This window comes from Panicum virgatum, chromosome 9N (assembly GCF_016808335.1).
Source record: "Panicum virgatum strain AP13 chromosome 9N, P.virgatum_v5, whole genome shotgun sequence".
Classification (NCBI taxonomy): Eukaryota; Viridiplantae; Streptophyta; class Magnoliopsida; order Poales; family Poaceae; genus Panicum; species Panicum virgatum.
The window spans coordinates 72005619-72135459 of NC_053153.1; the positions used below are offsets into that span (position 1 = coordinate 72005619).

Consider the following 129841-nt stretch of genomic DNA (forward strand, 5'->3'; position numbering starts at 1 on the left):
TTTTATCACTTGATTAGTTTCTATAATTGCCCCTGTAATTCATCTAACTATTGTCAACATTTAGCAATATCCTATAGACTAATTGCGGAATTTCCAGTGATATAAATTGCTCCAAAATTTACTATACGAATGATTCCTTTTAGTACAACATGAGATCGATACAATGTTTATGCATGCAACAATATAAATCTATTATCTTATTATTTGGCCAACAAACGGAGCCTCCACGTTCGCTCTCAAGACCTAAAAATTTCCACATTAATCGGAGAAAAATAGAAAAATAAAAATTACCCATCACTGTCATTACGATAAAAATTAGCCTAAAATACCCCTATACCTAATTAAAAATCACCCACTAATGCCATTATGAAAAATTAAATATAAAACCATTTAGCTATATACATTTACAAACGACAATAAGAATTATTATATGCATAATATTATTAAAGCTTAACAAATCAAATTGTTATTATAGGTAGATCATATTTGAATTATTTTAGCCAATAATAAGACATAATTTACGATAACGAAGAGGGTGATGTATGGTAAAAAAAAATAGTATAATCTTTATGTAACGATACAACGACATGCAAATTTTTGAATTTTCAATACTAGCCACGCAAATGCGCGGGCTATACGCCTAGTTGAAACCTATTTTAGGACCCCCATTTTAATTTCGCTCCAGGGCCCCAAATTTTTGGAGACGGCCCTGGTCCTTCAGAAGCTTATTCTCTGTATTTTTATCGGGTTATAAGTTTTTGTTAGTACTAACTTATGTTTTTTCTTCTCCGATAACCCAACAGAGTATATCGATATTTTTTTTGAGAGAATGAGTAGATCGATATTACAAGAAGATAACATATAGATCTATATTGTTAAATGTAAGCTACATTAATTTGTAAAATAAAACAATGGACCTACGAGGATCTGAATTTGACAATTAAACATCGCAAAAAAAGGTTTTGACAATTAGGGAAAATTATAACATTGGAATATAATGCCCGCTTATCATGTTAAAACTGAAATGTTTAAGCTCGCCTACAACTGCGTACGGGAAAATGGAATATGCCCGCGGCGTGAACGCGTTCGACCGGTTGCCCCTCCGGCCTCCGCGCGCGAACCAAAAGGAGTGTCCACGGGCTGGGTCACGGTCGTCGTGTCGAGTTCGTTCTGGGCGGCGGCGCGACCGCGGCCGGCGCACGCCGAACACCATCTCCGGGTCAGCTCGCGCGCCCCGTCTACACGGCGGCGACCGTCGACGTCCCCCTCCGACACGAGACGGATGGTGCGGCCACTGCGATCGACGGATAGATGGGCTGAGCACGCGAACGTCTTGAGTTGCTGCGTGCCCCGTCGCGCGGTGTCGACGCCGTCCGCCGCGGTCGCGCCGGTAGCTGGCGTCGGCTTAGCTGTTGAAGACAAACGCGCGTGCGATATGATATCGATGCCTGCACAGTCCGGTCCAACTTCCAACTTGCGTGACGGGGTCGCCACCGGCCAGAATGGTGTGCGAGGTCCATCTATCCGTCATGGTCCCACAACTCAGAAGGGCTTCGCACCGGTTCAGGCTCTCAGCTTAGCCTGGATGTGAATTTGCTTCTTCATATAATTCAACTAGTTAAGCTCCGACGGTAAGGACAGATCAAGTCACCACCGAAAAAAGAAAGAATTCTTCTATTGCTTTTAGAATATATATTGGCATCATTATGCATTGCATTTCTTCTAAGTGAATACAGATGGGAGGGTGGGAAAGAAAAGGAAAAGGAGAGAAGGAATCACCTAGTGATCAGATAATGACAGGACAATTAATCCAAAACAAGAGCTCGCCTTGGCAGCATTCAAATGCTGCAAGCAAAGGCACTAGGCAGCTCAAGATGCCGGTAGGAACTCAATTCCCAGGCACCATATGCTTCCCACATTTTGCGGGTATGGTGGCATATATCATACATTCATATCTTCTCGGCTTGTTCTACCGCTGCTCCCGTCCGGAAGCGACGAGGAGGAGAACCGGTGATACCTGTAGTTATCCAAGGACAACACAGGCTGCTGCGGATTCAGAGTTGGTGGCGGTGCGAGGTTCCTCTGAGCTGGAAGTAGGGGTGGTAAAGGGCCCAACATTTTGAACTAGAAAATTTAAGGATCGGATCCTAAAAGGGCCGGGCTCTAAACATATGTATTTTTGAACTAAAAATTTTAAGGGCTTTATTGGGCTGTGAAGAGGCCATTAGGGCCATGGCCCATTACCACCCCTAGCTGGAAGTGGGACTACTCCATTGTACAAAAAGCCCTCACCACTAAGGCTGCAAAAATAAATAAAGAGAACTATAGATAAGTACACGACCTCTGCATTTTTGCTATCTACACCAGAATTGTGCCCCAGCCAAATGAATTAATAAGCATTCCCATTTCTTCATCATTTTATTTGGTTCGTTTGAGTTTTCCTTTTTAGGGTGTCTCTTTCATGTTAGGCACGCTCACCTTTTCCTTTGGAAGCTATCCGTGCCATCTCCAAGAGTCTCTACAGGAAGGATGGTATCTTCTCTTGGAGTAAGAGACCAGGGACTTGGGGCAGGAGGCTCATTTGAAAAGTATCTTCTCCTGATCAACTGAAAGATGTGGTTTAACAGCATTAAACGTGAAATTCATGGAGCGGAGAAAATAAATCAATGAAACTCGTCTGTACAAACCATGCGGAAAAACTTGATCAGTGCTTCTTTGTCATATCTTGCTTGCTTGGCAGCCTGGAATCAATAAATATATAGTACTGCATCACGTTCGATAAGCATAAACAGAGTGCAAGTAAAAGTCAGATGGGAGTAGGACAATAAGAGATCTAACCGACAGGAGGCCAGAGTTCCCAGGAAAGCTCTCTGTGAGTGGGAGTTCTTCACTACACCGAAGAAGGCCCTGCTTCTCAGCCCAGTGGCGAGCAAGATCAACAAGATTCCCGCTGCTTGCTCTTGTACCATCTCTTGGCACAAGATCCACTTTATTAGCGATTACCAGATAAGGCACTGGAAGTCCTCCAGGTCCACCAGATCCGAGTGGAGCTAAGAAGGTGCCCGTTTCAGCAACTTCAACAGCCCATTTACTCAAGTTTGACTTGGACTTCCTCTGAGAAAGGTCATAAACAAATATGACCCCTGATGGACAAAGTCAGAAATAGTGAGTTCAAATGCTTACAGTATTGATAGATAAGAAGCACAAAACTAAAGAGGGCAGAGGTTTCTCTAAATTAGAGGCTCTGGTAGCTAGCAGATTGAAGTCGGAAGAAATTTAGAGCCAAATTATAAATAAACCAGAGCCCTGACAGAAAAGTATAGAAATACAGAGGGTGCCGATCAAGAACTGTTACGAGTAGACTATGCAGAGAAGAGCTACTGAGTTTTTAGATTCAAACGTCAATTGAAAGTATCAAATGCTCACGTAGGAAAAGACTGCCAAAATCAAGCTGTGATGCTTACAAAGATACAGGGCATAGACAGTAATATGTTGCTAATAAGAAGAGACATGGCATGTACCGTTGATTTGTGTATAGAAAATTGACCGACATGCTTTGTATCGTTCGTGTCCTGAGACATCCCAAAGCTCAACAAAGAAATTCCTTTCAGCATCACTGACATTACTGGATGAACCACCTGTACTACCATAAGTAATATGCTGAAATGACAAAGAGTACAAAATCTAAGTTAGGCATAAATTGCAAAACATACAAGTTTTTTCTCGAACATGTAGGCGAGCTGCACATCATTGTATTAATAGGTAGAAAAAAAGTTCGGATACACGCAGGAACATGCAGGAAACCTACAAGTGAGGAAAGAACAGAAAATGTACTTACTTTAATGCCCACTGTGCATCCTACTTTTTGTGCTGGCAGAGCAACACCAGAACCTTTTAAAATGAGATGAACCAGTGAAGATTTCCCAACACCTGAGAATAGAGAAAAGTTGAGGACAAAGCGTACAACTGAAGCACTATAGCCAGCAGTGTAAAATTCAGAAACATGCAATTGTATTGTAGAGGTTCAGTTGCCAATTCTTCGGCGCAAAATATCACCTCCATACAGAAATAGCATACATGCCCGATTGAAAAGTCACAAAATTGCCAATGAAGCTCTCAAGTTTGAACTGGAGCCAGGCCATGTGCCCGTATCATTATCAATATCTGCTGTAGTAATTGTAGTGTTGTTTTCATAGAATTGAATGGTTTTTTCATTCACTCGGGTTTTATTAGAAACCTCTTTTTTCTTTTCTTGCCTACTGATTCATGTACTTGTTAGGTCCAGAATTCGATCCTAGCACACTTACCAAGTCAGGCTACTACCAGTCTACCACTTAACTGGTTCTTATTTGGTATTTCTTCTTAAAAATGAAATATGTGCACTGAATATTCTCCAAACAAAAGAAATTTAACAAAGCTCAGTTTGATCTATGCTATTTCAAACCTTTTAGCTCGTAATATGATGGAAAGCAGGATAAGGAACTCAATCTTAAGAGATATTACAGTTATTTAAAAAGGTGCTAGATGAATAAGAAATTAAAGAAGATGGTGTTGCAGGTACTCTTACAGATCTTCTGAAGGATCAAGTTTCCAGGCTAAAGACAAACTAGCTCCAAGATGGATTCAATCTCAGAATACATGCAACAGACCAACAGTGCACCACTGATAAAAGTGTGGGCCTGATGCCCTGATGAATAATTAAATCACCGAACACCAAAACTGGAACATTGGCTGTTGGCACTTGAGATACTGCTTTCAAGTATGATGAATTCAGTGACTATATGATGACGGTTCCCATTCCACAGTTCAGAAAATCCGAGTCTCCACAAGGCAAACAAATGTGTCGGCCTTAGTATGGTTTTGATTCTACTGATCCCATGCTCCTCTACTGATACTACTGCACCTATATATGTCGTCCAATTCTCTACGTCAAAGAAGCCCAAAGGTTTACACCTTCAAGCAGAGCTACACCATCCTGAAATATTTTCAATATAGGTTTAGGAATATGACGTTCTGTTTTTTTAAGAATTCCAGGTATCACCCGTCAGATTGCATTGCATCAAGGACCACCAGGTTCGAACTTCGAACATATTACATCGCCGAGCTAACAGCAGGCCGTCACAGTTTTGAGTTCAGACTACCAGGATCACTGATTCAAAAAGCTTCAGGCTCTGTTTAATTCTGAATTTTATGAACAAGTCATTTCATATCGTACTCTAACAAGACCACAAAATGGACAATGCAGAATCGGTCAAATCAGTGCCCTACTCGTGTTCCCAGATTCTCCTAATTACGCCAAGTATCAGGTTCTAGCCTTCCATGACAAGTTGCAAAAGGCACACCTGAATCACCGACGATGAGGACGCGCACTTGGCCGAAGGGCCCCACGCCGCTCTGATCCCGGCCGCTGCCGCTGCTGCTCCGGCTGCCGCTATCCTTCCAAAACATCGCCGCCGCCGCCGCCCGCGGCACGAACCCCACGGCACCGACGAAACGCCCCGATGTTTAGTGTTCGGGTTGGGATCGCCGGATCGGCCTCGACGAGACCCGCCCGCACCGAGCGCAATTCGACGCGCCGGCCCGGAGGAGGCGGGATTCCGGGAAGCAAAGGGATCAGGGGACGGCTCTCTCAGGCGAGGGTCCGAGCACCGACAGCGGAGGCCGTGAATGGCCGTGACCGGGTGGCCAAAGAAGACATGAATCTCCACTGTTTTCCTTTCGGTTTAAGCCTTCAAGGTGATTACACTCTACGAGTACGATTGACTGGCAATAAAATATGTGGAGTGCACTTAGATCGTGGGCACGTGATGCCCAAACTTAGTCAACTCAGATTTTGTGCTCGTCGGATCGCTCGACGATTTTTTTTCCGACAAAAAGAGAAAGATTTGGCTCGATTTGTTGCCTTGCGGCCAAACGCGCAGCGCGGTTAGGTTCAACAGCACAATCCCGTGCGTGCGGCAGAACATGGAAGCACGATCGTTTTTGCACGATGGAATATACAAAAGGTGAAAAAGAAGAAACACATTTGCCAGACTATATGATGTGGAAGAGACCCGCTCAGATGATTTACATGTTAGATCACAAATGATTCTGTAGGGTCAGTCATCATGGTACATATGAACATGATAAATCAGCTCGCCAAAATGAACGAATTGACACCTGCCTAACATTTGGTGAGAACGATCCTACTGCATTGCCTGCTCCAGCCTTCAGCAGCCGCATCAGTGATCAATCAAAATAAAAAAGGAGCTTGCTCGATTGAACATGCTGCTTCAGGATGTGGTCACTGAAAAATCGGGTGCTGCCTTTTTCGACCTCAGATTTGGTATGCAAAAAATGGCAGGCCTCCAAAACTGAACTCAATGGAATCTTTAAATACAAAATATGTTATGCAGCAGCATCCATCAACGATGTGTTGGCGTCTCACAGGATAATGCAGTAAGGATGCATGATCTAACTTTTAGCATTCTTCTATCACGTCATCTTCTTCATCGTGACTTCCATCAGCATCGAGTTTATCGACCAAGAGCGAGTTACCTATGCCATGAGGCAATAAGCTGCTTCTAGAGCCATCGTTGCGAGGGCCAACCCATCTCTCCGATGGTCTGAATTCTGTGACTATGTCAGAGAAGTTGCAGGAACCACAGGAACTTGAACAATCAAATCTTTCCTTTAAAATCTGGTCCTGCATTTTCCCCAATACAAATTGAAAAATACAGATTGTCATGTACCAGCTGTTTAGTAAGGATAATGAATATAATCACAATTCGATCTAAAGAAAACTATTAAGAACGTCCATTGACAGAGTTTAGCATTGTACTAGAATAAACTGTTGAAACATGCACATTTGAATGCTACCGTGAAGAATGTATGAACAAATTGACTTCAGAAGACAAGTTCTAAGAACCATGAAAAGGTATGTGTATGGTATAAGAAATTGGTTGAGAATAAGCATACTAATTTTCCATACATCATTTTGGTAATTGCATAAAACATTGTAGGGTTTAGTTATTGAATTTACCTTATTAGATCGAAATGACTGCTCAGCTTGCCAAAGCTTCGGGCTCCGGATAGTATGCCACCTGCTTATGGCAAATCATAGTGAAACAAATAAACACGAACACCTACCTCTATCAGATAAAATTATGTTGACAGTTAAAATACCTTGAGGGGGCCACATGAGCATTTCCAAAAAGAACCCCTCGTGCTGCAACAGATGCAGCAATGAGTTGTGCCATATTTTCTGAGTTGTATGATGTGAATGGACTACCAGTAAGAAGACAGTCTGCCTCACCCAAATATGATAACACAACCCATGCATCATCGACAGCTTCATCATCAATGAAATCAAGAACTGCAAAACATCAGATATCAACTATTAGTTCATCTATTTAAATAATGAGTGAACAATCAGTTATTGAGTACACATTTCCCTTGAGGGAGCAGTGGCTTCAAAAAGCATACTTCTGAGTTCAAATACAGCAAATCAAATGAACATTTTTTAAAAAGAACAGCAATAATAAGGAATTTAAAGCAATAACAGAATTATGAATGAGCTACCTATTTGGCCACAAGAGATGCTTAGCATCACATATTACTGCAAATTGAATCAGCCCAGTTGCTACTTCTGCTAAGTAAAAGCACATTAAAAGAAAAGAGGCCTTAACAAAATTCAAGGTGAACACACATACTTTTTTGCAGTATATAATTCATAAGCCTGCTAGCCTGTGAATCCGTGCACAGTTATTTTCTATACAATTAAAAGATCCTCTGTCCTCTCAACTACCCACCTAGTTTGATTATGCACATTAGTTAATCCTAAAAGACTAGAGGAAGACCCAAGACATCAAGGTAGCAAAAGCCACAAAACTGAGACTTTAGTTGGGTTAAGCCCCCTGGATAAGCTGGCTGCGAACAGTAGCAAGCTAGCACCGGTAGTAGCATCCTAGTGTCGGCAATAGCAGTGTGTGAATAATTCCAAGGCCACCAGTCAGAGGTTAATTTGCTGTAGAAATCCTAATGGAATACATAAATACATTTATACTTTGTTAGTTTAGTAGTTTGTTAGTTGGTCCAACTCATTTGCCCATCAGAACAAAATGCTAACAGAAGTTATACAAGGTGAAAAACTGATAAATTATCACATAAAAAAAAGGGATACAAAACAGCACATATATCATAATCAGGACACAGAGCCTGAATAGTGTGAAAGGATCCATTTGGTTAATTCACTCGATCATGACAACACTGAACCCAGATCATGACAACTACCACTACTACATTGACAAGAATATTATTATTTTATACTGACTAAATGGCTAATGGAATAACAATCAAATGTGATACTGTGATCATGATGCATTCAATATGCAAAAAATAATATAATGTTTGATTACACCAGTAATTTTAAAATGCTCCACTGACTGCAAGAATAATTTTGGAAGCTCAAGAATTAGTGTTTCACAAATGAACATAGGATCAACTGACAGCACCGGCAAACTTGAGAAAAATATAAACAATGCTGTTCCCAATATACGTTCATTAATATGCTTGAGAGAACTGTATAGTATATAAAACATGGGAGGCAAACACAGGTCAAGTATATGTTGTTCTCTACTCGTATGATCGATAGTTACTTACCATTTTCATGTAGGAAATCTGCAACTGTCCGTACTTTTCCATGTGCTTGTGAAAGAATCTTTTCAGGAACATCCATTTTGAGTGAATTTCTTCTTAGTTTTTCTTGAAGAGGGAACGGATCCAGGTCTAGGAATGAAACATCATAAATTTCAGAGAAAACAAAAGTAAATGTTGAAGAAATCCTCTTATGGATTTTCTGAAACAGTAAGTCCAAATATAAGCCACAACACATAATTGTAGTGTTATCTAATCATAGGGCACTAAATTGAAAAATATGAAAGTCAAGAGCATGGATATCTGATCAGTATTAGACAATGATCGGAGCAAATTAATTTAGTAATTTAATAAAGAAACACTAATCTCGACCTTGTAAAGTGCAAAAGTACACTGGAATTTAAAAAAGTAAATTGTTGGATGACTGAGTGTTTGTTATCATAGTCAAACAAACCCCATGTAAATCCTTTTTTGCATCTAAAGAACCCAATGTAAATCCTAAACAGGGGCAGAAGTGCACAAGGCAACATCTGGTTCACAGGGATTATTTCTCCCTAGTCTTGTTGAAATCGAATTATTTCTCATGAAATTCCTGCATTCTAACTTTCTAAGCCATATTTTCAAATCGTCTAGTCGGACCTAGTCGCCATGGGACCGATCAGACGACTAGTCGCGATTAGTCGTCGATCAGGCCGATTAGTCGAGCCTAGTCGGTCCTAGTCGTCTGCCTAGTCGTCCTATGTGTCCCAGGACCGATATGATATATGTACTGCATATTACTTAATAAAAAGAAAGCATGAAGGCAACAATGATGGTCGATTTTTCACTTACTTGTGAGAGATGATTTGTGAACTGTCCAGAACTCTGTCTCAGCCTCTATATACCAAAAACCTAATGGGCACCTTGCCAACCGTCACCGGCCCAGGCCCACAACTCAAATAGCCCACAAAACAATCTCAAGTCCGATTGTTTTCCAACCTGATCGGCGCGACTAATCGCGACTAGTCGAACGACTAGAAAACTAGTCGCCCAAACCTACTCGGTGTCCCTTATCGAGGTCACCGGACCGATAATCGCGACTAATCGCGACTAATCGCGATTAGTCGGACGACTAGATAACATGGTTTCTAAGTATATTTTAAAATTAGATCCAGCAAACTGAAAAGGATGATCAGCTATTGTCTAATAATCAATTAATAATGAACAAAAATTAAAGAAACAGTGACCACAAATGCACAGACAGTTCAAGTTGAACTAAATACAGCAGGTCAAAAAAAAGGTGCCAGGATATACTCACACGCAACATACCCTCAGAATTACAAATTTGAATGGAAGAGTGTACATAGCATTATCACAACATGAAGACACAAAATATTTGCTTGCAAAATTAAAAACATTTGGAGGTGAATAGTTGATAGGATGAGATAATTCTTAGTTCTTACATACCGATATTAACTTCACAATTAGTTTCCCTCTTATTGTGCAAAAATTTCCCCAAGGCATGAAATAGTGTAAGAGTCTCATCTCTTCCACATGGAGAGGGTAGTGCACTGCTAAGGCAATAGCTCTCCTGCCGTGGAACCAGAGAATCACGCCTCTTTGAACCAGCACGAGTAGCACTTGTTGCCAGTGCAGAACTATGCCTTCTTGGATAAAGACAATAATATTGAAGAGACATTATTGCATGTCTGATGTCACCTCCACTGGATATTGCTATTTGATGCAGTAGTTCTTCAGGTGCATCATATCTTTCTTCTTTGCATATTCGAGTAAGAACTTTCTTGATAGAATTTGTGGTTACCGGATTGAAAGCAATCTGCAAGAAATCGGTGGTGCCCTATTAGAAACAAGCGGTAAAAAAAAGTATGTAACCATCATCATAAAATCTGTCAACATTTGGTCCTTTTTACCTTATGAGCGCCAGAACCATGAAGTAAGGACTCAAGGTCCTCAGAGTTCCACATCGCAGTATCATTACTCTCACTTTTGTGATAGTGAGTAAGTGAAATGACAGTTGGTACTTGGGTACTTTGAATCAAACCAGTTAAGCATTTTCCCAGTCTTGCAAAAGCAGCAGTTCCACTTGTTACAGGGATGTCATCAATCAGAATAATAATGAGCTTTCTTTTGGATGTGGTGCTCGTTGGACGAAGCACAGCATATTTTCTTATCTTCTCCACAAAGTTTTCAAATTCTTCCAGCTTGGATATATAGCGTAATCCTTCAATTGAACATTGAAGAAAAATAATAAATATTTAACAGAAAAGTTCTGGCAATTGGAAGTGTGTGGATGTGGAGTTCATACATACTGTTGGTGTATATTGAGTCCATGTATAGAGGACCATGTATAGGAACAATATATCCCACCCTTCTAGGGTTTGGAGGAATAGAGAGACAATTATTCTCTCCATCATGGTATCATTAGCCTAGGGTTAGGTTTCCTCTCTCCTCCCTCCTACCCCAGCCGCCGCCGCCGCCGGCAGCCATGGCCGGCCGTCGGCACCCCCTCCTCTCTCCTCCTTCCCTCCCCTCCCCTCCCCTCCCCTCCTCCTCTGCTGCCGCCGCCGGGCCGGCCGCCAGATCCACTGCCGCCGCCGCCTGGTCCTCCTCTGCAGCCGCCGCCGGGCCGGCCGCCAGATCCCCTGCCGCCGCCTGGTCTTCCTCTGCTGCTGCCACCGGGCCGACTGCCGGCACCCCTGATGCCGCCGCCGCCTGGTCCTTGGTCGTGCAGAGGCCATCGGCTCCTGCCGCCGCGGATCTCGCCCTGCACGTGCCGCCGCCGGCTCCCGCCCCGCCCCTGCAGGATCCCGCCGCGGGCGCGGGAGGGGCCGCGGTTTCTCCTCCCCTGGCGCAGCTCCCTGCCCCGGCCACGGGCGCCTGGCCGCCTCCCCCTGCGCCGACCCTTGGCGCGACTGGAGCAGGGGACGCGCCGGCCCCGGCGGCGATTGCAGCAGGGGGCGCGCGTGCGGGCTCGGCCCCCGCCCCTGCCCCTGCGGCCGCTGCAGCCGCTGCAGCTGCAGGGATCCCCACAGCGGGCGCCGCCTCTGCTGCCGTCGGCGCCAGGGCCCTTACCGTGGGCGCGTGGGCCCCCGGCGCGGGCGCTCCTCCCCCTTCTCCCTACCGCGGGCTGGGCATGCCCCCCGCGGACGTTCCAGGTGCCGCCGCGGCCCTCGCCGCGGGCTCGCGGCCCCTCGTCGCCGGAGCCCCTACGGCCAAAGCCGCCCTCGCGCCTCTTGCGGCCCCCGGCGCCGCCCCTGCTACCGCGCATGAGCGCGCGCAGGAGGTGTTGCGGGACCTTGAGGCCAAACTCGACGCGGCCAAGCTCGTCCAGGCCGTCGCGCCCGCCGCGCAGGCCACCGTCGCACCCGCCGCGCACGTCGCGCGGGCCGCCGCGCAGGCCGTCGTCGCGCCCGCCGCGGCCGCCACCTCCCTCGCCGCCGCGCACGCCGTCGCGCCCGCCGAGCAGGTCGTCGCGCCCAGGGGCCCCGCGCGGGTCGCTGCCTCCCTCGCCGTCGCGCGCGCCGCGCAGGCTGCCGCCCCGGCACGTGGTTGCCCCAGGGCGCCGCTGCCGCCCCGGCCGCCGGATCTGAATTCCCCGGGGCCCCTACTGCCCGACTTCCCGTGCACGCGCCCGAGCTCGCGACGGCCGCGTTGGCCATGGCCCGCGTGCCTGCGCCTGCGTTCGGTATGCCGCCCGCGGTTTCGCCGTTCTGGACCCCGCCCGCTCAGCCCAGCCAGCAGCCGACCTGGCCTGGAGGGTGGGACCAGGCCGCACTGGCGCAGTCCTTCAGCGCCATGGGGCGGACGCCGCCGGCCAGCACCGAGTGGATCGCCGACTCAGGTGCCTCTTTCCACACCACCCCTGATGCCGGTATCCTCTCTTCTGTCCGACCCCCACACCCCTCTTGTCCTTATTCCATCATGGTTGGTGACGGGTCTTGCCATCCTGACACCACCGTCGGTTCTACTCCTGGTTTTTTTTGTCTTTCCAATGTCCTTGTTTCTCCTCAGATGGTTCGTAACCTTCTTTTCATTCGTCAGTTTACCTCTGACAACTCTTGTTCCATCGAGTTTGACTCTACGGTGTGACAGCACGGGGCCCCTTTACACCCTTCGCCTTCTGTCTTCCGCTGCACCACTCTCGCCTTCTTCGTCTACCGTTTTTGCCGCGACGCCGTCTTCCACCACCTGGCACCGCCGTCTTGGTCACCCTGGCCGCGACGTTCTAGCTCAGCTCAGTCGTAGTACCAATGTTTTTAGTACTAGGGCTCCTGCTGATCACCTCTGCCATATGTGCCAGCTTGATCGTCATGTTCGGCTTCCTTTTTCCTCTTATTCTTCGCATGTGACGCATGCCTTCGATCTTGTTCACTGTGACCTGTGGACCTCTCCTGTTCTCAGCCTCTCTGGATACAAATACTATCTGGTAGTGGTCGATGATTTCTCACACTACTCTTAGACTTTCCCTTTGCGCACCAAGTCTGAGACCTTCCCCACCCTCCTCCACTTCTTTGCCTGGGTGTCCACTCAGTTCGGCCTCACCATTAAGGCCGTCCAGTGTGACAACGGGCGTGAGTTCGACAACTCCACCTCCCGTTCTTTCTTTCTCTCTCGAGCGTATGTCCTGTCCGTATACCTCTCCCCAGAACAGCAAGGCTGAGCGGATGATTCGCACGACAAACGACGTCGTGCGCACCCTTCTGATCCAGGCCTCTCTACCCCCGCGCTTCTGGGCCGAGGGTCTCCACACCGCCACCTACTTGATTAACCGTCTTCCGTCAACTGCTTCCCCTGCTCCCACTCCACACCACATTCTCTTCGGTACCCCTCCTCGCTACGACCACCTTCGGGTCTTCGGATGTGCATATTACCCTAACACCTCCGCCACTGCTTCTCACAAGCTAGCGTCCCACTCGACTCGTCTGTTTCTTGGGTACTCCCCTGACCACAAGGGGTACCGATGCCTTGACCTCACCTCTCGCCGCGTCCTGATCTCCCGACACGTCGTGTTTGACGAGTCGGACTTCCCCTACTCCACCTCCTCCACACCTTCTCCTGACCCCGAGTTGGAGTTGTTGTTTCCGACTGACCCGGTGGTTCAGCCACCTTTACCTGTCTGTCCTTTCCCTACATGTTTTCCCGGTGCACCGGCACCGCTTCCGGTGACCCCTGTTGCGCCCAGCGCGGCCCCGGCGCCTCCTCCTGCACCTGCGGGCAGGGTTATTAAAACGATAAAATGACGAAACGAATAGAGGGTAGATTTTAACGAAACGAATGGTCGTCGTTTTAATAACCAGGCCTGCGCGGTACGCTCAGCCGGTGCAGGTGTACCGGCGCCGCCTCTAGCTCCGGAGGCTCCTGCGACGCCTACACCGGAGCCGTCGTCGCCACCGCCGCTGCCGCCTCCACCGACTCGCTCTCGAGTCAAGCCGGAGGTGTACCACCCGCCAGTCGTCCATCGGGATCCTCGGCACATCCATCCCATGGTGACTCGGCGGATGGCGTCTCAGGCCGCGACTCTCTCCGCCACCGAGGGGGAGCCGCGGGTCTCTCCGGTACCCTCCTCTGTCCGCAACGCCCTGGTAGACCCTCACTGGCGTCGCGCGATGGAAGAGGAGTACTCGGCTCTTCTCGCCAACCAGACGTGGGACCTCGTGCCGCATCCGTCTGGTGGCAATGTGGTCGCAGGCAAGTGGATCTGGACGCATAAGCGTCGGGCTGACGGCACACTGGAGCGCTACAAGGCTCGCTGGGTTCTCCGGGGTTTCCCCCAGCGGCCTGGTGTGGACTACGATGAGACCTTCAGTCCAGTGGTGAAGCCCGCTACGGTGCGCACGGTCCTCTCGCTCGCACTCTCTCGCTCTTGGCCTGTGCACCAGTTGGATGTGAAGAATGCGTTTCTTCACGGCACTCTGTCAGAGACTGTCTACTGCTCACAGTCAGCGGGATTTGTGGACTCGAGTCGTCAGGATATGGTCTGCCGGCTCAACAAGTCCCTCTATGGTCTGAAGCAGGCTCCTCGGGCCTGGTACTCTCGGTTCGCCACGTTCTTGCTGACTTTGGGGTTCACCGAGGCCAAGACTGACACTTCTCTGTTCATCTATCACCGTGGGGATGAGACTGCCTACCTGCTGCTCTATGTTGATGATATTGTGCTGCTGCTCTATGTTGATGATATTGTGCTCACTGCCTCCGGTCGGCAATTGCTTGAGCGTGTCATCTCTCTGCAGCGGGAGTTTGCTATGAAGGATCTTGGTCAGCTCCACCACTTCTTGGGCGTTACTGTTGAGGCTCGCCCGTCTGGCCTGTTCCTTCACCAGCGGCAGTATGCACTCGACATTCTGGAGTGGGCTGAGATGACTGATTGCAAGCCATGCTCCACTCCTGTCGATACTCAGGCGAAGCTGTCTGCTGATCTGGGTGATCCCGTGGCTGATCCTACTGCCTACCGGAGCCTCGCCGGTGCCTTGCAGTACCTGACCTTCACCCGGCCGGATCTCACCTATGCCGTTCAGCAGGTCTGTCTTCACATGCATGATCCCCGGGAGTCTCATCTTGCTGCACTGAAGCGTCTCCTCCGCTACGTCCGTGGCACTGTTGGCTTCGACTTGGTTCTTCACCGCTCTCCCACCTCTGAGCTGGTGGTCTACACCGACGCTGACTGGGCTGGCTGCCCGGACACTCGCCGCTCCACTTCCGGCTACGCCGTCTTCCTAGGTGGCAACCTTGTCTCCTGGTCGTCCAAGCGGCAGTCGGTTGTCTCCCGCTCCAGTGCCGAGGCGGAGTACCGGGTTGTCGCTAACGGAGTGGCGGAGGCGTCCTGGCTACGACAGCTCTTGGCGGAGCTCCACAGCCCGCTCGCCAAGAGCACGCTCGTCTACTGCGACAACGTCAGCGCTGTGTATCTCTCCACCAACCCCGTTCAGCATCAGCGGACGAAGCACGTGGGGATCGACCTACACTTCGTGTGCGACAGGGTCGCCGTCAGCGATGTTCGGGTACTCCATGTCCCAACCACCTCCCAGTTTGCCGACATCTTCACCAAGGGACTACCTTCCTCGACCTTCTCGGAGTTTCGCTCCAGCCTCAACGTAGCAGGTGGCTAGTTGTGGCTGCGGGGGTATTTGCCCTTTGTACTTTCTTCTTGTCCAGTCTTGAACACCGCTGCGACGGTAGTTCAGACTGCAGAGGGGTGTTGGCTTTCTTGTTGTCCAGTCTTGAACACCGCTGCGCCGGTAGTTCAGACTGTGGGGGGGGTGTTGGTGTATATTGAGCACATGTATAGAGGCCCATCTAGAGACCCATGTATAAGAACTATATATCCCACCCTTGTAGGGTTTGGAGGAATACAAGCCATTTATTCTCTCCATCACATACTTCGATCAGTTCTTCAAAATTGCAACAAATAGGAGAGAAAGAATGTTAAGATGACGACAATGTTACCTGAATTAGCATGAAGATGTTCAGCCCACAGCGTTGGTACTGGAGTTGTCCACTCACATAAGTCCGCTCCAAGGTCAGCAGCAATTGCTTTCACAGTTGCCTGCAATAAAATTAACTAGCTAAAGACAGTTCCAGATCAACAGAACCAAGTTCACCACTAGACACTAGTATAGCATAATTAACATATAAAACCAACCCTGCCCTCAAAAGAAAGATAATAGGAGTAAACACAACTGAAGAAAGCAATTAGTCTAATTGTGAGATACTAGTAACTAGGATATTGTTAGACTTTGAGATGCGCCATTATTTTTTTAATAACAAATTACAGCCCTAAATTGATCAAATTCTTGCTATGACATGGTGAATAATTTAGAGCTGTCAACATGTTATGCCTTATGCCACGTTGTGGTTGTGGTTGATGATGCACCAAATCACATCTAACCAACTAGGGATCAAACAGGTGTAGTGAACTATTGAACTTAAGGACGATGAAACGATGAGCCCAAACTCAATTTCATCATTTGGTACGAAAATTTCAGAAAAGAAAGTCTAAGGGAAGGACATACGGATTTTCCAACACCAGTTTGCCCTGTTAGGACAAGAGTCCATCCTCCAACTGTTTGCTGCAAATTTGTCTTTGCACTATTAGTATATCTAATTCTCTGTCAAAGTTGAAATATATAAATAACAGAAGCAGATAAAAGTAGCTAAACAGAGTTGATATTTGGTATATTTTGAACTGCCTACAGCAGTAATAAAAATTGAACAATAATTTCGTGATTCAAAATTTAAATTAGTTATATCAATACATGGTTCTTATACCATGAAGGAATGCTCAAGAACTTCGCTTGATCCTAGCAATTCAAACATTTTCACATGTTAGGAAAAACGTTCCTGATTTGGAAAAGAAAAAATAGCAAAATAAAATTTATTGAACCCTGCTGATAAACATGAAATTCCAGAAATGTTTTCAGAATTTCGCCCAAGATTTTTTTTCTTAAAGTTTGACTGTCACTATTTCGCTAAAAACCATCCCTGATGCATCATAAATTGTATAAGAACAAATAATTAAGACAATATATCATAAGTATAACACATTAGATGACTCGTTACAAGATATTTTGGTACATAAATTCATCGGACCCCACCAATAAACATGAAATTTCGCTGATTTTTTTCCTGGCCTCATTACTCATGTGCTTTCATGAGATACTCTCATGACTCAACAGCAGATTGCAACATCAGTACAACCCACAATGCTGGTCAAATTGCACTGCTAGAGAAGGCATATACAATAGCATGGCTTCTCTACTCTAGCAGAGAGTTCTTCAAAGGGACCAAATCCCCATCCAATGCATTTTGAACTATCACGTACCAAAAGGAAAAAATAACAATTGAAATTGTTTCAATTCAAAGAACAATCACCTTTGGCGCCATCAGCTTTTCTTCCAACCATTTCTTTACATCTTCAACCTGTAAAAACAGATTGTGCAAAATATCACATGAAGTTCATACCTATTCATTGCTCATGCATGGTGACAAACTATGAAAAGACTGAAATAATGCATCAACAACCTGATATATTGGCATTAAAAAATTATTGATCAAGCGAGAAACATATGTAATAGGCAATATAATAGACTGAGTATACCTATACATACCCCATCAAAGGATGAGCTAATTTAAAAGATTGTAAAGGTGTATATAGCGTAACATATGTAACTTGTAAGTTCGTAACAAAAGAACTGACCTTCTTTTTATGAACAGCAAGCTCTGTTAACGAGCGGGGCGTGTACTTGTCAACCCAAAGCTCTTTTGTTTTCCGTATGGATCCTGCCTAGAAGTAGGCTAATCAGCAGAAGAAATCGAAACAGTAAAATAGTGTAACTTCACATTCACAAAGGTCTGTGAACATCAGAACATCACAGGATCAAGGAAAGAAAGATATGATCCAAGACAAAGGGGTTCCAGATAAAACACACACACACACACAAATGTTGTGAATCCAGTGAAATACTCCTATATGATGATCTGGATGTTTCATTTGCTATCAACGGCAAAAATATCTCTCTGAAATCTGCACTGCTCTTTTTCCATACAATTAATAATAGATCAATGTATAGCTTGTACATATTTATTTTCTCAATTTTCTTATTTTTCTTATATATTCAGTAAACTAGCACAGCATTCATTTCGTGTGAAGATTCTCTTGTCAAGATTAAAGCTGTGCAGTGTCATCCACATGTCCTCAAAATTTACATAGCAAATGCCATGGGTTATCGGAAAGAACTTCACAAACTAGATGGAAAATACAAAAGGAGGGGATGGGGTAAAAGGAGATGTAACTTTCTCAGGTGCTGATTCAGTATAGCATTGCTGCTGTTTATTATTCTGTATTTCTGTTTTCTGGGGCAGTTCACCTTGCTAATTTACGAGCATCTAAGGCATTAGGCATCTCTTTTCTGTTCCATATCTCACAGTCTACTTTGCTTGGTTTCTCAGCAGTAACACAGTGAATGGAGCAAAGTGAACATTATGCAATGTAGAGTTGTAGACTTCCAGACCGAACAAACAAAGAAGTAAGAACAACTAAACTCAGAACTGCAACACACATAACATTAATTGGATAGCCGCAATACACACTATTTGGAAAAAAAATTCAATAGAAACTCTATGTTCATAACTTTGTTCTGTTATATGAAATTCAAAATACACTCAAAAAATAAAATTATACAAGATCGGAGGTGAAATAAACATACCTGACATGCCCAAGTCATCAAAACATTCTGAAAAATCCTCAGATAGCATATCAAATTCAGCCTTTTCAGACAAGGTAACAAAGTATCAGGGATCAATCATCAATTACACAAAAGGATCAGCTCAAGTCAGAAAAAGACTAGATGATAGTGGTTAGTGAATAGAAAACGTATATATAAGACTAAGAAGAAGGTAATAAGGCAGGAAATAATTTAAATGAATGTTTTATCCCTGTTCGTGCAAAACTAGCCATTCACATCCAATTGTAGCTTATATCAATAGTAACACAAGAGACCACACATCCAAATTATTCTAGCGAAATGAAGCGGAGATGATCATTCCTCAATGATAGTTATTCTAGCGAAAAACAGTTGAGAAACTAATACGTTGAAATAGAACCATCGTTGCATTTGCTATTTAGATGAAAAATAAAAGGAGAAATGTGGATCGAATCCCAACCAAACTCTAGGTCGAGTTTTATCACCTTCAACGCGTCCGAAGCCGCGGGTTCCGAGCAGCGGCGGCGGCCTCTCCACGCGCTGCTCTCTCGGCGCGGCTTTTTCCTCGAGCCGCTCGCTGCCTGAGACTGCGCCCGCGCCGGCGCCGACGCAGGCGTCCTCGACCTCCGCGCCGAAGGGCCACGGCGCCCCCCGCCGTCATCTTCGCCGGAGGAAGATGAGAGCACGACGACCGGCGGCCGCTTCCCCATTGGGGGCGGCGGCGGGAGGGCGTGCCGATTACAAGGACCCTAGGGTATAGAGACTGGGAATCCGCACGGCGAGATGGTTGGGCTTTGGCCTTTGGGAGGTTCGTTTTCGAAAAATGGATTTTACTCGCTCCCCGGCCCCCGCGCGAAGTTGGGGGTTTTGGGCGGGGCGGGGTCTAGGCGGGGAAGGAAGGAAACCGGGAAACTGGAACTGCAGGGAGAGGCGGCGTCCAAAGTTCCAAGACCCGGAGGCCGGAGCGTCGGAGCGACGAGGAGGAGCGGATCCTCTACGGCCGCGGATCCAGAGTGACACTCCTTCAGTCCTACTTTTATTATCCTTGGCGTTGTTTTATAACTTCGTGTCCATAAATCCTGGTAGAGCTTTAGTCCTTTAATAAAGCATTTTCAAATGAAAATTCGGTCTGTTTAGTTCGCCAAATTTTTTGGATTTGGGTACTATAGCATTTTTGTTGTTATTTGGTAATTAATGTCTAATCATAGACTTATTAGGCTAAAAAAATTTGTCTCGTCATTTACAGTTGAAATGTGTAATTAGTTATTTGTTCAACTATATTTAATACTGTATATATGTGTTCGAAGATTCGATGTAATGGATACTGTAGAAAATTTTTTGGGAACTAAACAGGGCCTCACCTGCCGTCAACTATCTTTCCTCGCTAAATGAGAAGGAATTCTCTATCTTGATACTCGTACGTGTATAATGAAATCAAGCAAGACGTGCCCGAGAGACGCCACGTAACAATACATGTTTTATGTCTTAAGCGTATATTCGCTCCTATAAATGCATAGTGTACGTATAAGAGAATGCATATATTCACTCCTATTAATAATTTAATATTTTATTTTCTAAAATCTCTGTCAAAATTCGAATAGTTTAACATAAAATAAGGTTAAAAGGCACAGTACAGAGGTGAAAGAACTAGCAATAATCACTAAGATCAAGTCCCAACGAGGATTTTATGAAGGATTTCATAATATTAAATATAAGCAATTTTGCTGACATAGCAAGAAGAGAGAAAAATAAAATTTTATGGTGTGAGAAGAGTTTTTATCATCATGAAATCTATCTGGTACAGTTACCTATCACAGTCTAAATAACTGTGTAATAAACCGGTGCAATGAGATTGTGAGGAGAGCTTTATCACCATGAAATCTATCTAGTACAGTTACCTATCCCAGTCTAGATAACTGTGTCATAGAACGGTGCACAGAGATTGGCATAAGAACAAGTGCAATAATTGAATTATAGCCAAGCAAATATTGATGTGCAGAAGAAAAGAGGCGAATGAGAGGAGATCTTGGCTCTCATGCAAGCACCGGCGGCACTTAGCTCTACTATTAAATTTACTCTAACTAATTTTATTAGAAAGAAAAATCAATGGCAATTATAAATAAAATTAACAGATAAAGTACTAACTTCCGTTATCCTTTTACAGCGAACACTGTAACCAACCATTCTCATCAGCTATTTTTACATCGAATACTTCCACTGTTTTGTGGCATCAATCCCCCCTTGTGTTTGGCGCTTGCTTAGCGAGAGCGGGAAATACAGCTACGCTGCCCGAATGGCCGGTGGGAATGACCACGTCCGCCTCTTGTGTTCCCACGTTACACGGACAACCACACCGTCATTTCTCGGTTCGATTCTCGCCAGGCCGACGCCGACCAGCATCTGGCCACTCCGGCGCGTCGTCCAACCCACAAACGCCGTTTGCCGCAGGGGACGCGGCGGACGCCGGACGGAATAGGCAAGTACTTTCTGTTCGGTAGTGTCAGCGTGGCTAATTGCACGTGTGTAGAACGGGTCTTCCGTTATTTAGCTAAGGCTCGCGTCCGCGTCGTCCACGCTCCGCGTCTTGCGTCATGATCCGTAGCTCCCGGCCACTACGCCGGCTGTTAGCATGGAGTCTGTTGTACACTGCAGCACATGTATATGTACCTTTGTGAAAGCTAATACAAGTGTGCATTGCTCTCCAAACTCTTTCATGGTACCAATCGCCTTTCCATCCTGATTCGCTTCCGCTTTCTCTCTTCTACACTGCGCCATGGCCAGCTCCATCTCTGATGATGATGATGATCTCGTGAACCCCTTCGCTCCCCGCTCCATAGCCATCTCGACGACCATGGCGCAGCTCATCAACATCCACTCTCACGTCCCGGTGACTCTGGATCTCGACGACTCCAAGTTCGGCACCTGGCGCACCTACTTCAACATCGCCTTCCGCAAGTTCGGCTTGGTCGACCACGTCGATGGCACCACCGACGCCCGCCTCATGCGTGCCAATGCCGAGTGGTCGCAGATCGACGTTTGCATCGTCTCGACTTTACGCCACACTCTCCTCCAGCCTCCTCTCCGCCATCATCCACCCCGAGCATGACGCCTACTGCACTTGGACAGACATCTGCTACCAGTTCCCAGTAGTTCCTCGACAACGTCCTCCAGCACACTGTCCAGGTGCGCCAGGAGTTCCACGCCCTTTCCCAGGGTGATCTGCCGGTGGCTGCCTACTGCGGCGAACTCAAGGTCCTCGCTGACAAACTGCGCGGTCTCGGATCGCCCATGCCCGACCATGACCTCGTCGTCGGCCTCCCCAATGGTCTGAACGACAAGTTCGCCCACTGCGTTTCAACCATCTCCGCTTCCCGGCCGCCGATGACCTTTCGCCAGGCGCAGTCTTTCCTCCTCCAGGAGGAGACCTACATCACCAACCGGGTGAAGAAGGCGGCGTCCACCGCTCTCCTCGCTACAGCGCGATCTGCTGGCGTCTCCACCAACGCCCCGTCACCGGATCCTCCGCTGCGTCCCCAGCCAACCCCACCACCGGTTCTTCCGATCGCCCTCGGAAGCAGGTGCGGATCTAAGGGGGGTTGAGGGGGCTCCAGCCCCCTACAACCATGAAACTCCATTGGAGCAAGAGGTGGATGAAAGAGGAGATGGAGGAAGGAAAAAGAAGAAGAGAGGAAAATGAGGTGAAGATGAAGGTGAAAGGGGAAGGGAGCACCCCCCTCCCCCAGCAACTTGTGCTGCGTCCGCCACTGCTCGGAAGCGCAAGAAGCAAGCGGGGCGTATCGCTGGTCCAACCGGAGGCCATTCCGCAGGCCAAACCGCCGCCGCCGCTCCAAACTCTTTCAGGTAGGCACCTGGTGCCCGCTGTGCGGACAGGTTCGTCACGTTCCCAACTGATCCGCGACAGTTCCGTTTTGCTTCGTCTCCAGCTCCAGCTCCCTTCGGAAAATCGAAACGGCCGCCCGGCTCCGGTGAGCCGGATATATCAACGGCGGGGATGAGCTAACGCGGAGGGGCGGAGGTTTCGAGATACGTGAACCGACCAGCTGTTTTTTTATATTTTTAGAGTCATAGGGTCCAAATATAATTTTTAATACCATAGCATACGGGCCCATAGTTGTAATATAAAAAGAAATGTTCTGGAATCTTCAGAAAAACATGTGTTGTCCTCCGCGTGCTTCAGGCGTCTCCGTCTTCTCCGCTTTGACCAATCTTCCCTGGCAATGGAGGAGGTCCTGAACCAGGAGACACCGCCGGCGCCGCGGCGTCGCCTCCTTGTCAGGAATGACAAAGAGCTGCTTATTCAGTTCGTCAGACAACATATCAAGTCGGCGCTGAGGGCAACGCTTCATCGACTCCTTCTCCGACCTTGGATTGGCATCCAACGGCTGTTTTGCTAATACGTGATAAATAATATTACTTCTTGTGTAATTAATTACGACCATGCCATCTTGCTATTTAGGCTGGTCAGAACTTGTAAGCGGTAGCGCATTTGGTATTCTCCTGAACCCTAGAGTAGTTAGCTTTAGCTGTAGTTCGTCGCTACTCCGGCGGCGCTGTATCAGACCTGCCCATTTTGCAAGTAAGCTAGCTATCTCAGAACCCAATTCCGTTGATTGCTTGTTGTGCTCGTGGTTCTTGTCCTATTTCGTTTTCTGGACTTGCTCGATTCCTCACAAGGGTATCCAGAGCTCGGCGTCCTCGGCCGATCCACTCGATTTCCACAGCCAGTCTTCCGGATTCAGTCCGATTGGCGTGGTGGTTGGAGGTTGCAGCTCACCTGCCTAAAATCCCTCCCACCCACCCGGATCCGTGAAGAACAACCCCAATTTTCCCCAAAATTTGCAGTCAGTTCGTCAACAACAAGGGTTGCGGGACATTGTTTCCATGTAAAATTCCGTAGTTGTTTGTTGAACCCTGACTGGGTGGCGAAGGTGCAAGACGCTCTCTAGCTCGGGTTGCAGGACAAGTTCCTGTGTAAAATTCCAAGGCTAGATCCGTGTCTTGGGCGGCGGTAGAATTGCTTGTGAGCCTGATTGGGGAGAGCTTTGGCTTGAACCGAGCTTACAAGTGGCGTAAGGATGGTGAATCGCACGGATCCAGTCGAGTCCAATCAGTTTGCTACGGCAGCTGAAGTGGATGGCATCCGAAGGACATTGGATGAATTCATGAAAAGCCAGGAGGAGACGAACAACACAGTCAAAGCCTCGCTGGATCAGCTATTGAAGCACTTCTCCAACACTCCTGTGCAGGGAGTTCCAACACCAGAGGATAAAGGGTCAACTGTTAAGGGTAAGGGACAATTTGCTCAGAATCAGTACTTTCAGTCAACCCACCCAAACACTAGTAACATGAACAGACATCAGATTATGCCAACAAAACATTTTCAGTATCAGTATCCTACTAGAAATCAGTTTAGGGCCGCACAATTTGATGAGATGAGTCACATGGGGAGAAATCAATATAATATTCACCACAACTGGTCCACTCAAGGCCAATACATGGACACTGAAGAATATGCAGAAGAAGAATATGATTATGAACAGGATTGGATTGACCACCCCTGGAATGTCCATGAGATGGAGGTACCTTTTACAAGGCCTCCAATGGATCAGGGAGCTGCTGTTGGAAAAACTCATCAACCAAAACAGCAAGAGGGCCCTTCACACAATCAGGATGGTATACATGACAAACAAACCAACAGAGATTTCCATAGACCGCTGCCGCCGCAGCAACAGCAGCAGCCGCCCCAACCACAGCAACAACAATCTCATCAATTTGGTTCTCAAATTCAGCATCAACATAGAGCTGTGGCCAGAGGACCCAAACTGCACTTTCCTGAATTCACTGGTGAAGATTGTGATGGGTGGATTAGGAAAGCTGAGAAATACTTTGAGCTGGTGGGTATACCAAATGAGGATAGAGTGAGAATTGCAGTGTTGTATGTCAGTGGAAAAGCTGAATATTGGTGGAGAGGGACAGGTTGCAATGCTAACACACTACCTTGGCATCATTTCTGCAGAATGGTGGGCGACAGGTTTAACCAAGTCTCTGAATATGAAATTATTGGACAATTTCATAATCTGAAGCAAGTGGGATCTGTTGTGGACTATGTAGACAGATTTGAGGAAATGGTCAGCATGGTAAGAAGAAATAACCCTGCTTTACCTGACACCTACTATATTAGTAGCTTCATATCTGGCCTTAAAGATTATATCCAGTATCATCTGCAGTGCTACAGACCAACTGCCCTTTCTCAAGCATATTGGTATGCAAAAAGGCTGGAACAGGCCCAACCAACTTTCAAGAAATTCAGTAATTTCCCTGGACCAGTCAAAGTACAGAAAAATTGGTCAAAAGAGAAGGAAAAAGAAGCTTCAAACCCCACAATAGCTGACCTGAGGGCAGCTGGTAAATGCTTCAAGTGTAGGGAACCTTGGGTCCCTGGACATACAAAGGTGTGCAAAGGCAAACAACTCTATTCAGTGATACTGGTGCAAAATGAAGAAGGCAAAGAAGAAGTGGCTGTGATAGAGGATGCTGATCAGGAAGAGGATGCTGAATTTCAGGATGCTGAAAACATTCCCACCATTCAAATATCTATGCATGCCTTGTCTGGTAGCTGCTCCCCAGCAAGCTCATTTACTTTGAAGTTGCAGATTGGGAACAAAACTGCCATTGCACTGGTAGACAGTGGTAGTGATGCTTCTTTTATTAATGCAAAGTTTGCAGTAAAAGCCAAATGCAAAATTCAGTCAGTTTCTGAAGTAAAAGTAGCTGCAGCTACTGGTGCTGAAATGCTATCTGAAACTGCCTGCCTGAAATGTCCTTATTCTATTCAAGGCCACCAATTTTCTTCTGACTTCAGACTATTAGAAGTACGGGGCTATGATGTGGTTCTAGGAGCTGATTGGATCTATGAACACAGTCCAGTGGGTCTAGACTTGAAAAGAAGAGAATTTTCCATCACTAAGAATGGCAATTCATTGGTTACATTTACAGATGATATAGCTCATAGCAGCTCACAGGTGATAGGTGCTAAAAAGTTCTGCCAACTGATTAGGAAGAGGGCAGTTGGAGCTGTCATTGTTCTTAACACCATCACAACTGAACAGCAAGCGATTACTGGACCAACACACCCAGAAATAGAAGCTCTCCTCACTGAGTACAATGACATCTTTCAAGAACCATCCGAGTTACCTCCCAAAAGATCAATTGACCATGCTATACCACTGATAGACTCAACTAAGTCTGTTAATCAGAGAGCTTATAGGCTTCCTCATCATCAGAAAAATGCTATGGAGGACATGATCAAACATCTGCTACAAGCTCAATTGATCAGACCAAGTGTAAGCCCTTATTCTTCACCAGTTATCTTAGTCAAGAAAAAAGATGGAACATGGAGAATGTGTGTTGATTACCGACTGCTTAACTCAAATACAGTCAAGAACAAATACCCCATTCCAATTATTGAGGACCTGCTTGATGAGTTATTTGGAGCACAAGTATTTTCAAAAATAGATCTAAGGTCTGGGTATCACCAAATAAGGATGACTGAAGAGGATATTTACAAAACTGCTTTCACTACACACATGGGCCATTTTGAGTATGTAGTTATGCCTTTTGGCTTAACTAATGCCCCAGCCACCTTTCAGACACTAATGAACACAATGCTAGCAGAATTCTTGAGAAAATTTGCATTGGTTTTCTTTGATGACATCCTAATCTATAGTTCTTCCATCAAGGACCATGTAGTTCATCTAAGAACTGTATTGGAAATTCTACGACAAAACAAGCTGTTTGCAAAGCTCAGTAAGTGCACCTTTGCTCAGTCTGAAATTGAGTATTTGGGCCATATCATCAGCAAAGATGGGGTGGCAACTGAACCTTCCAAATTGGCCATAATCAAGCAATGGCCAGCTCCAGCAACAGTTTCTGACTTGAGAGCTTTCTTGGGGTTAACGGGTTATTACAGAAGGTTTATAAAGAATTATGGCATCATTTGCAGACCTCTGTTCAATGCTTTAAGAAAAGATTCCTTTCAATGGGCAGAACCTCAAGAGGAGGCCTTCCAGCAACTTAAGAATATTATGACAAATCCACCTGTCCTAGCCTTACCTGACTTCACACAACCATTTGTATTAGAGGCTGATGCAAGTGGCAGCGGCATAGGAGCAGTTTTGATGCAACAGGGCAGACCCATATCATTTATGAGTAGAACATTGGGACCCAAAGCTTCAGCAGCATCAACCTATGAGAAAGAGGCCATGGCAATACTGGAAGCACTTAGAAAATGGAAACATTATTTTGCAAGCACTTCACTAATTATCAGGACAGACCAACAAAGCCTGAGATATATCCATGATCAGAAAATAGTAGAAGGCATCCAACACAAACTGTTGGTCAAATTGCTGGGATACAACTACAAGATAGAATAAAAAAAGGCAAGGACAATAAAGCTGCAGATGCTCTATCAAGAACCACTCATTCTTCTGATATTATGGCTATTTCTTGTATTATACCAAAATGGGTGGAAGAAGTCAATGCCACATACTTACAGGATCAATATTGTCTAGTTATGCTGGCTAAGTTGAATGTGGATCCACATGCGGTCCCTAATTTCTCCCTTGAGAATGGCATAATTAGAAAAAATGGCAAAATCTTGATTGGCTCTTCAGGAAATTTGAGAACCCAGTTGCTGGATAACTTCCATAAAACTGCATTAGGTGGTCATTCAGGGGAGAGAGCCACCTACCAACGTCTGAAATTAATCTTCTATTGGCCACAAATGCACAAGAATGTCAAAGATTATGTGAAAGCTTGTCCTACATGCCAGAAAAATAAATCAGAGAACATTCCTTATCCTGGATTACTGCAGCAACTACCGGTCCCTGACATGGCCTGGACTCATATATCCATGGATTTCATTGAAGGCTTTCCAAAGTCCAATCAGAAAAATGTGATACTAGTCATAGTAGACAGGTTCACAAAATATGCCCACTTCCTTACACTGAGCCATCCTTACTCTGTCCAAGATGTCATTACATTATTTACTGACAATGTTCTAAAGTTACATGGTCCTCCTTCAGTAATTGTATCTGACAGGGATAGGATTTTCACAAGTCAATTATGGCAAGCAGTATTCAAGTCAATGCAAGTTGATCTCCATTTTAGTAGCTCTTACCACCCACAAACTGATGGGCAGACAGAGAGGGTAAACCAATGCCTTGAAAATTATTTGAGATGCATGTGTTTTTGTGCACCAAAGAGATGGTTTCATTGGCTCTCATTAGCAGAATGGTGGTACAACACTACTTATCACACCTCTTTGAATATGACTCCATTTCAAGCCATCTCCGACCTTGGATTGACATCCAACGGCTGTTTTGCTAATACGTGATAAATAATATTACTTCTTGTGTAATTAATTACGACCATGCCATCTTGCTATTTAGGCTGGTCAGAATTTGTAAGCGGTAGCGCATTTGGTATTCTCCTGAACCCTAGAGTAGTTAGCTTTAGCTGTAGTTCGTCGCTACTCCGGCGGCGCTGTATCAGACCTGCCCATTTTACAAGTAAGCTAGCTATCTCAGAACCCAATTCCGTTGATTGCTTGTTGTGCTCGTGGTTCTTGTCCTATTTCGTTTTCTGGACTTGCTCGATTCCTCACACTCCTTGCCCGTTCGACGCGGCCCGCCGGGAGCCGCCGCTACCGCGGCATGCGGCCACCGTGCTGGCGCCCGCTTGGCTCAGCCCGGTGGGAGGCCGCGGCGCCGGCGCCGCGGCACCTAAGAGTGTGCCCGTACGTGGACAAGAACCAGGAGGCAACAACCATGGAGGATATCGCGGCCCATCGTGAAGCTCCTCGTCGCCCCATACCTCAAGGTCGTCGGCTCGTCGCCATGAGTTGGCTCAAGCTCCTCGTTCCCCATGCCTCGAGGATTCCACCGTGGCCGAATCCGACTCCAATGGCATGGACTCCGACGCCAACCCCACCATCACCGGCCTTGGTCCCGAGCTCGCCCACCATCGCCGCCGTGGCCCACCCGCGCCACCCAGGAAGCAAGCGCCGCCGCCGCCGCCGCCCTAGTCGTCGGGAGAATCGCGGGGCCCCTCGTCGACTCCGCCTCCAATCCCTCCCTCCGCTAGGCTCGGCGACTTTTGATGCGGATGGCGAGGTGCACCGAGCACGCCAAGCCGGAGGCCCCGGCTAAGGCTGCGTCAGTGCAGGCTCAGGTAGAGGCTAGGCGAGAGCAGCAGCAGGCGTGCAGGCCATGGCGGTCACCGTGGTGCGGGACGTGGAGGTGAGGAGAGAAGATGCTAGTACAGATTTGCAATTACTGATTTGTTCATGTTCTATCCTACTCCTAAACACCACCACCTCACTAGCAAGCCACGTATCTTTTCTCTATTCTTGATTGATTTCTTTCCTAGTCTCTTGCCATACGAGAGTTGCAGTTTAGTGATCCATTTGTGTCTTCTAATATTTATTGGTCCATTTGAGCCGGTTGCATGAATTTCACATTTCAATTGAAATATGTACATCTTGTAAATCAAAGAACGTTAAGAACTTTTTATTCCATTGAAAACTGTGTGTACCAATTTGAGTTTGATTCTTTCTGTGGATAAAATATGTGCATTTTGGACTCCGCACATTTTTATTTTTATTATGTGCAATCTAGTGCTTGACTTCGAATTTAAATTTACTGATGAACAAAAATATGTGCAGCTCTAGATTTAAATCTTTGAATTTAAATCTAGTTGATATGATTTCCCCCTAATGGAAAAAAATCATGTGCATGACTTTGAATTCTGTTTTTTCATGCACTAAATTATGTGCATCTTTATATTTAACATTTCCGATTTTATTCATGCACCAAAGTATGTGCACCTTTATATTAATATTTTCTCTCTTTTTTTGTTGTGGAACTATTTGCATCACCTTGCAAATGGAAGTGGAAACTCTACTGGTCTATCCGTGCACAAAAGATGAGCCAGGAAATGTGCATCCAAATTTTTTTGTGCAACTCCCGATGGGTTTAGTTAATCTTGTGAATATGTGCATGTGGCCGAATCATGTGCTTTTGTCGCTCAATGAAATTTTTTAGTTTCATTTGTACAAAAGTATTTGCACCCTCAAACCTACATTTAAATAGTTGCACCTGTTGTAAAAAGATATCTGCACCTTTTTCTCGTATTCTTTTTTTTATATTTTCCTATAATATTTGTGTTTGGAGATTTGTGATTTGCACAATTTTGTGAGTAACCAGTTAGTCATAGACAATATTTTTTTCTAATTTATGCAGTGCCATGTTGAGTTGGTGATGATGAACATTTTACCTTAAATCTTGCGATGTAGGAAGATTAGTGCTTCATGCCCACCAGCAAGACTATTGTACAATTCTGGTGAAAAAAATAAAGCACAAAAATATATCTACCTTACATGTTCCAAATAAACATCCTCATGTGCTCTTATATAGGAAACTATCTCATTTTTTAAAAAAAATGGACATTTCTTATTGAGTTTAGACTAGTGCATCTCTTGTTCTCTTGTAAGTAAGTTGGAGTCATATGAACAGGGATGATACTTGCTGCTTGGGCTTGGGCCAGACGAGCGTCCGGTTGAAAAAATATCTGGTCCTGTTCAAGATTCCTTTATCCAGAACTGCCGTCCACGTGTTCCTGACACGCTACGTTGCGTGAAGCCTCCTCCTCTCCTCGAATATATTTTATTTAGAAATCTCGTACTAGGAGATGAACTGTATCGCTGTAGAGTACTGTTGAAATACATTGTTGGGTCTCACGAACCACCAATCTTAATGCTATTCTGGCCGTACATATATCCGGCACACCTGCCGCGGGCGGCCAAAAATCCGCTCTCAGCTCCCTTCCTCGTTTTGAGCTCGCGCCTCCGCGTCCGGTGAGTTGCCCCCCAGGCCCTTCGCCGCGCCGTCTACGCGTCCTTCCCCCGGTTCCTTTCTTCCAAAGTCTTCTCGTCTTATCGGTTCGCCGGATCCGATACCCTCGCCATCTCCGCGCCCCAACCTGTGCCCGCGGCGAACGCGCGGCAGACGAGGAGACAGCCGAGAGGCCGCGTGTCGGCGTGTGCTACGGTTTGGGCAACCGTCGCAGGTTCGCGGCACCAGCCAGCCGACGATCTCCGAGCGCCACAGCGAATTAACCGTCGCCTTCACCAGCTAGCTCCTCCCCGTATTAAAATCCCACCCCTCCCATTTCCGTCTCCCCACTTCCCTCCTCTCGATTCGATCCGTGGAGCAGAGCAAGCTAGGCGCAACCGACCAGCAAAGCAAGCGAATCCGCCGCCATGGCTTCCGCCTCCTCGAATGGCAAGCAGAGCCTCTACCCCTCGGTGGACCAGTCCCACCCTGATCTCAACACCCCCTTCTACTCCGCGCCCACCACCTCCACCGGCGCCAGCGCCGGCGGTTCCCTCTACCCCGCCGTCGACCCCAACGAGCTCGCCGAGAACCTCTTCCCCGAGACGGCCGAGGAGGACGCCGCACCGCCGCCGCCCACCACCGAGGAGACCGTCGTCGCCGTCCCCGGCGCGCAGCTCCACCTCGTCGACCCAGACCGCAGCCTCGACCTCGGCGCGGGCACGCTCTCCGTCGTGCGCCTCCGACAGGGGGACCACTCCGTCGCCATCCTCGCGCGACTGACCCCGGAGAAGCAACACCAGCGCCGCGGCCTCTTCCGCCTGTTCAGCAGCGGGCGGTCCGGCGGCGATGGCGCCGAGCAGGAGCCCGTGCAGTGGCCGCTCACCCGCGACGTCGCGGCAGTCAAGCTCGACGCCGCGCACTACTTCTTCTCGCTCCATGTCCCGCACACGGACCACCCGGACGACAAGGATGACGCGGAGGACGGCGCGGACGAGGCGGAGGCGGCGCTGAGCTACGGCCTCACGGTCGCTGGAAAGGGGCAGGAGAAGGTATTGGAGCAGCTGGACAGAGTCCTGGAGGAGTACGCCACCTTCTCGGTGAAGCAGGTGGAGGCGGCGGCGAAGGAGAAGTCGGAGGTGATGGACTCGAGGGCGGTGGCCGAGATCACGCCCGAGGAGGCTGTCGGGGATAAGAAGGAGGTTGTCGAGGAGAAGGCGGCGGCGTTCTGGACGACGATCGCGCCTAACGTGGACGACTACAGCTCATCGGTGGCGAGGCTGATTGCTCGAGGCTCTGGGCAGCTAGTGAGGGGCATCATCTGGTGCGGGGACATCACGGCGGAGGGCCTGCGGCATGGAGAAGCGGTGACGAAGAAGAGCGTGGGACCCAGTGCGAAGCCGACGCAGGTGAAGCCCAGCACTCTGAGGAGGATGAAGAGGTAGGATGGTGAATAATCTTACTATTCCGCATTTATCATGGCTAACCGTTAATTTGGTTATGTTGCGCTTGCTCCTAAAATGAGAGAAATTAGAAATATGGAATCTATATATTGAGTTATATTATCCACTTAATTTAGAATGTGACAGCTCTTGTTAGATTGCAGTATTTTAGACACTACCTGAGTTATCTTAGACAGGATTTGAATTGCATTACTATTAAGGGAGGTGATCAGTATCAGACAATTTACAAATAGTGATCTGCTTATTAAATCGGAATCAAATGACTTACAAATAGCTATCAGATAGTAAAATGTTCTTAGTTGGAACTCCAGTTGCATTTCAAGCATTGATAGATGTTATGCTTATTTTAACAGAGCAGGGGGGCTTTTGCTTGAGCAGGCATGGACACTTTCTTAGGATCAGTATCAGACAATTTACAAATATCGGATCTGCTTATTAAATCGAAATCAAACAACTTACAAATAGCTATTAGATAGTAAAATGTTCTTAGTTGGAACTCCAGTTGCATTTCACGCATTGGTAGATGTTATTCATTTGAGAAAATTCCCTGTGTGGCCCTAGAAGAAATGACGCTTCCTTCTATGGCCCTGAAAAGTTCGGCCTCCCTTCCTTGACTATGTTTTCATTTTACATCCCTTCTATGGCCCTACCGTGGGATCTCTAGTTAACTCCCAGTTAAGTGGCTGTGAAAAGACGAAAATGCCCTTGGGTCAAACAACAAGGAATTGAGATCCCTGCCGCCGAGTCCCCACTCCTCATCTTCGGTCTCGGCGTCGAGTCCCCGCTCTGGTGCTCCCTGCCGCCGCCTTGTGCCTTGCCGCCGGCCGCCGCACTCGTCGCCCCAGGGGCTCGTGACCCGTGTGCGCAGGCCGGCGCCGCGCTCGCGGCTCGCGCAGGGCGGCAGGCAGGCCCGCAGCAGCAGGGGCAGCTAGGCAGGCTCCGGCCGTCAGCCGCTGGTTGCGCGCGGCGTGTCCCCCGCCGCGCAGCGCACCCTTCCCCTCCGTACACCACGCGGAAGCCAAGGCAAACTCGGGCACGCTGATGGCGCCGTCGCCGAGCCTCGATTCCGGCCGACCGGAGAAGCCCCGTCGCCGCCATCGTGTTCCTCCTCGGGGCGCAGCTCGTGGGCACCACCGCCGTGTGGCCCCCGCCGTCTGCCGCCGCCTGCGGAGTCCAGGGGCATGCGTCCCAGGATGGAGGAGAGGACGGTCGTGGATGGCGGCGGTCAGCCGGCGCGCGGAGGCTATGTCGGGGGGACGGCGGCGGGCGGGCCGCCACGTCCCTGGCCGCCGCCGCACGCGCGCGTCCTGGGCGTCCTCCCTGGCCACTCCGCTGGCGCGCGCCTCGGTCGCCGCTGCGCCCGCGTGGACCAGGCCGCTACCGCGCCCGCGTCCTGGGCCCCGGACGACTCCTCCACGCGCGGCGGGATGGGGGCGGGCGCCGGATCCGCAGGCGGGGGTAGCCGCCGCCACCGCGGGGGGCAGGCTCGGGCGTGGGGGCGACGTGCGGGATCGCATGGGGGTTCCCTTCTGGAAGGGCAAGTGAGGTAGGGGCAATTTGGTCCAAAATTGCTACTAAATACTTGACACCGGGAACCCTAACGGTTGCAAGCTAACGGATGTAACATCAGGGCTATAGAAGGGACTGAAAATAAAAAGATGGTCATAGAAGGGGATTTCAACTTTCCAGGGCCATAGAAGGAAGTGCAGTTTGCTGGAGGGCCTTACAAGGAATTTTCCCTATTCATTTTAACAGAGCAAGGGGTCTTTTGCTTGAGCAGGCATGGACACTTTTTTCCCTTTCTTCCGGACACAAACAATGTCCCATTCATATATAACCATGTCGATTGTTCCTTCAAAGGGTTGCCATCTATCTTTATTAGTTGATTGGTGGGAAATCGACCCCAACTTAGCAATTGCCTGCTTTACGTCCGCCATCCAGTATTTATTATTTACATATCCTCATCCTATTATGAAAGCACCTAGCATCTCTTGATAACGACCATTGATAATTTCCTACCTGATGTTACTCGCTATGATGGTATTGAAAAATGGCGCGTGAAGACTTGTGAGTGAGATGTAAATCATGATTGTTCTGGGAGTATCTAACTAGTATGCTAGATTGATAGTCTGTTCAGTCAAGAATGCCCCTTGTTATCTACATGCATGCATATGTAGAAGTTTTACAGCAGCAACTGTTATTGTCACCTCCCTTTCACTTGGTTGGTGTCCTTTGCTCTTTGAATTAATATGGTAATCAATTTTGTGTCCCTCCTTCCTGTTGCTAACGATTTTGTCTTCATTCTCAGGGCTAGGAGGGTCACAAAGATGTCCAACAGGGTGGCAAATTCAATCCTGTCTGGCGTTCTGAAGGTCACAGGCTTTGTCACAAGCACTGTGATGAACTCCAAACCAGCACAAAAGTTCTTCAAGTTGATGCCTGGAGAAGTTATTCTTGCCTCACTTGATGGATTCGGTATGTCTGCTTTGACGTTCTTTAAGATTTTGCTTGATCATTTGTGCTGGTCTACATGCTTCTAGAGGGATTGAATCTATGATAAATTTATAAAACCAACAAATAGAAGTGATTTCGTAATAGGTTTTTGGAATTTATGTCACTTCACAATGTTTAGTTTTTTGCTGCATTGCAATTTATGATTGGCTGATTTCCCGCTCATTTGATGGTTCAGGTAAAATATGGGATGCTGTTGAGGTGTCTGGCAAGAATGTGATGCAGACATCATCAGTTGTGACAACTTCTGTTGTAACACACAGGTAACATAAGATGCATTTGCATATTTGGGGCTCTGCATTTTTTTTATTGGGGTTAAACGGCCTCTATTTTTTTCCAAACTATGTAATTCCAGCCTTATTTTGTTGGCAAACTCTCCATGCCATCATCTGCCAACAGCTAGCACTTCAGCAGCCAGTTCCATATGGTGTATTATATTAGAAGAATTAAACAAGGCTTTAAAGTCAACTTTTAAAGATCAAATTCGAATAGAAATTATCTTGACAATTAGCATTCCAGAATATACAAAATGAGTAAACAAAAAGTCTTTTTAGAAAAATGACATGAAAGCAATGAGTTAAAAAGCCTAGTTCTATGTGACCTTCTGTTTTTTTAAGTCTTTGTTTTCCAGAACATGGTTCTGCAACAGCTGCTACATATAGATATAACTTTTTCCCGGTGGTTATATGGCAATTATTTGTCCAAGATCACACATTTTAATGCAAGTACCGTGTTGACACTAGAACAAGACTAATGGTTTGACCTTGTGCAGATACGGTGAGCAAGCAGGGGAGGCCACACACAATTACCTCCACGCTACAGGAAATGCTCTCGGAGCGGCTTGGGCTGTGTTCAAGATTAGGAAAGCACTCGACCCGAAGGGGAATATGAAGAAGTCGTCCATCGTTAGCCAAGCAGCGCACGCTGTGGCCAAAGAATCAGTTGCCAGGCAAAAGAAGAAGTGAGTTGACCTGGCTGATGGTGTAACTGTAACGTAATCTGTTGTTCTGTTGGCTAGGGAACTGTCTCTGTGGCGTGTATGTCTGTTGTCGTGATGATTTTGATATCTTATTTCCTTCTTTTTTTTTGTGGCTGGGTTCATTTTGTTATACAGTAGTGTGAAACTTCACGTGTATGATTTGATAATCGACTACGAGTAAAATTTAGACGTTTGGATTTCAGATGACAAAAATTTCACTCTGAGTGAGTGGTAGAAAATGTTCTGGCCCTGTTTGGAACATTAGCTCAAGGCTAATTTTGAGGGCTAATGTTTAGCATTGAATTGGTAAGTTAAAAATTAGCTCAAATAGGTTGTTTGGATCTATAGGCTAATGTACATCCTCTCTTTTTCTTTTTCATGTTTAGATGTGTGTGTATACTCATTCTTTTTATGGAAATTATGCAAAATTAGCCTCATTATCATCTCTTGAAGGGGCTAAAGATTTTGGGAGGGATAATCCATTTTAGCCCAAAATTATCTCACATATTTGGATGCACGAGGGATAATTTGAAGCTAAAAAGTCATCAAACAGGCTCTTGATCTATGAATGCTACTTCATCGGTTCGCGCTCCTTGCTTATCACAGTACTTATCAGTGAACAAGTGATTCAGCGGGCACCGCGCAGCGCAGGCGCGCACCGGCGGGCGGGGGCGTCTATTCGTCGTATTAAGGCCCTGTTTGGGACAGCGAGCGCCAGACGCGCTTCGCTTATACGCCAACGCGGACAAAACGTCGCTTCTCTGATTCTCCCCTGCACAGTTCAATCCTCCGCGTTTTGTGTTGGGTGCCATCGGGGAACGCGCGTCTGACGCGATTATTTCTGCGTTTCGCGTTTAATCGCCGCCAACGCTGTCCCAAACGGGCCCTAAGCGACTTCCCACGATCCCATCGCAGAAGCATCCTGCAGGGAAGATGAACAATGCCTCGCCGCCTCCGGCTCCAGCGACACCTCCGCCGCCGCACTCAACCGCCACCACGCTACCTGAGATTGCCTCTGCATCGCCTTCTCTTCGCCCCCGCCGCCGGCACCGCCCACCGGAGGTCCGGACCCGCCCAACCGACGATGCTCCCGCGCCGCCTCGCCCTCCGCCGGCACCCACCTCCACCGCCGGGCCGCCGCCACCCCCGGCCCTTCCTCTAGGTTCGGTGATCATGGAGCTCTCTCGAACCCCGGCAACCCCGAACCCTAAAGATTCGCCGCCTCCACTGCCACCATCGCCGGCGGTGACCTCACCGTCGGCCGCTCCGCCAACCTACCACCTCTCCTGGCCACCCCTCCTCCTTCCCTAGCTCGCCGCCGCCGCTCCGCCTCCCTCTGGCGCAAGGTTGAAGATGAACTGGAGGTGCGCCTTCTGCGACGGTCGCATCCCACTCGCGCGCGCGATAAATAGAATCCCCGCCGGCGGGCCGCGTTGCAACACAGCCGCGCGGCCGTGGATTGTGCATGCGGTCCAGCAGCGCCGCACCCGCGCCCAGATCAAATTGCTGCCCGCGCGCGGCGGCGCCCGCGTCAGCCGTCAGAGACGATCCGATGCACGCGTCGCGGAGCCACCTGCCCGCGACCGGCGACGCCGACGCCCTCATCCGCGTCGTGGCCGCCTGCCGCGCGCCCGCTCACCTCCCATCCCTCCGCGCCGCGCACGCGCGCCTCCTCCTGCTGCTCCACCCTTCCCACCCCGCCGGCGCGCCGGCCCGCGTCAAGCTCATCCAGGCCTACGCCGCCTGCTCCGCGCTCCCCGCGGCCCACGCCGTGCTCGACTCTCTGTGCTCCCCCGATCGCGGCGCCGCCACCACCACCATCTGCTTCAACGTCCTCATCCGCGCGTTCACCGCCGCCTCGCTCCACCGCGACGCGCTCCGCCTCTTCGCCTCCATGCGGCCGCGGGGCCCCGCCTGCTTCCCCGACCACTACACCTACCCGCTCGCGCTCAAGTCGTGCGCGGCGGCGAAGGACCTCCTCCTCGGCCTCCAGATCCACTCCGCCGTCGCCAAGCTCGGCCTGGACGCGAACCGCTACGTGGCGCACTCGGCGATCAGCATGTATGCACGGTGCGGCTGCCCGGAGGACGCGTACAGGGTATTCGAGGGAATGCAGAACCGGGATGTTGTCTCCTGGAACGCCATGATCTCTGGGTTCGCGCGCGCGGGTTTGTTCGAACGTGCTGTGGATGTTTTCAAGGAGTTTGTAGCGCTGCCTTGTTCAATCCCCGATGCTGGCACAATGGCAAGCATCTTGCCGGCTATGGGGAATGCCAAGGCAGAGGATATATTATTCGTCAGGAAAGTGTTTAACGAGATGCAGTTTAAAGAACTTATTTCTTGGAATGCAATGCTTGCTATATATGCCAACAATGAGTACCATGTTAAGGCTGTTGAGCTGTTCTTGTGGATGGAAAGGGATGGGGTCGAACCTGATTCACTGACTCTGGCAACAGTTCTTCCTCCCTGTGGGGAGCTCTCAGCATTTTCGGTGGGAAAACGGATCCACGAGATTATCAAGAGGAAAGGGATGCTCCCGAACTTGTTGCTTGAAAATGCTCTAACAGACATGTATGCCAGCTGTGGATGTTTGAAGGATGCTAGGGAGGTCTTTGATTCCATGAGTACACGGGATGTGATATCATGGACTTCAATCATATCTGCTTATGGAAAGCATGGTCATGGAAGTGAGGCTGTTGATCTTTTTGAGAAGATGCTAGGACAGGGTCTGGAACCAGACTCTATTGCCTTCGTTGCAGTTCTCGCAGCATGCAGCCATGCTGGCCTTTTGGATGTTGGAAAGCGCTACTTTGATTCCATGACTTGCAGGTATCACATCACTCCAAAAGCAGAGCACTATACTTGCATGGTGGACCTTCTCGGCCGTGCTGGATGTATAAATGAGGCATATGATTTCATCATGACGATGTCAATTGAGCCAAATGAAAGAGTCTGGGGAGCGTTATTACAAGCTTGCCGAATTCACTCCAATATGGACATTGGGCTTGTGGCAGCAGACAGTTTGTTCAGATTGGTACCTAAACAATCAGGATACTATGTGTTATTATCTAATATGTATGCTAGGGCTGGAAGATGGGCTGATGTTACATCAGTGAGAAGTGTCATGGCAAACAAGGGTATCAAGAAATTGCCTGGTGCTAGCATTGTTGAGCTAGGGGACCGGGTTCACACATTTCATATTGGCGATAGATGTCACCCACAATCCGAAATGATCTATCAGAAATTAGATGAGCTATTGGGAAGAATCAGGGGAATGGGTTATAACCCAGAGGTGGAAGCTACACTTCATGATGTTGAAGAAGAAGATAAGGAGGGTCACCTTTCAGTTCACAGTGAGAAATTGGCTATTGCATTTCTACTTATAAACACTAGTCCAGGGACGCCTATCAGGGTAACGATGAATCTCAGAACATGTGGTGATTGCCATCTTGCTGCAAAGCTGATTTCAACAATCACCAGTAGAGAGATTATCCTCAAAGATACCAATAGGATCCACCATATAGTACAAGGTGGTTGCTCTTGTGGGGACTACTGGTAAAGGATTTAGGAGTATCATATACTGCATTATTGTGAGTCAACCGTGGTTGTTTGAAGAGAAAGGATCTTTGCTCTTTCAAGCATGAAACCTCAATTCACCTTTCTCCCCCCATGTGCATGCTAGAATTAAATGGATGATAGTTGTCTGGACAGAATCTGTCACAGAATTGCAACAACTGTGCTCAACAGAGTAAAAACGAAAATAAAAACCTATATAGGCATGAGCACTTGACTTCCTCATCTGGTCGTTCCATGCAGCGAAATCAATCTAACAGAAAAACTAAACAGAAGTACACAAATCAAATATCAGCTTTCAATTGTTCAACTTTTGTGAAGCAGATGCGTATAACAGGTGGAGCCCAGGCATACAAGAACATTCACATTTGCCTGCTCGAGTGTATTTGCCTACCATCTTTCAACTGAACAAGAACCAGTGGAACAGAGATGTTCACGAAGCATGTAAGCAATGATATGACACTAATTTAGAGTTTCTACATAACGTCCCAACAAATCTAAGGAACAAGTGTCATGGAAGCTATTTCCCTATAGCCCATGCTCAGAAGCTACATGACTTTCTCAATCAGCATTCTAAGCAGTTCTCGCTTCGCTCCCAAGAAAAGCACATTGTGTATACATATGGCAGTCCTTTTGCAATAATGCATCCTACTAGATACTCAGGGGAGGCAAGCAGTTCTAGGAGTGAAAACTACAAAGATTTTATCATGTTTTCTGCACTAGGAATCCAAGGCATGCACTTATCTTTTCCATCGCTACTTTCTTGTCATGATTACACATGCCAGCTTGCAAATTGCTTTTCTAGCATTCCACGGTTAAGTACAAAAAACCACAGCATATATTTTAGTCATTTTATTATGTGAATTTATGAAAGTTGCAAAAATCATGTTCCATGAATAAATTACACATATTCTATATTTATGAGTACTTTTCAGCAAGGCATTTCTAAAAAGAAAAGGTAATTTTTGTAGCAAACTTTCTGCAATCACCCTTGCATTTATTTTATCTTGTGGCCTTAAAACATATGGAGTATAATGTCTAAAAATGGCCACATGAAAAAAGATGGTTTGTATCAGGTCAACAAACAAAGGTAGTGTGGGATTAGGGTGGAAAACTGGAAGCATATCTTCTAATTTTATCAGAGGAAGGATTTAAAGGGTAAATACTAAACAACATCATTAGCTGCATAAAGTAAGCTCTATTGCTGGTATGCAGATCACCTCCCTCCCAAACACCTAAAGTCCAAAGAGCCACCTTCGACGCAGAACTTAAACCTCCTCGGCTTCTCGCCCGACTTCCATTTACACTTGTTTGTAATGTCTTTTAAAAAAACGATCTGGAAATTAAAATTTCATTCTCCAGTATGATGATCACGCAGCTCACGTTGATGAGAAGGTAAGGTTGGTTCATCTGAGATCCAAGTCGAACTGGAATATCCATCACTTTCATGTAATTTTTTTTCTGACTGTAGGTTCCATAAATAAAGCTCACCTGTTGATCATTGATGCCATAAAAAAAGTTGTTAGTTTCTTTTGGTTCTTTTCGAGATAGTATATGTTCTGCCTTTTAATGCATGCCCGAATTTGGCATTATTTTGCTTATGTGAAAGCTAAATATACTTTCAGGTTCCTAAACTGATTATCCATTATGATTATGGGAAAAAGAAGCTGGCTATTGCAGGAGAAATCGTTTGATTTCCCTTGAAGGTATTGTACGGATTTGTGAATGATTACTCATGATTACATCTTTATATAACCAGAGTAGGCCCATGGGTTCTAACACATCTCGTTTAATGTTTCTTGTAGTTGTAGGCGGCGCATACTAGCAATCAGCTTACATGACAACACATATATTTTTTCTGAAGTAAAGACAACACATATAGCAGGGAGGCAGTATGGACGCCACACCGTCAATAAGGAACATCAAATCGAGATCATCGTTGTTGATACCTTTTTTTCCATCATCAATCTTCTACAACGTGTCCATTGTTTTATTGCACGGCCAGTTTAAGTTATCCAGGATCCTAGGATACACTGAAATGTACTATGGAGTATGAACTGCCAAGCTACAGAACTAGTACACAGTACAGTATTTGAACGAGTGAAAATGGCATTTTCTGTCTGTTCTATTGTCTATACGGACCATCCCAGCCCAGAGGGATATTCATCATGCTCTCTGATGCACCAATCCTGTAGCCTTCTTACTGTCAATCATTGACTACAGTCTACAGAACAAGCTTTGTGAATTGTGATGGCTTGAGGCATGAGCCTGTACTATTCGCCGCGCTGCAATGGCATAAGGCGTCGCCTGAACTGTTACCCTCCACGGCAACGGCGGCGCCGGCGGTTTTAGCGGCCACTGAGGCCCTCAGCATTTACAGGCACGCCACCATCTGCCTGAAGCCGCGCTGAGGACCAGCCGGGAGGAGCATCGATCAGCGGAGGTGCGCCGTCGTCAGCGCGGCGGGACGACCGCGGTCTCTCGCCGGCTCCGGTCAGCAAGCCGGCGGACGGCGTCGGGAAGGGCGGTGGCCTTTAGAGAGGGAGCGCATAATAAGCCTGGATGGTATTTGGTTCACCGACAGGGTGGACAGTATTTCATTTACCGTCCACACCTCGGGTGACGGAAACCGTCCGATCCGAGAAATGACGGAGGCGAGCGGGAGCGACGCGTGGCCCAGCCGTTTCTCGCAGTCGCAGTCGCAGCGCATGCGACGCCACGCTGCCGTCCTCGCGGCGCGCAAAGGTGAACGCGCGCGCGGCGCCGGCCGTGAGCCCGCCGCCCCGCCGTGCGGGCAAGGTCCTGCATACACAATGGGGTGGGAGAGGGAGGAGATGCCGGGCATGGAGGAGCTGTCCTTGACTCCTTGTAAAGGGACGACGAGGCGAGGCAATCCTGCTGCTGGCAGGCACCGCGGGTTGGCTCTGGCTTGATGAGCTCCATCGGCCACTGACTGGTTTCGTTTCTTGTGAAAGGGAGCAGACCAGTTTACTGTTGTCAAGAGGCACCGGCGGTGACTGGACAAGCTACCACGGCGAAGACTGTGTATTTCCATGGTGATGGTGCTGGCTACTTGGCTCTGGAAGCCTGCTGGAAGTAGAAAGCAAAATAGTCAAACTCATCCCTCAACTTTGCCCCAAGGTTCAAATTAGTCCCTGAAGTATCAAATAGACCGTCCAAGTCCTTTAAGTTTTCTTGCTGGGTCAAAATGATCCCTAAGTTGACATGCCATGCCACATGTTTGTGCCACGTCAGCATTAGATACTCGTATATTAGTTAGCATGTAGAAATTGTCTTTTCTACACCTTATTTTCAATACGGCTATTGTAGCTATGTATAAAATTGATATAATAAAACTTGGTCAGTTGGTCTTCATTTGCCGAGACCTTCGATATTAATGCTAACAAATCATATTATTGTTCATCGAATATATTTCAGATTGAGAAGAAATATAGAATGGTTATTATTCATCTCTGGTACATTTTTGTGCATTGAACATCTCGATTTTATTCAGTTCTTGCTTGAAAGCACGTTTTGATCCCTCTCATATCACAAAAAAAATCATAAATACAAATATGAATTATTATGATGTCATTATATTTGTCCGATGATTCACAAGCAACCCTATATATGATGGGCATCTAGTAATCTATTGATTTTACATCAAGTATCATTTCTAATTTCACTAAACAAGAGGTGAAAGATACAATGCCAACAAGCTAACCATCCAAGGATGCCTATAGCTGACATGGCATGAACATGTGGCGTGCCACATTAGCACAGGGACTATTTTGACCCAACAAGAAGACTTGAAGGACTTAGATGGCCGATTTGATACTTAAGGAACTAAAATGACCTTTGGGACAAAGTTGAGGTATTTGGCTATTTCGCCGAAGAAGAACGGCGTTCGCACAACTGGGACCTCGAACTGACTCTCTGTTCTGACTTCTGATTGCCGGCTTGCCGCACGCCCACAGCCCACAGAGAACACTTCTCCTTCGCAGATCGTATAACTGCACCATATCGATGCCATAGGAGTGATCAGAAAACCGCGAAGGACGAAGGTGCAACTTCATCAGCAAAGTTTCGAAGATTATTCTGCCGCCTTGTGAACAAGCCGCTTCGTCGCCGTCGAGTTGGTCCTGTCCTCGTCGACGCACCTCCTCAGCTGCCTTCATCTGAGGCATATGGCCTCAGGCGTAGCCATCGTCAAGCTTTGGACTCTCTCTCTCGGCCGTCAAGCCAGTAAAGCGAGGGGCGGTGCTCCTGATGCACCGACTCGGTGAGCTTGGCACGCCTCTACCCTTGGCGGCTTCGGCAGAGTAAGCGGTGGAGAATTTGTTTCGAGAAGAACCTCAGCCGCACCACATGAACGCCTTGTAGAACATGTTTCTAATGTTGAAGAACAAGAGTAAGGGCTCTCCTTTCGTGGGATGGAGCGATGACTGAGGGCTACGCTTTAAGCCAGTTGTTTAGGTCGTGCGGAATGTGAGTAGTTCATGTTTTAGTTTATCTTTCGGGTTGTGTTTAACTGGCATGCCGGCTTGTGTTTACCTGGAGTCTGTTCTATTTGGGTTGTAACCGAACACTGTACAAATTTTTTCTTCGTCTTAATACAATTACAATGATACGCTACGCGCGAGAAAAAAAAGTGCAACTCAGACAGGAAGAGGACGGCAAACTTCAGACACAGTACGAAGCTTTGATTGCAGCCGATTCCACTCACAATGCAAAGCCGATTGCGGCTTTCATCGGTACGCTCATCCTTCCAACCGGGAGATTCGTCGCCCAGGACGTCGTTTTTGACGCCCATCTTATGAGCCGCCTCGTCGCGTGCCGCTCCGCACGCCGCCCCGTGCACGCAGGCTCGCCATGGATGCGGCGAAATCTGCTGCTGCCGGTCAAACTTGTACGCTTCGCATCGTAAAACATCCGGCGCAGTACTTGCGGCAACATAGGGAGCGGTGGCCGGGGCTAGCGGTGCCGCGGTGCGCGAGAACGTGCCGGTGCGGCGAGGCCCTCGCCCCTCGGCAAGGTTACGACCTGTGTCCTGCTCGTCGTCGTCGGGAGCGGCAAATCCCAGCCGGCCGGAACTGGTCAGGCTGCATAGATTGGAGGCGCCTCCCTTCCGCGCCGCAGGACTACCGCGTTCTGTCACTCCCGGCAGCCCTCCACAGCCGGCGGACGGCGGCGGGAGGTGCAGCGTCCGCGGCGACGGGGAACCGGGGGTGGTCGGTATTTGGCCTACCGTCCGGAGTGGACGGTATTTCATTTACCGTCCACCCGAGCCTCATAAACCGTCGGATTGGAAAGGACCAGCAGGATGCGAGCTGGCGTAGGCGAGCGTTTAGTCGCGTGGGCCGATTGACGACTCTGGGCCCAGTTTAGTGCCTCGGCCCAGAAAAGCCTATCATTTTCTCGCGCGATCGAGGCAGCTCCGTCTTCGCGGCCACCGGCCAGCGGCCAGCCCGCGCGCGGCGGCACGGTGCTGGTTGGTATTGGTAAGCCCGCCGCCGTCCAAGTGCAGCAACACGGAGGTGAGGCGGTGCAGCAGACGGAGGGGACGAAGGCCATGATGGAACTGGCCACCTGAGTGACCTGACCACGAGCGGCGGCAGCGGCTACTACGCCGGCGTTGACTCGACAAGACGACAATCCAGCATCCAGGAGGCTACGACGTCGAGCACACTTATCAGAACATGTCTGCTCCTGATTATATTTGCATACCATCTGTCCATCTCCCAACTGAATGAGCACCCGCGGAACAGAGATTTTCAGAAGGCATGGAAGATATGAGGTAACGCTACTTCGCAATGCTATACTTTCTGTAGTTCGAAGTCCCACAAACATTAGGCATAAACTAACTAAACTAAATGTTACAGGACTTTTCCGATTGAGATTCCAAGCAGTTGTCTAATGCATCCAACTAAATATTGTCTGTCCGGGAAGACACCGGTACTAGTCTAGGAGCACTGGCGAATATAGAATTTGGATTTAGGGGTCTTATCTTCCTCTTGTTCCTCCCCCTCTCTTTTTCTTCTTCTTCCTCATTTTTTCTCTTCCTACTTTTGATTCGTGGTTGAAATTTGTAGGAGGGCTTTGGGGGGCTCTATGGGTTGCATAGGAGTAGGGGGGCTGGAGCACCCCCGGGCCCCGGCTCCACCGCTGTCTAGGAGTGAGAACCTGAAGAAAACCTGTAGAAGTGTAGATGTCTACTGCAGAAATCCAAGGCTCCTGATGATATTTGCAGAAATCCAACTAAATATCGCTTCTGAACTTCCTCCCAACTTTACTGTGCTCGTTTAAATAAGCTAACTGCAGAAATCATGCTAGCTTGCAAATGGTGCTTGATTTTGCATTCCTTGATTAAGTCCAAAAAGATAGCACAGCACATGTTTTTTAGTACTCTGTGAGTCCGTCCCAATGGATGTTTATACAAGAAACTTAGTACATTTATTTGAACTTTTCAGCTCAAGGTTAACTCATCATCATTTGTCATCTGCCTTACTCAAACGACACACACACATGCATTCTTTATTTTCTGGACAAGGTTCATGATGTTGTTAAGCTCTTGGATTGAAAAAGGAACCAGAGGCGGGATTGTGATGAATGGCAACTGGTGGCTGAGCCGTGAAGATTAGCTTGCTAGGATACAGTACAACACGTGGTTTAAAATAAAGAAGGGCATCTATTTAAAAGAAAAGGGAATGTAAGCAATTGGACCCTTCTGTTTGAAAGCCAATAATATACACACTGCTCTCATCATGTTGCTATTATGATATTCCTACAGATTATTAGCTTTTGAGGAAAGATACGAATAAGTGCGAAGCTTTCCAATTATTGAGCTAAATTTTGAACAACTTCTTCTTTACCCAAATGAAATTATGAGATCAAGGTGCCTTTTGTGTAAATATATCAGGGAAGGAATTAAGCATGATACTACTGCCTCGTCAGCTCCCACTTGTCCTTGTTCTATGTAGTAGCCTCTAAAGGGGGCATACTAATCACTTTTTATAGGTAGCAGCTTGGTGTTATCAGCTTATTCAATGCATCATAGGCTCATAGCCTTTATTTCGATCATTCAACAAAATTTCTAACCGCTTTTCACCCGATATATACTGCATTAAAACTTTATACGTGCAGAAAGCCAAGAAATGATATGCTTTTATAATTTGGATGCATACACTTTGTATTAGTACTAGGAAAAAGAATCTAAGCCTGAATTAACATCACTATCACATTCATGATCATGGTTGAAGCCGACCGCTAGAAACACATCCAGCATTTATTATGCCGGAAAAAAATCAAGTGGTAGTTTTGTGCTCTTGTCAATCATTTTGGACATCGCTTCCTCTTCCTGTCTATGAATCAGTTGAAAAAATCAGCAAGATAATAATGACTACTCCTATCTGAAAGAACAACAGGAAGCGTATCTGTTGCTTTTATGGTTCTGATATATTTTCATCTGACCACCTTTTCTGCCCTGCTGCTACTCTAAATCAGTCTGAGTGCCCTTCATTCGCATCTGTGTTCATCTGTTTACTGCTCTTTATGTTTTACCTTGTGCTTTATCTTCTACGGATGAGTTCTGCATAGTTATTAATACTGGAAAAAATGATTTAGCAACAAGCTGATCCTTATGTAGTATATGTTGTTTGAAAATCACATCCCACATTGTTGGATCAAAACTAACATAGATCAAATCACATCCTCTAATGCGACAGCAGAAATGCAGGGACAATTTTTTGTATGCCTGCCGGAATTCAGGCCCCAAGTATGTTTATTGATGTACAATTCAAGCACCAATTATGCCGTCGTCACAACGAGCTTCCAGCTTAGTCAGACAGTTCAGATATCTTTAGGATGCAGAGGCACTTCAGCAAGGTTCCCGATCCACACCACCTGTGAGCGAACATGATCTGATTTCTTGATGATATCCCAACAGAACGAAAAGCAAATCCGGCGAATACAAAACCCCGTGGACCAGTGGCGCGCGTGTGGATGTCTCCATTAAAGAAAAACTCAAAGAAAGGTTTAAAATTGAATCAGAAGCAACGACCTACCGAGGTGGGTCATGCAGGCCGAGACGAAGTGGCACGCGGTGCCGCAGCTTTTCGCGGCGTGCCCCTGCTGCCCGGCTATGCCCCCGTGAAAGGCGTCCGCTGCGACGCAGCACTCGCGGTGCATGCGATGTCTCACCCGATCCAATAATTGGCCGGCCGGCGAGCTCCTCCTGCCTGCCCAATACATTAGGTGGAGCCGTGGAGCCGTGGAGGACGCGCAGGTGCGACGTCCTGGTTTTCCTCACGGACTCCGGGTCAGGAGCCCGGCACGACCGGACCAAACGTGCCGTGCGCGTGCGTGCGTGCCTGTGAGCGTGTGTGCGCGCGCGCGCTGGTCTGTCGTGCGATGCATGGTATTGTAATTGGAGAGGGGAGCAGAAAGTGCGACGTCGACGTTCTGATATGTGTGTGTGAGAGAGAGAGATCGGTGTGTTGGTCACGCACCTTTCGTTGCCGTGGTTGATACTTCACCGTGTCGAGGTGGCGTCTCGCCGGCCTTGCTTATGCTGGAGGGGATCAATTAGCAGTAGGCATTACGTTAAACACTGGCCGGGGTCGCCGTGCTATGCGGCTGTGTGGGGGTAGTTACGGCGAGAGCTTGTGGGAGATGCTACTCGCTGTTACTTCAACACATCGCTTTACTTGGGACCTTGTCTTTACTTGGACCCTGTCCAGACAAGGAGATGTGATCTGACAAAGAACCACCGGAATCTTTGCGGTTACTGTGCTCTAGCTCGTCCTCTTCCTTCGAACGATAGATCCTAGTAATCTTATGGTGCACGATCAGTGGATCATCATAACCCCTGATGCTGATCGGACACATGACGCATGCTGGAGGCAGTACAAAATCTGGAACGAGCTGTACAAGCTGTTGGCGTAAAAAGAAAAAAGGAAGAAGGAAAAGCGTAGCAAGTTCTTTTTTTTAAAAAAAAAGAGGCGTAGCAAGTCTTCGCTAGTAAGTTTCGTGTTGCTAGTCCAGTCTCCTTTGCTTGCCGTCTTAGAATGCGTTTAATTAGTTGATCAGTCTTTCAAAATGTTGACCACCAATACACTGATTTTAGCGTACACAGGTACACAGGTGCGCACCTGGCAGCACAGCTAGGCCTGCTAATGGGTTGGGTTGAAATGAGTTTTATGGGGTGGGTTTTGAAATGGAGTGTGTTTGAATAATTTAAAATGAGTTGTATTAGTTAATGGGGTGGGTCGGGGCGGGTTCTATATAAATGCGGGCTGGGGCGGGTTGGGTGGGTTGAAATGGATACTTTTTACAAAATAGTATAACTATATATAAATGTGGGTCCCACGTGAGAGCTGGACTCTGAAATTAAAACCACGTGTTTATATCAGAAAATTTTATCGAAATTGACTGTATTTTGTTGGAGATGACTCAGTACGACTGGCAGCTATTTTGTGCAAAGCAGTGTGGCTAGAACTACCTGTGGGCCCCACATGAAGAGCCGGACTCTGGAATTAAAACATCGTGTTCACACTATAAAATTTTATCGAAATTGACTGAAATTTGTTGGAGATGACTCAGTACGACTGGCAGCTACTCTGTGCAAAGCAGCGTGGCTAGAACTACACGTGGACTTCACATCAAGAGCCGGACCCTAGAATTAAAACCTCGCGTTCACACTATAAAATTTTATCGAAATTGACTGAAATTTGTTGGAGATGACTCAGTACGACTGGCAGCTACTCTGTGCAAAGCAGCGTGGCTAGAACTACACGTGCGCTCCACATCAAGAGCCGGACCCTAGAATTAAAATCTCGCGTTCACACTATAAAATTTTATCGAAATTGACTGAAATTTGTTGGAGATGACTCAGTACGACTGGCAGCTACTCTGTGCAAAATAGCGTGGCTAGAACTATACGTGGGCTCCACATCAAGAGCCGGACCCTGGAATTAAAACCTCGCGTTCACACTATAAAATTTTATCGAAATTGACTGAAATTTTTAGAGATGAGTCAATATGACTGACAAATACTCTGTGCAAAGTAGTGTGGCTAGACATATATGTGGTCCCCACATTAAGTGTAGAACCACTAAATTCCTCTGTATAGTAGAACACATGGGTTTTTATGGGTTACCCGCTTATAATGGGGCGGGTTGGTTAGAGTTGAGAAATTAACTAATTGAGTTGGGTGGAGTTGGGTATCTAAATATATTAATTTTGGGTGGAATTGGGTACGGTGCGGGTTCCAACCCATTATCAGGACTAAGCACAGCGACGGCCAACCGCTCGGCCGCCGCCCCACACCCCACACAACCGATTTCAGCGAAGCATCCACGGCCGGCAGGTGAAACCAAATCCCGCTGGCTCATCAGCAGCTCGCGCGCGGCCCCGCCCACCGCCGCCGGACGCGTGCCGTGACCGGCGACCTGCTGTGCGTCGCGGGCGCGTGCAGGTGTTTCTGCGATCGGTATCCGGAGTACTGTCATGTATAACACCGACTACTCCCGTCCTGCAAGTTCTGCAACGCGACGCCGACGCGCGCGCACGGGGCCGACTACGGAGTACCGCGGCGACAGCAACCGGGCGTTCGGGGAGAGGCGGATGGCAACCTTGCAGCCACACCATCCATCCCCTTCCTCCCTTGATCCCTTCCCCTCCCGCTCGTGCATGCCGCCCGCCGGCCACCCACAATGATTTGCCATGCACGTACGACACACGCCGTTGCGACCGAGCAGTCCCCGGACGGTTGAGCCGTCGCTGCGGGCGGGCGCCACGAGATCGACGCGACCGTGTGCTCCTGGCTCTGGCTGCACGGCGGCGATCCGCCTGGGACCGGTCCTGACCGATCTTTTGGGGCGCTGCAGTTGAATTAATCACCGCGCCGCCGTCCCTGAGGTCGCCGTTGCCGCGGCGTTCGTGGAGGGAAGGCGGGGCGCGTGGCGCGTGGTTGGACCTGGACTTGGGCGCCCGCGCCGCGCCGCGCACTGTGGATCGTTGGTCGGTGCGGCGCGACCGCGCGAGTGTGTCGGTGGCCGGGCGATGAGGCGAGGGCGAGGCCGCCCCGCGCGCTGGCGTGGACGGAGGGCGTGGAGCTCCCACGCCACGTGCGAGCCATGGCCCGGTCAGGTGCGCGGTCGGGAGCCGAGGTGTGCGGGAATCTTTTTTGTTTGGGGGCCCCCGAGAACGAGAACAAGGCCGGCAACAACAACGTACTCACAGTAGGCAGGGCAGCCCATCACTTGAGCTCAAGCCGACAAGTCCAATCCGCTGATAATTGCGTACGTACATGCTTGGCGATCTGAATCCGTCCGAGATTAATTTCAGAGGATCTCGGCTTGGAGTCCACAGCAGCTCGCGCGCGGCTCAGGATGTATGCAGGTGCGGGCCGGCCTGGTTGCCTGCAACTGCCACTATGCAAAAACACATTTTCAAACACCTGTCACAGCCCGCATTTTACAAATAGGCCTTAAATGTACAGCCCGCTAAGTGTAGTGGGTTCTGCAGGCCAGCCCGCCTTTCTTTTCCCTGCCCTTCTCTTCCTTTTCCCTTCCCTGTGCATCGGGGGCTCGGGGCGCATACGCATCGGCATCGTGCCTTGCGCGCCGCCGCCGCCGCCCCCTCCCTCCTGCTGCAGTCCGCGCCGCCTCCTCCCTCCCTCTTGCAGTCCGCGCCGCCCCCTCCCTCACTCTGGCGATGCAGAACTCCGCAAAATCCCCGGTGCCGCCCTCCCTCCCTCCCTCCCTCCCTCCCCAGCAGTCTGCGCGGCTACCCTTGCATCTGTGCCCGCGCCGTCCCATGCGCAGCAAGCCGAAGCACGGCCGCCTCTAATTCATGGCGCCACCATGCCCTCCGGACCCTCACAGTTCTTGTTGCGCCAGGACACCGAATCTTCTCCTTCCCGGACTCCCTCTACCTGCACGGTTCAAGAACAGGTAAACAATTTGTGGATGCATCATGCGTGGGTTCTTAGATGGGTGGATTTTTTCTCTAGATGACTGAAAGCATTCAGCCTTATTCACTTGTGCTTGACTCATTAGTTGGATGCCTAGGATTACATGCATCAGAAAGAGGCTAGGGTAACTATTAGATAGGAAATAGGTCGCTGTAAATCAGCAGGCAACAGATTGCTTCTTGAATAACCGATTGCAGATATCTTGATTTGAATAGGGTTATATGCATCAGATTGATTTGAATGAATACAACAGAGAAGGAAGAGTTTCGTTCAGAGGACCTATATATCGCCTTTCAGACTGCAATGCAGTCCTGCAGAGTTGCAACAATATACGACTTCCTTTCTTTTTTTGGGTCATGTATGACTTTGTTTGATTGTTGATGCAGCTGGTTGAAAAATAGTAGAGCAGGACTATTCCAGAGACGACTACTGCAGAGTCCAGAGAGGAAGCTTGGCTATTCCAGCGAAAAGTAGTAGAGCAAAAGTAGTATCTTGGTTTAGTTAGGAGGCACATAGAGATGCTGTGGATCATAGGCAAAAGTAGTAGAGCAAAATTACATTAGTATTGAAAGAGAAGACTAGAGCAAAATTACATTAGTCTAATGGAAATGGTATCTGCAGTTACTGATCGGCATTTTTCTGTTCTTGTGGCATGCTATTGTCGACAGCAGCTTCAGATTAGTGATTATTCATTATTCTCTGACAGCAGCTTCAGATAAAGTTCAGCATGCTAATGGAAATGGTAGCTCTGTTATGCTTCCAGAGGTTTCTGGGCAATCTGTTTTTGCTTGTTTAGTTTGAGTGCATTGTTGATTTACAGAAGTGTTAGACTTTTTTAATAGAAATATAGCTTCATACTTGCTAGTACATTTAACTATTCGATTTGAGATGCAGATGCATGAAAGGGGAGTTTTTTTTGCATCATTTGCTGAAGTGGTGAATTTTGTTTTTGGTAATTGCATCATTATCTTGAAATAATGTTGCATTTTCTTCTTTGCAGATGGAGTTGCCTTCACAATCTTACTTTTGGAGACAACGCCAGTGTTCATATTGCTAAAGTAGATAGAGCTATAAGAAGTTTGTTCAATGGTTACTCATCTGAAACGGGAGAGTCATTGCAGTCTTCTACTCAAGAAAATGTCATTGCATCTTCACTAAAAGGTCATTGGACTGATTGGAGTACACATGTGAGTCCTGAAAGCAATCAAGCCACCGGGTAACTCGACAGATATCTTCATGATGATCTATTTCTATGTGGCGATGACAGCTTCGATATCTTGCACTGGTGGAAGATGCACAAAACAAAGTACCTGATTGTAGCACGTATGGCCCGAGATGTATTGGCTGCTCCTGCATCAATGGTACCTTCTGAATCTGCATTCAGTACAGGAGGCCGAATCATCTCTGACCATAGAACTAGGCTGTCAGGCAACACTGTGGAAGGTTTGATTTGCTTCCAGGATTGGCTTAGAGAATTAGGTTATAATTTACTACCTTTTTGAATTGGTTTGTTCATTTCAAATTAAAAATATACTAACTTTTAAATTCTGCAGGTTCATCTTATTTGGACATCATAAAGATTAACAGCTCTGGTAGCAGCATTGAAGATCTTGGAGTTGCATGATGACTTGAAAGACAAGGTCAGTCTCTATAGCTGCATGTTTTATAGCGCATGGTTTGATATTCAGTAAGCAAATTCACCTATAGCTGCTATCAAAATTCCAGGTAAGGGTTCCTATTGGGAAATTCTTATTGGAGCTTCCAGCTGGGATGCTAGATGATGAAAAAGGTGATTTTGTTGGCACCGCAGTTCATGAGGTTAGTATCTTGGGCTCTTGGCTTCTGAATACAACATGCGCTAAAATTTTAAATTTACATGTTACTACAGGGAATAAGACACCCTTGTATTGGTCCTGTTTTTGCCTGGTTCTGGTTCGGATTGAACAAACCATAATTCAACAATATTATGCTCTTACGCTCTGCTAGTTACCAGTTTATTCTGACCCTGTTGTTGTGTTCTGTTTAACTGATTTCAGCTCTATCCTGGTCATATGCAACAATATTATGCATACTGCCTAGTGGTGTCTCATTGTCTTCACTTTTGTCACTTTTTTCCAGAAATTACTTATCTTGTGCACAACTTGTGAACTTCGTTTGCTATTTTCATCTTGCCATGATTTGAGTAATCCTTGACATATTTCTTCACTTTATTTTTCCCAGCTATTGGAGGCGAGCACATATTAGCTGCATCTGCTGAATATCTTTCAGTTTTGTTTGATGGAGATGGAATTATTGGTGGGATTCTTGCTGGCTTCATATCTGATCAGCTCAATGCTAGGGAAAAAATAGTGTCAAGTGATTGGGATAGCATCTGTTGTGGTATTTGTCAAGTGACAGTCCATCCACAGTAGAATTTTGGATTCATCAAGCATTGTGACGATGAATTAAGGTTGTGTAGACGATGTCAATGATGTTTGTTTTTAGTATAGATGGTAACTCAACATGCGTCAATCATTTTGTGGTATCCTTTTACTAAGTCTGAATTGTCACCGTCCTGTCAATTTTTATATAGTGATATGTGATACGTGAGTGCACATTGGAGTATTGCATGCGGCGGCTGCGGCGGCCTGCAGGTCTGCTTGCATGCTCCGGCCAAGGTTAACCGAACCGTCGGTAACCGGTCCGGTTTGACCGGTTACCGGTCAAACCGGTCCGGCCCGGTACCGGTTCGGTCCGGTATGAAACCGGTCCAAATTCAAAATTTAAATTTGAATTCAAAAAAATGAAAAATTCCCAAAAAATTCCTAAAAATACTTCAAGGTGCAATGAATCTAATGGTGTCAAATTTTCTCCAAAATTCGTTCATTTAGTATGGTTTTCGAAATTTATAAGTTAAATAAAAAAAGAAAAAGAAAAAAAACCGCGGCCCATTAAGGCCCATCGCGCGGCAGAGGTCATTTAACGTCGCGTGTCCCTCAGCCGAAGCCTCACCAGCGCCTCCCTCATCCGCTCCCCCCTCACTGACTCCTGTCCGCCGCCAGAAGTCGCCGCCCGCCGCTCGAGACCGGCTAGCCGCCCTCAGATCCCGGCTAACCGGTCTCCCGCACCGGTAAGCCGGACCGGTAGCAGATCTACCGGTCCCGTCCGGTTTTCCGCCCGGGGAGGCCGGTTTACCGGTATGGGGAGGAGGTAAACCGCCGATTAGCATCGGTAAGCCGCGGTCAGGTTAGTTATTTTTTCCCCTAGGATTTAGGTGTATTTAGATGTTTTGTTTTAGGATTTAGGTGTATGACTTAGGTATATTTAGAATTTAGGGAAGATTTATTTATATTACATGATTTTTTGCACTATGTAGTAGGTTTTAGCTAGATTTAATTTAGGTGTATTAGATGATTTTTGACACTATAACTTAGGTAGGAGTAAGAATATTAGATGATATATTTTTGTTGTGCATGTATGCAGATAGACAATGGCAAGCAGAGATGTTGTATGGGAACACGGTGAAAATCTTTATCCCGGATGGCGATGTAACTATTGTCGTACGCAGAAAGGAGGAGGTGGTGCGACTAGATTGAAACAACATTTGGCTGGGCGCGGGGCAGAGGTGATCCATTGCAGGAATGTGCCACCTGATGTGCGGGACTTCTTTCAGCGTGAGTTGGATAGGGCAAAGAAGGCAACTGCTGACCGGGCCCGAGAGAGGTTGAGACGGGAGAAGGCTGCAGCAGAGGGAAACTATCCCGGTGATGAAGAAGATGAGGAGGCTCAGGTGCAGCGTGCCATAGATCTATCGAGAGCGGAAGCAGGGTTCCGACGGGGGGTGGAACAGAGAGGAGGTGCATATGAGCATGGCGGGGGTAGTGGTTCGACGAGGGGGAATGTTATGCAGAGAATGTTTCGAAAGTCCACTTCGCAGAGGGAGAGTCCTGTGGTGGAGGACTATAACTTGGCAGCTGGTGGGAGAAGAGGAATGACACAAACAAGGATTGATACAGGCTCCTGGACGCAGAAGGGTAAGAACGCAAAGGAAGCTATTGGTAAAGCTTGGTCAAAGTTTTTCCATATTGCAGGAGTACCTGGAAGACAGGCTGACAGTCCATACTTTATCAGCGCGGTCAGGGAGACACAGAAGTGGGGTAAGTTTTCTTTCATTGCAATGATACCTATAAACTTATATTTTTGTATCTTATGATTTTCATATGGTTGCAGGTGAAGGTATCGCATCACCCACTGGACGGGATATTGATGGCAAGTACCTTGATCAGAATGAGCAAGACTTGAAGACGAGGTACGTAAAGTTTCAGAAAGACTGGCCCTTATTTGGCATCACGTTAATGTGTGATTCATGGACTGGTCCGATGAGGATGAGTGTCATCAACTTTTTGATATATTGCAATGGGGTCATGTGGTTCCATAAGTCTATTGATGCGACCGGAAGAACTCAAGATGCTGCATATTTGTTCAAGGTAGTCCCTAAACATGTTTCATTCGCATGGTGTATGTTTTGACATGTTACTAAACAATCTGTCTTCCATTGCAGGAGATTCAAAAGGTGGTGGAAGAGATTGGACCGGAGAATGTCGTGCACGTAGTCACCGACAACGGCTCGAATTACAAAAAAGCATGCAACGAACTACTAAGTGACGTGTATGACCACATAGTTTGGACACCGTGTCTAGCACACACCGTCAATTTGATGTTGAAGGATATAGCTCGAAGGCCTGAACATGGTGTTATCATCAAGCAGTGCAAGCGAATTTCAAATTGGTTACACAATCATGGTCAGTTGAATACAATGATGAGGAACGCAATCGGTGGTGAGTTGGTCAAGTGGAATGCCACTCGATTTGGAACCAACTACATGTTCCTAGAGAGCATCTATCGGAAACGTGATCGTTTCATGCAGTGGATGGCATCTACTGAGTTCCAACACAGCAAATGGGCGAATACCGAAGATGGTAGATTTACTCATGCAAGTTTTTCAAGTATGGAGTGGTGGGATGCATTGAAATATATCATCGACACGGTTCAACCAATATACAAGTTCCTTCGCTTCGCTGATCAGGACAAGAAGCCGAACATGTGCGAAGTCGTGATGGCCTACCAGACTATGAAACAGGAGCTGAAGTCTTTCTTTGGAACAAATGTTTCCACACTGAAAAAGTATGTTGAGGTGGTGGATGAGAGGTTGCGTGATGTGTTCATAGGCACGTATGTGGGTCCAGGTAAGCACACATCAGTCGTCTATTTTTAAACTATATTGAAATAATGCTTATTTGAAGGGATTTATATTTTGCAGCTGCTGTCCTAAATCCGAGGTATGCATATACGATGGATCCAACTCAACAAATGTTTCGTGGACTTAAGGATACATTTCAGCGCATGACGGATCTCCAGAGCGCCGTCCAGGCATTGCAGGAGTTTGACGTGTTTCGGCAGAAAATTGGCGAGTATAGCAGTGATATGGCAATGCGGATGGCGATGGACACAAAGACATCCCCATGTAAGAGTTATTCCGTATGAAATTGTTATTTTCTCTATTCGAAAATATTGCTTACATACTCGGTTGCACATGCAGCGTCCTGGTGGATGATGTTCGGATCAAGTACTCCAAAACTGCAGTACCTTGCCATGAGGCTTGTTTCACAATGTTGTTCGTCCAGTGGATGCGAGCGGAACTGGAGTACTTTTGCCTTGCTGTATACAAAGGTTCGCAATCGGTTGTCGCACAAGAAACTTAATAAGCTTGTTTATGTCAACTACAATCTTCGTCTCCGACTTGAGGAGGTCTCCGGGCCACTGATGCGTGAAGAAGGTGATTTCATTGACCAGCTAGCCCATCTTTCTTTCTATGATGAGAAAAATCCGGTGCGGGAATGGATGGAATATGGTAGATCTAACCGGGCTCCAGTTCTGGACGAGGATGATGATGACGGCGACATCCCTCTCCCGTCCCATATTGTCAGAGATCAAATAAACGAGTCAGATCTACGTGAGGCTACGGAGAATGATTCCATCAGCGATTGGGCACGTACAAATATAGGTGACACTCACCTAGGGAAGAGAAAGTTGCAGAAGGGACCTAAGAAGGGTGACCCGAAGCGTCAAAAAGGCAAAGGAACAGCAAAACCAGTGAGCAGCGACACCGAGACTGATGATGGCAAAGGTGAGCGTAGTCCTCCATATCAGGAGTCCGAGGATAGCAGCTCGGCCGATGATGGTGATGATGGTGATGATGGTGACGGTGCTGGGCCTGATGCTGGTGGTGGTGGTAGTGGTGCTGATGCTGCTGCTGGTGGTAGTGGTCGTGCTCGTAGTGTTCGTTTCACAGGTATACATTGCACATACAAATAGACACATATTTCTGACTATTGACTACTAATTATGAAATATGGTTGATTGCAGGGGAGACTCAGTTCACACATGCTACTCAGGACACCGACCATGGAGCACCGCAATCGCAGAGGAGAACAGGTGGACCAACGGACTATGATAGTCCACAGCACTCTTCTTCCTCCTACAGCGATTCGAGGCACTCTTTTCACTATCCCATTCCTGACATCAGCATGCAGCCACCGACGAGATGGGTGTACGAATGGGAAGACCCCCATTTTTACACTATGTTAGTTCAGGAATGGCAGACAACATCGGCGTGGACGGGCCAAACTTGGCAACACTACAAGGCTGAGCTGCTTAGAGTGCGAGGTATCGCTTTGATGTCCAACGCCGAATACCAAACCGCGTCCCAAATGGGGGTCTTCCCATTTCTACGTTGAACTTTCGTTTCATGTGTCTAGGTGTATGACTCTGTATTTGTATGCACACTTATTACTATTGTATTTGTATGTATGATTATAACTTGTTGCTTTGGTATGGTCATTTACATTAAAATGTGCATAGCTCATGCCGAAATTTTCTTTTATTTTACACCGGGATCTATTTTTGAAGCGGCGGAAAACTAACCGGTATACCGGTCCAACCGGCCGGTTTACCGGTATAACCGACCGGTTTACCGGTTCGGGCAGCCCCTCCCGCATCACCGGTATACCGGTCCGTACCGTTTAAACACCGAGATTTGAATTCAAACAAATTCAAACTTTCTTTTGTCCGGTTCCGACCGGTATCCGGCCTAACCGGACCGGTAAACCGGTACCGGAGCCCGGCGGTTAGGCCGGTCCGGTCCGGAATGGAAACCCTGGCTCCGGCAGGGCCTAGCGGATCAATGCAGGATGATTATATGTAGCACACGGGCACTGCAGGATGAGAATCTGTGCATGCGGCGGTTGCGGCCTGCAGCCAGTCTGCAGACCGGCCCGCTTACATCCTGACGCGCGGCACCGCCCACCACCGCCGTACTCGTGCCGTGACCGGCGACCTGCCGCGCGTCGCGGGCGCGTGCAGGTGTTTCTGCGATCGAGTATCCGGAGTACTGTCATGTACACCGACTACTCTCCCGTCCTGCAACGCGACGCCGACGCGCGCGCGCACGGGGCCGCCCGCGGCCGGTTCGGCGTAACTGCGGCGACAGCGACCGGGCGTTCGGGGAGGGGCGGATGGCAACCGTGCAGCCACACCATCCCCTTCCCGCTCGTGCATGCCGCCCGGCCACCCACAATGATTTGCCATGCACGTACGACACGCCGTTGCGACCGATCAGTCACCCGGTCGGTTGAGCCGTCGCTGCGTGCGGGCGCCCACGAGATCGACGCGACTGTGTGCTCCTGGCTCTGGCTGCACGGCGGCGATCCGCCTGGGACCGGGCCTGACCGATCTTTTGGGGCGCTGCTAGGGATGCAGATTTCACTGGGTCGACCCATTGATCCAATACCCGAAACTTAAAATCTGGTGTAAAAATCCAGTGGGCTGGCCCAAAAAAATCTAGTGTCAAATAGTGTATAGCACTCTGGGTGATTGGGTAACCCGATCCGACCCTCCGCGATGCCGCGCCGCCGCATCCACCTCCGACCTTCCGCGATGCAGCGCCGCCGCTCCAGGAGACCCTGCCGCATCCGCCCCCGACACCGCGCCGCTCCTCGAGGAGACCCTGCCGCATCCGCCCCCGACCCCACGCCGCCCCTCTAGGAAGACCTTGCACCGCCGTCCACAGCGGATGCACTCCGCGCGGCCACACCCTTCCATAGCTTGTTGTTGGTTTCTACCCTGCACACACATCGAAATGCACGCACGCTCGCAGAAGAAATCCAGCAGAGCAGGTTCCTGAGATCCATCCATACTTGGCCTCGATTCCTTCTATCTCCGGTGGTGAAAGGCCTTGATTCCTTCTATCTCCGGTGGTGAGACCCTAGCATGCCTTGTTTCTTTTGTTCGAGAAAAATAGTGCATCTGGTTCCTTGAACGCTTTGATCTGAGCAGCGCTGTCCATCTTGTTGTTTCTTTTGCTGGCTCAGGTTGTGTGTTCTTCAAATTCATGCAAGTGACAAGCAGCATTGGGAAATTGTGTCAGTTTTTGGATCGCAATGCTTTGCTGCTGGCGTTTTGGGTTGACCCATTAGGTTACTTGGGTAAATGCTATAATGGGTTAGTATAACCCAAAACCCAAAATAAATACTATCTGGATCGGTCACTGGTTGACCCAATGCCAACCCAGTTGCATCGTGAGGCGCTGCAGTTAAATCAATCACCGCGCCGCCGTCCCTGGGTCGCCGTTGCCGCGGCGTTCGTGTGGAGGGAAGGCGGGGCGGGTGGCGCGCGGCTGGACCTGGACTTGGGCGCCCGCGCCGCGCACTGGGATCGTTGGTCGGTGCGGCGCGACCGCGCGAGTGTGTCGGTGGCCGGGCGATGAGGCGAGGGCGAGGCCGCCCCGCGCGCTGCCGTGGACGGAGGGCGTGGAGCTCCCACGCCACGTGCGAGCTGTGGCCCGGTCAGGTGCGCGGTCGGAGGTGAGGTGTGCGGGAATTTTTTTTTGGGGGGGGGGGGGGGGGGGGGGGGGGCGCCCGAGAACAAGAAGAAGGCCGGCAACAACAACGTACGGAGGCAGCAGGGTAGACCATGACTTGACCTCAAGCCGACAGGTCCAATCCGCTGATAATTGCGTACGTACATGCTTGGCGATCTGAATCCGTCCGAGATTAGTTTCAGAGGATCTCGGCTTGGAGTCCACAGTAGGCATCCTAAATCGCAGATGAGGCTTTAGGACGTGCTGGACTCTGCCTCTGAGATCATCAGCACGTTCGGGGTTTGCAACTGGGCCTAACTTATCACACGTGTACATGGCAGGACAAGATCATGCGGCGGGCATGCTCCGTGTAAATCGCTCGCCGTGTCAATCCTGTGTGGAAGTGTCCGGTGGACTAGAACCACTTTGGTCATGTGCTGTCCTGCTGTGTACCGCCCCCGGAGCTGCTGGATGGATTCCCCCCCCCCCCCCCCCCCCCCCACAAAATAGTACTAGTACTCGGCGAGCAGCACCAATTTTCTTTTTCCAAGATGATCATTCCCTCCGACCTAACGCCCCACTACTCTATTCATCCTCCACGCACAGTGTCAGTGTGGCATTCCCCCATCCCCCGCCAGTCCCCACGAAAAATCAAATAAAATCGAATCAAACGGCAAGCTGAAATGCCGAACTCACATCAAATTTTTTTTTACCAAAAACTCACTGGTGCGTCCGTACATGTGGAATCTGTCAAGAAGCAGAAGCCCGGGCCGCGCTTGTGGGCAGGCACTGCCGAGCGACGAGCGTGCATCCCGAGCGGAGGCGCGGGGGTTTGATCCCACGTGTGCCTTCCTCGCGACCTCACTCACAGTCACGCTGGTGTGGTGGGCCGCCGCCGCCGCCGCCGCCCGTCGGTGCGCGCCGCGCTGCTGCGACCGCATTTAATGCGCGCACTCCGCTCGCCCGCCTGCCCCCGCGGCCGCCGGGGTCGGTCCCGGCCGGCCAGGCGGCCACGGCGACGACGCGCCCGGCCCCTCGGTCCAGCCGCCGCCCCCGCCAGTGCCAAGCAAGCAACCGTGGAAGATTCTCACGATCCCATCGCCGCCGCCCATCTCTCTCTCGTTGCGGATGCCACGGGTGGGAGACCACGACCTGCCCGCCACTCGCGTCGCGTACGTTTCGTCACCGCCTCCTCTCCTCCCGCCGTCCCGAAACGACCGCGTCGTCGCGTTCGGTCGCCCGCCGCGCCCACATGGCCCCGCCCGCGCGCGCTCGGGCGAGCTGGCATGGCTGATCCTGCATTCCTGCGGGGGCTCACGCGGGTTCGCCGCTCCGGAAGAGGAAGTAGGCGTAGAACAGAAGAAAATCGCCTGGGATTCGCAAACGTTTATCAGGTTGATTGTTAGTTTTGTGTCCGCCGCATGGCGCGCACGATGTGCCCGGCATGCACGCAAGGATATTTTGGAGCTTCAGGTTGTTGAGGTCAGCAAACGGCAGTGCTACTGTGCGATTGGGACGGAAACGTTTTTCTGTACAGTTACAGGTGCGGCTGCTGCGAATGTTGAGCTGAAGTCGTCCTGCGTGATAGACCCCGGTCGCTGTCGTCAGCTGCATACAATTCGAAGCAACACGATCGGTTATCCTCGCAACGTCAGCGTCTATCTAGTAATCCCGTATCCTCAGCTACTTTCTTTAGCTTGTCTACTTCAATTTTTTGTGACTTATTTCGACTTATTCTTTCATACGGATTATTATTAAATCAGCCCAAGTCAGACTAGCTGAACATAGCAATTGGACTGCGTGATACACTGATACTACTTGACTACTGTTTTAGTGGTTTTGCAAATTTAGAGAGGAAGTTTGTTTAAAAAGAACAATCTCCAAATTTGTTTATATCCTGACGTCACAAATTTGCGATGCATAGGGTACAACTTTATTTATTTTCTTTTTGACGAGTGGATGGGACCCTGGCGGATAAATGAAACCGTATTGGCGTATTCTATACCCGCCACAAAAAGGACTCCTACCATAGGTGACGACCCTGCACTGCACCCGCCCCTGCGCGCGCATTGAATTCGCGATTCGGTTCATAGCAGCGCACGATACAGTTCAGCTGTACTCTTCTGTCAATTGCCAAAACCAGTACCACCAGTACAGTCAGTGGCGGAGCCAGAAATCACGGCAGGAGGGGCTGCTTCCCCTTCTTTCTCCTCTAGCCCCTCCCCCTCCTTCTTCTTCTTTCTCAAATTTGTAGGAAGAGCTTAGGTGGAGCTTCATAGAGATTACAGGGTAGGGGGGCTTGAGCCTCTCTCCCCCCCACCGCTGCCTCCGCCCCTGAGTACAGCAACACCTGTTTGTTTTACCATTTGACCTTGATGAGAATCTTCCAGCAGGAAGTATCTTTTGCAGAACAAAGCCATCTCCCCTCACCTCCCGTTGAAAAAGTTGGAACCCAATGTAAAAACCACGTGCGATCCTCCTCGGCCCCAACGCAACATCTCACTAGACGAAGATGATGATGATGCCCTTTTGCTTTTCCAAAGAGTGCTCTCCGAATTCTTTTCAACTTCTTATTCTCCTTTTTCAATCCATGTGGGGGCTAGGCTATTTCCGTCGGCCTTTTTCTCGCCGTATTGCGATCGCAGTAAGTGTATGGACCAGATCACCAGGCCGATCGCCGATGGCGCCCTGTCCTGCGTCTCCAATTGCTCGCTTTCCACCCCCTGCGGCCCTGTCTCTCCATTCTCCAACCTCCACCAAGGGTGTGTTTAGATCCTTGAAAAGGTGGGAGAAAAAATCACATCAAACACTAGCATACTGTAGCATTTTTCATTTTTTTGATAAATATTGTTGTACCATGACTTAACTAGGCTTAAAAGATTCGTCTCGCAACGTACATCAAAACTATGCAATTAATTTTTTTATTTACCTACATTTAGTACTCCATATATGTGTCATTTACTATATTTAATGTTTTGATGTGATGGAAAATTTGGATTTTGTGAGGACTTTTTGGGATCTAAACACAACCCAAGTCCTTTGCCCAATTGGCCAATTCCCATCGTCGCCGTCAGGCCCGTCACCTTTCCCCGTCGCGTCATCGCCGATCCCCAGCGCCCACATTTCTGCTCCTCCCCTGTAGGCCGTAGGCCACAGCCTCGCGTCATCCCCGCCGCCCCTACCCTCCCCTTGCCTCTCGCACGCTTCTACTGGTCCTGTCGCTGTCGCCATCTCCTTGCTTGCTACTGCCGCTGGTCCGCGCGAAAACAGCAGCCGTGCTGGCTGGCTCGCCGTCGCTGACCGGCGACGGCGTGTCCGGCTCGTTCGTCTCGTCCGTTCCTCCGGCCCTCCTCCCCCGCCGCGGGACGGGACGGGGGGCCGCCGGCCTCGTGCTTTTTGCGCGGCGTGGTTGGAGTGGTTGAGCCGATGGCGACGATCCCGGGCGGCGTGGCGCCATGACGGAAACCATTTTAATACGCGCCCCCGCAGCTGAAACCTGACAAGCTAACCAGATTTTAGGTGGTTAACTCTGTCGCCGCGACGCCTCTCTTTCCGCCCGGCGCCCAGGATAATAGTTCCCGCCCTGGCCGCTTCCGCTTGTATCTTCTTCCTCGCCTCAAGCTCAGGCCATTCGGTTCGGGCTGGCCGTGCGAATTCGGCCACGAGAAGCGAGTGCGTGGCCGGAGGGGGGGGGGGGGGGGGGCAGCGGCGTTTGTCTTGGTAACGGAACTCGCTCGCTTTCCAGGCAAGGCGACGACCGCCGCCTCGGCACTTTTCTATTCGAGCAGCTTCGGTTCTACTTCGACTTCCGGGTCAGACATTGGTTGCAGGCTTGCAGCCACCAGCAGCCGGGCAGCTTCGTCTTGTGTCAGCGCGGAGTCCACGGTGATTAGTGGTTGAGCTAACCGCTGGCCCGCCGTGCTAGTTACTGACCAGCTCCGTGGGCGTGCCATGGCGAGGTGCGCCTCGTGCTGATTTCTTGAGGCGATCGAGCCGGGGGCAAGCAGGCGCCATGGCGTTGGAGGAGCGCGGGGAGGGCGTCGGCCGGTGCATACTGGTGGGGCTGCACATGGACGCCGTCGGCAGGGACCTGCTCCGATGGGCGCTCAACCAGGCGGCAAGGCCGGGGGACCGCGTCGTCGCCGTGCACATTTACCGCAAGTCCGGTGGGTATCTGCCAAGAGCTCGATCGGCATGGCAGCTCGTTTTCCTTTTCAATCCTAGCGAAGCGGTTGGGAATTAGTAGCGCTCTTTTATTTTTTTCCTGACATTTTTCTCGGCTCTGGTTGCAGACCTGTGCAAGACGAACACTCTGAGGCTGATCAGGACGCTGGACGACTACCTGGCGGAGTACGAGTCCCTCTGCAGCCGGAAAGAGGTAAATCAAGCGGGATGGGCCGGGGAGCAGCGCTGATTACTGCTGCGGAGTCGTGTGCCATGCTGCTCCCGATTCCACTCACATGCTACCATTGATTGGGATTCGTGTCAGATCGTTCTGGTCGGCCGGGTGACGCCGGGGAGCTCGATCCAGAAGGAGCTGGTGAAGGAGGCCAAGCTCTGCGCCGCCATGGTCGTGGTGCTTGGCGCCAACAAGAAGTACTCCTTCGGGTAAGTGCGCGGGGATGGAATGGAAGCAACCTTTGTATGATCCAACTGTTTCTTTCGTCACCATACCTTACCATTTCCACCCCTTTTCTTGGGGCGGTTGGTTTCGGCTGCTCAGAGGGTCGACTTGCTTGGCCAAGTACTGCGCCAAGAAGCTGCGGCCGACGACCACCGTGGTCGCCATCCAGAACGGCAAGCCCGTCTTCGTCCGGGAGGCGCCCAAGCCGCCACTTGGTAATCGATCCCAGCAATTAAGCGTGGCTGATAGCGGAGACTTGGTTAGCGAGTCGCTAATCGTTTGGTGGCGAGCTGGTGTGGCGCAGGAGCAGAGCCGAAGCCGGTGCTGCGCATGGTGCTGCACCCGAGCGTGGGGCTGGAGGCCAAGGTCATCATCCCGAACCCGAACCGGAGCGCGCGGTCCATGGACTTCGACGCCGAGGGATGCGGCCACGCCGCGGCGGGCGCGCCGGCGACGGAGTCCGTCGAGGACGCCAATAAGGCCAGCGGCGGCGTGGCGCTAGAGCAGAGGCTCGGTTGGCCGCTACTTCGCCGCGCTCAGGCCGCGGCGGCGGCCGTCCCCGCGCCCAGCGCCAAGGAGCAGGAGCCGCGGAAGCAGTCGGTGGTGCAGTGGGTGATGAGCCTGCCCCGGCGGACCGCGCCGTCAGAGTCCGCCGGGACGCACGCGGGGGCGGGGCTCGCGTCGGAGCTCAAGGCAATGCTCGACGGCGGCGGAGCGCGGTGCCGGTGGTTCCGCTACGAGGAGCTCTACGACTCCACCAACCACTTCTCCGCAGGTTCGTCTCATCGTCAGTCTGGCCGGGCGCCAGTTTCTTCCATCCATCTCACGATTCGCCGCCGCCACCAACCCCGTTCTCGGCTTCCTCGCAGGGAATCTGATCGGGAACGGCGGGAACAGCCGGGTGTACAGGGGCAGCCTCGCCTGCGGGAAGCAGGTGGCGATCAAGCTGTCCAAGGCGTCGGCCGAGGCGTCCAAGGACTTCCTCCGGGAGGTGGACATCATCACCAAGCTCCAGCACCAGCGGATCCTCCCGCTGATCGGCGTCTGCGTGGAAGGCCCCAACCTCATCTCCGTCTACAGCTGCCTCCCCCGAGGCAGCCTCGAGGAGAACCTGCACGGTACCAACCATCCCGCTTCAGTTGCAAATTCGGTATTGTTCATTCATGTGAAGTCACCAAGAAACCATTCTCCTCAGTACGTTGGATTCAGTTCTAAGGAACCGGGAATTCTGCAGACAACGATTCGTGCAGGATGCTAGTTTTTTTGTTTTCTTTTTAATGAAATCAGTCGTGTTCAGAACAGTTGGATGGTGTGGGAGCAGTTGCGAGGAGTTCCTCACTCCCTGACGTCTGATGATGCTTCTTTCTTGGTGTGTGCAGGGGAGAGGTCAAAGCCGGCGCTGTCATGGGAGAACCGGTACAAGGCGGCGCTGGGGATCGCGGAGGCCCTGAGCTACGTGCACTCCGGCGGGTCCCGGCCGGTGATCCACAGGGACGTCAAGTCCTCCAACATCCTTCTCACGGAAGAGTTCGAGCCCCAGGTTGAGCAACCATTCTACTCCCCGTTGGACTCGGTTCTCGTTTGGACACTGCACTGACGACCTGAAAAACTCCCCGTTGCGGCAGCTCTCCGATTTCGGGCTCGCCATCTGGGCGCCGGCGAACCCGACCTCCCTGGCGCACAGCGACGTCGTCGGCACGTTCGGGTACCTGGCGCCGGAGTACTTCATGTACGGGAAGGTGACCGACAAGGTGGACGTGTACGCGTTCGGCGTCGTGCTGCTGGAGCTCCTGTCCGGGCGGAAGCCCATCAGCAGCGACGGGGCGTCGCCCAAGGGCCAGGAGAGCCTCGTCATGTGGGTAAGTTACTAAGATGGCCTCCTGCTAATCCACGAGGCGCTATCAAGTACGAGGCGTAACGGTCTGGGGCGCCGTTTTTCTTGGCGCGACAGGCGACTCCGGTGCTCAGCAGCGGCGACATCTCGGACCTGCTGGACCCGAGGCTCGACGTGGAGCAAGACGAGGCGGAGGTGAGGCGGATGGCCACGGCCGCGTGCCTCTGCCTACGGAGGTCGGCTCGGCCGCCGATATCCCAGGTCATCAGTCAGTTTTCATTCAGCTTAAGGTCTTGGGCCTTGCAATCCGCACTTGGACTCTGCATTTCGCTGACCAGTCCGTTGTGCCGTGCAGATACTGAGCATACTACGAGGAGAGAGCACGGCGAGCATCGCCGACCAGGGCGGCGCCGCGGAGTTGGACTGCCTTGACGACGAGGCGTACCCGGCGGCGAACGTGAGATCGCACCTGGACCTCGCGCTGCTGGACGTGGAGGACTCGGAGTCCATCTCCAGCACGGAGCACAGCAGCGGCCTCAGCCCGTTGGAGGAGTACCTGCGGGAACGGTGGAGCCGATCGTCCAGCTTCGACTGATTTGATGCTTGCGATCTTGGGGAGATGTAATTTTCGTTTTCTCCCCCCGGTATATCCCTTGTTTGTTGTTTGGTTTTGTTACCGGGACCATGTACAGTATAGAATCAAAGAATCATCACAGCCACATTTTCGGCAACAAGAGGCTTTCTGGAAGATTCAGATTATAAATGGCAGAATGGCATCATCGGAAAAGAAAAGGATTAAGTGCATCTTTTTGAGCCTAATGACATTATTTCACTAATCAGTAATAAGCGTGATCATATGACAATTGTACAGCTAACATATAAATTCTGGAGATCGTGGATGGAACAAATACAGCGTGTTATACAACAGTAACTTCCAATAATTAGGTCACTTGCAGCTCAAACATAAATGAGCGAAAGAATTCATAAACAGTGCAGTAAGTTAGACTTAGCACAATTGTCACCAAACGAAGAAACACTCTGGAACAAAGCTGGAAAACTGCGGCAGGGAACCACTATCTCCCACATCCACACAGCTCTCTCCCAACACCTCTCCTACTTCTCATCTACTTCACCACTCGTTTAAAAAGGAATAACATATGGCAACTGGTAGATATGGAGGTCCCGCAAAAGAGTCGCCCTGGGTTGCAACGAAGGCTGCTGCTCCATCGATTGGACGGGTACCGAACAATCACTTGCTCTGCAGGTCATGCTGGCATCAGTGTTCCTTGTACCACCAAGCAGCCAGTCTTGCTCACCAAGATCAGAACCTTCCATCTCTAGCGAAATGGGATTCCAGGTAACAAAGAGATCACTCAACTTCTTCTCTTTCTTCTCAGCCTTGCGGATTTTCTTTCTATCTGACCGGGACAGCTTCGCTTCCTGCACTGGAGCAGCTTCCGCATTCCTACCAGAGAAGCAAGGCTCTTCTTTGGGCACAGAGATGATTGGCTCCTGTTGCTGCTTGAGGACAGGTGGTTCCTTCGGTTTCTGCAGAACAGGAAGCTGTGGGGCTTCAGGCAGTCGAATATCAGATCTGAATTCCTTCTGGGCCACCTTTGTACTAACCGCATAGCTTTTTCTTTGAATCTTCTCAGATGGAACCTGAGGACTTTTCTGCAAATCCCTAGCAGGTGGATGTTGAACTCTCTGCGTCATCTTGACAGGTTGAGGATCAGATCTTCCCATAGTTCTTGAAGGTGAAGGCTCCACTCTTCCCAAAACTTTCGGAGGTAGTAGTTCAGATCTTCCCGCTGGTGCTTTCACAGATAACTCAACCGGATGTGTGACCTTCACTGCAGGCTGGGAGACAAATCTCTGCATCGGTTTTGCAGGGGGCTCTGTTATCACTCGTTTTTTTACTGTTTGGTGTGCCGCTGCGGATCTTACATTCACCTCGTTGTGATGCTGGACTGAATCTTGCTTGCTCAACAGGGAACCTGATCCCATTTGTTGGATAGATGGTTGCTCAAGAACCTTGGGTGAAACCAATACAGTTTGGGAGTCTTGATTGCTTCTAAATTTGATGCGGACAATGTTCCCTGTAAAATCAAAAGTTGCGATGAACAAAATCCTGAAACAGTAGTTTCTAAATCTAAAATAATAAAAAAAGGACAATGATCTCACCATTCTTAGGTTGGCTAGGACTGGGCAGGACAACCTTTCTTCTCTTGCCGCTGTCCTGCGAGCTCTCAGGGGAGTCACGCACAGTCTGTATAAAACAAGGAGCTCCACGCTCTTCTGAGAGTCCACTCTTCTCCGACTGCTCAACCGAATCTTTGGAGACCTTTTTGGGCTCCTGACCAGCAGTGCTGACATCTTCATGCTTCCTCTTCTTATGGCTGTGCTTTGAATGTTTAGATGCCTCACCCTGCTGAAGAGCTTTCTTGTCACTCCGTTTCTCTTTCTTCTTTTCAGCCTTTACACTTTCTTTCTGAAGCTTCAGTTACCAGAGTAATCGTCAGTTCTGATTTAGAACGGACGACAGGAAATGGAATGCAGCATTTCGGCAATATTATTATAATGTATTTGGATACTTACACAACCAAACAGGAACCAAACTTAGCATTTGCACATAAGTGCAATCAATTACAGTTCAGACATGGATGCTTCACAACGATTCAGTTGATAATTTCATTTGCAATAGCTACAATTATATTGAACACATTCCTTTCTTTACAATAGTTCGGGACCTGCAATACTGCAAATTCTACACAGCACAGAAAACTAACAATGAAAACAATCAAACAAGTGAACAAAATAATCCAAAGAAATCTGAAGGACAAGAGTCAAAACATTGTATGCATCATTTGAATAAAAAAATAACCACTATGGCCAACACAAAATACAGAAGCCCTAAATAAGAAGACCTAAATGCAGTGAGCCTCAGCGGCTAAGTAAAAGAAAACTGAAAACGATTGCATCAAGGAACCCTACCACAATTATCAGTACAATTCATACCAAAAGGGTTACAATTACAAGCTTCGGGTATAACCTATAAGGATACAATAATTGGTAATTAGAAAATTAGAAAAAGAATCAAACCATGTCCAGAAAACCAAACTGAGCCACCATAAATTCTACAATAACTTTATTGAATCCATTGGTATACAAAAGATTTTGAGCAACAAGTATTTGGCCAGCATCGAAAGCATTTCATGGTTAACAAGACTTTACGAATAAAAAATGGCTAAGCACCAATTTGGGCATTCCAAATTTGCAAGGATCTCTCATGTAATCCCAAGCAATTTCTGGGGAGATTGAATGTACAAGATCAACACGCAACAGTTGAATCAAATTTGTGATTCTATTTTTCTTCGAGAATACATGGTAGCCATGCAACCAAGATTCGAATATTTGAGGTAACCAATCTCGCAACCAAGATTCGAATATTTGAGGTAACCAATCTCGACTACAGGTCATGCCAGTTAAAATTTTCAATCGATCTGATAGACCTCGCGCAGCTAAGGTGCACAAGATCCACAAACTTCCCTCCGCCGAGGGGTTAGCTTCCCGGCACGTGCGTTCCCCCAAATCACACGCACTACCCACAGATCCGATCAAAAGCAACAGGCAAGAGCAAATGATCCAGGCACGTGCGTGTGTAAATCCGATGGTTCAACAAACCTTAGCGGTCGTCTCCGCCTCGGCCACGGCCACTGGGTTTCGCACGTACCCCGGCGGCGGGTAGGGGAAGCACCTCGACATGGCCGACGGGCGACCGCGCTCTACCGCGCCGAGAGATCACAAGGGTTGGCGGCAAAGCCGGCGTAATCGACCGCGAATCGCTCGAAATCGACCGATTCGAGCCGAATAGCCCGCCGGAAAATTTCGGGCGCGGCGGGATTTGGTTTTGGCGTGGCGGCTAGGGTTTCGCTACGGAGGAGGGGAATTTCTAAACAAAGGGAGTCTCTTCGATGGAGAGGGGGTAGGCCGCTATTTAAAGCCGGGGGCGAGGTGCCCGAGTCGTGCGGGGAACTAGCGCGTCCGACTTCAATTACGCCCTTGTTGCGGGACGGCTCACTGACAGGTTGGTCTACGCGCTTGCCGGGGCGGCATGTCAGTGGAAGGAAACGGCGTTCGGGTGCCGTGAGGAACCGTCGCGAGTGGGCCAGGTTAAGCGGCGGCCCCTGATTGGCCTCGGGAGTGTGGGTCCCGCTTGCAAGCGGAGGCAAGGTCGGCTTGTCCCGCGGCACACGAAACGTGTTTGCGGTGTCCGGTGGGTCCCACGGCGCCCCGAACCGACCTAGAAGCCTCGGCAACCCGCAATCACGGGCCGGTACATGGGTCGCGGGTTTCGCGTTGCCGGCCCAGCGCCCCAGCCAGGGGGCGACGATAGGCCTGCGGTGCCGAGGTAAAAAACATTTTTTTTTAGGTAACGAGGTAAAAATCATTGAGCAGCGGCGCGATGAAGCAGAAATTTTTAGGGTGGCTGTTAAAACGAATCACTGCCTGGCACGGCATCAGAGCATCTTTCGCCAAACATTTTCTTCCCAAGGGGAGAGATTGGAAAAACAAGTGACATACAACCACTGACCACGCAAACATGCAGTTGCCATGCAAGGAAACTACTATGACACATTATACCTGAATACAACAACATAGCCTTTTTTTTCTAAGCAAGTTGGGGTAGGCTAGAGATGAAACTCGAAAAAAATAAGTTCAACGTTCAGGCACATTGATAGCTAGTCTCCAAGCGCAAGTTGGGGTAGGCTAGAGATGAAACCCGAAAGAAATAAGTTCAAGGTTCAGGCACATTGATAGCTAGTCTCCAAGCGCTTCTATCCAAAGCTTATCTCTTTAGAGATATTCCAATCCTTAAGGTCTCTCTTAACCGATTCATCCCACGTCAGTTTAGGTCTACCTCTACCCCTCTTTACATTATCGACCCGCTCAAGAACCCCATTACGCATCGGCGCCTCAGGAGGCCTTCGTTGGACATGTCCAAACCATCTCAGCCGATGCTGGGTAAGTTTCTCCTCAATTGGTGCCACTCCGACCCTATCCCGAATAACTTCGTTCCGGACTCTATCCCTCCTTGTGTGCCCGCAAAACCACCGCAACATCCGCATCTCTGCTACACTCAGTTGCTGGACATGTCGCCTTTTTGTAGGCCAACATTCAGCACCGTATAGCATCGCCGGACGAATTGTTGTCCTATAGAATTTGCCTTTTAGCTTTTGTGGCACCCTCTTGTCACAAAGGATGCCAGAAGCTTGCCGCCATTTCAACCAGCCAGCTGAAATTCTATGCCTAACATCTTCATCAATGTCGCCATCCTTTTGTAGCACCGATCCTAAATACCGAAAAATATCCTTCTGGACCATCACGTGTCCATCTAGACTAACGTCTCCCCCCTCATGCCTAGTCGCGCTGAAATCGCACATCATGTACTCGGTCTTGGTCCTACTAAGTCTGAACCCTTTCGACTCTAACGTGCGTCTCCACAGCTCTAACTTTCTATTAACCCCTGCCCTACTCTCGTCAACTAGCACCACATCATCAGCAAAGAGCATACACCAAGGGATCTCACCTTGTATATCCCTTGTGACCTCATCCATCACTAAATCAAATAAATAAGGGCTCAATGCTGACCCCTGGTGTAGGCCTATGTTAATAGGAAAGTCAGTGGTGTTGCCATCACATGTCCGGACAAACGTCGTCGCATCCTTGTACATATCCTTAATGAGGGTAATGTACTTAGTTGGGACTTTGTGCTTCTCCAAGGCCCACCACATGACATTTCTCGGTACTTTGTCATATGCCTTCTCAAGGTCAATGAAGACCATGTGCAAGTCCTTCTTCTGTTCCCTATATCTCTCCATCAATTATCGTATTAAGAAAATCGCCTCCATGGTTGACCTTCCAGGCATAAACCCAAATTGGTTTTGGGTCACACTTGTCACTCTTCTTAGGCGATGCTCGATAACCCTCTCCCAAAGCTTCATCGTATGGCTCATCAGCTTAATCCCACGATAGTTAGTACAACTTTGAACATCACCCTTGTTTTTGAAGATAGGTACTAATATACTTCTCCTCCATTCTTTCGGCATCTTGTTTGACCGAAAAATGAGATTAAAAAGCTTAGTTAACCATACTATTGCTCTATCTTCTAGGCATCTCCACACCTCAATGGGGATACCATCAGGGCCCATCGATTTACCTCCCTTCATCCTCTTCAAAGCCTCCCCGATCTTTACCTCCTGAATTCTCCTCACAAAACGTCTGTTGGTATCGTCAAAAGAGTCATCTAACTTAAGGGTAGGGCCCTCACTCTCCCCATTAAACAACTTGTCGATTACTCTCTCCATCTATCCATGATCTCCTCATCCTTCACTAGCAGTCGATCTGTCCCATCCTTAATGCATTTGATTTGGTTGATGTCCCTTGTCTTCCGCTCGCGGATCCTAGCCATCCTATAAATGTCCTTCTCCCCTTCTTTCGTGCCTAGCCGCTGATACAGATCATCATACGCCTTACCCTTTGCTACATTCACAGCTCACTTTGCAACCTTCTTCGCTAATTTATAGCTCTCGATGTTGGCTGCACTCTTGTCAAGGTGGAGGCGCTTGAAACACTCCTTCTTCTCCTTAATAGCCCTTTACACCTCGTCATTCCACCACCAGGTGTCTTTCCCCTCCTGTTTGCCTCCCCTACTCACGCCAAACACCTCTGAGGCCACCTTCCGAACACATGTTGTCATCTTTAGCCACATGTCATCTGCGTCTTCTCTTTCTTCCCAAGGCCCCTCACCTAGCATCCTTTCCTTAAATGCTTGTGCCGCTTCCCCTCTAAGCTTCCACCACTTTGTTCTCGCAATCTTGGTACGTTTGTCCCGGTGGACACGTACCCGAAGACGAAAGTCCGCCACCACAAGCTTGTGTTGAGGGACAACACACTCCCCAGGTATCACCTTACAATCTAAGCAATCACGTCTATCCTCCCTCCTAGCAAGGATAAAGTCGATCTGGCTCGAGTGTTGTCCACTACGAAACGTCACAAGATGGGATTCCCTCTTCTTAAACACGGTATTCGCTATCAACAAGTCGTAGGCTAACGCGAAGTTCAACACATCCTCCCCCTCTTGACTCTTGCTACCATACTCAAAACCCCCGTGCACTCGCTCGAACCCTACATTAGTCGCACCCACATGGCCGTTGAGATCTCCTCCTATGAAGAGTTTCTCGCTGGTAGGCACGGTACTAACCATGCTATCTAGATCTTCCCAGAACTGCATCTTGGTGCTCTCACTAAGGCCTACTTGAGGGGCATAAGCACTGATCACATTCAAAACCGAATCTCCAACTACCAACCGGATTAGGATAATCCGGTCGCCTTGCCTTCTGACCTCTACGACTCCATCCTTAAGGCTCCTATCAATCAAGATGCCTACACTATTCCTACCCGGAGTTGCTCCCGTATACCAAAGCTTGAAGCCAGTATCCTCAACCTCCTTCGCCTTCTTGCCCTTCCATTTAGTCTCCTGAACGCATAGAATATTTACACGCCTCCTAATTGCTGCATCAACTAGCTCTCGCAACTTACCCGTTAGGGACCCTACATTTTAGCTACCTATACGAATCCTAGTTGGCTCGGCTAGCTTCCTTACCCTTCGCACCCGTCGAGGGAAATGCGAAGACCCTTGCTCATTTTTCACTACACCCCGGCGTAGATGTAGCGCGCCATTCAGGTGACGACCCGACCCTTGCTCACTTATCATCGTACCCAGGTCATGATACGACGCGCCCTTGGGGGGATGACGACCCGGCCCTTGCCCATTTATCACCACCCGGGTTCCGATGTAGCGCGTCGCTAAGAGGGTTACACCCCAACGAGTTTCTTGTGGGTTTCAAATCCATTAGAGTGGCTATTTTTATGCTGGTTTGCCAAAACCTAACGCAACCCTCCTCCTTTATCCGGGCTTGGGACCGGCTATGCTGAGACGACTCAGGAGAGAGAGTCTTCCAGTCAGCATAGGCGGAATGAACCGTATAAAACAAAAGTAAAACTTTGCCACAGAACAGGCAAAACAATAATGCAATGGAAGAAGAAACATGGGCAACAACCTTAGGCACCCAATTTCACCTAGCCAACACAAATGAACCTTTTGTGCTTGCAAGTGGTCGCAAGAAGTTGCAACCAGACACAGCTGTTACAATAATGGTCGGAATCTCGACAGAAACCAGCCACCATGATACAGACATCTTACACAAGTCACAAATATAAGAAGCCGCAGCACAAATTCCAGTATGATCGACTTTTAACAGTCTTCAAACATAGTTTGGAACGCACAAAATCTAGTAAACAAGACACCATCACCAGTCCAAGCCTCTGAAAAATGTGTCGCTGAGGCCCATCACACTGAAAGGTCTTCGGTAAATCAGATGAGAAGCTTCTCGATAGAGTCCTGCAAATCATAAAATTTGAATAACCTAGTGAGATACATGTACTGAACAGCTGAAAAATAAATACTATAACATCAAGATACACATACAAGATGAAATATCAAGTACCTTGAGATTCTGAATCGGCTGTTTCAGCTGGCTACCCTCATTGCTGGTCACTGAGCAAGCAATAACCGGTCTTGTAACACCACAAGCACGACCAAGAGCTTGCTTTGATGGAACAAATACATATGGCACGTTCTGCACAAATCATAGGATAATGAATTAACCACGGTGATTGACCATATGGCACTTTCAGCGGGTACACAGAAATAATGTATACAAGACGTTCAAATCATCAAGCAGAATAAAATGGGCGAAAGAAGCACATGGAACTAACTAGACTACAGCTATATAAGTTTTACAAGGCTAAATTATTAATACATGCCCTTACACCATCGAATAAATCATGTTAGCTGCCCAAAAACCTAATTCCTGCCATTGGAAGACATAGCATTTAAGCTTTAAAGAAGGCTGCGGACAATCAACTAAGTAATTACTTTTCAGATGTACTAAACGACAAAGAATGTCCACCAGAATTGATTACAAATATGCATTACGTTTAACATTAGCACAGTTAAAGTAATTGCTTCTTGAACAGACTAAACAACAAGGAATATACAACAGAACTGACTACAAATAACCTTTAAGTTAATATAAAATAGTTGGCTTCAATTTTGATCAAAGCAAATAAGACTCTCAAACAACTTAAACCCATATACAGTTAAAACCCTCATTCCCGCATACAATCCCAGCTTGTTTTTTTTTAAAGAAAAGGTCTCCCCACTTTATTTCAAGTCAAACAAAGAGTTAGCCTATGTCGTTTACATTGTTTGAGCATTAAGCACATTAGAGGAGCGTCCGCCAAACTCCAGCTGCACGTATACACAGATTAATAGCCACATACCACATCACAAATATCACATATTCAGAATGAACATGGCATACAGATGACTATCCAATCCAATTACACCCTCAACACAAAGGAAAATAATAACTAACCAACCTGCAAGAAGCTAGCGATAACCATAAGGTAGACTTCACGGACAAAAAATAATCACACAGCGCTACTGCAAAAAAATGTGAAACAGAACAAAGGGGGAAAGCATATCAGTACCTTATCCTCAGCTAGCAAGGGGAGGTGGAGAAGGATCTCGAGCGGCTCGGTGTCAGCCGCCATCACCACGAACTCCGATATTCCCCTGTTCAGGGTCTTCGTCGCTGGGCGCAAACACAAAAGACACAATTATAAGCCAAACACATCAAAATTAACCGAGTACAACGCACAAAACGTGGGGATGGGACTGGTAAGATACCTTCGTTGGCGCCCTTCTTGAGCTGCTTGTAGTTAGCGGCCTGCTGGATGATCTCGAGGATACTAAGCGTCAGCTGCGCATCCGCCAGCGGGTACGCCTTCGGGTTCACCGCCTCCTGGCTCTGAAAGGGGGAAAAAATCCACCGGCGATCAGCAGGAGGTTGATTCGATTCGACGGAGAAGACGGGAGAATTGGAAGGAAGCAAGGAGTAGGAAGGTGCAACCCTACCATTTTCGCGACGCGAGAAGGATTTCGCGAGGAGAAGGCGGCCGCCGCAGGGGAGGGTGAGGAGCTTCTAGGGTTTTCGAGGGAGGCGGCGTGGGTGGAGTAGCTAGGGTTTTATTCATATAGCCGGGCGCCGCCGGGTCGGTAGCATTGACGACGGATCACGGATCTAGTGAGTGGGCCTGGTGGGCCGAGGCCCACCCTAAGTTCGGACCCCAACAAAGGAGCATAGAGGAGGCGAAGCGGAGGAGCACACCGACGCCATCGGTGAAGGATTGGAGCACCTGCAATGGCAAAAGACTGCTCTGTTCTAAGGATGAAGGCTGCAGGCCCTGCGTCGGACAGATATGTGCCGTTCACGCAGGACCGGATGGTAGCCCTGTTAATGGGTTGGAACCCGCACCATATCCAACCCACCCAAAATTAACATATTTAGATACCCAACCCCACCCAACCCAATTAGTTAATTTCTCAACTCTAACCAACCCGCCCCATTATAAGCGGGTAACCCATAAAAACCCATGGGTTCTACTATGCAGAGGAATTTAGTGGTTCTACACTTAATGTGGGGATCACATATATGTCTAGCCACACTACTTTGCACAGAGTATCTGTCAGTCATATTGACTCATCTCTAAAAATTTCAGTCAATTTCGATAAAATTTTATAGTGTGAACGCGAGGTTTTAATTCCAGGGTCCGAGTCTTGATGTGGAGCCCACGTTTAGTTCTAGCCACACTACTTTGCACAGAGTAGCTGCCAGTCATACTGAGTCATCTTTAACAAATTTCAGTCAATTTCGATAAAATTTTATAGTGTAAACGCGAGATTTTAATTCTAGGGTCCGGCTCTTGATGTGGAGCCCACGTGTAGTTCTAGCCACGCTGCTTTGCACAAAGTAGCTGCCAGTCGTACTGAGTCATCTCCAACAAATTTCAGTCAATTTCGATAAAAATTTTATAGTGTGAACGCGAGGTTTTAATTCTAGGGTCCGGCTCTTGATGTGGAGCCCACGTGTAGTTCTAGCCACGCTGCTTTGCACAGAGTAGCTGCCAGTCGTACTGAGTCATCTCCAACAAATTTCAGTCAATTTCGATAAAATTTTATAGTGTGAACGTGAGGTTTTAATTTCAGGGTCCGGCTCTTCATGTGGGGCCCACAGGTAGTTCTAGCCACACTACTTTGCACAAAATAGCTGCCAGTCGTACTGAGTCATCTCCAACAAAATTTAGTCAATTTAAATAAAATTTTCTGATATAAACACGTGGTTTTAATTTCAGAGTCCAGCTCTCACGTGGGACCCACGTTTATATATAGTTATACTATTTTGTAAAAAGTATTCATTTCAACCCACCCCAACCCGCCTCAACCCGCATTTATATAGAACCCGCCCCGACCCACCCCATTAACTAATACAACCCATTTTAAATCATCCAAACACACTCCATTTCAAAACCCACCCCATAAAACACATTTCAACCCAACCCATTAGCAGGCCTACCAGATGGCGATATACATGCAGTTCCCTTCAATTGTTGAACGAAGAAGTGCGCAACCCTTTGGCAGTCATTAGGCACTGGACACAATGATCTTATACACTGCAGGAGAAGCTTTATTGTAACCAAGCGCTTGTATGTGCTTTTGTACAAGATCACCACAATTTACATGGAAAAACAGTGTCGGTGTCCCGACCCGGGGGCCTGGATCCCAACTAGTAAATGCTGCGTGTTTCCTCGTCCCAGATGATGGTGCAAGAGGCAATCACAATAACGCACAGTTTATCCTGGTTCCGGCCGTGGGGCCGTACGTCCAGCAGAGGGGGTGTGCGAGGGCACTGTATTATCTTGCACCCGGGGTGCTTGCAGTAGGGGATACAAGCGGGGCGAGAGTGGGAGGAAAGCTCCCAAGTCTCTGCTAGAAGTGGAGTTAGTTGAGATGAGTACTCAATCGTGCTGAAAGTTCTGAAAGGGGAAGTTCAGGGAGCCTGCTTCCACCCTTCGATTGGAGAGATCCCTCCTCCTCTTTTACAAAAGGAAGCCCATCCTCTCCTTTTATAGTTGTAAGGAGAGGCGGTGTACATGAGTGTAGGGGCGCGGAAGTCGTCGTTCTCCCTTGAATCGCGGGGTACAGTGGTCGAACACTGTAGAAAGTGTACTGTGGGAAGGCGGCGCGTGTCGCTGTCGTCCTGGATTTTCGTCCTTGGTCCCGTGGAGATGGCGGCGGCCGTCCTGTAGTGTACCAGTGGTAGTAATGGCGTGGGACGGTCCCGGACCCCCTGGCCGGAGTGCGGGTGTGCACATTAAAAGGTCCGGGAGCGCGTAGAAGTCCCGGACCCCACGAGGGGGAGGTCCGGGGTCGCGCCCGTGCGTGCTGAGTGCCCCTCTTGGCAGGACACGTGACATCGTCGGACCCCTTCCCCAGCGGGAGATGGGTCCGGCGATGGATGTCGGCAGAACAGTAACGGGGGCGGCGCCAACTTGCCTCATGCCGCATTGAATGCCCACAGTACTGCTACAGCGACTGGAGTGGCAGAGCGGTGACCGGGGTCGGTGGACGGGACGCCGGTCACATCCACTGCGGGAGTGGCAGTCTGACGCCGCCTGCCCTTTGAGCCGTGGTGGAGTGGCTGGCTTTTAATGCCTTCGTACGGCGGTCGGTTGGGCGGCGGGGCCATTTGTCTCTTGTGCCGAGAGATGGCCTCGAGCGAGGCGGAGATTGGCCACCCGCTCGAGGGCAGGTCCGCTGTCCTCGAGCGAGGCGGAGATTGGCCACCCGCTCGAGGGCAGGTCCGCTGTCCTCGAGCGAGGCGGAGATTGGCCACCCGCTCGAGGGCAGGTCCGCTGTCCTCGAGCGAGGCGGAGATTGGCCACCCGCTCGAGGGCAGGTTCGCTGCCCTCGAGCGAGGCGGAAATGCGATTGCGCGGTCGAGGGTCCCGAGGGGAGCCTTCGAGCGAGGCGGAGATGAGTGACCCGCCTGAGGGTAGATCCGCTACCCTCGAGCGGGGCGGAGTTTGTTTGGTGGGCCTGAGAGGGGCCCTCGAGCGAGGCGGAGATTGGCCACCTGCCCGAGGGGGATGTGGCTGGGCCACATGCTGGACTTCTTTGAGTCCTTTCCTTTCCTCTGAGGGAGAAATAGGCCGTGGGCCTTCGTGGGCCTAGTTGCCTTAACATATGTTTGTGTTTTTGAAAGTGGTTTTAGTACCTCAATTATGGTGTCCCTAATTGTGGCACCCGACAAACAGGTTAGCACATCCATTATGTTATCTTACAAGTTACAACAACATATGCGTCCCTCTCCAATGCAGCGAGTCCGCATCTGTTGGATACTTGGGTCAGCAGCGCACAGCTCGCTTGGACAATATAAAGCTCCCTCTTCAGCGAAATGCAGCACCGGCGGTTCCTTACCAACCAAGGCAGCAAGTTGTGATGGAACCCTAAACACCAGTTCTACATGATCGATGGAATCGAGTCGTTCTTATCCACCGAGGAGAAGAACGAAAGGTTCCGGAATGCATCAAGACTATTTGCCATCATGCGATTCCAACTATTTTGACTGTCCCCTATGAGTAGGTCATCGGCTCGATATCTCACGGACGGTATGTCCAAGTCCAGTGGTCCGAGTGAATCAGGCTGTCAAAAAGAGAAAAATGTAAGCGTAGCTCAGATAAGGGCGATATAAAAGAACACTAGGATTTCTTCTAGTACCCAATATATGTCAGCTAGAGACTGATCCTTCAATTCATTAGTGTCTTCATTTCGAGGTGGTGATTTAGCACACAACTCCTCCCTGTCTTTGGCATCATCATTATAAGGATTATCACCAGCAGCCTCTCCTCCAGTCAAGTCCTATTCCATTAAATAATATATGGGTAAACAAGGTAAAAAAGTGTATAAACTTGTTTTGCTTATAGGAGAGCCTGAAGATGTTAGCAGACCTGAAGAAAACCTTTAAACCCTTCTGAATGTAATGGATGAGCTTCATTGTCAGTATCAGGAGAGCTGCTAGATGGAGTGTTTGAGCCTTCTTGATTCCTGGAGGCTGACAAATTAAAACTGAACCCATCACATGTTTCTTCTGCTCCCCAGATGGTTGAATGGGGAGTACGGGCTGGCTGCTCTGATGCTTGAAAACGAGAGACATGAAGGGCAACAGCAGCATCAAACGAGTCATAGCTGCACGGATTCTCAAGGAACAAATCATTTTTTATGCTAGAAGTTCCTATACAGTCCAAATGAGCACCGTTGGATGTTTCAGTCAATAAGTACCCAACACTGATATCAGTAAGGGTATCTGCCCACTCTCCTTCGGATATTGCAGCACAATTCATTCCTTGATCATCCTAAAGTATAGAGATAATATATATGATTAGGGAAAGGAAGATAGCCCATAGAAACATTTAGATGTCACTTTACAGAAGCATGCATGAGACAGAAATTAGAACCTCAAAAGCTTGAGTTACAGGAGCCTGCACTTGCTTCTGGCTGCCAAACTGAGAGGGGGGTGCACTGGTGGGCTGCTCTGGAAGCTCTGTGTTCTTGCCTGTACAAGATGGTGTAATATGCAATAGTGCTGACTGATCTTTTGAACTACAAGGATATTGCTCAAGAATACTGTTACTGAGCAAAGTACCATCCTTTTGCACACAAGCCTTATCTCCTGAGGGCGATTTGACCTGGATGTCTTCCGGTATCATGCAGTTCTCAAAATGGGTTAAAGATATTTCACTTACTCCTGCTTCAAGCTCAACAAGGGAAAACCAACCATACCTTAACAACAAAAGGTTGACACAGCAATTAGCAATCTATATGCGCCTACTAGTGATCTAGTAGATTGTGATTTTCTATCAAACAAGGAAATTATATACCTTAAACGGAAAACAGAAGGGCTATTCACAGAAAGAAACACATCAGCTACTGCAACAGTATCTCTTGTTGTCCACCTCTGATATATAGCTAAATCCTCTTGATGAGCACAATATGGAAAAAGAATAAGCTCTCCAGATGCGATGTTTGAGTTACCCCATTTGCGGTTCAGGTGTTCTAGCACAGATGATATTTTCTTCCTAGAACTTAATGTGAGCTCCAGATGTGGATTATGTTCATCCTGTCAAGAGACAAGGCAGTCATGCCCATATGCCCATATCCAATATGCTCACAAATTAGAGAAAAGCGCGTGATATCATAAACCCACACGAACCATAAAGAAAGGTTTGATAAAAATGCAGAGGGCACTAATCAAGTAATCCATTCATTATCTTTCATCTATAAAATGCATGAATTTGACTACACAAACCTTAGTGCTCAGCCAATAATTCACCAGTAACAGCTGACATGTTAAATACAGCTGATGGAGTTTCATATGCAGTTTGCTAGTAAAAAGAGACCAGATTTACCTTCTCCAATGCCTTCCGTGTAGATTCATTTATTGGAAATAACTGCAGCTTCAGCTTCGCAGGTGCTTGTGAATCTGCTTCCTTCATCTGGTTTGTGCTAATGCCTGCCAATGCAGAATAAACACATCAAGACGATAGGAATGTGCATCTGCTACTGTTAACTTCAAGGAGGTGCGAAACAAAGTTCAGTAAACACAGGAACAAAAACGAAATTGCTAGAGGCAATACCATCAACAGTAGAAAGTTTGTCTGATGAAGATGCCAGTGTTCTTGCATCAACATTACATAACACGCCAGGATTAATGGCGTTGCGCTCAAGCTCCTCAGCTGCATCAGCAACTAAAGAAACACCTGCCATGGCTGCTCTCTCCCATTTTTTGTATGCAGCAGATGCAACAACACCACCTGAAACAAATCACCAGCTATCCACATTAATGCAACAAAGGTTCAATGCTAGAGAGCTCCTCCATAAGATAATTTAACCATCAAAGATTCTGTCAAAACTCAAAGCATGGAGATCGTGTGACAAAAGATGAGTAAGGCTAATCATATAGAAAGAAAAGTGAAGATGTTCCCACCTGCCCTCCTTTTTTGTTTCACGGTTCTTGTGGCAGAGAGGTCTCCTTTAGTCACTCCTGACTTGCTACAATTTGTTTCTGGCATCCGCTTGAAAAATGCCCCTTTAGGAGATGCCACTCTGCTACCATTTTGAGCTTCAACTGGCAAGAATTTTACAGGGAAAGACTCATTCCCAGGACTCTTGCTGACAATTGGAGATGGAGAAGATATGCACATATCCACTCTTGGACACTTTCGTCTAGACTTATTTCTGTCCTTTTGCAGTTGATTTACCTATATAAAATAAGAGACATGCTGCATGAGGAAGAAGAAAAAAACAGAAGACGTGTTTATACTGAAAGAAAAAAAATGGGGACAAAGTAATGCACCAATGCTTCTACAAATGTTTTGAATCTCCGAGGCTTCAGATGCAGCTTCGATGCACTGCAGCTAAATTTTTCGAGCAGAGACCACCTGCACAAAAACCAGCTAATATCTGAGAATTTTCCATGCGATGTAAAAGAAATAGTGCAGGGTCAAATGAAAAGGCGATGATAATTAACAACAGACAATGTTCGCTCCCTTTTTACAAGGGCAATTCAAACATCAATATTGAGTAAGAAAGTTTAACTCTCTCTACCTGCATAATTCTGTTCCCACTAACAGTCAAACAAGCAAATCCTTAGCAGTGAAATGTGTTCATTATTAAGAAAAGGTTCTTTGGAGGAGAGCCATGTGAGATGAAAACATCAAGTACAGTTTTGGAATGGAGCACTTTTTTTTTAATGGAATGAATGACCATAACTGATGTTGGCTAAACCAGAACGAAATTATGTGGAAGCTTTGCAGAATCATCATGAAGCTACATGACCATAAATTGAATTTAGATCGTGCATGTAAGTAAGCCAAGCACTTCAAAATCAAGAGAACCATTTTAACTAAATGGATCTGACAGAAAGGTACATAACAGACCAGTAGTATGACAAGATATCTACTACATAACAAAATTATAATGACTGACTGTCAGTCCCAGTCTCAGATATTAATATTATAGCTGGCTAGCTACAATCTACCAGTGTGTTTTGTAATAGAAAGACAATATATCCTAAGTCCTATGTCAAAGAGATAGCTCAGGAAATATTACAAAGTAACTGCTAGTTTTTTGCTGCTATGATGAATAAATAAAACCAAATGTGAACTATATTTGTCAGACAATTTGCACATCATAAGATCTACTAAATTACCAACGGAGCATAGCAGCAATGGTATCCTTGGAGTTTTTTGCATCAAGTAAGAATCCAGGACCCAGTAGTTTCTTCATGCGCCGAACAAGACGATAGTAGTAATGCCTGACCTGTATGGCAAGAAAAGCATTGAATATTTTTATTTTACATTCATATACAATGGAATTGAACCTTTTGTATAATAAAACAGCCATTTGATATTGTAAGAGGCGATTAAACATCTTAAGCAACAAAGATTTGATAACCATACTGTAGCTACCACTTTAAATACTGCACACTGTTCAGTTCTATCAAAGGCACAAGCTCCTTAGGTCTCAAGTTGCTCTAGGAGAACTCTGAAATGTGAAGCATTTCTAGTCACAGTGCAGGGCCTAAATGGAAGACATGATAACATAAAGAAAACCCAAAAGTCTGAAGGATACTATGTCTAAATGAAACCTATCAGCATTAATTGGTGGGATCTCAAATTTTGGGATTTAAACAAGGTTTGAAAGGAAAGGAAGTAAAACAAAAAGTGAAATCAGTTGAAAGTTGAAGAATAATGACTGGTTGCAAGGGTAAGGAACTCCTCCCATAGGAATGTTGACATGGAGCTCGCAATCTCCTCAGCCCCTTCCCCCCCCCCCCCCCCCCCCCCCACCCACCCACACACCCACCCTTCCCTGTCCTATAATGGCAAGAACAGAAAGAACATCTTGGTAATTACGTACCTGATCCTTGTTTTTACTCTGAACACGGTGTGTAATCTTCTCAAAATTCTGGGGAAAACAGCATGGGATTCCCAATCAATCAATTAGTATGCCCTAACTAGATAGTAAATAGCAGAAGAGCATTGTATCCATAATGTATGCTTCTTACTTTTCCAACTTGACGCAGAGCATTGAAGAAATTCTCCTCTTCCTGCCGCGTCCACGCAGCCCATTGACGAGTCGGCTTTTTCGCTATCAAAATGAGACACAGTGAAACAATATCAGGCAAAATCGAACTGGCACTAACAAGGAGTAAGAGTCTGGAACAGTTCACCAGAACGAACCAGGTTTCTGATTGGGATCGGAAGGCTGCACCAAATCAAGCTTTTGATTTGGATCAGATGTTGAAGGAGCAAACTCTATAGTTTGAAGTAGTGGATTCAACTCTCCACGCACCTCCTCCTCCATGGCATTCGTAGCACAGGTATCACGAAATTCCTCTGCTCTGATTTGGACAGAAACAACAAAGAATTACCAAAGAGAAGAACAGATCGAGCGATTGAATGGGCTATCAGGGCGAAGCAGACTGACCGTGGTGGCGATCCGAGAGATCCGACAGTGAACTTTGATTTAGGGGAAATTCAGAGTTTGAGGAAATTTTGAGGATTGGGGAAGTTAGGGATTTGGGGAAAATTATGGGCGAGAAGATGAATACAACCGGTGAAAAGGGGATCTATCGCCACGTGTGCCTTCTTTTTCGATCGCACGGCTATGTTTCGTCCAGGTACGATATCCAAGCAGTCGGATACGGACGCGGTCGGAGGGCATACGAGGAGGGGGGAGGGGCGGCTATGTTCGAGAACGATGGGATTCAGGCACATACAGCGGCAATTTTGGCCTATAAAAAAATATTCTGCACTGTAGCATAAAGAGTTAGAAAAATGAAAAGAACACGACCAGAATCTCGCGGGGACGCGGAGTAATACTGCGGTAATCTGGTTCCAAGGCACTCCAATAGCTGTGTTTGCTGGACTGTGGCTGGTGCTGATTTGTTATAGAGAGCAATACTGCTGATTAGTCGGTGGCTGGTGCTGATTTAGTACGAGAGAACAATACTGCTGACTGGTTGGCTGACAAACAGAGCGAACACAGCGAATGTTGTGGCAAATTCTTCCTATGGATGTCTTTTTTTCTCTAGGCAAAATCTAATTTAGAAAGTGTAAAGCATTTTAATTCCTTATCTACTAGAAAGTGTAAAGCAGAATTGGTTATTATGAATTTATCACCGAGATAGAACAAGGTACGAATGACGCTTCACTTGGTTGGTACCTCTGTATGCTTTTTGTCCATCCTGGTTCGATTCTCAGAATAGACATCAGTTCCTGTCCGCTTTACAACTTTTATATAAAAATAATGAACACACACCGCCGAGACAGTGACTCGGTGAGATGCCGAATAATGAACGAAACAATTCACACACACAGTCGAGACGGTGAGATAAAAATAATGAACACACAGCGGAGACGGTGAGATGCCGAATCACTAAATACGATTCCTGCACCAACGATTCCTGCACCAAACCGGGTGAAATCATCATGCCACGTAGCCCGCTAATCCTCTAGCCGTTGGATCTCGCAAAATCGTAATATCAACCATTGGATCAGGGTGGGCGCGGTTCTCGCGCCCATTAACCCACGAATCCGCGGCGCTCGCGAATCGTTGCGAACCCGCTCAGCCGCCTCCGCTTCCGGCTTGCCTCTGCCTCTCCGCCTGCCCCGCCGCCCTTCGCCTACTGCGTCGCCAGCGCCTCCCTCCGCTTGCAGCACCCGCCGTTGTCCTCCTGCCGGGCAACCCACCGACGTCATCTTCCTGGCGCCGACTCCCTTCCCACTGTGGCCTTGCCACAGCCGCCGCGTGGTCGGCCTCCAATTCGGCGGGTGCCACCCGCCACCGCAGGGCCATCGTCGTCAGCTACCTCCCCCTCCTCTCCCCTCCCAGTCCCATCCCCCTCTACTTTGATGTGGGTAGCAATCCAGGCGTTGGAGGCCCATATGCAGCTCGCACCAGCTGCAAAACGATGCGACGCATGAGCTCCTACTAGCCTCCCTTTGACAGACCTCCCACTGGAGACTTCCGGAGTTCCCAGAGTGCAACAACGGAGGTGACCACGGATAGCAGCTCGCACGGCTGCAGATCGACGCAATGCCAACGCAATCAACAGCTCCAGTCATAGCCTCCAACGTAGGTACATCTCCACCTGTTGCCTCCACTGTCTGCAAGATGTTTGACAAAATGTGCATGTCCTAACACAGGAAGCATCACAATCCTTCACCCCCGTAATTTTATTCGATGCCAACAAAGTTATATTTCCTGGCTAGCCAGCTCAACGGTGGGCACGGCAAAGCCGGCAGCATGAGAGCCACACAGCAACAGGTACGTACCCCGTACGTTCCATCGATGGTGTAGATAAAATGTACCTGCCCATAAGTATATTGAAATGTGCTCCTTTTTATGTCGTCCTTGAATAAATGAAACTATAGTGGATGCACATGTTAACTTAAAAAAAATAGTGGCTGCACATGTTGGAAGTAGTGAAGATGCAGTGCAAAAAATTAGATGCTGTTATTAGATCAAGTAGGATATGCATGATCTGCTCAATCATAGTTGCAACTTATTCGAGGATCCTTGCTATTTACTGGGTCCATACCGTGCAGCTAACAGAAGCACCTTTTTTATCGCAACAATCATCAGGGATATTCTAACTAAAGTTCAGCAGCTTATCTCTTGGGACTGCTCTACCAGAAATAGAAGGTTGCAGCGATAAATTAATGTTTTCTCCCGAATACTAATATAACTTATAGTAGATCTGTATTCATTGGGTGACTTGATAGTGGAAGCACTTAATAAAGATTTCTGGGTTACATTGGGTTCAGTATCAAGTGATTGGGCTTCGAAGCAGCACTCTTTTATTCAGGCACAACATACCTTTTCAACTGGTTTTATATATTCTGTCTGAAAGTATTCTATTTTCCTTTGCTGTACAATAGGGACTCTACCAAAGAAATTGTCATTGGGTGTCTTGATAGTGGAACCACTTAATAAAGATTTCTAGGTTACATTGGGTTCAGTATCAAGTGATCTGGCTTCGAAGCAGAAGGTATTACTGTGAAAGCAACAGGTTATTAATTTCTGCTTGTACCAAGGGATAACTAATAGTTTGACCTCTACATTTACAGGGACTCAGGTGACAAGCAATTGGCAACACAAATATTTGATCGTGCTTGATTGTGAAGAACTTGATTAGCTAGCGACATGTGCTTATTGGATTTCACAGTGGAGGAAAAACATTTCTTTTACAGCATCTTCATCTTACATGTCATAGCAGCTCCTAGCAAGGTGTCAAGCTCTGTTTTTCTCTGTTTCTGTTGTGGAGCCTTAAATTTTCTGTTGTGGAGCTACCACTTGTAGCGCCAGTTAGCTACTGATATGTTTGCTTAGACTATATATTCATATAGATTTCTCAGTATTAAGAAACCTCTGCAAAGGTCTTATTTTATTTACTGTACCATCCCTCCAATGGCCATAGTCGACATTACCTCCACTGCCAACAAGGTGTTCGACAAAATGCCAAGCTCCCAGGTGTATAGCATACTTACTTTGTGAAGGTATCTATTTTTCTTCTATTCCTATCCTGCAAATGGCGTCAAAAAAATTTCATTTTTCAATCCTGGTGTTACAGATTGATTTCTCTGGCTCCTTGATGGTTACATATGATAGATAAAGAACAGAAATGTAAAGTTATTTTGAGATTCACTTGATAACCACTAGACCAAGATATGAGCATGATCTGGTTCCTCTGCCTATTCGTGTTATGGTACCACATTTAATCTAACCACACTGACCACTCATCCATTGCAACCTGCAATGTGTAAGCAGCTAACACTGTGAACAAACGCGCTGGTAATTTTTTTGTGCTTCTTACCATGTAGCAGAGCTTACAAAACCAAATTTATGCTCTAATTAATAGGAGTTACTTCCCCTGCCTGCCTTAAAAACTAAAATACTCATCTTACTGAATCTGACAACATTTTCTCCTCTAAACATTGACCACTCAGATTCACTTTGCAATCTGTGTTTCGTATTCTGCAGTGAGGATAATATTGGAGCTTACTATTTTTTTGAAGCCATATTGGAGCTTACTATTAGTGGATGGCAACTTATGTCAACTTGATTGTTTCGAGTGTTTACACTTGTGGACGATGGAAAACCAATACGAAAAAGGTGCAAGACGAGCAAGAAGACCTATTTGTATCAAAAACAAGAAAGCAAAAAGAAAAATATATAAAAGAATCAAGAGCAACGTCTTCAATACAAAATTTACTAATGATGTAAATTCTACTTGCTATTTGATTTTTATACAATATTTAGGAAACTGATACTGTTATATCAATCAATTAATCCTGGGTTCTTTTTGTTAGGTCCACATATAATGCACAACTCTAATCTTCAAAGGCTCCTCTTGCATTGAATTATTCGAAGAATTCTCATGATTTTCTATGAAGCAACCTCTTCAATTGTGAAATTTTATTTGTGTGACCAGGGATGAAAGATTAAAAATGAATCTATCAAAAGTGGTATGCTAAGTAGTATATCTATATCTGAAACTCTTGTATGCTCCAACTATTTAATCAGCAACTGAATATCCACTGCAAGATTGTAAGTACATAAATAAGCATAATATGCTTGTACCCCATCACAAAGTGGCACACTTGCCCATCAGTGAGCGAGAGCGACAGAGGGAAGGGTGTGGATGGGGAGCGAAGAGGGTGGTGGAGACCAAAAGGAAAAGGGGAAAGAAAAAAAAGAAAAAGAGAAAACAACAGAAAAGGAGGAAAAAAGAAAAGAGAGAGAACAAATGAGGAAAAGCTATTTTATTCGATTAAAAAATTATGTTATTAAACTACTGTAAAATGGAAACAAAAAAACGAGAGGAGATGGTAGTTCCAAATGGTTGAATAAAATATGTGGTAGTCGGTACAGAGCGAGATATAGAGTATGGATGGGTGCAGAAGAACTAGATATAGAGAAGAGAATCTCGATGACCACGATAGAATATTTCTTTTAGACGATGAATTTAGAGTATTACAAGTACGGACAGCCTAACATAGCGCAGCCAGCAGAACAGTTGCAAAAACAATACAACAACAAATATTTAATTTTATTTGACAATTTGAAGCTCAACCTTAATTGTCTCTATAGTTAAAGAGAGCCCCAACAACACGACAAGTGCCGAAGAGATACGTAGATGCCCAAACAAGAATGCATACTAAAAAAAGAAACAAAATAGATACATGTAATACAAAAAATAATTCATGTACAACTCAAATGGTCCCTCCACTCGCCACACGCAGTCTTGCCTTCTCTCCCAAATAATTAAAAGAAACTCAATATTTTTAAAATTTAACCCGCAGCCTAACCTTTCCTGTTCATGGAAATTTGTAAAGAAATCTTAGATTTTCATAAAATCAACCAACAGTCTTGATCCTCACTCAATATATAGTTGCTTTACAAAAATGCTCGGATTTTAATTAAATCAAACCACAACCTGTTTCATAAAATAAACATTATATGTTCAATTTGAACACCAAAACACACTAAAATCAAAAGTTGTCCAAAACGAAATATGATCAAAAATTTAAATACTAAAAATAATTGTAGATCAAATTAAAAATGGAAATATATACAATGACAATATGAAGTCCAAATATATACCAAATGCAAAAACAGGCTGCAAATCATGACACCTACGTGAAAACAATGAAACAACAGATTTGTCTTACCTATGCTGCAACATATAAGAAGCTTCAGTACACATCCAACCCATAGCTACCTAAACTCACCATAGCCAACAGAAAATCAGGGGCCATCTACAGTGGATGCAGCCCACACACTGGCCATATGCGGCAACGCCGCTAGCATTTCTAGTAATGAACAAACAATTCACACACACAGTCGAGACGGTGAGATACAAATTACAACATGTTGGTTAGTGCCTCTATATGCATTCTGCCCACACGCATTCGATTCTCGCGATAGACACTAGTGCCCTCTCCCTTAAAACTTACTCCCTCCATCCAAAAAAGTACGTAATTATGGGATTCGTGCCGGTCAAATTTGTTAAAGTTTGACCATGTCTATAATGATTAATATTAACATTTATGTATCGACCAAAATCTATTACGAAAATATATCCCATCATTAATCTATTGATACTAATTTTGTATTATAAATGTTGATATCTTTTGCACAAATTTTAGTCAAATTTGAAAACCATTGACTCCTCGAGAAGCGAGAATTGCATTTTTTTTGGGACGGAGGGAGTACACACAGCCGAGACGGTGAGATACGAATGACAGCCTGTTGGCTAGTACCTCTATATATGCATTCTGCCCACACGCATTCGATTCTCGAAATAGACACTAGTGCCCTCCGCCTTAAAACTTTTATATAAAATATTTGTAAGTATAGTATTAACAAAAAGTGAGCGGAACAATTCACACGCACGGTCCGCATATATCCAGCATGCAACTCCCCGTATAACACCTCAAAATCACTCAACTGAAGACATTCCATATTTAAATTATATAATTATAGCTATATGCACAAAATGAAGAAAAAACATAATCATGGGAGAGAAATGAATAAATTTTAGTAAGCTTGTCTATAGTTTTTAGGCGTTTCATCAGGCAAGAAGTAAAGGACATTCGCATTAATGCAATGGTCACAATGTTTCTTCCACTAGCTTCTTATACCAAAAAAAAGGGCAAAATATTCTCCTGGCAACAAGCTTTTAGCCACCCCATGATTCTCTATCTCTTGCTGCCCTTATCGTCAGGGGCGACGCCAGGTTCAGGTGCATACCGTGCATGCACCAAGGGTCCAAAAGAAAAATCTAAAGCTATTTAGTGAAGTAATTATTTAAAAATTATTGGGTTGCTAGAGATATGATAGAGAGGTGCATCAGGGTGCTCTTTTTTTGGGGGGGGGGGGGGGGACATGCATCAGGGTGCTCTTGCATATAGCTTCGCCACTGCTCAACGTCTTCTTCTGCCTCCAGTGAATCCACCACTGATGATCGCAACTGTGATTTGCCTACCATGACCAGCAATGTCTGCCACCATTGTTGTCCAACTTCCTCCCATGTCCCATTGCATAACTCATCAAAGATTGTGGATTGAAAACGGAGTACCAGAAAGGAATGAAATACTCAAGTGAGAAAGTAACTTTCTTCATTTTGATAGATCATAGTAGTCGCTGGATATCTTGAACTTTTATATTCAATTGTAGTATACCTGTGTTGTAGTAGTAAAAGCCAACCTATTCAAATCTTGGATAATAATTACAAGGGAAAATTCGATTCATGCCACCACAACTCCGTGAAATTGGGTTTCACGTTGAAAATCATGCAACTCAATGGCATCGATTTCAACATGAAATCAAAAATCGTGAAATTGTAGTGGCATGGATCCAACTGACCCTAATTACAAATAGCAAATGCTCAACTATTTTCCCTTATAAGCGTTTGGTAGATAGCTCCAAGGAATATAATGGAGGTGAGGAGTTAAAACTTTGTGGCGGATACATTTTTCCACCGTGAGGTTGTTGCCAGAGCGCAGCACAATAATGAAACTGTGGATGTGACACAAGACACCGCGGGGAAATCACAAAGGGAAATTACACATGGACAAGGCATCTCACTCGCCCTAATAATGCCAACGATGATGCCCAAGGGGCCAATGAAGAATATGAATCAAACAAAATACCCAGATAAAACATGTCATTCTGACAAATCAAAACAGCTGCCACGAATACTGCCGGACTTCAACGAAAGCTAATTTCTTACGGGATATAAACGTACAGACCGACGAACAGATTGTATTCAAGCTTCTATCTCTGCCCACCGTTAACACATCACATCGGCACTAACAACAAGCCGCATCTGTCCCTTGAGCAGATAGATCATACAGGAGGCACCAGTTTTAATTACTGAGACAACGTTGGTTCTGATACTGAAGACAGCAACCTCCTCATGAAGAAATCTACCTCCTCACCGGAGGTGCGCCACCTCGCCCCACGGGACCACCACCACGCCCAGCAGCAGCCTACAAATCGGCAGGTAAAGGAGTTTAGGAACGATATCAAGTGATTGACTGATGATTGTACAAGTCCAAATATAATTTAGATCAGAATGAGCCTATGTCTTCGATCCTATCAAGTCACACAAATCTACAGGTACTTCCAGATGTTGCATAGTCCACTTTACCAAGATATTTTGGGTTCCACTATCACCCCCAAGTGCTCAGTTCTCTCATTTTTACAAGATAAACTATGGAGCTCACAAAATGAACACATCATGCATGCTTATTGCTTCAATCCCGCATCTGCAATTCAACAAGGAGCTGAACTTGCCAGCTATACGAAGCTCAAATGAATCCTTATATGTTCAAAAAGAAAACCCTGAGAGCTCAAATGAATCTGCATTCTAAAGCTCCAGCTAAAGATGTGTGCATGAAAAAAATATGGCTGAAAGCTAGCCACGAAAAGGGTCAATACTCAAATAGTCAATACTGATTGAAATAATGATACAAAGCCTCTGCTAATTTTGTATTTTGAGCATGTTCCATTTGCCCAGTCCGCATTACATTTGTTTTGTTCAAAAGAAGAGCAGAAAGAAAAACCCTCTACATTGTCATTTTGTCTCGCAGTACCAGCTAAAGTGAAGGACTATGATATGACCGAAACTTCCCATTCTATTTGACTGCAAAAAGATAGTTTTAACCAGAAACTTAAATAACTGTGCACCCATTCCAGTTTATACTGTTCCCACCCTCACTTGCAAACCATTTATAACCCCATATAAAGTTCTAACAAGAGAATCTTAACCCATGTTATACAGTCGTCCGACTAATCGCGATTAGTCGACCTTATCGCTCCGCTGGCTTCGATAAGTGAAACGACTAGCTTTTGTCGATCAGATGTCTGATCGTCCGACTAATCGTCGCCTAATCGCGATTAGTCGTCCGACTAGCTACTTGGACGATCAGGCCAAAACCAAAAGATGTCCAGCAGACCAGCACTCCAGCCCGCCGCCTGTACTGGGCTCAATTAGGCCCATTAGCCATTAGGGTTAGGTTAACTATATAACTTGCACCATTAGCCATTAGCCATTAGCCATTAGCCATTAGCCATTAGCCATTAGCCTGTACTGTGTGGGACAAGAATATGGAGTTCTGGACAGTTCAAACATCAAATCTCACAAGTGTCACCAAACTGACTATCATTGTGGTGTTCCTGCTTGCTATATAGTATATAAGTACATATACATGTACATATATGTCGTGGGATATATAGGACGACTATAGCGACGACTAGGACCGACTAGGGTCGACTAATCGACCTGATCGATGACTAGTCGCGACTAGTCGCCTTATCGGTGCCATGGCGACTAGGTTCGACTAGATGACTGTATAACATTGATCTTAACATTTAATACATAGTTTTTAATTAGATAAACAAGTTTTTCCCCTATTGCTCTGACAGTAGTCAGTTCATTCAAATTCCTCCAGGTGCAAAAAGAAAATTTTGTCCCACAAATTTCGTGCACCCAAGCCTCTATAGTCAAGAGCAGCAAATCCCATGAACTAGTATTAACATCATTGGTTCGGTAATGATTGATTTTCTACCACACAGATCACCATCTTAATATCAAAAGCAAACCCACAATGATACAAACACAGATCACAACTCATGCATTTCAGAGTGAACATAACAGAACTATCAAATTAAGGTACATCAACAAAACATTCATAGGCTCATAGCTGCACAGCTTGTTTACTAAAATTGTATCACATAACAGAACAGTTCAAAATTGTCTTACATAAAAGAAGAAAAATCAATTCCATGGCGAAGAAAGATGAGATGTTTTTGTAAAACATGACTAAATAAGACATGAGATGCCATTAATTTTCTAGGTAAAAGAAGCAATATTAGTATTAGGGTACCATTGAATCCTAAGGGCAATATCTGAATTTAGAGAAAAGATTTGTTGATCAACAAGAGGAATGTATAATCAGGTGGCGGTCAACAAATACAACAGAAACAACAACAAATTTTGCCACAACCATAATATGTTAACAGTTATACTGAGACAAGAAATAAAACACTGTTCAACCTAAAAAATTTAGATAATTTTTCATTTTCACATAAAGGGGAAAGAACTGTTTCTCCATGACGCAACTGCACCAAGATCTTCTCTTTTGTAGCCATTCTTCCATTCACATCTTTTTCTACTTATTATAGTTATTTTAAGCTCCAATTAGTTAGGGCAAACAAAGGTAAAATCAAATTATATAAGATGGTCTAGTGGCAGTGAATAGCAACTAACTGCATTAGTATTTTGCACATTTTATGAATTTTAGAATGCCTTTGAGGCTTTGAGTCAGCCATATAGGTCCCAACCAAAGGCAATGCCTAAAGTGAAACGATGACTGGGGTAAGTAAAGAGCGGGAGAGTAATAAAACAGTGAAAATTACAATGGTCTCCTGAAGAACATGGCTGCCATTAGTGAGAAAAATGATCCACCCCCACCCCAATACACACGCACGCACAAGAAAGAAACAAAGATTTTTCATGAGATCCATCAGATTAGTATTATATCTTCCCATTACATAATTATGAAGATATTTTATTGGAGTTCTACCTATCCATGAGAAGGCTGGATTTGCAGTATTATTCATATTTGACATGTAAGATAGTGTGCCAGACCTTTCCAAGTTCACAATTGTTACTGATAAGTGAGATAGTTCTTACAGTACCCAAACGAAACTTTATGTTGCCTTTGAAAGAGGCAATGCACAGGTATCTTTATTCTTTCAAGCACATATACACATTGCATTTTTCTTTTACAAATTATAAAAACAGGAGTGTCATATCATGCTTAGTATGTAGTCAATGCTAAGAATGAGAAAAAGCGAAGCAATCATAGTGCATAGAGTTAGAATATGGAAAGAAGAAATTACCCGAGCACGCATCGCGACCGCACGACCACGGCCAACTCCAACAGCTGATCCTTTGCCCTACATTAGACAAAAGACACAACAATCGTGCATCATCTCACCATTAGCTTGTCACACAGCGAAACACTAAACGGTACAGGAAATCATCAGCCACTAACCCTAATCCTCGCTTCCAAACGCTTGAACATAGGAGCGTTCTTGAGCATATCCGGTATAATCATAAATCTGCAGCACGACAACGGCGAAACGCAGACACAGAAAGAAAATCAGGGCGCTACAACTAACATTGCGTTGAGAAACAAATCGACTCTTCCAATTACCTCACTCTGCTTCCTCTAATGAAGACGTGCTCCAGCTGCGACACCTTCCCATCCTGCAGATTAATCAACAAAAAAGAAGGGAATTACTCAGGGGAGCGAAATCGATGGGGATCTGGCTCAGATCCGGAGGTAGCGCGGACGGAGAGAGCGTACCTTGGCGGTGAAGGTGATGTTCTCGAGTTGGCAGTTCCAGTTGTCCTCGCACTCGACCATGGACCCCCGGTACACCTCGCCGGTCTTGAGCTCCACCGTCACCACGTGGCCCGCCGCCTCGTGGAGCAGCTTCACGGGGATTCCCAGGCTCCGGCTCATCTTCCCCTTCCCGTCCTCGTCTCTCTCCCCCTCTTCCCCCTTCGCGCCGCTGAAACCCCAGCTCGCGGAAAAAGCAGGCGGCCGAGACGAAGCCGAGGCGGCGAAGGAAGGGAAGGAAAATAAAGAGGAAGAAAGAAGGCTTGGATCGTACTGGGCCGTTTGGTTACAAGACCCAGCCCAAACAAGAAAACGGAGGCCCGGCCCAAGTCGCCGCGAGAAACGACCGCACCGAATCGCTTGGCGATGAAGGAAATCGCCGAGACGAAACAGATGCGACGCGGCTTCAATCCACCTGTCCGTTGTCTGCTGTCTGCTCACCTAGAAACCGAGCCAACTCCCACATTCATTTCGCTCCCCACGCGTACGAACTCGCAGATCGGTGAGAGACCGAGGCGACCGCGGACTTGCTTCCCCTCTTCCTCCCTCCCCGCCTTTCGCGCGAGAAGTTTCTAGAGTGGTCGAGCCGAGGGGGTTCCGATGGCGCTGCAGTGGATGATCCTGGCGTGCGTGGTGGCGGTGGAGGCGGCGGTGGCCGCGCTGGTCACGCTTCCGGCGCCCCGCGCCGTGCGGGGTCAGATCGTCGCGCTCACGTCCTTGCTCCTGCAGCCGCTCGCCAGCGTGATACCCTTCGCTGCCTTCCAGCTCCTCGGTGCGTGCGTCGCCCCGTCCTCCCGGACCTCCTGCTTGTGCCGCTGACCCCTTTCAGACTCTGATTGGTTCCCCTTTTTTTCTGATGTGAGTGCAGATATCTACTGGAAGAAGGAGCACAGGCTGATGTGCACCTCGGAGATTTGCACAGCCGAGGAGCGCATCCGTTTTGAGAAATCGGTGAGTGGTCGATTTTCTTTGTGCGCGTAGATTTGTTAACTGTTCTTAGGGTTATGGTTTTCCTGCCTAGCTTTTTAAGTCTAGAATAAGTTAATTAGCTGTTTTCCCCTTAGAAAGGGTTATATTTTAGTTGGGCTATCTTGATTCTGTCTTCTTGACATCTAGTATGTATCGCCGACATGGGTTACGGATACGGTGATACATGACTTTGAAAAACAACACCGTGATAGTATAGAGAAAGTATCAGAGTATTGAAGTATTGGATATGGTTATGGCTGGATTATTGATGTATCGGTGATACATAGGGACCTGGTTTAGTGAAGTATGGCTACCGAGAATGCATGAGCTGGTCCGTTTAAATCTTACTATGAGTTTTGGAAAGGTTTAATGATACTCTTATCTTCAATTTGATATGCTAGTTTAGTAATATTACTCCCCAAATTTTAAATGGCTCTGCAAGAAATGGAATTTTATTTTTAAACACAAGTTAGAGAACCAGAAACTAGGTGCAAGATGCAGGAGCAAAATTTGGGTTTGGGATAACAGAGGAAATGGATGCATTTTTGTGTTAGACAGAGAACCTATTATCCTTCATGTGTAAGCACAGTATGCAGATTAGAAGCTTCGCCTATCAGCTTACTTTCTGTAAAGGAACTTCAGGTTTTCTCTTATGCTGCAACTATGTTACTAGATATCATCAAAGATATGTGCTGCTGCAGCCAACATAACTAAGGTCACCATATCTTAGAAGGACACCCATCTTTCCAACATTTGCAGTACTCCATCGTTCTGTCCTGTGAGGTTGGAATATCTGTGTTAAGAACTAAGAAGTTTATATACAGGTTGCATGATAATTACCAGCGTTGAGGCACCTTTTGGGCTAAATTTCTCAGAGTCTGAAATTCTCTCATGTATTCCAGTTCCAGAAGAGTAAGGCCCAATGAAGTTGGTAGTGCATAATACACTATTTTCCCCTTTAGAAGTAATGTTATATGGATCCTTTTCTACTAGTAAAGGGGAACCAATGTGGAGCGTGACTGGTGCATTTTGATCATGTGTCAATTTGAGGAACTAGGTGCAATTGAGGCAAAAGTATCACACGGGAGTTATGTTAGGCGCAAAATAATAGCGGGTGTCTCTTTATTTTGTAGATTGACATATTAAACATTAAGTCAGCATTTACAAATCAATTATTAATACATCACACACAAGCTATTCTATAATGTTGCATCTGCAAAAAGAGCAGAAAATATTACTATTGTTAAAGCTTCCATAAAGTAGTCCACCTTAAAAAAAAATGGTCTACATGGTGCCAGTTTGCCCCCCTTGCCCAGTTAGCCTGCCTGCCATTGGTAACTTACTAATTTTTCGTATCTTTGAACATTATTACTAGTTATACCATTTATTTTCTTATGCGCAGAATGTATCATGAAACTTGTCTCGTGTTAAGATCCACTCAAATAAATTTCCATATGTTTGATTTGTTTGCTCCCATGTTTTGTGATTTTGTGCCCTGTGAATGTGATTTTTGGCCGTATTGTATTATCATTAGAGGGATCCCCCTTACCTTTAGAAGTTATAAACTTATGGCAATTATCTTATGCATGTCACCGAATTGTAGTGCCATGTTTTATAGGAAGTTGTAATATTATTTTGTAATTTCTTCTGTGTCTCAATGATGATTTCTTGCACAGATGTTCAAAGCCCAGAGGAATGTCATATTATGTGTTTCAGCATGCCTCCTTTATTGGTAAGCTTCTTATCTTCAGAATCTGATTAATAGACTTTCCATGAGTGTCCATTTATCTTTTTTTTTCTTTGCTACAGGTGCATTTATCGCATTGTCAAGTACAACAAGGATATTAAAGCATTGGAAGAGACTGAGAAGCGCCTCAAGGAAGACTAGATTTATTTTATTTCAAGGTTAGTTGTTTAAGTGTGATTCAGTGCTGAGTAGGTTTTCCAGTCTACCTCAGCAAGGATCTCGGAAATTAATAATGGGAAAATAGGTATCTTCATGTTGACACCGGAACTTAGGTTTTTTTTTTTGGAAAGCTGGAACTTAGGTGCCCACCTAATTGACGTGCTACAGCTATGAAGCAAAGAATGCATACATCTCATTTTAGTTTCCACTAGAAGTTTTTGTGCTTCTGGTTGGTTTGATCTGGGTTTATGAATCTGGCCCTATTTGGTTCATTCTAATCTATTCTCTTCTAGGAGAGAATTTTGCATGTATGAAGGGCTAAATGAAGTCTATTTGCAAAACCTCTTTAGGGATGAGTGTAACTTTTCGCGACGAATCTAATGACGGTAATTAATTGATGATTGACTACAGTGATGCTACAGTAACCATTCTCTAATCGCGCGGTCAAAGCCTCAAAGGCCTCATTAGATTCTTCAGGGGTTCTGAAGTTGGTTTTGTAAACTGGATTTATTTAACACTGTAATTAGCGGTCAAAGTCCATTCTAGGGATAACCAAATGGGGCCTCGGTCTGCTCATCCAGTATGCAATCCACTGAGCACCTTCATCGTTGTCTCTTATTTTTACTTTCTTTTATTACCAATAGTGGTATGACTGCTAGATAGTGCTTGTATCTTAGCCTGGGTAAAGTAGGAACATGACATACATGATACAGCAGCATACAATCTTTATATATGCTTTCGGATGTGTTGTTGGAATTCTTGAACAATGCTTACCCCCATTTCAGTAAGCAAGCAAATTTTTCCCCTATGCGCACCTCCATCCAGGCAGAGGTGTCAATTTTTTTTCTTTGAAGCCTGTATTGCCTCCATCCAAACAGCTACCAGGTTCCAATGTCACAAATTTGGATTACTGTGTTCATTATGATCTGCATTGTGTTTAAATTTTTCTTGTAGTTTGATCACTATGTGCTCTTCGTTCTATTATTCTTTTATCTCATAGTTTGTAATTGTCAACAAAAGGGACACTTGAGTTACATCTTTTTTCTTCCCTTTGCTTGATGCAGGTGGACTCCTGGCCTTCAGAAGATGTGTAAGATCATAGTTCCTTAGGATTTCTGGTGTATAATATCCTCCTTGGAGCAAAGAAGAGAATGTCAAGCTGTTTCAGCACACATCTATGATTATGGTCTTATATCAGTGTTATTTGGTCGTTTTTAACTTATGATGATGGTCACATTGGGCATTTCTAGCATCGCTTGTTTATCAACAGTTCAAACATTTTCGAGAAGTTGTCTGAACATCTGTAAACCGCCCTTTTCTTGGCCTTGCATGTTGAACTAGTCTGGTAATTGTTTAGAATTGTATTTAGATACGCAGACCTTGCATGAAACTTATCTTGTTGCCAAAGTTTCCAGCAGTTGAACCAAGACCGGGTCGCAAACCTTGGACGGATGATATATTACTGTTTCGGTAAGAAAAATTAGATGCCCGTGTGCCCAGGTCGGGTGTTGCCGTCTGCTGTTCGCCGATAGTCAGGTCAGAGTGTTGGACTTGCTGACCGCGGCTCTTGGGAACCTCTCTCTCTCTCCGGTTGGCTGTAAATCCCATAGCTTCGGCTTTTCGAAAACGGTTCTGGTTGCGGTTTCTCTAATAAAGCAATTTTTCTGAGGAAGCTGATGCCGTTTTAAAAAAATATTTGAAGAAACAGCTTATTTCTGTTTTTCATGAGTGGATAGCAGAGGTGAAGCTAGTGAAACTATTATTTTTTATTTCTTCTACCGTTCTACGTTGTGTAAGCTGCTTCCGGCTTCATGAGGTGCTTCATGTATGAAGCTATTTGCAAAATAGCTCTTTGGTACAGCTTCAGGTGAAGCTGTTCCAAAAGCTGACATAAGTTTGGTCTGCGTTAGCGAGGAATTCCAGCGATGCAGGGGCTCCTCCAGCGAAGCCTCAGGCTCCGTCAGGGTAGTGGCGGTACCGTACCACGTTCCTCTGTCTGCACCCGTCGGCATCTTCCTCAATCCCCACGATGACAAAGTTCTTGTGGCACTTCCGCTGTCACGCGGCCGCTAGCTGCGCTCAGGCAGGCCCGTTATCTCGATAGATTTAGGTTGGCACACGAGGAGCCCGTCTGGGAGAGCTCCGCCGGAAAGGCTTCAGCTCCACGGTACCGGGAATGGTACTGTAGCAAGAAGCCAGACGCAAAAGGTCCAAGTAAGGGCGCGTTTAGTTAGCGAAATTTTTTTGTTTGGCTACTGTAGCAATTTCATTTTTATTTAGTAATTAGTGTCTAATTATGGACTAATTAGGTTCAAAAGATTCATCACATCATTTACAGCTAAACTGTGCAATTGGTTATTTTTTAAAACTACATTTCATGCTCCATGCATGTGTCCAAAAATTCGATATAACGGAGAATCTTGAAAAATTTTGAGAACTAAACAGGGCCTACTGGAAAAGAGGTGGAGCCGGTGGAGCTGCTACGGAGCCGGAGCACCTCAGAGCTCCCAAACAAACTTTAGGTTGTCGTGGGTTCCACCACTGAAGATGACAGTAGCAGAACGTAGCAAGGGAGACAGGGAGTGAGGTGCGGACAAGAGAGGTAGAAGGAAGCTCCATTAGTCCGTTACTGTTTATGTAAGATAGAAGAGATGGACATAAGTTAAAGAGATGGGTCACAATCCAATGATCATGCACAATTTACTGACATATATGTATTGCAGCACCCAGGATCGCGTGAGCAAATAGGTATGAGCAATAATAATGAGACCAACCATATACTCGCCTTTTATGAACCCAGCGGAAAATTGATTGCAGGTAAAGTCAGTAGTCGATGAATTTTTTTTTATCAAAGATTGAATTATATCATTTTTAAAAAATAAGTGGGTATATGCTCATACCTCCTCTGTTTTAAATTATTCCGTACCCGAGCCAGCCCCGCCCACCGGTCGCGCCTGGCGCTAGGTGAGCGCCTGGTTTTTTTCTCTCCCGGTTTTCCTCCTGGCCGTTTTCCTCCCTCGCTGGTTTTTCTCCCCTAGAACAGATCGCTGGTTATTCACATGGTTTTTTTTTCACGGATTGCTTAACACATACGCATTCTTTCGGGAGATGTGCGGCACAAGTTGATTGTTGGGAGGTGTGCTTGGTCAGTACACTCTTGATACGTTCGTGGATGCATGGGAGAATGCATACACTTTTCTGTACATGTGTAAGATTAAATTGGACGAGCACCCATGGATTAGATTAATTATTCGGTACAGTACAATTTGATCAATTCTGTCTTTGACATGTTGGCCAACACATAGTTTCTTGCAACTGAAATTCATTGGCCTATCACAAACACTTAAAAATAGGCTGTCAATCATAAATACTACATAATTTGGTTCCAAAAACACTTTATTAGCATAAATACTATTCATATCACTCTTTGTTTTTCAATCTTCCCCTCAATCTCCAGACTCCAACTTCCTACTGATTGATTGGCATAAAGTGAAGGAAAAAAACATGTATACGCTGGCCTTCACCTGCACCAGGCATGACAAAATAAATTCTTTGACATCAATCATCATGCCATTAGAAGGGTTATGGACCAAATTACAGGCATACAAATGGATGTCTCGGAAGGACATGAACCATCAAGCTAACAATAATTTTCTACACTTCCCTGGAGATATTTTAGCCTTCACAGTCATATGAGCTTTTTTGGATGTCTTCTGTAAGGCTTACAAATGCCAGGCTTATTTGTTCTGATAAATCTGCTCTAACTGAGAACTTGGAGCTGCATGCAAATGTCAATAGTTCAGAACAACAGCAGGTGAGAGCTCACCTCTCATGCCGAAGCTGAGCTTCCCATGGAGCGTCATTGGCATCTGAATTCCTGAACTGGAGGAGGCACAGCAGAATATGCTCCTTGTGTCCTCACACTACCCACAAGCGAGGGAGATAAACTGAGAACAAAGAAATCACTTGTGATATTTGAAAAAACAAATACGAAATGTGGATATGCCTCACATATCAAATGATTGTTTATATTCTGCAAGAACATAATCGCTAAGTACAAAACAGAACAAAAGGAGTGTTCTTGAAATTGACAATAAGCACAAATCTAGTAAAAAGTTACAAGTACACAAAATGAATCGTATCTGTGAAATCAAGGATGAATACATCCAGTAACTTTCTTAATAATAGGCACTGGTTACATGGTTTGCAACTATGCAGGTAATAAAATCTACCTTCCGCCTATTGGATTTGCTGGAGCAATAACACTGCATCGAGCTTGAAGAGATGTGATGATTCCTGCCTTTGATATTCTGATACTCTGTTGCTCCATGGCTTCATGAATACGAAGAGAATTATTATTCATAAGATAGAAATTTAGATGCTAATAGTACAGAAGATTCCAATGCAAATATTATAACATACCTATCTTGATCGTTCATCTTGTCAAATTCATCAATAAGGCATATGCCCCTATCAGCAAGAACCAGTGCACCTCCCTCAAGTGTCTATTCCCGTGCTACTGGATCCTTGTGAACTGCTACAGTGAGACTAACAGCAGAGGCTCCTTTTCCAGTTGTATATACTGCTCGGTGTCCTGTTTTCTCCACATACCTAAAAGATGGAAAATTAGTGGTGCAATCTCAAATGATGAAAAGTGATTGATTCTGTCCTTACTTTAGAAATTGGGATTTTGCAGTGCCTGGATCACCCAGGAGGAGGAGACTGATATCGCCTGTTAGACTATTCATGGCCATAAATGGACGGAGCAATTGATTTGACAATCTGTTGAGTTCAAGTGCTTATGTGAGATATTGTACATTAGCATATCGAGTTGTATCAAGAGATTGAAGAGTAAAATAACAAACCCTTTCCCCACTCCTCGGATCCTTGGACGAAAATCAATGCACGAAAATCTGGTGGATTCGGAATCGGTAGCAGTACCTTATCTCAATGAAAGACACAAGCCAAGAGCCAAACGTAGACTTATGCCCACCGGGTCGCCTTCGATGATGTTTCTTCATGGATCTAGCCCCGGCATCCCTGGAACCAGCTAAGCGGCCTTGCTCTATCTGCCCTCCATGGAATCTGCAGCCGATCCCATTCTTTCCACGGCTCTGCATGGCTCTTGCAGCCGGTCCACCCATTTCTCCACGCATCCTCTCTCATCCATCAATCTACAGGCTCAGGGATCAGGACGAATTATGTGGCACATTTTTCACAAAACGAATGACTCGAATTCAATCAATGAGGATCTAAAGCACAAGGCCATTGTGACAGACCCGCCGAGTTAAAACGCTTAATTAAGCGTAACCGCCGTCCTTTGGCGCATTAGCTTAATTAAGTGTAACTTGACAGGCTGCTTCCAACCCACAGGCCGATCGAAACACACCAGAAGTCCCGCTCGAAGGCGAGCGCAGAAGGTACCAGCAAAATAACAATATTACAAAAATAGAAAATAATAGCAAGACTTTTACAAAGCAGCTTAAATTTAAAATTTACAAATGAAATGATAGCAGTGGACGAGAATCTAGCTTACAGAGCATTTTTTCTCGAAAGTAAACAAAACGAACTAAATAAGCCGAGGACTACCGAGACGGGAAGACGAGGCGCCACATCGAGCCCACCGATGTGAGACCTAGTTAGCTTCTATACCTGAAATAGGGTAAACAACAAACCCTGAGTATACTAATACTCAGCAAGACTTACCCGACCAGTGAGTATAACTTAGCCCACATATCTAGACATGCACGGCCTTTGGCTGGTGGTTTGTTTTGCAGAAAAAGCGACTAGAGGTGTATCCTTACTTTCCATGTTTTAGCCGCATATTTTAGATAGATAAACTATTACTAATGTTTGCCTATCTAAACACTCAAGTTGGGGCTTCCAAATTAAGATTCAGAATAGTATTTATTTTTATGTTTCTAATATCCTATCTCATTTGCTACGGTGTGACAAAGAGACCAAGGCCCTCATAACCGCGAGACACGGCGAATCGATCCGATTTAACCTTGCAAGGTGGACCTAACCAACACGGCACGCAAAAGCCCCGTCGGACTCCACGTACCAACCCTTCCCCTCCCCGCCTCGAACTACAGAACCGCCCCACCTACTTATAGTCAGTCGAGCTCAACGTGAGACCACCAAAAATAAATACATGCATCCCAATTCTCCGCGACTACTCGACTCGCCCTAAGGGGTGGTGATGAAGTTCTGTACTTTCGAAGCGAGGCAGTACTAGGCTTACCGGTTTCGACTACCTCCTACTCCCGGCATGAGGTTAGTACAATTCAATCCCCGATCAGCACTGCCACAACGACCGGTCCTTAATCGACACGGACGGGGCTAAGACACCCAGAAACCCTGTCCTGCTGCCATACCTATCCATCATCCCCGCCCGGTCTCATATCTCCATATCCATTACAATCCATGTCACAAACACTGAAGTATAAAGATAGCAATGTATCTCGCGAGTAACCGGCAATTACTCGGCTTCTAAAGTTTCCTGTGTCTCGCGAGTGACACGAAGCCACCCGACTTCTACCGGACTTATTTAGCCTAGCACCGCTATCGTCCTAGACTTACTAGTAACAATTTAGGGAAACCTAGGGATCATGCAGCTAGGGTTCCAATCAATTCCTAATACGTAATGCACAAGTAATAGATAGAACATATACATAGTGAAACATACTTTAAAATAATAGGACATGCACCGGGGCTTGCCTGAGGGTAACACTAAGTCAGTGTTAAAGCTATCAAGGCCTTGGGCCCTTCCGACCTTGGGCCGAGTCTTCGGTTGCTTCTTAGGGCCATTCCTTCTTCTGGAGGTATCCGCCAAACACCGTCTTGTGGTTCGACTCCACACCGCATGCTTCACGTCCACACGTCGTACATCTAGCGTACCTAAATGAGGTGCAACGATGCATATGTATGAATGCATGAATAATGCAATAAAAGTGGAGCAATACAAGCACAAGGTCGATATTGTCTAACTATAAACAACTACACCGGCGGAGGTTAATTAAACCTTACATGAGTCTACGCGAAGTTAGCCCAACTAGTTTTGTATTTTTAGAATTCTCCGAACTCCAACTATGCATTTATAAACTATTAAAACATTTCATCTAGCACCATAAAAAAATTACATGTAAAATTCGTCAAATAACACACTTTATAGTTCTATCCTATCGAGCATGAAAATATAAAGCTAATAAACCTAATTTTACATTCACCACCGTTTAGATTCGAGACCAAAAATCCGGAGTATCCGGGCACCTTCTCGGAGTATCCGGACTCCCAAATCCGGAGTTTCTGGGCCTATACCCGGAGTTTCGCCCGGAGTTTTCAAAACCCGGAGTTTCCGGGCTTATACCCGGAGTCTCCGGACCTGACAGCATTTTCGCCCCAAAAACTGAAATCTTGATTTTGGCAAAACCAACCCACCAAAATCAAAACCCTTTTAGATCCTAGTTGAGGGATGCATATAGAGTTGATTGACCAAAAGAAATCACTTAGAACCTCCTAGAAACATAGATCGGGGTGGCACAAGTTGAATACTTAGGATGAGCTTTTTCTTGAATGAGGAACTTGAAATCCAAGGAACCCTTGGGAGGAACTCGTGGGGAGGAAGGTTCCCCACCCGATTTGAATCTTCCTTGGCTTTGAAATCACGTTTAGATGGGGGATTTGCACCCTAGGGCCTCATGGAGGGGGAGAGCTTGTGAGGGAGAGGGAGAGTTCATGAGGGAGTGAAAGGGAGAGAGTGAACGTGAGGGAGAGTGAGCCGTGAGGGAGAGAGAGAGAGTGTGTTTATTATATTTGTGGGACCCAGATGACCAATTTACATGAACAAGAAACTCCATGTCCGGAGTATCCGAACCTACGGCCGGAGTATCCGGACAGGTTGTTACAATCCTACCCCCTTAAAGAAATCTCGTCCCGAGATTTAAAAGAAAGCAAGGGTCAAATATTGACCTCTAGGAATTATATCGGACTCATGAAAGTTGGACATTTTTAAAAGAAACTAAGGAAATATTTGGAAGAAGGAAAAACACTCAAAGGCACTTGTACCAGGTCAAACAAGGAACCGAACATCGGTTAAGCGGCACCAAGAAAACATAACAGGTCAGTGCAAGTAGAATACACGAAGAGACTCTCAATGAAAATTGATTAGAACGGATTAAATCAAGGATGTTTTTGAAAGGATCGAATTCTCTTGAGTTGGGAACAGGAATGATTAGTGTCAGGGAAAGTTTTTGCTCAAGTCCATTCTCGCTCAAGTTGTTTATTATTTTTAAGTTGCATGATGCAAGACGCTATGCAAGTTAGTGGACTTTATAAACTCCCATGTAAAACACCCCATTCGCATTTTTACTCCCCCAAGGGCCTACCCCCTTAAAGAACAAAGGTAGAGGAAAAACGATTCCAACATTGCACAAAGAAGTGTCGATGTAGTTTCATCCACACGCACTTAAGCACCAACGCGCTCCCAGTGGCACAATCGCGTGGCGGTTGCACACGCGAGGCCCTAGATCCCGTCGCGGCACTATAGGGCGTGTGACAAATCTCCACCATATAAGAACCAAATATAAAAATCCGAATAACACGATTGGATACGAAGAGATTAGAGAGCAGCCAGAAAATATATTCAAAGGCATATAATCCACATGGTTAGCCAAACTACCACTAAATTTTTCCCTAACCTTGCATGTCCCAACAATGCAATTTGATGTGATGCAATAGTGTACTTTCCTGACAACCAACGGGCGACCTTATTCATGCAGGATGACTATAATGTCTGTGATCAAGTTTCTAATTCTTTTATATTTATTTGAGAAGAATGCATGCGGATCCACTTTAGGTATAGGAATCAATGCGATTAGAAATAAACGAATACTCATACTAGAAGAACAACAGGGTGGTTTTAGTTATCAAGAATGACCGGCACGCTTCGAGCATTTGAACGAATGACCTAGGGACAAGGATGTACGATCTCAATTTAACATTGACTAATAATAGTGAAAAACATCAATGTTTGGATAAAGATAGAATGATCATGGAATGACAGATAGGACATGGTTAGCTGATTATGGTGGAGAAAGGTATATCAAGAAAAACGACCAATAGTTTTATTTAAGACTAACATCCTTATTTTGATTCTCAAGACAACAAGATTTAATAATCCATACATCCTAAATGGTGAACACAAAACCTCTCATATTTAGGGTGTGTATCGAAACGGCTCAAACTTTGGTATCCAAAGTTCAGTCAAACTCAACGGTTTATTTTGTTTAACTTTGTTTTACTTGAGTAACACCTATGTTCCAATTCCAAATTTCTCGATGGTTTTACAAGAGACATAGGTCAAGTCATATACTATTAACAATTTTAAAATATCGTCCGTAAATAGATGGAGATGGTTCTATATACATATATATATTTCATCAAGAACTAGATTCACTTTTCCTGAGTCAACTACCTTCAAGATGAAAATTTGCATAAATTAGAATACCATAATTAATACACAAATTTTGAGCCAACTTTCCTAAACTGCGATTCCAAGCTAACGTAGAAAAGCTTTAAGTTTTCTTAACAGCTGTACAAGAATAGAGTTCAACCATATTAACCATAAACCAAATTTCATTTCTAAACTTGACGGGCATAGACTATGAACCGGCTTCTCCTAGCATTGAGAATTTGATGAAAAAGCGACGCGGTAATATGTGAAAAAAAATTATATCGACATGACACACAGAACAAAAATAAATGCATGATATGATACATGCATGACCTACACGTCCTCACAAAAGAGAAAATATTTTTGCCAATCCAACTATGGCAATATACGGATATCCTTCGGTGGCACAATACGTACTCTCCCTATATACTAGCCGTTTACTATTAATCTTTCCTACGTAAACGGGGTTAGTGTACCTGCAGAAGAATCACAATATATATATTCACACCTACTTAATGCCTGGGAGTTAGTTGAAACTATATCTACAGCCACCTGACATAACCTACACTATATAGGGCTTACGATCTAATCTCTCCTAATCCCTTAATCGCAAAGGAACGTAGATTTCTGAAATTATTTTTTGTTTTGAAAACATTAAAGTAATATTGCTGGTACCCCCTGGTGCATTTCAGCTCTGATACCAGCTGTGACAGACCCGCCGAGTTAAAACGCTTAATTAAGCGTAACCGCCGTCCTTTGGCGCATTAGCTTAATTAAGTGTAACTTGACAGGCTGCTTCCAACCCACAGGCCGATCGAAACACACCAGAAGTCCCGCTCGAAGGCGAGCGCAGAAGGTACCAGCAAAATAACAATATTACAAAAATAGAAAATAATAGCAAGACTTTTACAAAGCAGCTTAAATTTAAAATTTACAAATGAAATGATAGCAGTGGACGAGAATCTAGCTTACAGGGCATTTTTTTCTCGAAAGTAAACAAAACAAACTAAATAAGCCGAGGACTACCGAGACGGGAAGACGAGGCGCCACATCGAGCCCACCGATGTGAGACCTAGTTAGCTTTTATACCTGAAATAGGGTAAACAACAAACCCTGAGTATACTAATACTCAGCAAGACTTACCCGACCAGTGAGTATAACTTAGCCCACATATCTAGACATGCACGGCCTTTGGCTGGTGGTTTGTTTTGCAGAAAAAGCGACTAGAGGTGTATCCTTACTTTCCATGTTTTAGCCGCATATTTTAGATAGATAAACTATTACTAATGTTTGCCTATCTAAACACTCAAGTTGGGGCTTCCAAATTAAGATTCAGAATAGTATTCATTTTTATGTTTCTAATATCCTATCTCATTTGCTACGGTGTGACAAAGAGACCAAGGCCCTCATAACCGCGAGACACGGCGAATCGATCCGATTTAACCTTGCAAGGTGGACCTAACCAACACGGCACGCAAAAGCCCCGTCGGACTCCACGTACCAACCATTCCCCTCCCCGCCTCGAACTACAGAACCGCCCCACCTACTTATAGTCAGTCGAGCTCAACGTGAGACCACCAAAAATAAATACATGCATCCCAATTCTCCGCGACTACTCGACTCGCCCTAAGGGGTGGTGATGAAGTTCTGTACTTTCGAAGCGAGGCAGTACTAGGCTTACCGGTTTCGACTATCTCCTACTCCCGGCATGAGGTTAGTACAATTCAATCCCCGATCAGCACTGCCAGAACGACCGGTCCTTAATCGACACGGACGGGGCTAAGACACCCAGAAACCCTGTCCTGCTGCCATACCTATCAATCATCCCCGCCCGGTCTCATATCTCCATATCCATTACAATCCATGTCACAAACACTGAAGTATAAAGATAGCAATGTATCTCGCGAGTAACCGGCAATTACTCGGCTTCTAAAGTTTCCTGTGTCTCGCGAGTGACACGAAGCCACCCGACTTCTACCGGACTTATTTAGCCTAGCACCGCTATCGTCCTAGACTTACTAGTAACAATTTAGGGAAACCTAGGGATCATGCAGCTAGGGTTCCAATCAATTCCTAATACGTAATGCACAAGTAATAGATAGAACATATACATAGTGAAACATACTTTAAAATAATAGGACATGCACCGGGGCTTGCCTGAGGGTAACACTAAGTCAGTGTTAAAGCTATCAAGGCCTTGGGCCCTTCCGACCTTGGGCCGAGTCTTCGGTTGCTTCTTAGGGCCATTCCTTCTTCTGGAGGTATCCGCCAAACACCGTCTTGTGGTTCGACTCCACACCGCATGCTTCACGTCCACACGTCGTACATCTAGCGTACCTAAATGAGGTGCAACGATGCATATGTATGAATGCATGAATAATGCAATAAAAGTGGAGCAATACAAGCACAAGGTCGATATTGTCTAACTATAAACAACTACACCGGCGGAGGTTAATTAAACCTTACATGAGTCTACGCGAAGTTAGCCCAACTAGTTTTGTATTTTTAGAATTCTCCGAACTCCAACTATGCATTTATAAACTATTAAAACATTTCATCTAGCACCATAAAAAAATTACATGTAAAATTCGTCAAATAACACACTTTATAGTTCTATCCTATCGAGCATGAAAATATAAAGCTAATAAACCTAATTTTACATTCACCACCGTTTAGATTCGAGACCAAAAATCCGGAGTATCCGGGCACCTTCTCGGAGTATCCGGACTCCCAAATCCGGAGTTTCCGGGCCTATACCTGGAGTTTCGCCCGGAGTTTTCAAAACCCGGAGTTTCCGGGCTTATACCCGGAGTCTCCGGACCTGACAGCATTTTCGCCCCAAAAACTGAAATCTTGATTTTGGCAAAACCAACCCACCAAAATCAAAACCCTTTTAGATCCTAGTTGAGGGATGCATATAGAGTTGATTGACCAAAAGAAATCACTTAGAACCTCCTAGAAACATAGATCGGGGCGGCACAAGTTGAATACTTAGGATGAGCTTTTTCTTGAATGAGGAACTTGAAATCCAAGGCACCCTTGGGAGGAACTCGTGGGGAGGAAGGTTCCCCACCCGATTTGAATCTTCCTTGGCTTTGAAATCACGTTTAGATGGGGGATTTGCACCCTAGGGCCTCATGGAGGGGGAGAGCTTGTGAGGGAGAGGGAGAGTTCATGAGGGAGTGAAAGGGAGAGAGTGAACGTGAGGGAGAGTGAGCCGTGAGGGAGAGAGAGTGTGTGTTTATTATATTTGTGGGACCCAGATGACCAATTTACATGAACAAGAAACTCCATGTCCGGAGTATCCGAACCTACGGCCGGAGTATCCGGACAGGGTGTTACAGCCATACCACGAGCCTGATTAATGACGTTCCTCCGCCCAGCTGGCTCTTGACGGCACTCATCCTATGTACGAAACGGAGCAGGGCATTGAAAATAGGAGATGGCAGGGATGCGCTCGTGGGCTCACTGACGACAAACGCCGGTGGAATCAGTGGCAGCTGGTGACCGAATCCCCCATGGCGGCTGCTCTATCTTCGCGCATTGGAGAGAGCTTCTGTTGGGGAGGTGCCAAAGAGGTCGGCGAAGCTGCAGAGGACGCCGCGCTAGCTCGCCGGGAGCCGGCGGCGCAGCCTCGCCGGGGCGGCGCGGGGTCCCGCCAGGGCAGCGCGGGGGCTGGCGGTGCAGGGTCTCGCCGGGGCAGCACAGGAGCTGGCGGCGCAGGGCGTCGCCGGGCCGGCACGGGAGCCAGCAGCGCAGGGCGGAGCCGGGCGGCGCGGGAGCCGGGGGCGCAGGATCGCGCTGGGGCGGCACGGGAGCAGGCGGCGCTGAGCCTCGCCGGGATTGCAGCTGGCCGGTGCAGCACGGGGAGGAGCAGCGGGAGAAATTGGAAACTGATTCGTCCTCCCACGATCTATCAGGCGCTGGCGGAGGAAAAGAAAAAAAACCGACGGAGGGTGGGGGAACCAGCGAAGAGCAGAAAAATCGGACGGGGTGGGGGAGGTGCTCGGTGCGGTCGGGTCGGGAGCTGGTTGGCTCGTGTGCTCAATATTATTCAGTACCCAGGGTACCCAATAGCACTATTATATATATATATAATAGGCGTATAGTAAAATTTATATATCTAGAAAAACTAAAACAACTAATAATTTGGGACGAAGTAAGTACATACTTTAGACCCACTCACACTACTACTCTAGATTCATACGAACGCGGAACGCCCATAGTATGTGCTTGACTAGAAGTGTTAAGTAATATATCCCTGTCTAAGTACTATGTTCTTAGTTTTTTTAGATTGCACAATACAACTCAGACATTCACAATGCACGTACACTCACACCCAACGTTGGAGGAGATGCATTGACAAACGATTACAATTTAAGTGTTTGTCAGTGTTTGACTTAATTTTTTAAATAAATATTTCGTGTATTAAAATATACATGTAGATATTTGACGAGCTTTTGATTTTCTGTCAGTTTTCTATTTTTTTAAAAAAACATGAATTATTTTTTGTTGCTTAGGATTTTAACCCTACGGCTGTAAATGAGTGACAATGGGCACATAAAAGTTAAAATCCCCTGGGGTTATTCTAGCCTGGGTGAGGTTCTCCTTGCGTCCTTTTTTAAGAAAGAAAACTAGTTTATAACCTGCCCATGAATGATCTTTGCAGGTGCCGTCTACAAAATTCAACGTGCCATGCAAAAAAAAAAAAAAAAAAAAATTTAACCGTGCGCTGAGGTAGGCAGGCGCTATCATGACTTCACTAGTGGATTGCGCGCGCGTTGCGCGCGCTCATAATTTCTTTATATTAAATCAATAATCAATATGGTTGGAGAAGATATGTGCGCGCATTTATATTTACTGTGTATTTGTTTTTTTGGAGTTATATAAATAGCTAATGTAATTAATTGGGCTTTTGTGCTACAAAATGCATATAGGTACGAACTCACAGTAGGTAACTATAATATTAATATTATACATTATTTGTAGGGAATTATAATAGACAATAAATTACATTTATGTTACAACAAAACACTTTTTTATATATACAACAAAACACATTTGGTGATCTAGTAAAAGGCTAGAAACTTCCAAGTACATAATCTAAATTCGAGCTCTAGTTGCAGCTGTTTTGGGATGGTCTGAAAAGAGTTGCGCGCATAATTCCCTTTTAATTTTAGAGGTAATTATCATGGTAGTAAAAGATATTTTCATTTGCAGGGCAATGTACATTTATGAAAATGGTATGTACATCTTTTTTTATAAGATCTAACGGGAAAATTGAAAAAATAAGTGAGTTAAAGTTTTAGAAAATTTCTTTTTTTTTCAGGTGTAACCAAATAAGATCGTAACGGATCTCAATTTGTGCAAAACATCCCAAGTAGCTGATGTATAGCCCAAGTATTAAAGAGTGCATGTATGATAGTGTAAGCTGTTCAGGCAGCACAAGGAGCATTTTTGGTCGTTAAAGAGTTAGGTGATTGCCTTTTTGTTTCAGAAAGCGTGATAACTGTTTGATTAAAGATTTAGTAGAGTTATCATTGTCATAAGATGGGCAAAGTAACTAAATGGTCCATATAGATTAGCATTCCAATAGTTCGAGGATAATTTTGCTGAAATAGCCCGATCAATCACATTTGGTTAAGGTAGCAAGATGCAAAATATTTGCAATGGAATTGTGCTCTCTTGTTGGCCATACAGACATGCACCATTGCTTTATTTTCAAAATGATGCGCAAAATGAAACAAGCAGTTCTAATATGGAACAAAGAACTTAAATACTTAATATGCATTAGATAGAGGTTTAGTTCTCATAACTATTAATTCTTACTGAGGCACTCCAAGTGCTATTGGTGATCCTTGGTCATGGCTTTGTACAGCTAGTGCTGTTTTTTGTACAAACAGTTGCTTTATGCATTCTTCAACAGGTAGTGAAGCTACAAGGCTCAGTGCAGAACCAAGAATAGAGACTCACAGTTCAATCCTAGGATGCTTATTTTTTTCCCCAGTTATCATGTACTGAACCTCTAGTGGTTGGCATACATTTCCGAAATATCAATAACCAAATTAACGTACCTGAAGTGATTGTCATGATGGTTCTACTTTATAACTGCTGGGAAAACCATTTTACAATTACAAATGGTAAAATGGTTTCATTTCTTCCTGCCTTTCATATATACTGGCCAACGTGTGAACATAGAGAAAACAACTATCCTTATTCATTGATCGAAATGTGAACATGAAGAAAACAAAATGTACTTGTTCATGTCCTGTCAAGGTCCAATCTATGTATAAACACAAGGAAAAAAAATTCAGATTCACAAGCTCCAGGATGTAATAATTGATGGACCGAATGATCCTATTGTTTGATGCTGCTACCGGCAGCGGTGAGCCATTAACATGATCTGGAGCCCAACTTAGAGTGCAGAATATTCATCCTTCTGTAATATAAAATAGACAGCAGGAGCATTAGAGAAAGCACATTATATCGAACTTAGATTATCAACAACAGGCATCAGGCATTGTCTTTCTTGCATCCTTATCAGTGTCAGCTTGTAGAACAACAAAGCTACCAACTTGGAAGATCAGGAGGAAAAATAGGTGGCCTGCGGACATAAGAGGTAAAAGTACCATTGTTGCATTATAATTAATATTAAAAGATTATCTCACAGGCAAAGCAATGTTGCTGCCATCTACTCAATCAGTAGCATGTTTACTCTGTATTTTGAGTGTTTAATTAAAACATACCATTCAATATTATTGCCTAGAATAGATAGGAACCACATTTTTTATCTAGATACTAATGTAACCCACTCAGTTTACTGTCATTGTATCATATGCCTTCAAGACATGGATAGCTCAGGATCATTGAAACAGGTGCAAATATCAATATTCAAAATAGAGAAAATATTTAAACGAAGTCGGAATGACCTGCAAGAGATATACATACTGTTTAGTGACAGCAAATCTAAGAACCTAATAGACCAACTTAATTAGTTTGTTCAGGAGAAAAAGTAATAGCATGAGGATTCCTTTCATGAGTTGGCGCTATGATAAATCAAATATCCACAGGGAGCATCAAAACTTCCATCTAAACAGTGGTAAAATTCTAAAAGGCAACAACGGAGGAGGAGAGATTAGGGAAAGCCAACTTGTCAGCCATTGAGGAATGACTGTGCGCGTACCGTAGCTTGTTTGATGGCTAGCTAGTGGAGCTTCAGTTGATCTTGCTACTTTTGGGTTCTCATAGGATCTGGTGTTGACCTGTTGAAGGAATATTGTTTAGGAAATGACATGGTTAGACTACAATGAAATTTGAAACAGAGTTACTTATTACTATTTGAAGTTTAGTACAAAAAAATATTAGGGTTGACAGAAGAAACTTATGCACAATATGCAGGAGGTTTTTCGACATTGGTTAACACATTTTTAATTATTGCACATATCCTTCACACAAGCTTGTTTTTCCAAGGGTTCATGTTCATGTTCTTGGTGAACCTACATTGTCAAGCATCAGAAGCGTAAACACAAAGACAGTTTGCACTCTACTCGCAAAATGCTTTCTAGTGTAAGCGAGGAGGCAGGCGTGAGTTTATATATGCAATAGCAGCTTTTATCCATGCGGGGATAGGGGAAAGTTTGACACCATGATAGGCAAAGATAAAGTGCACCATTCTCTTCCAAAGGATTGTGGGCTACAAGGAAAGCTAGGGCGGAACAGAGTGGGTTTTTTGAAGAGAATTTTAAATGCTAACTGAAGTGACAAGGCAAGTGCAGACTGCAGACCCCAGTATAGGAGCAGCTAGTTCAAAGGTTGCCGGCTGGGATTTGGTTCCGGTTGCTATTGATTAAACTGTTTCACCAGTCGTACCTGTATCATTTGGTTGCTCAAATTGGCCTGTATAAATGTAATATCATTTGGTAGCTCCAATTGGGCTGTATAAATGTAATAGATAGTTAGATTGTAAATTCTAAGTGGGTCAGAAAGACTGTAGTAGCTGGGTAAATAAGTAAAATGAATATTTCCAAAAGGGGGTGGCTATATAGTAATTCTGTCCTAAGCATTGGGGCATTGAAGGCTACAGCTGTAGATATATTGTAAATATGAAGGAAGAATAAATCCTTGTAGCTAAATTTTCAGTAAAGAAGATTGTAGCAATACCGTTGGCAATGCGAAATAATTAATTTAGTAGCAGCAAGTGGACATTGGTCAAATCTCAAGTGTGGGTAGGGTCCATTTTTTTTGTAAGGCTGCATAGTAAGAGGTCAAATAAAAGTGAGTTGTGAATGGGAATTTAAAAGAGATACCTAGCATAAGTGTAAGTGTACAGTATGGTGCTTTTCTGAACTCCATTCATAGTATAACCAAGCTTTCCTAAGATGACATTGCTGGAAAAGCAAGTGCGGGCAGTCCAAGTTTTTCTAGCTTGCCTAACAGGAGGCGAAGTAAAAGTGAGTTGCGGATGGAAATTAAAGAGGTAATGCCTAAGATAAGTGCACTTAATCAATTGTGTAATAGGGGTTTTTTTGTGATCCTGATTTATAGCACAGTTAATATTTCTTAAGCTTACATTGATCTAAGAGCAAGTGTTAGTAGGACATTTTTTCTAAGCCTGCCTAATAAGAGGTCAAATAAAAGTATGTTCTGAGTAGAAATTAAAGAGAGGATACCTACAATAAGCGTATTTAAGCAAGTGTGCAGAAGGGTGTTTTTCTGAAATGCATCTGCAGGATAACCGAGATTTCTTAAGCTGTATATGGCAAGACAAATGTACTGCTTGAAAATGCTATATCTATCTAACATCATCTTTTTGTTGTTCCGTAATCTGATGTGCTGCAGTTATATAAACCTTATGCAGACTTTGATATAATAAACCATAGATTTGCGTTTGATGTACCTGTAAGCTAGGCATGACTGCTTTGTGATGTGGAGGCAAAGGCTTCGTCTTCCATAACGGTGATGAACTTAGCATGCTGTGGTGCCTGGGAGGGTAAGTTAAGCAGATCCAAGATTAATAACGTGGCCTCCATTTTTTTTGAACCGGAACGTGGCCTCCATTTGGGGTGGAAATCACATTTTGAGTGGGGTATATTATGGGGCATGCTTATGTGAATGAAAGTATGCTACCAATCGGAAAGAACCGCACCTCTTTTGCTGCAGATCTAAGCAGGCTCGCCCCTTCTTCTGCTCTCTGATTGCTGCTGCTTTTTGGCAAGAAACGAAGAGGAGGAGAGCTGTGATAAACCAGCAATATTTGGGGTCCATACTTTTAGTACTCAGAAACAGGAAGGCCTATGCAAAAACTGCAGAGCATAAATGGGGCTGGACAATGATTTGCTAAAAACAAATCTAAAAAACGTAGGCGGTCTAGAACTGCATAGGTCCCTAAGCAAGCAAAGAAGCAAGTCTGAATAAATGTCATTGCGAGGGAATACCTTATTGTGTTCTTCCCTGTAAGGAATCAAACATTCGAACATCAAAGAATGGTGCCCTTCAATCTCCTGGTTCAGCAAGAGGGAGAACAAATGACAGATCTAAACAAACGGATAAGCGGCGCAAAGAAACAAAGGAAAATTGTATGTGTAGCAACTTAACAGAAGCAACCGTATCCAACAAAGAAGGAAAACTAATTCGGAAACGGAGAAAAGTCGTAGATCCGACGCCTCGTTCGTGGAAGAGGCAGGCTTTCATTTCCACAAGGAAATGTTGCAAACAAGCGAATGCAACAATTGGAGTACGAAACTGAAAACCTTACATCGGCGATGACAGCATGGATGAGGGGCTAAGGATTTGGCAACAGCTTACCAGGAGGAGGACGACCACAGCTGCTCCATCGAGGACGACGACGGCCACATCTTCGCCACGTCGGGCCTGGCGAGAGCGAGGACGACGACGGCCACATCTTCGCCGCGTCGGGCCTGGCGAGAGGCAGGGCAGCGAGGGAGGCAAGCGGGGGCAGGGCCGGCGTGCACGCAAGGAAGGCGGTGGGGCGGCGAGGCTTAACCACGACTCGAACGGCTGTGTATCCAGTAGTTTGCAGGTTGACAAAACCCGGCCGCCTCCCACTCGTCGCGCGGCACAGGGGGGAGAGAGAGAGCGGGCAGGAGCCCGGCCGCCGCCCATTCGTCGCGCGGCACAGGGGGGGGGGAGAGAGAGAGAGAGAGAGAGAGAGAGAGATGGCGGCGCCCAGAGGAAGACGGCGGCACGCAGGGGCGGCGACAGTCCGTTGCGGGAAGCTGAGGCCGAGGGCTTGCGCATCCGGGCTGCTGCTGCAGCTCGTCGTGCCCGCCGCTCGATCCCCCGACGAGAAAGGAGGAGCGGGGACCCCCGTGGATCTGGCCGTCGCCGCCATGGCCCCGCGCGGGCCTTCGCCTTCCGCTGCCGCCATGGCCCTATGCCCCGCTGTCGAGGGAGTGGGAGGGAGGACGATGGGGAGCAGGGGAGGAGAAGGAGAGGGAGAGGGAGGGAGGGGGCGGAGGGCCGGCGGCACCTGGATTCGCTCGCCTCCGCACCGCCGCGGTTGTTGTGCTCTGCCGCCGCCGCACTGCCGCACACGCGCCGAGATGGAAGGAGGAGGATGGGGAGTTCCGTCGCCGCCGCACCGCCTCCGCCTCCACCGCGGCCCGGACGCCGCGCGAGGCGCCTCCGCCCTGCCGCCGCCGCGCGGATCTCGCGAGGACGAATAGCCCGACGAGAACCATCTAGAAAAAAGCCGCGAGGATCTAGCATTCACAGGTCATCGCGCGCGCAGAGGACGGTGTGAACACGAGAAAAAAAGCAGTTGAGTTGAGCAGCTCCTGCGCCGGTGTGAACGGCTCGACGAGGAAGAGGGCGCTATAATTGCCACGGTGAGAACCGATCTTCACCCTCGGTGAAATCAGAGGGACGGTAGAATTTTTGCTGACGTGGCAACGGCGAGAAGCTACGGAGTCCCGCACGAATCATATATAGAAACTAGTGGATTGCGCGCGCGTTGCGCGCGCTCGTACTTTCTTTATATTAAATCAATAATTAATATGGTTAGAGAAGATATGTGCGCGCATTTATATTTACCGTGTATTTGTTTCTTTTTTTAGAGTTATATAAATAGCTAATGTAATTAATTGAGCTTTTGTGCTACAAAATGCATATAGGTACGAACTCACAGTAGGTAACTATAATATTAATATTATACATTATTTGTAGGGAATTATAATAGACAATAGATTACATTTATGTTACAACAAAACACTTTTTTTATATATACAACAAAACACATTTGGTGATCTAGTAAAAGGCTAGAATCTTCCAAGTACATAATCTAAATTCGAGCTGTAGTTGCAGCTGTTTTGGGATGGTCTGAAAAGAGTTGCGCGCATAATTCCCTTTTAATCTTAGAGGTAATTATCATGGTAGTAAAAGATATTTTCATTTGCAGGGCAATGTACATTTATGAAAATGGTATGTAGATCTTTTTTTATAAGATCTAACGGGGAAAATTGAAAAAAGAAGTGAGTTAAAGTTTTAGAAAATTCTTTTTTTTCAGGTGTAACCAAATAATATCGTAACGGGTCTCAGTTTGTGCAAAACATCCCAGGTAGCTGATGTGTAGCCCAAGTATTAAGGAGTGCATGTATGATAGTGTAAGCTGCTCAGGCTGCACAAGGAGCATTTTTGGTCGTTAAAGAGTTAGGTGATTGCCTTTTTGTTTCAGAAAGCGCGATAACTGTTTGATTAAAGATTTAGTAGAGTTATCATTGTCATAAGATGGGCAAAGTAACTAAATGGTCCATATAGATTAGCATTCCAATAGTTCGAGGATAATTTTGCTGAAATAGCCCGATCAATCACATTTGGTTAAGGTAGCAAGATGCAAAATATTTGCAATGGAATTGTGCTCTCTTGTTGGCCATACAGACATGCACCATTGCTTTATTTTCAAAATGCTGCGCAAAATTAAACAAGCAGTTCTAATATGGAACAAAGAACTTAAATACTTAATATGCATTAGATAGAGGTTTAGTTCTCATAACTATTAATTCTTACTAAGGCACTCCAAGTGCTATTGGTGATCCTTGGTCATGGCTTTGTACAGCTAGTGCTGTTTTTTGTACAAACAGTTGCTTTATGTATTCTTCAACAGGTAGTGAAGCTACAAGGCTCAGTGCAGAACCAAGAATAGAGACTCACAGTTCAATCCTAGGATGCTTATTTTTTTTTTCCCAGTTATCATGTACTGAACCTCTAGTGGTTGGCATACATTTCCGAAATATCAATAACCAAATTAACGTACCTGAAGTGATTGTCATGATGGTTCTACTTTATAACTGCTGGGAAAACCATTTTACAATTACAAATGGTAAAATGGTTTCATTTCTTCCTGCCTTTCATATATACTGGCCAACGTGTGAACATAGAGAAAACAACTATCCTTATTCATTGATCGAAATGTGAACATGAAGAAAACAAAATGTACTTGTTCATGTCCTGTCAAGGTCCAATCTATGTATAAACACAAGGAAAAAAAATTCAGATTCACAAGCTCCAGGATGTAATAATTGATGGACCGAATGATCCTATTGTTTGATGCTGCTACCGGCAGCGGTGAGCCATTAACATGATCTGGAGCCCAACTTAGAGTGCAGAATATTCATCCTTCTGTAATATAAAATAGACAGCAGGAGCATTAGAGAAAGCACATTATATCGAACTTAGATTATCAACAACAGGCATCAGGCATTGTCTTTCTTGCATCCTTATCAGTGTCAGCTTGTAGAACAACAAAGCTACCAACTTGGAAGATCAGGAGGAAAAATAGGTGGCCTGCGGACATAAGAGGTAAAAGTACCATTGTTGCATTATAATTAATATTAAAAGATTATCTCACAGGCAAAGCAATGTTGCTGCCATCTACTCAATCAGTAGCATGTTTACTCTGTATTTTGAGTGTTTAATTAAAACATACCATTCAATATTATTGCCTAGAATAGATAGGAACCACATTTTTTATCTAGATACTAATGTAACCCACTCAGTTTACTGTCATTGTATCATATGCCTTCAAGACATGGATAGCTCAGGATCATTGAAACAGGTGCAAATATCAATATTCAAAATAGAGAAAATATTTAAACGAAGTCGGAATGACCTGCAAGAGATATACATACTGTTTAGTGACAGCAAATCTAAGAACCTAATAGACCAACTTAATTAGTTTGTTACAGGAGAAAAAGTAATAGCATGAGGATTCCTTTCATGAGTTGGCGCTATGATAAATCAAATATCCACAGGGAGCATCAAAACTTCCATCTAAACAGTGGTAAAATTCTAAAAGGCAACAACGGAGGAGGAGAGATTAGGGAAAGCCAACTTGTCAGCCATTGAGGAATGACTGTGCGCGTACCGTAGCTTGTTTGATGGCTAGCTAGTGGAGCTTCAGTTGATCTTGCTCCTTTTGGAAATGACATGGTTAGACTACAATGAAATTTGAAACAGAATTACTTATTACTATTTGAAGTTTAGTTCAAAAAAAAATTAGGGTTGACAGAAGAAACTTGTGCACAATATGCAGGAGGTTTTTCGACATTGGTTAACACATTTTTAATTATTGCACATATCCTTCACACAAGCTTGTTTTTCCAAGGGTTCATGTTCATGTTCTTGGTGAACCTACATTGTCAAGCATCAGAAGCGTAAACACAAAGACAGTTTGCACTCTACTCGCAAAATGCTTTCTAGTGTAAGCGAGGAGGCAGACGTGAGTTTATATATGCAATAGCAGCTTTTATCCATGCGGGGATAGGGGAAAGTTTGACACCATGATAGGCAAAGATAAAGTGCATCATTCTCTTCCAAAGGATTGTGGGCTACAAGGAAAGCTAGGGCGGAAAAGAGTGGTTTTTTTGAAGAGAATTTTAAATGCTAACTGAAGTGACAAGGCAAGTGCAGACTGCAGACCCCAGTATAGGAGCAGCTAGTTCAAAGGTTGCCGGCTGGGATTTGTTTCCGGTTGCTATTGATTAAATGGTTTCACCAGTCGTACCTGTATCATTTGGTTGCTCAAATTGGCCTGTACAAATGTAATATCATTTGGTAGCTCCAATTGGGCTGTATAAATGTAATAGATAGTTAGATTGTAAATTCTAAGTGGGTCAGAAAGACTGTAGTAGCTGGGTAAATAAGTAAAATGAATATTTCCAAAAGGGGGTGGCTATATAGTAATTCTGTCCTAAGCATTGGGGCATTGAAGGCTACAGCTGTAGATATATTGTAAATATGAAGGAAGAATAAATCCTTGTAGCTAAATTTTCAGTAAAGAAGATTGTAGCAATACCGTTGGCAATGCGAAATAATTAATTTAGTAGCAGCAAGTGGACATTGGTCAAATCTCAAGTGTGGGTAGGGTCCATTTTTTTTGTAAGGCTGCGTAGTAAGAGGTCAAATAAAAGTGAGTTGTGAATGGGAATTTAAAAGAGATACCTAGCATAAGTGTAAGTGTACAGTATGGTGCTTTTCTGAACTCCATTCATAGTATAACCAAGCTTTCCTAAGATGACATTGCTGGAAAAGCAAGTGCGGGCAGTCCAAGTTTTTCTAGCTTGCCTAACAGGAGGCGAAGTAAAAGTGAGTTGCGGATGGAAATTAAAGAGGTAATGCCTAAGATAAGTGCACTTAATCAATTGTGTAATAGGGGTTTTTTGTGATCCTGATTTATAGCACAGTTAATATTTCTTAAGCTTACATTGATCTAAGAGCAAGTGTTAGTAGGACATTTTTTCTAAGCCTGCCTAATAAGAGGTCAAATAAAAGTATGTTCTGAGTAGAAATTAAAGAGAGGATACCTACAATAAGCGTATTTAAGCAAGTGTGCAGAAGGGTGTTTTTCTGAAATGCATCTGCAGGATAACCGAGATTTCTTAAGCTGTATATGGCAAGACAAATGTACTGCTTGAAAATGCTATATCTATCTAACATCATCTTTTTGTTGTTCCGTAATCTGATGTGCTGCAGTTATACCTGTTGGATTGATCTCCTTCCTAATAGACCCAACGGTCTATTAGGGCCTTAATCCGCGCCCTGATCGGGGGCGCCCAACCCTTAATGGTTGGTGGGCCCCCGCTGCACAGCGCCAAAATAAAAAGGGGGTGAGGGGCCGGGGCACACGACACGAGGTTCGTCGCGCCGCCAGCACCCTCACTCACATTCCCTAACCCTAGCCGATCTAGAGAGAGGCGCTGGAGCAGTGGGAAGTCTCACCGCCGCCACCATCAACCCTGGTTCGTCGTCGTCGGCGCCGTCCACGACAACGCCACCACGACCGTGCAGCTGCTGCATCGCTCGCCGCTGCCCTAGAGCAGATCTTCATCAGCGAACCTGTGATGGCTGCCTCAAGCTCCTCTGTGGTGATGGTCTCTCTCTCCCTCTCTCTGTACTCTAATATACTCTCTGTGTTCTAGATCTAGGAACTCTTTTGCACTTGTGAAAAGAAAAGATGGAAGATACCCCTCTTGATCCGTGTCTAGTCGATCCTAGAACACTAACTGATATTAACAATGGTATCAGACGTCATGCTAGTGCATAGATCCAGTAGGGGCAAAGACGGATTCGTCTGTGAATCGAAAGAAATCGAAGGAAAATAAAGAACTCGATGCAAATCGAAAAGAACAGAGAGAATCGATTGCAAATCGAACTCAAAAATGCAACCCTAACCCTAACCCTAGAGGTGAAAGGGCGCGGGGCCTACCTGGTCCGCGTGCCACTGCCGCCACCGGTGCGCGGGACGCGTTTGCGCCGCCGCTCGCCGGACATCTCGGCACAGAGAAGCCGCCGGCTTGCCGCTCCGGGACGCTGGGGTTTTGCGCATGCGGGGCTCGAGAGCCTGGCGCCATCCATGGCGAGCTCGACGGCGGCGCGCTCACCCACCGGCGAGCGCGCGCGCCGGCGAGCAAGCCGCGGTGGCGCCGCCCTGCCCACTCCGCCGGGCCACCATGGCCAGCGGCCGTCGCCTCCGTTTCGAGGAGAGAGAAAGGGGAGGGAAAGAATGAACTAGGGTTTGAGGGACGCCGCGTCGTCGTCGTTTTTGATCCGGCGAATCGCGCGGGCGACCGTCCGATCAAGATCGACGGTCGAGATCGCTCCTCGCTTCCTGGGCTGGCAGGCGGCCCATGCGGGCGGGGGGGAGGAGACGTCGCGGCGGGCCGTTTCGGCGGCCCGGCCGTTGGCTGTCGAGCCTCGGGCCCAAGGAAGGGTGGCCGAGCAGGCCGCGGGCCGGTTTTGCTCCTGGGCTGCTGAACAGTGTTTTTCGTTTTATTGTTTTTTCTATTTTTCCAGAAGCAATTTCAATAGTTTTTTGAATGAATTTGTTTATAGTTTGATCTCTATTCAATTTTGCACCAACGTGTATATTGTTTAGAGCTAAAAGTTCACAGTATTGCTTCTGAAAATAGAAATTTTCTACATGTTTCCGCTGCAAAAGTCATTATAGTTGTTCTTTACTTTAATTCGAACCAACGAGACAATTAAAGTTTAAGAGCATGATTAAAAGATTATTTTTGAGGATTATAGTATTGTTAATTTTCTGACCAACGTTGTTAATTACAATACTGTAATTTCATAGTTTTTGTGCATTTATTTCTATTTCTGCCCAACGGTGATATAGATTTAATTGCATAAACAGTTGTATGTTCTATTTTGACCAACGTTGAAATTTTACATGCAATTATTGTTATTATGTTCTCACTATTTTTTGAAATTTTCAGCGGGGATGAATTTGATGGGATTCATCAGTCACATCCCAACACTAAAAGGAGACAACTATGGTGAATGAATCAAGAAAGTTGATCTTGCTTTCGTCTGTGGAGAAGTGGATGAGATTATCACCACTCCAAAGCCCACTGAGCCACCGGCTCCAGTGAGAGGAGATTCTGACACTGATGCTGAGTGGCAGAAAAAGCAAAGGGACTATGCTCCCTTAAAGATGGCTTATGATCTCGAAAAGACAAAGTGGAATAACGCCAACAAGAAATGTGTGGCAGTTATAAAGAACACAATTGATCCTAATATTTTGGGTTCAATTGGAGAGTGTGATTCAGCTGCAGAATACCTTGCAAAGATAAAGAATCAGTTTACTGGTTCTTCAAAGACTTATGCCACACAGATCATAGAGCAGTTGGTCACAAAAAGATACTATGGCAATGCCGGTACGATAAGAGATCATATCATGGGGATGTGTGCTTTGAACTCCAAGCTCAAACCAATGGACTTGGATCTCAAAGAAGAGTTTATGGTGCACCTGGTGTTCGCCTCTCTGCCAAAAGAGTTTGCAACGTTCGTTGTAAACTATAACTCACAGCCAGAGAAGTGGAACATGAAAAAGGCAATTGCAATGTGTGCACAAGAGCAAGATAGACTCAAGAAACAGAATGGTGGGTCTGTCAATTTTGTGCATAATAACAAGAAAAGGCCTTTCCAAGCTGCTTCTTCCTCTAAAGCTAAAGACAAAGCCCCTATGCCACAGAAGTATCAGCAACAGCGCCAGCAACAGCACACTCCAGCACAAGATGAGTGCTTCCACTGTTTTGACAAGGGACATCGCAAAGCAGATTGTCCCGCTTATTTAAAAATGATAATGGCAAAGAATGGTGAGAATGTAATTTCATTTGTTAATGAATCCCTGTATTTAAAGTTTTCTAAATCTACTTGGTGGATTGATTCTGGTGCAACTGTGCATGTTGCAAATTCTTTACAGGGATTCCGTTCGACAAGGACTACGCTAAGAAGCGAAAGACAAATTAAAGTCGCGAACGGAGTACAAGCAGATGTGGAAGCTGTTGGCGATGTCTCCCTCGAGCTAGTTAATGGTTTCATGCTTGTATTAAAAGATGTTTTATTTGTTCCTTCGCTTCAAAGAAACTTGATCAGTGTATCACGCTTAGACACATATGGTTTTGGTTGTCATTTTGCGAATGGCAAATGTGAACTATGGTTTGATAATAATTGTATTGATGATACTGTCCTTTACAATGATCTTTATTTATTATCTATGCGTGATAAAGTGCATTCTGTATGTAATGTGAATGTGAATGAATCCTTGTCAGAGAAAGAAACAAAGAAAAGAAAGAGAACTCAAGATACTTCATCGAAATTATGGCACTGTCGTTTAGGCCATATTTCGAGGGGGAGAATTGAAAGATTAGTGAAAAGTGAAATTCTTCCACAGCTAGAGTTCTCTGATTTTGAACAATGCATTGAATGCATTAAAGGAAAATTTGTAAAGCAAATTAAAAAGGGTGCCAAACGAAGTGCAGGAACGTTAGAAATAATTCACACTGATATATGTGGACCGTTTCCTGTGAAAAGTGTGGATGGATATGATTCGTTCATAACATTCACAGACGATTACTCCCGCTATGGTTACATTTATCCAATCAAAGAAAGATATGAAGCATTGGATAAATTTAAAATATTCAAAGCTGAGGTTGAGAATCAGCTTGACAAAAGAATTAAAATAGTAAGATCAGACCGTGGAGGGGAGTACTACGGTCGACATACCCCTTATGGACAAGTTCCTGGACCTTTTGCGAGGTTTTTACAGGAAAATGGAATAGTTGCCTAATACTCTACACCGGGGGAGCCTCAGCAAAATGGAGTAGCTGAAAGGCGCAACCGTACACTAATGGATATGGTGCGCAGTATGATGAGTTATTTCTCATTGCCATTGAGTCTGTGGATGGAGGCGTTGAAAACCGCCATCCATATTCTCAACAGAGTGCCAAGCAAATCGGTGCCCAAAACGCCGTATGAGCTATAGACAGGAAGAGAACCCTCACTGACTCACCTACGGGTCTGGGGGAGCCCAGCTGAGGCTAAAATGTTTAATCCAAATATTGGAAAACTGGATTCCAAAACTGTAAGCTGCCATTTTATAGGCTATCCTGAAAAGTCGAAAGGTTTTCGTTTCTACTGTCCAGACATACATACAAAGTTTGTAGAAACGAGACATGCTGTCTTTCTAGAAAGTGAAATGATCAGGGGGAGCATGGTACCTAGAGAAATTGACCTTGAGGAGAAGCGGGTGTATGTGCCTACTCCTATGATTCAAGAGCTATTTTTCTCACTACCTGTTGATGCTGCACCAAAAGTTCCTGAAATAGTGACGTCAGTACCTTCTTCGGTTGTTGCTGCGCCAACTATTCCAGTTATTACGGTGTCAACACCTGTCGTAACTCCACCCATACCAACTGTGAGCGAAGGTTTGGAACCTGTCATCCAGGAACAGCCTGAACCCGTGGTTGGACATGAGGAGGTGGTGCTACAGCCCCCTATGGAAAATGTGCCAGAAGTTGAGGCACAAAATGTGCCACAAGCAGTAGCTCTTAGAAGGTCACAAAGAGAAAGAAGGTCGGCTATTTCTAGCGACTATGAAGTTTATAATACAGAAGAGGTTCATATGGAGGGTGATCCCACTTCGTATGAAGAAGCCATGAGAAGTATTCACTCATCTAAATGGCTGGAAGCTATGAAGGATGAGATGAAATCAATGAGTTCCAATGGTGTTTGGGACTTAGAGGAAATTCCTAAAGGAGCGAAAACAGTAGGCTGTAAACGGGTTTACAAGATAAAACATGACTCCAAAGGGAATGTAGAAAAGGTTCAAAGCACGACTCGTGGCAAAAGGCTTTACGCAAAGAGAAGGGATAGACTATAACGAAACTTTTTCTCCGGTTTCGTGTAAAGATTCCTTCAGGATTATAATGGCATTGGTGGCACATTATGACTTAGAGTTACATCAGATGGATGTAAAGACGGCATTCCTTAACGGGGATTTGTATGAAAATATTTACATGGCACAACCAAAAGGTTTTGTCATGAAAGGAAAAGAACATATGGGGTGTCGCTTAAAGAAATCCATTTATGGATTAAAGCAAGCCTCTAGGCAGTGGTATTTAAAGTTTGATGAAACCATAAGAAAATTTGGGTTTAAAGAAAATGAGGAGGACAATTGCATTTATGCAAAATTTAGAAGTGAAAAATTTATTTTCCTGATCCTATATGTGGATGACATTCTACTTGCTAGTAGTGATGTTGGTCTGCTACTGGAGACAAAGAAATTCTTGTCCTCAAACTTTGATATGAAAGATCTTGGTGAAGCTTCATTTGTATTGGAAATTGAAATTCACCGAGATAGAACAAAGGGGGTATTAGGACTGTCACAAAAGGCATACTTAGAAAAAATTCTAAAGAAATACAGCATGCATATGTGCAAGCCTTCACCTGCTCCAATAGTCAAGGGCGATAGATTTGGGAAATTTCAATGTCCCAGGAACCAGTATGAGATCGATCAAATGAAAGCGGTTCCATATGCTTCAGCTGTAGGAAGCATACAGTATGCTCAAGTTTGTACATGCCCTGACTTAGCTTTTGTTACCGGGATACTTGGCAGATATCAAAGTAATCCAGGACAGGCACACTGGATTATGGTAAAGAAAGCATTACGTTATGTGCAAGGCACAAAAGGCCTCATGCTAACATACAGAAAATCCGATTCCCTAGAGATAGAAGGGTACTCAGATGCGGATTTTGCGGGGGACATCGATGACCGAAAGTCCATGTCCGGTTATGTGTTCACACTCGCAGGGGGAGCTATATCGTGGAAAAGCTCCAAACAAAGCGTCACTGTGTCATCGACCATGTACGCTGAATTTGTGGCATGTTATGAGGCCTCGGGGCAGGTTGAATGGTTAAAGAAATTTATACCCGGTTTAAGAGTGGTAGACAGCATTCAAAGACCACTCAGAATGTACTGTGACAACGAACCAGCAGTGTTTTATGCTCACAACAATAAGTCAAGTGGAGCTGCCAAACACATTGACATAAAGTTTTATGTTGTGAAGGAGAAAATCCAGAATCACTCTATTACACTCGAGCATATAAGTACAAAGAAAATGCTTGCGGATCCGCTAACTAAAGGCTTACCACCCAATGTGTTCATGGAACACATAGCCGGCATGGGTTTAAGGGAAAGCCTGTGATTTTTGGAGAATAAAAAAGGCCCAAAAGATAAAGAATTTGTTTCAAAACAGTGATGTATATGGTAGCTGTTGAGTCTATCGGTCTTGGACCGTGACGATAAAGCATGCTCTATTTATCAATCTGTGATGGAACAACTAAAGGAAAAAGTTTCATGTTAAAGTATAAAGTTAAAGTACAAAGTGAGATCAAGGGGGAGAATGTTGGATTGATCTCCTTCCTAATAGACCCAACGGTCTATTAGGGACTTAATCCGCGCCCTGATCGGGGGCGCCCAACCCTTAATGGTTGGTGGGCCCCCGCTGCACAGCGCCAAAATAAAAAGGGGGTGAGGAGCCGGGGCACACGACACGAGGTTCGTCGCGCCGCCAGCACCCTCACTCACATTCCCTAACC

The 129841-nt window shown here is 46.2% G+C and overlaps 13 protein-coding genes and 4 long non-coding RNA genes across 58 annotated transcripts in view; 8 read left to right on the plus strand and 9 right to left on the minus strand.

The window, feature by feature from the left end:
* Positions 1 to 1655: 1655 nt before the first annotated feature.
* Positions 1656 to 5824, minus strand: LOC120690532 (small GTPase LIP1-like). Its single transcript, XM_039973216.1, has 8 exons — positions 5343 to 5824; positions 3839 to 3930; positions 3522 to 3660; positions 2839 to 3143; positions 2688 to 2741; positions 2479 to 2606; positions 2260 to 2300; positions 1656 to 2093 (listed from the first exon to the last, which is right to left on the minus strand). The coding sequence occupies exons 1-8, from the start codon at positions 5446 to 5448 to the stop codon at positions 1942 to 1944; spliced, it is 1017 nt and encodes a 338-aa protein (XP_039829150.1). The 5' UTR covers positions 5449 to 5824; the 3' UTR covers positions 1656 to 1941.
* Positions 5825 to 6038: 214 nt separating this feature from the next.
* Positions 6039 to 19827, minus strand: LOC120690531 (cell cycle checkpoint protein RAD17-like). Of its 4 annotated transcripts, XM_039973214.1 has the most exons (13): positions 19319 to 19827; positions 18837 to 18897; positions 17828 to 17910; positions 17503 to 17550; positions 16644 to 16739; positions 16078 to 16177; positions 10545 to 10855; positions 10081 to 10450; positions 8641 to 8766; positions 7295 to 7354; positions 7165 to 7207; positions 7022 to 7082; positions 6039 to 6685 (listed from the first exon to the last, which is right to left on the minus strand). In XM_039973214.1, exons 1-13 carry the CDS (start codon positions 19541 to 19543, stop codon positions 6461 to 6463), a joined length of 1809 nt encoding a protein of 602 aa, XP_039829148.1. In that variant the 5' UTR covers positions 19544 to 19827; the 3' UTR covers positions 6039 to 6460. The 4 variants fall into 4 exon arrangements, with proteins under 4 accessions (XP_039829148.1, XP_039829146.1, XP_039829149.1 ...); XM_039973212.1 differs by having other exon boundaries at positions 7165 to 7354; positions 19319 to 19825; XM_039973215.1 differs by having other exon boundaries at positions 7165 to 7354; positions 17828 to 17914; positions 19319 to 19822.
* Positions 19828 to 21606: 1779 nt separating this feature from the next.
* LOC120689330 lies at positions 21607 to 22433 on the plus strand. Its single transcript, XM_039971624.1, has 2 exons — positions 21607 to 21867; positions 21984 to 22433. Exons 1-2 carry the CDS (start codon positions 21607 to 21609, stop codon positions 22431 to 22433), a joined length of 711 nt encoding a protein of 236 aa, XP_039827558.1.
* A 1496-nt stretch (positions 22434 to 23929) lies between these two features.
* LOC120689331 lies at positions 23930 to 28190 on the plus strand. Its single transcript, XM_039971625.1, has one exon. It carries the CDS (start codon positions 23930 to 23932, stop codon positions 27284 to 27286), a length of 3357 nt encoding a protein of 1118 aa, XP_039827559.1. The 3' UTR covers positions 27287 to 28190.
* Positions 28191 to 30962: 2772 nt separating this feature from the next.
* Positions 30963 to 36043, plus strand: LOC120690657 (protein EARLY-RESPONSIVE TO DEHYDRATION 7, chloroplastic-like). The gene is made up of 4 exons (XM_039973394.1): positions 30963 to 32186; positions 34517 to 34683; positions 34898 to 34982; positions 35492 to 36043. The coding sequence occupies exons 1-4, from the start codon at positions 31174 to 31176 to the stop codon at positions 35682 to 35684; spliced, it is 1458 nt and encodes a 485-aa protein (XP_039829328.1). The 5' UTR covers positions 30963 to 31173; the 3' UTR covers positions 35685 to 36043.
* A 538-nt stretch (positions 36044 to 36581) lies between these two features.
* On the plus strand, positions 36582 to 41392 carry LOC120692938 (putative pentatricopeptide repeat-containing protein At3g49142). Its single transcript, XM_039976322.1, has 2 exons — positions 36582 to 40977; positions 41077 to 41392. Exon 1 carries the CDS (start codon positions 37164 to 37166, stop codon positions 39255 to 39257), a length of 2094 nt encoding a protein of 697 aa, XP_039832256.1. The 5' UTR covers positions 36582 to 37163; the 3' UTR covers positions 39258 to 40977; positions 41077 to 41392.
* Positions 41393 to 52558: 11166 nt separating this feature from the next.
* Positions 52559 to 53746, plus strand: LOC120687224. Its single transcript, XR_005680658.1, has 4 exons — positions 52559 to 52724; positions 52799 to 52885; positions 52971 to 53034; positions 53466 to 53746. It is a non-coding gene; the product is annotated as an uncharacterized LOC120687224 (long non-coding RNA).
* Positions 53747 to 63261: 9515 nt separating this feature from the next.
* Positions 63262 to 67391, plus strand: LOC120692049 (probable receptor-like serine/threonine-protein kinase At5g57670). Its single transcript, XM_039975253.1, has 10 exons — positions 63262 to 64307; positions 64434 to 64519; positions 64631 to 64749; positions 64865 to 64980; positions 65070 to 65540; positions 65635 to 65883; positions 66145 to 66305; positions 66391 to 66624; positions 66717 to 66860; positions 66955 to 67391. The coding sequence occupies exons 1-10, from the start codon at positions 64154 to 64156 to the stop codon at positions 67192 to 67194; spliced, it is 1974 nt and encodes a 657-aa protein (XP_039831187.1). The 5' UTR covers positions 63262 to 64153; the 3' UTR covers positions 67195 to 67391.
* Positions 67392 to 67465: 74 nt separating this feature from the next.
* Positions 67466 to 70567, minus strand: LOC120692050. Of its 2 annotated transcripts, none has more exons than XM_039975254.1 (3): positions 70284 to 70567; positions 68784 to 69096; positions 67466 to 68698 (listed from the first exon to the last, which is right to left on the minus strand). In XM_039975254.1, exons 1-3 carry the CDS (start codon positions 70362 to 70364, stop codon positions 67740 to 67742), a joined length of 1353 nt encoding a protein of 450 aa, XP_039831188.1. In that variant the 5' UTR covers positions 70365 to 70567; the 3' UTR covers positions 67466 to 67739. The 2 variants fall into 2 exon arrangements, with proteins under 2 accessions (XP_039831188.1, XP_039831189.1); XM_039975255.1 differs by having other exon boundaries at positions 68784 to 69090; positions 70284 to 70555.
* A 4132-nt stretch (positions 70568 to 74699) lies between these two features.
* On the minus strand, positions 74700 to 76811 carry LOC120690475 (NHP2-like protein 1). Its single transcript, XM_039973128.1, has 5 exons — positions 76645 to 76811; positions 76417 to 76537; positions 76218 to 76321; positions 75170 to 75301; positions 74700 to 75063 (listed from the first exon to the last, which is right to left on the minus strand). Exons 1-5 carry the CDS (start codon positions 76645 to 76647, stop codon positions 75037 to 75039), a joined length of 387 nt encoding a protein of 128 aa, XP_039829062.1. The 5' UTR covers positions 76648 to 76811; the 3' UTR covers positions 74700 to 75036.
* A 3055-nt stretch (positions 76812 to 79866) lies between these two features.
* Positions 79867 to 85377, minus strand: LOC120690476 (TSL-kinase interacting protein 1-like). Of its 3 annotated transcripts, XM_039973131.1 has the most exons (15): positions 85117 to 85357; positions 84870 to 85030; positions 84695 to 84777; positions 84547 to 84594; positions 83837 to 83946; positions 82982 to 83066; positions 82613 to 82886; positions 82263 to 82439; positions 82035 to 82138; positions 81507 to 81745; positions 81272 to 81408; positions 81084 to 81181; positions 80577 to 80981; positions 80347 to 80487; positions 79867 to 80271 (listed from the first exon to the last, which is right to left on the minus strand). In XM_039973131.1, the coding sequence occupies exons 2-15, from the start codon at positions 84991 to 84993 to the stop codon at positions 80089 to 80091; spliced, it is 2208 nt and encodes a 735-aa protein (XP_039829065.1). In that variant the 5' UTR covers positions 84994 to 85030; positions 85117 to 85357; the 3' UTR covers positions 79867 to 80088. The 3 variants fall into 3 exon arrangements, with proteins under 3 accessions (XP_039829065.1, XP_039829063.1, XP_039829064.1); XM_039973129.1 differs by having other exon boundaries at positions 81084 to 81408; positions 85117 to 85377; XM_039973130.1 differs by having other exon boundaries at positions 81084 to 81408; positions 84870 to 85025; positions 85117 to 85356.
* A 1200-nt stretch (positions 85378 to 86577) lies between these two features.
* Positions 86578 to 89334, plus strand: LOC120690478. The gene is made up of 4 exons (XR_005681755.1): positions 86578 to 86770; positions 87762 to 87921; positions 88112 to 88190; positions 88675 to 89334. It is a non-coding gene; the product is annotated as an uncharacterized LOC120690478 (long non-coding RNA).
* A 2961-nt stretch (positions 89335 to 92295) lies between these two features.
* On the minus strand, positions 92296 to 96345 carry LOC120690479 (small nuclear ribonucleoprotein SmD3b-like). Its single transcript, XM_039973132.1, has 5 exons — positions 96075 to 96345; positions 95922 to 95974; positions 95760 to 95826; positions 95605 to 95661; positions 92296 to 92687 (listed from the first exon to the last, which is right to left on the minus strand). The coding sequence occupies exons 1-5, from the start codon at positions 96231 to 96233 to the stop codon at positions 92625 to 92627; spliced, it is 399 nt and encodes a 132-aa protein (XP_039829066.1). The 5' UTR covers positions 96234 to 96345; the 3' UTR covers positions 92296 to 92624.
* Positions 96346 to 96512: 167 nt separating this feature from the next.
* On the plus strand, positions 96513 to 100412 carry LOC120690480. Its single transcript, XM_039973133.1, has 5 exons — positions 96513 to 96882; positions 96979 to 97061; positions 98756 to 98811; positions 98889 to 98984; positions 100050 to 100412. Exons 1-4 carry the CDS (start codon positions 96711 to 96713, stop codon positions 98965 to 98967), a joined length of 390 nt encoding a protein of 129 aa, XP_039829067.1. The 5' UTR covers positions 96513 to 96710; the 3' UTR covers positions 98968 to 98984; positions 100050 to 100412.
* A 1782-nt stretch (positions 100413 to 102194) lies between these two features.
* Positions 102195 to 104158, minus strand: LOC120690481. Of its 5 annotated transcripts, none has more exons than XR_005681760.1 (5): positions 103927 to 104158; positions 103660 to 103717; positions 103408 to 103596; positions 103218 to 103317; positions 102195 to 102932 (listed from the first exon to the last, which is right to left on the minus strand). It is a non-coding gene; the product is annotated as an uncharacterized LOC120690481 (long non-coding RNA). The 5 variants fall into 5 exon arrangements; XR_005681757.1 differs by having other exon boundaries at positions 103660 to 103767; XR_005681759.1 differs by having other exon boundaries at positions 102195 to 102509; positions 102812 to 102932; positions 103408 to 103767.
* A 10470-nt stretch (positions 104159 to 114628) lies between these two features.
* Positions 114629 to 119257, minus strand: LOC120690482. Of its 26 annotated transcripts, none has more exons than XR_005681778.1 (6): positions 118929 to 119257; positions 117874 to 117939; positions 117585 to 117639; positions 117336 to 117420; positions 116309 to 117162; positions 114629 to 115701 (listed from the first exon to the last, which is right to left on the minus strand). XR_005681778.1 is itself a non-coding variant. In XM_039973138.1 (5 exons), exons 1-5 carry the CDS (start codon positions 117913 to 117915, stop codon positions 114871 to 114873), a joined length of 360 nt encoding a protein of 119 aa, XP_039829072.1. In that variant the 5' UTR covers positions 117916 to 118175; the 3' UTR covers positions 114629 to 114870. The 26 variants fall into 26 exon arrangements, 4 of the variants coding, with proteins under 4 accessions (XP_039829072.1, XP_039829069.1, XP_039829071.1 ...); XR_005681772.1 differs by having other exon boundaries at positions 117585 to 117741; positions 118929 to 119255; XR_005681766.1 differs by having other exon boundaries at positions 117585 to 117672; positions 118929 to 119253.
* A 1568-nt stretch (positions 119258 to 120825) lies between these two features.
* The window catches only part of LOC120690483, a 10561-nt gene continuing 1545 nt past the window's right edge, over positions 120826 to 129841 (minus strand). For 4 of the 7 annotated variants that reach the window (XR_005681784.1, XR_005681786.1, XR_005681783.1 and 1 more), the window contains one exon: positions 120826 to 122839. This is a non-coding gene — a long non-coding RNA (uncharacterized LOC120690483). The remainder of the gene's footprint in view (positions 122840 to 129841) is intronic. The other 3 variants (XR_005681787.1, XR_005681789.1, XR_005681788.1) reach the window with 3 other exon arrangements.

Coding starts and splice junctions, on each gene's coding strand:
- LOC120690532 (XM_039973216.1), bottom strand. CDS start 5,448: ATGTTTTGGAAGGATAGCGGCAGCCGGAGCAGCAGCGGCAGCGGCCGG. Junction 3,931..5,342: donor CCTCATCGTCGGTGATTCAG/GTGTGCCTTTTG, acceptor CTCTATTCTCAG/GTGTTGGGAAATCTTCACTG. Junction 2,607..2,687: donor TGATCAAGTTTTTCCGCATG/GTTTGTACAGAC, acceptor CACATCTTTCAG/TTGATCAGGAGAAGATACTT.
- LOC120690531 (XM_039973212.1), bottom strand. CDS start 19,543: ATGGGGAAGCGGCCGCCGGTCGTCGTGCTCTCATCTTCCTCCGGCGAA. Junction 16,178..16,643: donor AAACTGGTGTTGGAAAATCC/GTATGTCCTTCC, acceptor ATTTTATTGCAG/GCAACTGTGAAAGCAATTGC. Junction 7,083..7,164: donor GCTCATGTGGCCCCCTCAAG/GTATTTTAACTG, acceptor TGCCATAAGCAG/GTGGCATACTATCCGGAGCC.
- LOC120689330 (XM_039971624.1), top strand. CDS start 21,607: ATGGCCAGCTCCATCTCTGATGATGATGATGATCTCGTGAACCCCTTC. Junction 21,868..21,983: donor CCGAGTGGTCGCAGATCGAC/GTTTGCATCGTC, acceptor AGTTCCCAGTAG/TTCCTCGACAACGTCCTCCA.
- LOC120689331 (XM_039971625.1), top strand. CDS start 23,930: ATGGTGAATCGCACGGATCCAGTCGAGTCCAATCAGTTTGCTACGGCA.
- LOC120690657 (XM_039973394.1), top strand. CDS start 31,174: ATGGCTTCCGCCTCCTCGAATGGCAAGCAGAGCCTCTACCCCTCGGTG. Junction 34,684..34,897: donor TGCCTCACTTGATGGATTCG/GTATGTCTGCTT, acceptor TTGATGGTTCAG/GTAAAATATGGGATGCTGTT. Junction 34,983..35,491: donor ACTTCTGTTGTAACACACAG/GTAACATAAGAT, acceptor GACCTTGTGCAG/ATACGGTGAGCAAGCAGGGG.
- LOC120692938 (XM_039976322.1), top strand. CDS start 37,164: ATGCGGTCCAGCAGCGCCGCACCCGCGCCCAGATCAAATTGCTGCCCG.
- LOC120692049 (XM_039975253.1), top strand. CDS start 64,154: ATGGCGTTGGAGGAGCGCGGGGAGGGCGTCGGCCGGTGCATACTGGTG. Junction 65,884..66,144: donor CCTCGAGGAGAACCTGCACG/GTACCAACCATC, acceptor TGGTGTGTGCAG/GGGAGAGGTCAAAGCCGGCG. Junction 66,306..66,390: donor CGGAAGAGTTCGAGCCCCAG/GTTGAGCAACCA, acceptor CCGTTGCGGCAG/CTCTCCGATTTCGGGCTCGC.
- LOC120692050 (XM_039975254.1), bottom strand. CDS start 70,364: ATGTCGAGGTGCTTCCCCTACCCGCCGCCGGGGTACGTGCGAAACCCA. Junction 69,097..70,283: donor AGGCGGAGACGACCGCTAAG/GTTTGTTGAACC, acceptor TGGTAACTGAAG/CTTCAGAAAGAAAGTGTAAA. Junction 68,699..68,783: donor TCCTAGCCAACCTAAGAATG/GTGAGATCATTG, acceptor TTGATTTTACAG/GGAACATTGTCCGCATCAAA.
- LOC120690475 (XM_039973128.1), bottom strand. Junction 75,302..76,217: donor CCTTGCTAGCTGAGGATAAG/GTACTGATATGC, acceptor TGATTTGTGCAG/AACGTGCCATATGTATTTGT. Junction 75,064..75,169: donor AGCCGATTCAGAATCTCAAG/GTACTTGATATT, acceptor TATGATTTGCAG/GACTCTATCGAGAAGCTTCT.
- LOC120690476 (XM_039973129.1), bottom strand. CDS start 84,993: ATGGAGGAGGAGGTGCGTGGAGAGTTGAATCCACTACTTCAAACTATA. Junction 82,139..82,262: donor CAAACTTTCTACTGTTGATG/GTATTGCCTCTA, acceptor CTGCATTGGCAG/GCATTAGCACAAACCAGATG. Junction 81,409..81,506: donor CCTTCTGTTTTCCGTTTAAG/GTATATAATTTC, acceptor TTTGTTGTTAAG/GTATGGTTGGTTTTCCCTTG.
- LOC120690479 (XM_039973132.1), bottom strand. CDS start 96,233: ATGAGCCGGAGCCTGGGAATCCCCGTGAAGCTGCTCCACGAGGCGGCG. Junction 95,975..96,074: donor ACATCACCTTCACCGCCAAG/GTACGCTCTCTC, acceptor ATTAATCTGCAG/GATGGGAAGGTGTCGCAGCT. Junction 92,688..95,604: donor CGGTCGCGATGCGTGCTCGG/GTAATTTCTTCT, acceptor GCCGATTTGTAG/GCTGCTGCTGGGCGTGGTGG.
- LOC120690480 (XM_039973133.1), top strand. CDS start 96,711: ATGGCGCTGCAGTGGATGATCCTGGCGTGCGTGGTGGCGGTGGAGGCG. Junction 96,883..96,978: donor CGCTGCCTTCCAGCTCCTCG/GTGCGTGCGTCG, acceptor ATGTGAGTGCAG/ATATCTACTGGAAGAAGGAG. Junction 97,062..98,755: donor GCATCCGTTTTGAGAAATCG/GTGAGTGGTCGA, acceptor TTTCTTGCACAG/ATGTTCAAAGCCCAGAGGAA.
- LOC120690482 (XM_039973135.1), bottom strand. CDS start 117,915: ATGTTCGAATGTTTGATTCCTTACAGGGAAGAACACAATAAG. Junction 117,421..117,584: donor TTAGATCTGCAGCAAAAGAG/GTGCGGTTCTTT, acceptor TTACCCTCCCAG/GCACCACAGCATGCTAAGTT. Junction 115,044..115,622: donor TAGCCATCAAACAAGCTACG/GTACGCGCACAG, acceptor TTATGTCCGCAG/GCCACCTATTTTTCCTCCTG.